The 143,776-nt window shown below is 43.8% G+C and overlaps 4 protein-coding genes and 2 long non-coding RNA genes across 9 annotated transcripts; 3 read left to right on the top strand and 3 right to left on the bottom strand.

The window, feature by feature from the left end:
• Positions 1-1,476: 1,476 nt before the first annotated feature.
• On the bottom strand, positions 1,477-26,464 carry E2F1 (E2F transcription factor 1). The gene is made up of 7 exons (XM_082225738.1): positions 25,550-26,464; positions 16,687-16,777; positions 14,611-14,830; positions 12,525-12,677; positions 11,359-11,473; positions 10,160-10,367; positions 1,477-7,093 (listed from the first exon to the last, which is right to left on the bottom strand). Exons 1-7 carry the CDS (start codon positions 25,775-25,777, stop codon positions 6,849-6,851), a joined length of 1,260 nt encoding a protein of 419 aa, XP_082081864.1. The 5' UTR covers positions 25,778-26,464; the 3' UTR covers positions 1,477-6,848.
• Positions 26,465-26,760: 296 nt separating this feature from the next.
• LOC309535404 lies at positions 26,761-41,399 on the top strand. Its single transcript, XR_014221245.1, has 2 exons — positions 26,761-26,865; positions 41,202-41,399. It is a non-coding gene; the product is annotated as an uncharacterized lncRNA (long non-coding RNA).
• PXMP4 (peroxisomal membrane protein 4) lies at positions 33,853-45,459 on the bottom strand. Of its 2 annotated transcripts, XR_014221244.1 has the most exons (6): positions 45,190-45,459; positions 43,419-43,481; positions 42,496-42,694; positions 41,512-41,702; positions 36,117-36,235; positions 33,853-34,379 (listed from the first exon to the last, which is right to left on the bottom strand). XR_014221244.1 is itself a non-coding variant. In XM_082228445.1 (4 exons), exons 1-4 carry the CDS (start codon positions 45,300-45,302, stop codon positions 41,433-41,435), a joined length of 645 nt encoding a protein of 214 aa, XP_082084571.1. In that variant the 5' UTR covers positions 45,303-45,457; the 3' UTR covers positions 36,282-41,432. The 2 variants fall into 2 exon arrangements, 1 of the variants encoding a protein (XP_082084571.1); XM_082228445.1 differs by lacking the exons at positions 33,853-34,379; positions 36,117-36,235 and having other exon boundaries at positions 36,282-41,702; positions 45,190-45,457.
• A 1,744-nt stretch (positions 45,460-47,203) lies between these two features.
• Positions 47,204-68,589, top strand: ZNF341 (zinc finger protein 341). Of its 3 annotated transcripts, XM_082228443.1 has the most exons (16): positions 47,204-47,362; positions 51,621-51,731; positions 53,723-53,910; positions 54,518-54,667; positions 55,380-55,616; positions 57,306-57,501; positions 58,701-58,785; positions 59,710-59,900; positions 61,297-61,490; positions 62,510-62,718; positions 63,868-63,964; positions 64,811-64,943; positions 65,757-65,868; positions 66,841-66,911; positions 67,029-67,094; positions 67,554-67,682. In XM_082228443.1, the coding sequence occupies exons 1-15, from the start codon at positions 47,332-47,334 to the stop codon at positions 67,070-67,072; spliced, it is 2,049 nt and encodes a 682-aa protein (XP_082084569.1). In that variant the 5' UTR covers positions 47,204-47,331; the 3' UTR covers positions 67,073-67,094; positions 67,554-67,682. The 3 variants fall into 3 exon arrangements, with proteins under 3 accessions (XP_082084569.1, XP_082084568.1, XP_082084570.1); XM_082228442.1 differs by lacking the exon at positions 67,029-67,094 and having other exon boundaries at positions 47,207-47,362; positions 67,554-68,589; XM_082228444.1 differs by lacking the exons at positions 47,204-47,362; positions 51,621-51,731; positions 53,723-53,910; positions 67,029-67,094 and having other exon boundaries at positions 54,535-54,667; positions 55,385-55,616; positions 67,554-68,589.
• Positions 68,590-71,879: 3,290 nt separating this feature from the next.
• On the top strand, positions 71,880-82,544 carry CHMP4B (charged multivesicular body protein 4B). The gene is made up of 5 exons (XM_082225383.1): positions 71,880-72,480; positions 79,236-79,413; positions 80,009-80,123; positions 80,450-80,576; positions 81,736-82,544. The coding sequence occupies exons 1-5, from the start codon at positions 72,291-72,293 to the stop codon at positions 81,801-81,803; spliced, it is 678 nt and encodes a 225-aa protein (XP_082081509.1). The 5' UTR covers positions 71,880-72,290; the 3' UTR covers positions 81,804-82,544.
• Positions 82,545-97,156: 14,612 nt separating this feature from the next.
• On the bottom strand, positions 97,157-98,865 carry LOC309534000. Its single transcript, XR_014220583.1, has 2 exons — positions 98,759-98,865; positions 97,157-98,501 (listed from the first exon to the last, which is right to left on the bottom strand). It is a non-coding gene; the product is annotated as an uncharacterized lncRNA (long non-coding RNA).
• Between the last annotated feature and the right edge of the window lie 44,911 nt (positions 98,866-143,776).

The following is a 143,776-nucleotide window of genomic DNA, read 5'->3' on the forward strand; positions in this document are numbered from 1 at the left end:
CACATCGCCTTGAGATGCGTGCATAACAGGAACTATTCAAGCATTTATATACTGTAAATATAACAGCTATGACATTCTTTCATTCAGCTGCTTACTTTATTTCATATTTGACCAAAGATACCCGACTTCTGTTTCTCACCTCTGGTACAACTAGAGGAGCTTTGAGGTAAAGTGGCAGATTGTTCCCACTAGATGGACTGAGCTGTGGAACTAACTGGTTGGGGTGGAAGTCTGGGGGATTTGGCCTGAGGTAAAAGCCACTTAGAGGATAGGGCTAGTGACAATTGTCACTTGAACCTTCAGAACCAGTCAACCACCACATTTAAGACCTCGGTATAAGTCCATATGTGCATAGCAACTCTTTAATAAATCAATAATCTTAAAATTCATCCCGTCTCTACGGCTTGTGTTCATCTCACACCTAAGCCTCCTGTATCAGCTGCTAGGAGGCCTTTAAAACATTCTGAGTAAATTGGTGGGAGCAAAAAAATTTAAAGCAGTGTTACCTAAACTTGTGGTTGCCCAGGGGAGGCTGAGGGAACTGGCATCCCTGACAGGCCTTCAGAGTGGTTTGAGGTGTGTACCCCTGGGAAAGATGAAGCACAGCTCTGAATTATTATAAGGCAGTATCACATGCTCATGAACTGAAAGGTGAAATGTAGATTATTCCTCGTAGCTTCGGCATTGTCACAGACTTAGCAGAAAGCTATCAAGCAGCGGCAAGTGTGTTTCTGAGTACCTACGTGATCAACCGAATGCCTACTTTCCAAGGGGAATTAAGCCAACAAAACTGTACATACAAGATTCTGAAAATAATCCACTCTGCTATGAAGCTCCCCAGAATCGTTAGTGGCTCATTCCCAGCTGAGATATTTAAGTTAGGAACATTGATTAAGTCAGAATGAGAATTAGCAATTAAAAAGGGTGACCTGGAGTGGAAGACAGCAGCAGTTAAAATGTTGAGTTTTACAGGACAAAGCAGAAGACAGGAAATATCCCCAAAATGTCAGGCTTTAAAAAAAGAAAGGTGGGGAAAGCAAGCATCTAGCTGTTAAGTCTGTGAGGAGAACTTGAAAATATGAGGGGAATGACTGGTGAAAAGTTCAGGAGACAGAAGCAAGGGCCCCAGAATATGATTGCTAGTGATATAGCTTCAGGATTCTGCAATGCTCTTTACCCGGCTCTGTGACTATCACAATATTGGGCAAATAAATGTATGTGAAATTGCAAAACCTTTCTCCGGCTGAAAACAGTCCTAAAGGAACTTGTTTGTGGGCTTTCCAGGTGTGCATCTTTTGAATCTGTGTTTGGACATCCCACTCCACAGATGAACTTTTGAATGCAGCAGAGAACCCAGAGGTGTTCAGAACAGTGGAGCCCTCTCTTGAGACAAAAGGCTTTATTTAAAATACCCCCACAGAGGTCACCAAGGGTTCTAAAAATCACAACAAGAGACACTGCAGAGCAAAGAGAAAATGAAGTAGAAGTATTTATTAAAACTAAAAGCACAGATAATGAACAAGGCACACAGAGGTGCATTGCCCTCAATGTTCAGGCACTGGGATTTGCTGGAGTTTTTGCAATGCACTTAGGTGCTTGGCTGCTGAAGGACCCAGAGTTCGTGGTTGGCACTTACAGGAAAAGGTGCAATCCTTAAGAACCACCACAATATCCCAGCAACCTTTAGCCGCCCAAACTGAATGGCATCGCTTTCTGAAAATGCATTAAGCACCCACCTCCATGACAAACTACACACACCTTCTTGCCGAGGCAGAAGACACCCTCTCTCCTCTGCTGTGCTTCCAATTTTAATAAAACAACATGACAAAAGCCAATCTCTACTTGAACTTGCCCATACTTTTCACTGGAAGTAGTAACTGAGACGTACTGGAAGGAGAAGAAGAATCATACACAATCTAGGCTTTTACTTCTTTGCTCCAGTAAATAAAGGCTTTTCGAAGCTATTGGTATATGTGTTCTATAAGTGCTCTCATCTGGGTTAGAAAAAAAACAGGGAGGGAGAGAGCCTGCTCCCATCCTCCTCCCCCTCCCCAATCTGCTGCCACTTCTCACAACAGGTTCGTGGGTCGATACCAGCAGAACTTTCTGTAGCTAGACATCCATGCTTAAATTCAAGATACCTGGAATATCAGATATAGGACTTTTCTCAAAACAGCCCCCTGATTCATTAGCTCTTTTATTCGTGAGTTTACCTGGATCCCCCAAAATACATATTAAGCACTACAGTTAAGTGGCTGGTTTCCCCCTTGTCAACTCCTTGAAAGTTCTGTAGGCCTATAGGCCACCATTTCAACCAAAGAGGCTCTGCTGAACTTTATGCAAATATCTCACACACACACACACACACACACACACACACACACACACACAAAGTCTGACTCTTCCACCATGCAAGATCAACTTGCACGGCACACACCAACATCTCACAGGCTGCGAGGTGCTGTTCCTTTGTGCTACTCATCGTAACTTTTCGCCAGGCGACAACAAATGGGTTCCATCAGCAAAACCAAGAAGTGTCAACAGGGCAAATGTTGGGCGGAAGAGTGGATGTAAGGTTAATAAATAAAACAGAAGGATGCTTTATGATACTGGTTTGTTCCTGGCTTTTGCAATCACCAGTTTGGGGAAAAGTTTATTAAGTGTATCAAAACCTCAAAAGGCCTCTGAAACGTGCTATGGTATGGAAACATCAGGCACTTTGTAGGAATCAGGGAACATGCTCTGAGTCAGGAACAGGGCAAACCCTTGGAAAAGGACCGTCCCCACCAAGAACAGTAAAGCAGCACATGGAACAGGCACACCAAGAGGAACAGCTCATCTCAACAAGCCATTTGGAAGCAGTGGCACATTATGGCAACAGCTTGTTGGTCTAAGCACTGGCCTTTGCTGAGGAGGAACAGAATTCCCTAGAAGGTAGCCACGTCTTAATGAAGAGAGATAATCAGACCTCACTCTTCTGCACCTAACCTAATAGAGCAGCCTTCCCACAACCTGTTGCCTTGGGGACATTTTGGACTACAACTCCCATCATCCTCATAGCCATGGACAGTGGGAGTTGTAGTCCAAAAGCGTCTAGAAGGCGACAGGTTGTGGACAGCTGTAGCACAGGAAAGTAGCTCAAGCTCAAGCGATCCAAGTCCTGCAATGCTAGTTCTGATCTGAACTAGAAAATGGTAGATATTTAAAATACCACACCATGGCACCCGTGTGTCTGTGTTTGTGTGCGTGTGTATTTTCTGTGGAAAATATAACTCCTAACACTTGCTTCAAGGCGGACTACTTGCAGGGGACCAGACGGCTAGGAGAGATAGCTGCTTCTCCTTTTGCAATGACTACAGAGTCTAGGCACAGGATGGCTACTCTGAAGTATTGGTTGTTTCAGTTTTACTATGACCTACACAGTAGGAGGGAAGAACACATGTTGCAGGCATAATATTTGCCTGACTGGCAGTATGTGTCTCCACCTTTATAAAATCATGGGCTGTCCAATTCCAACAAAGGGATCTTCAGGCACGTGGATGACCAAGAGCTCATACTCTGCAGAGGTATGTACATGTTGCCTCTGCCCTTTCCTCACCTACTCTTTGTGCATTTTTGCACAGAGGGCCTGAGGGGGGATTCTAACCATGTTCAGTAGGACACAGCTACAACCTTCAGGCAACTGGGAACCCTGGGAAATCAGAGATACCAATGGAAGGTATTCGAACTGCATCCCACTGTTAGAATCCCTGCACACCTTAACTCTGAATGAACAATGGCTGGAAGAGGAGAGGGCAACACTCACAGCCCCTACAAAGCTTAATGCCAGATTCACACCATACATTTAATGCAGTATGATACCACTTTAAACCGTCCTGGCTTCCCCCAAAGAATTCTGGGAGTTGCAGTTTGTTAAGGGTGCTGAAAGTTGCTAGGTGACCCCTATTCCCCTCACACAGCTGCAGTTCTCAGAGTGGGGTTTAACACTCAATCCCTCTTCGAAGGGGACTCTGTGAATTGTAGTCATGGGAAGGGAATAAGGAGGGTCTCCTCAGTAACTTTTAAACAGCTCCCAGAATTCTTTGCGGGAAGCCATGACTATGCAAAGTAGTATTGTGGTACTTTAAAAACATGGCGTGAATGTGACCTAAATACTCCCAATCCAAACACCGAAGGAGGGCTAAAGAACCTTTCTGTATATGACAGCCAGGAAAAGCCTAATTCAAAAAGGCATTGTTCTTACTTTCCCCCTCGGACAGAAGAAGAACTTCCAGCATGGTTTTAGGCTATGTGCGACCCAGTGCCACGATGCATTACGGGGTCTGTAGCCCTCTCATTCTAACAGGCACACACAGTTTCTTTTTCTTATAAAACTAGCCCAAATGGATAGGGCTGTTCCACAAATGTACTGACACCACAAAGAATGCCTACAGGCACCAACGTTGCTGAGTAATAAAGCTTTGCACACAAACACACCCACCCACCCAGCTGCCTTTTTTGTGAAGCAAGGGACCCTTTCAAAGCAGGGGAACACTTTGGTGAGTCCTAGTAATTGAAATTTGCTAGGCTAATGAAAAGGGAAGGCACCTAGGGGACAGCACCGAGAGCTGCCTTGTCATATGCTATCCAGCCGGCAACATTCACACCCTTTTTATCCTTGCTTCCCAACAACTGAAGGTACTTACCAAAATGGACAAGCCCAGGATGATGCTTGTCCTTCCTCAGACTCCTGTAACTAACGCTGTATGTGTCTCTCTCCCTTCCCTTCCTCCTCAACACGGAGTATTCCTGTACAAGATGAACCTGCCGTTCATTTTTCTACCAATAAATAGCATTTCAGCACAACAATATTGACCAGCCACACCTCCCACCACACGGATGGGACACAAGAGCAACCTCGTCCTACCAGACCCCAACAGCTCATCTACAACACGCCGGCTACTCATTTCTCAAACTCTCTTCCTCCATTCCTCATTTTTCTAGGCTAGCTATTCTACCAGGATACAATATGGCCTCTTTCCCTGCATGCCTGGACATGCAGAGGTCCACTTCATGCAGTCTCCTCTTCACTTGCCCTTTAACCTTCCAGAAACACTGGATGGAGCCCACATAAATAATAAATAAATAGTATGAATTCATGATTTCTGGAGAAAACCCCATAGTGCTTAGCACAGGGGGAGGGGGGATGTTCGGGCAGTGCACAGACTAAAGGTCAGTCAGTATTCACGCCTTTTGCTTTGCAGGGGAGGGTCAAACAGGTCTCCAAGCAAAAAAAAAAAGGGGGGGGAGGCATTTGTCATATACGGCTTTACATTATTAACTGCACCACAGCCAGGAAACAGAATTCCTTGCCTTTCTGGAGACTAACAAGCCATTTTGCTTCCCTCCTGATGAAGCAAAACGTTCTTGGCTGACCTTACCTTAATCACCATCCCCTCCTGCCTTGTGCTCATCAAAAGAGAAGCGACAGCTAAATTCAATGGCCATCTAGCCCACTACTTCTTCTTTTAAAAAAAAGTCGCACCGAACCCACCCCCAGAAATGAACTTCTTCTACACACAAAGGTGGGGAGACTCAGAGGCCTTCCAAAAAATAAAATAAAAATAAAAAATAAAAAGGTGAGGTGAGGGGAGCCCAAAATAAATAAATAATCTATATAGAATCCTCCTTAAAGCTTTATCATGAGTAGGACCTCATGCCCCAGGCTAATATCCAGAAACAACTCAGCCCATCATTCCTGGCTTCCTTATATTCACTTTTCTTTTGCAACCAGTATATATATATATATATATATATAAACAACTATGGGGGAGAAGCAACTCTTCAGGCACATCTGATTATCTATTTTGTTTCACTAGCTTTGAGCAGCTCCCCCCCCCCCGCTGCCCAAAAAAGAATTACTGAAAGGTTCCCTCAGCGCCATCCTGCACAATTCTACACACTTGGCTTCCTTTCCTCAAAATGGCCATTATTTCACCTCAGGATTACAAATCTCAGGTTTACACCTTGCCGGCAAAAATAACTCCCCCTACCCCCCCCATCACCCCTGATCCTCAAACTGCAAATTGTTGGTGTCTCGGTGCCAGCCAACCAGAATGACCTGGTCTGTAGGACAATGGGGTGTCAGGTTATCACCAATTATTACTTAGAAGTACTGTTCTTGCCTTTTTTTCTTCCACAGCTGGCTGGCAGAGAGAGATGCCCCTCTCGCAATGAATATCCAGGCCATTACTGCCCTACACCCCAGAGACTTTGCTGACAGAAGGGAAGGAGGAGCGCGTGTTCTCAGAAACTCTTCTGACCGCCGTGGTTTCCAAGGCAAGAGAAGAAATTGTTCACAGTAAGGAGCGACAAACAGCTGGCACGGGGTGGGGTGGTTTGCCCACAGCAAAATTCAGTTTAGAGGAATTGGGGAAATGAGTGGTTGAGCGAGAGTTAAGTTAGCTGTTGCTAGGGCAACAGCATTAACTACTAGGACTGCCCCTACAGAGTCAAAACATGGCACCAGAGAATCAAGATGGCCCTGGACACTACTACTGTGGGCCTGGACGCAGCAGGCCCACTGGAAGGCCACAGAAAGGGGCCTGCAACATTCACAGCAGCCATTAGCTTCACAGCCACCTTCTTCAGACGCAGCGAGGCGGCTGGCGACAGGAAGCCAAGAACTGAATCACACCCCGGCCACTGCTGCCTTCTGTTTCCCCCCTGGAGTCCTCCCTGCAGCACATCGGCCGAGGAGGCTGCAGCTGGCCTTGTGATTACATTCAGACGTCAGCTCTGAGAGGATGCCCCGTGGTGGGGCAGGGCCAGCTGAGTGGCGCTCCACACCCCACCCCACCTGAGGACGCTCAGAAATCCAAGGAAGTCAAGTCTCCGAAATCACAGTCAAAGAGCTCGCTGATGCCCTCGCCCTCCTCGAGCCCAAAGTGATAGTCCTGGGTCGGCGAAAGCGCAATGAATTCGGCAGGTAGGAAGCTTGAGAAGTCCTCCTTGCCCTGCTGGAGCAAAGCATCCACGGACGCCAGTGGTGAGAGGTTCACGTCATCCGCAGGGCACTTCAGTGGCAACGCGCTCTCTCTAGACAACAGGGGCTCTGCAAAAGACAAAACACATGGGTTTCATTCATTGCTTCTATTTTTTAATCATGCCACAGTCAACTTCTCTGGGTAATGAACAATGAACTTTTAAAGTGTGCATTTAAAATGCCACAGGTCAGTTCAGGCAACACATGGTGCCTGCCCACCGTTTATTTCATTTCATTACACTGAACGAAATTCAACATAGCGCTAAGTGGGGTATGTGTGTGAGGAACAAAGTTTGCTCATGCAGTGGGATGTTTCCTACCCCACTCTTTTCCTCCCTCGCCGTGCACTTCTTGCATTCACCCTAAACCTGTTCTAGGGTTCCTCCAACCCTCCAGAGAATATTTAGGGGCATGGAGAGTGTCACTGCATGAACAGAACTTGTTCCATGCATGCAGCAACTTACTGGACTCCCACTCATCAGTTTTATATCTTTCCCTTCCTCCTGAAGGAGCACAAGACGGCTAACAACATAAATGCAATAATAAAACAAGAACTGAATTGAACACCAGCAGCAGCAGTTTGAACAACTGACAGCAGCAGAGTCAGTGATAATGCTCCCTATATCCCAAAGGCCTGAGTAAATTAAAAGCTTTTACTCTTGCCAATGATGCTCATTTCCCATGGAAATGCCTATGGGAAGCCTGTAAGCAAAACCTGAGTGCCATAACATTCGTCCCAGTCACTGGTATTCAGTGGAGACAGAACACAACCATTGTGGCCATTGATCATCTGGTACTCAAGTTTGGCAGTGCATCTTCCACCCCTTTCCGTGTGTGTGTGTGTACGCAGCCACATTAACTTGCAGTCTCCCTTGTCAGAGACTTGCAAAAGATGAACAACCTTGACTCCCAACCTTGTCAGTACCTTTCTGATACGCCTAACATGCCTATGGACTCCTTATCTAGCCCTACCAAGCAGTGGCAATGAATGAAACAAAGGCACCAGGCACAACTGCTGAGTCATGACACTGACCTCCTTGCCACACTGTCTCTCCATGTGCCTTCCCAGAAATTCAGCCTGCGGTCTTACTTCTACTCAGCCCATAGGTAGGGAACCCCAGCCCGGGCTGCTGCATGCAGCATCCCAAGCAATGCTAAGTATTGTGCTTTGTCACTGCCATGGGGAAGGCAGGTGGCTCAGCAAAGAAAGAAAAGGAAAAAGGAAACCTGGAGCCCAGCAACAAAGCAGATGAGATTATGGTAGCTTCTTAAGAAAGGCCACCATGACAGAAAAGAGCATGTTTAAGACTGTGTTCTGCTCTTTCGAGGCAGAAATCTGTTCCAAAATGCCACAGGTCAGTTCAGGCAAGGAAAAGTACGGAAAGTGTGGGCAAAAGCCAGGTTTAGAAGAAAAGTTAGGGTGGATACTTCCTCCTTTAAGCACAACTGCCCTAGTAGTGCCTGTCAACCATCACTAGGAGCCACAGTGAACCATCAGGCCTAAAGCACAAGGAACCTGTTGAGATTAGCCTCTCATAGGGAATGGCCAGAGCTCAATGCCCAGCTTCTCCAGGTGTGCTAGGAAGAAACCCCTGGCAGAAACCCTAGGGATATGCTTCCAGTCGGTGTAGACAGTACAGAGTTAGATTTGGTATAAGGCAGCTTCCTATATCTGGGTGATGGAAAGGAAAGTCCAGCATTAGGAGTGTGTGCAGTAATGCTTGGGTAGGGCCAGGAGGGAAAGAGGAAGAACAGAATGTTTCCCCTTTGACCACTTGAAGCCCTACCTAACATTCCTGATCTGATTATACGGAGACTTCAGTAGGCACAAAATACATATTTTCCACGCAACTCCACCCATTAAGTTGGGGTGAGCAGGTTTTAGGTTAAACAACTGGACAGAGAGGAATTCTTGGATCTCTTGCTGCTAACAGAGTTTACACTAGGCAGACCCTTCTGGGTTTTTTCATCAGAAAACCAGAGTGGATGAAATCTATTGAGTTACGAGAAGGGAATGCTAAGATGGGAAGCACAGGAATCAATTCCCTCCCACTGGCTTACAACACACAGCACAAAAAGATGAAAGTCCACACAAAAATGATGCTCCTGATCCTAGCATATCGTTCTCAAGCGATTGGGTTTCAGTCTAGATCAGGGAAGGGGAACCTGTGGCCCTCCTGATGTTTCTGGACTACAAATCCCATCATCCCTAACCTTTGATCATTGCGGAGCTGGTGTGAGTTGTGAGTCCAGCAACATCTGGAGAGCTACTGGTTTCCTATCCCTGGTGGAGATCTAGGCTGCTTTTACTGGAGGTCTGGAAATATATTCCTTTTAATTAAATCTTACGTCCTATTACAGCTTTCAAGATTAGATACGAAGATGTATCTAATTATGGGGGGAGGGAGACTAATAATAATAATAACAACAATAATAATAATAATAAAAACTTCTATACCGCCCGTCATCCAAGGATCACAGGGTGGTTTACAGCATAAAAACACAAAAATACATAACATAGTAACAAACAAAAACAATTACACACCCACCCACACCAGTTTATGGTCTTGTTTAATTAGCCAAAGGCCTGAGAGGGGAGGAATGTTTTTGCCTGGCACCTAAAGATATGTAACAAAGGGGCTAGGAAAGCCTCCCTGGGGAGAGCACAAGCAGAGAGCCATTGCAGAAAAGTCCCGTTCTCAAGTTGCCGGGCGCAGGGTCTAGGTCGGTTCATATGGAGAAAATACAACATCTTCTGTGTTTGTGTACCAATGATCTGTCCACAGTCCACAAACCAAGCCTGCCCTTGCAAGCCCCCAAACTGCTCCCACACTCCACTCTGCATCCTGTTCTATGACCTATGGTGCGATGGGGCTGGAGTATCAGCTGCTGCAGACAAAATAAAGGGACAGCCAGCACAACCATGGATTTCTTGCAAGCTTCTCAATGTACCTGGTTGGGCCCAGCTGTACACAGAAACCCAGACTAGATGGGCCATGGTCAGACCAAGCAAGGCAATTCTCGCACTCTTATAGGAGACGTTACAGGCTCAGATCCTGACCTGCTTTGATACAGCCTCCAATCACAACATGCTCCAAAGGGACCTTCAGGTGCCCTGTTCCCCCATCCACATACCTTGGTCTGCACTCAGCAATGGCGAGTTCATTTCCTGGGAAGGACGCAGAAGTGCAGGAGCTGCTGCTGCTTGCGAAGACCCTGGGGAAGGTTCCTCGGAAGCCACCTTCAATGGACTCTTGGTGGGGCTGCAGACTCCAGAGCTCTCTTCTGGGCACAGGAACACATCTATCGGGCCCTGGGTGCTCTTCACAGCAATTTGGAAAGCCTGGAAAAGAAGAAGAGGTGGACATCTAAGGAGACATTTACACAACTGAATAGTTTTCTGTAATGGAAAAATCTCCCTACCAGCTTGTTCCCCTGAAGAAGAGATTATGGTCAAAACATGGTGGGAACTTAACCTATATTCCAGTGATGTGGGGATTAACGGGTGGACATTAGGATTAATTAGGGTTTTACAAAACCTGGATTGGATTGGGGGGGGGGGCTACTCCCCAAATGTGCAGCATTAGCTTCACATTGTCTACTACGCCCATGGGAATTTCCCCCTTAGCTCACCAATTGTATTTGGAAGGACGGAGACAACATTGCCTGAGCTGCCTTTTTCTGGTGGTCAGCGATTTATTACAGTGGTACCTTGGGTTACAAACGCTTTGGGTTACAAACTCCGCTAACCTGGAAGTAGTACCTCGGGTTGCGAACTTTGCCCCAGGATGAGAATGGAAATCACACACTGGCAGCCCGGGAGGCCCCATTAGTGAAAGTGCGCCTCAGGTTAAGAACGGTTTCGGGTTAAGAATGGACCTCCGGAACGAATTAAGCTCATAACCCGAGGTACCACTGTATCAACAAGGCTCCGTGGGTAAATGAATGTTGATTCTTACTCACCATTATCAGCTAATCCAGTTAAAGTGAAGCTACTGGCTACCCCCTCTCCACCCTTCCATACAGTTTGTAGCTGCATGAGCTATCTAATGTTTTTCTAATTCTTGCCTCCAGATCTGTCTACTGGAGATGACGTAATTTGGATCAGTATGATACATGGAGAATCCTGCCTTGGATAGGCAAGCAAGAAAGGATCCTTATTGGCCTATGATTCTTGAAGACTGGATTTCTTAGCCATACCATTGGTTCAGGGTTGGCTACAGCTGGATCAGTCACCACAGACTCCTGCAAAGGGAGTGACCGGTTCAGCTGGTAGGAGCTGGTGCAGAAAGCACTCTGTGCACAATGGCCCTATAGCGACCAGGAAGAGTTACCTCTGCCGGGTCAGAGACTTGCATCTGCGTCTCCTGGGGTGCTTTGATCACCATCACCAGTTGTTCAGAAGGGTCTGCAATGCTGCGCAGATCTTGGCATGTCACATAAGCTGAGGTGTGCCCAGTTAAGTTTTGCCAGGAGAAGGATGACAGACTACATGCTAAGCACTAAGTTACCAAGCCCAAATCACTAGCTTTTGGGAAACAAAGACTTCCACGTATAGCTTTTCCACACAGCAAGAAATCATTTGTTATTGCAATAGAACCCCCCCCCCCAATAAAAATGCATTATTATTATTTTTAAAAAGCATCATTAACATTTGGGCACCTTTTCCCCTGCCTCCCAAACATGGACATTGTACATCCATGGATCAGCATCACAGAGTCCGCCTGTGCAATTTCCCAGTGGATTCTGCACTATAATGGCTTCGCACAGGTGTCAGCCTCCATTACAATCAATTCCTTGTTAACTGTATACATTCTTGGAGAAAAATGCTAACACTTTGGGAGATAGTGAGGGGCAATTTTCTGCTCCACATTGTTCTCTGATATCACCTGGATGATTCAAAATGGACAACAAGCCCATCAGCCTAATCCTTAGGACCATGAAGATGATCATTTCAACTACTTCCACCAGACATCCTGAAGAAAAGCCACTTGCTTATATATAAAGCGTGGGCTGTGTTGGAGATGAGCTGTGTGCCTCCCGGTCAAACTTCAATGGATTGCAAAGGAATACGTTGAAACTGAGTTAAATGTGACAGTTGTGACACATTTACGGCACTGCACCCGTCACAGAGGGTGGGATCCAAGTCGTGTTATCAGGAACAGGCTCGGCTACAGAGCTGCCAGGCAAAAATCAACTAGCAACATCTGACTGACTCAATGCCACCCTTCTCTCGCTCTCACACAGCTCTCCGTTCCACTGACAATGCACAGTCTTAACCAGCAGCCAGGTAGGGATTTTCCATTAGCTCACAGGGTGGGGAAGTACAAATTAAAACACCAACACCCAGTCCTGGAATGTCAGGGGTGCAACTACCTCTTTGGAAGAAGGCACTCTTGCTGCACCTGGTTAGTGCTTTAGGACTTGCTTGCTAGGAGCCCAACTCTGCATCTTCCGGTCTGCTAAAAGCACCCCCCCTCCACCTTCCACACAAGGATATTGCTTGTTTTCTGGGTCCTCCGTGAGGTGCTTGAACTGTGTAGTACACATCTGGATGAGGCAGTCCAGTTGCTGTTCTGCTGCCTGAAGATCCTGGAGTTCCTTCACCAACCCCTGGCTCTTGCTGGCGCTCCCCACAGCAGTCCGGCTTCCCCTAAAGGAAACAGGGCAAGTCAAGATGGAATGGTCTCATCAGCGACCTGCTGTCTCCTAACATCAGGGGGCATATTAAAAAGAGGAATAGACAGCATGTTCTATGGTCCCACATGGGACTACTGCAATGCGCTCTACGTGGGGCTACCTTTGAAGGTGATCCGGAAACTAAAATTCATCCATAAAGCAGCAGCTAGACTGGTGGCGGCCACTGAGACCGCATAACACCGGTCTTGAAAGACCTACATTGGCTCCCAGTATGTTTCCGAGCACAATTCAAAGTGTTGGTGTTGACCTTTAAAGCCCTAAACGGCCTCGGCCCAGTATACCTGAAGGAGCGTCTCCACCCCCATCATTCTGCCCGGATGCTGAGGTCCAGCGCCGAGGGCCTTCTGGCAGTTCCCTCATTGCGAGAAGCAAAGCTACAGGGAACCAGGCAGAGGGCCTTCCCGGTAGTGGCGCCCTCCCTGTGGAACGCCCTCCCATCAGATGTCAAAGAGATAAACAACTACCTGACATTCAGAAGACATCTTAAGTTGTTGTTGTTGTCAAAACTGATCCAGTGCAGGGTTAGTGAATGCCCAGGTACTTATATTAGAAGTTTTATGGTGCAGCAACATGGAAGTCACATTGGGCCAACTCTGAAAGTTGGTCAACTCTATCCGATACTACTTTTCATCTGCTATTCATTTAACGTTGGTGAATGTTTATATACAACCATCTCTACACTTTCAAATAATCCCCACATCAGGATGGGATGTGGTGCACATTTTTCCTACAGCATGGCATGGATCAAGCATACATTGCAGATGAACACATTCATACCACACTTCTTGCATTACATTATATACACAGACTTTTTTGTAAGATCATCTCTTCCGTGCAGGAGGGGAATAAAATATTCAAAAGGACAGAAGAGCAGGGGTTTTTTTAGCTTAAGTCAGGCTTAACAGCATAATCTTAGCCATATTTACTCATAAGGTAGTCCTATTTTATTCCATGGGGTTTGCGGCAATCCTATGCACACTTACTTGGGAGTTAAGCCTCATTTCATTTTGTCATAAGATCATAGGAAGCTGCCTTAAATCATGAGACCATTAGTCCATCTTGCTCGTTTGGTCTACAATGTCTGGCAGTGGCTCTCCAGGGTTTCAGACAGACACCTCTTCCAGTGCTACCTGGAGATGTCACAGATTGAACCTGGGGTTTTCTGCATGCAAAGCAGATGCTCCAATATTGAGCTAGGACCTTTCTGTAGTGAGAGGCTAGGTTCTCAATAAACATATCTAGGAAAGCACATTTTATTCAAATAATAATAATAATAAATACTGGTGCAGCTTCAAAAGCACGGATGGAGCAGAGGTGCAAGTACACTCTACAGCAGGACTCCCAGTTGTTCAGGAGATGGGATTTCACTGCCCTGCAAAGCTGTTTGCCCATCCTTATGACAAGCAGCACATTTTACGCACATTCCATAAAGTATGTACATTTCATTTTGTAGTTTACATAGATAGCCGAATTCAGTTTTTCTGGCACCATGTTCAAGTTTTCTTGATGTAGACTTTTGCTTCTTTAAGTCTTTGACTCCATATATAGTCCTTGTGATGACATTCACTCACAGAAGAATGCTTGTAAATGAGAACTATTAACAAAAGGAGCTGTATTAAGTCCAGTATAGTTATCACTCTCATCTTCAAGTGTTACCCTATTAATTTTGCACAACACAGAAAGCCTTATCCATGCCAAACTTCATTTCATACAACAGAAATGAAGACAAATGCTTTTCTCCTAAGAGACACATTCCAAAAGGACAAGCAGGCAAGTCTCCTACAGCAAATGCAAGAAGTTGGTTACTTCCTAAGGCCAGGAGAAATTCGGAAAACCAATATAATCAGAATAGGGCAACCCAAAGGAACAGGTGACATTCTACTTACAACCACTGGATATGGTTCTTGGACTTCTTGGTGATCAGCTGGATACCTTCCAGGACATTTGTGATGTCATAGATCCGCCTCTTCTGCACCTTCAACACCTCTGCAGCCCAGTTGAGATCCACAACACCATCAGGCGATTGGCTCAGCAGCTCCAGGAAACGTTTGGTGGTCAGATTCAGGGAGGTTTCATAGCGGGATTTCTCTCCAGGAGACTTCACCCCTGAGGATCAATGATGACTTCATTACAACTAGCAACGTTGTTGAAGGTTTGCCACTGCATGGCTTTGAATGTGTGAACTTGTCCAGCTCATGATGCTTGGCTGCATCGCAAATCAAGCAGCATTTCCCCAAGTTACTGCTGTTTGGCTCAGAATTTAAACCCCCAATGCCTTGAATTCTGCTATCCGAGGCACCAGATAAAATATAAAGATCGTGGCTTCTCAAAGAGGGCTCCAGCAAGACCTCCCCGTTAACCCAAGGGTTTTGCAGAGGAGGCGGCAGGGGCTCATGGTGAAAAGCAAAGATTTGCAGACCCATTAAGGTGCATTATAAAAATCAGTCTACAGTCTGAAAGATATCCATCCACCAATTACACTGCAACCAAAAGAGGAACTGGCCATGTCTTCTGGTTGATTTGCACAAGTATTTGTCTCTTGCTAGCAGGAGCAGAAAACTTCCTTAGGTAAGGCAAGCAGAGTTTTGCAGTCCCCTGTAGCATCCTACCCAGTTTCCCTTCAGCTTCAGCGACGTCAGGTGCCAGGGCCAACATAGTTTCATGTCTATCTTCACAGCTTTTTAGGTACAGTACAAGAAAAGGATCTAAGGGTCTTGGTGGACCACAAGCTTAACATGAGTCAACAGGGTGATGCAGCAGCAAAAACAGAGTGAATGATCTTCTAGGCTGCATTAACAGAAGCACAGTGTCCAGGTCAAGGGATGTACCACTCTATTCTGCCTTGGTCAGAACACACCCGGAATACTGTGTCCAGTTTTGGGCACCACAGTTTAATCAGGATGTTGACAAGCTGTAGCGTGTGCAGAGGAGGAAGACCAAGATGATCAAAGGTCTGGAAAGCAAGCCTTATGAGGAACAGTTGAGGGAACTGGATATGTTTAGCCTGGAAAAGAGGAGCTATGACAGCCATCTTCAAATATCTCAAGGGCTGCCACATGGAAGATGGAGCAAGCCTGTTTTCTCCTGCTCTGGAGGCTAGGAACCAAACCAATGGCTTCAAGTTACAAGGAAGGAGATTTTGACTAAACATCAGGGATAATTTTCTGACAGTAAGAACTGTTCAACAGTGGAACAGCCTCTCTGGGAAGGTGGTGGAATCTCCTTCCTTGGAGGTTTTGAAGCAGAGGTTGGATGGTGGCCACCTGCCATATAAGATCTAGCTAAGATTTCTGCATTGCAGGGGGTTGGACTAGGGTCCCTTCCAGAACTGCAGTTCTGTGAGAAACTTGCTCTTTTTTCACTTTTTTTTTAAAAAAAACCCCAAGAATGCTCAGATTTCTAGGATTCTAAATCTAGTGTCAAACATCAGCTTTAGCACTTACTATTATTAGGATTTTCAGATTTTTACAGCGACATAGTTGGTTTCCTATTTTCCCCTGACTCCATTTGTCTCTTTTGTAGTGGTTCTTTCACTTCTGTCTTTCAGCCGTTTGTCTCTTTGCACTTATTTCTGTACCATTTTAACCGAAATCTGATTGTATAGTTGTAATTGATGTCTCTACTGTTAATGTATGGCTGGGTTACCTGGGTTACCTGTACATTGCTTAGAGAAGATTGTAACTAAGGGGTATGTAAGTTGCCAAAATAAAAATAACTATTTTTTAAAGGGGGGAGAATCACTTCATTTTTGTTTCCAATGGCTACCCCCCAACCTCCCCCCCAATGATGTACAAGGCTTGTAATTGCTTATCCCCCCCCCCAAAAAGCACCACAGCCGCCTTCTAGGCTCAGACTGCTCTATTAACAGGAAGTCCTGCCCTGTTTAACTACTGGGAAAAGGAAATCTTGAAAAATCTGTGGATTGATTAAAAGCAACAGGGTTCCCTTCTGGCCACTAGCACCTTTGACAGGGTTTTTCGCTTTTCCTCGGGCTGCATGAACACTCTCTGAAATGTACTGGTGGTCAGTCTCCAAGTTCAGCTTCCGTTTTACCTGGAACAGAAGAGAGAGAGAGATTTGCAATAGGTTGGTGGATAGCTGTAATTTCATTTCAGCTATGCAGTAAAACAAGGAAGAGTTTGTGAAGCAGAAAGAGCCCAAGAGTACTTTGAAAAACAGGACGAAATCTCTATGGCTATGTGCTATCTCCATGTTCAAAGGCACTATGAATTAACAATCTGAATTATCAGTTGTTGGGAGAGAGCGACTGACTTCCTGTCCTCCCTGTGAGCTTCCCAGGGACATCTGGCTGACCAGTGTGGGAAAAAGGATGCTGGGCTATTTAGTTCTTTGGCCTGATCCAGCTGGGCTCTTATTATGAGAGTCTCCCACTTCCAAACAGAAGTGATACAGCAAAGGCTGTATCATATAGTTTCTCTGCAACTGTAAACATAGCCCTAAGACATCACCAAAACTGTCTAAAACCATAGGAGAAAGTAATGTGTGAAGAAATTGTGCAATTGGAATTGCTATTTTTTTCATAGACAAGAAGCTTGCTTACCAAGAACCATTCACAAGCACTCTAGCTACTATTGCCCAGAATAAGGAAAAGCTTAGGAAGCTGTCCAAACTATTCACTGCTCATGATCAACAACTCAGCAACATAAGGCCTTCTGGTCATGGCGTATTTTTAGTTTTTCTTCTGTGCAGCTTCTTTTCAAGGTGTGGAGTAAGGAGAGCTTATATTTTGCAAGTCTCAGGTATTATTTCAATGAACCTAAGCATCAGTGATATTTCAGTCATCAACACCAACAACTGATAAACCTTTAAGCTCTCGTAACTCCATACCTCTTGCCTGAAACAGAAGAGTAAGAGATGGCAAGATCTTGGGCCACAGAGACCTGAAGTACTGACCTAATAGAAGTTGATCACATAATCCACTAGAGTTCCACAAACAACAAATCTCTATGAGGTTGCCTAGCAATGAGCAAAAGATGCAGGACTTTTTATACAAACAAAAATCCAATAAGGACAGCACAATTGCAATATGTTGGTTTGAGAATCCCACTTTAGTTACTATTTACAGAGCAACCAACTTGGTTGGGATGTTTCAGTGAGGGAGAGAGAAGTTGCTCCAACCTGATGTGTTGAAGAAGAAGACCAGAAGTCATACTAGCAGAGCAGAGCTAGGAACCTTTTGATACTCCAGATATTGCTGAACTACAGCTCCTGTCATCCCTGATTATTGTAAATACTGGATGAAACTACTGGGAGTTACAGTCCAACAACATCTGGAGGGCCAAAAGCTCCTCAGTCCCATAATAGAGGTAGCAGACATTTCCACAGACAACCCTAAAACTGGGAGAAGCAACAAGTCATATTCTCTTTAATCAGTGATTCAGACACAAAACTTCAACAAATTAAGTTGTCATTAAGTTAAGATAACATCCTACAACATGATCCTGTTTTTCCAACTCAACCTTATTAAATGATTGCTAACATAGATGGAAATTAGTAAGGAGGTAGATGGAAATTAGTTAGGAGGTAGCAGAGAAACTACAAAGGATGACCACTACAAAGAAAAGCTTTGCAGCAAGTATAGGTAGATAAAAGATTAAGAAGAGTAACTATCAAGAAGATGATAAATTGGTACATTAGATTGAAATGGGTTGCCAGTCTGCAACCATAAGGACAGAATGATTTCTCCATTCCTTTCAGCCCATCTTTTAGTTTATTCCGTGGGTACAATTTCCGCACAGCTCATAGGTCCCCACACAACAAGATTGCATCCTCAGGTCTATCCATTCCCAGAGATTACAACAGCTGGAGAGCAAAGCAAATGCAAGCCTGGACATTCCGCTTTCTGGAAGCCTATTTGCTTCTTCTGAAAGGAAGCATTAGGAAATCCGCAATGCCTGTGGACAGTTAACAAGACAGGCTTGATAGACGAAGTTTTAAATATAAAATACCATCTGCATTTTTTTGCCAATGACTGAAATACACTAGGCATAGCCGCAAACATAACCCTACCATCTAGTTTTTTCTTTCGTTTTCCAGTGCTGGTGTTTGCTGAGAACCACCTCATGGGAAGAGAGATAGAATTCTTTTCCAAACTGAACTCCGGCTGAAGGCTTCGATTTATTAATTGTTCCATTTTACTGTCCAGGAATGGTCTCTCTGTTTTCTTCCCTTCAACATGGGAGGCTAGTAACGGGATCGAGGCTCACTCCAGCACTATTCTGTCTCTGATGAAGGCCTGAAACACTTGTGAGCAGCTTGCTTCTTGGCTACGGGGAGCAGCAACGCTGAGAGATCTCACCTGGCAATTCCAGGATCTAAAGCAATCATCAGGTCAAATTCCACTGCTTCCACTTGTCCAACTACTGATAAAAGAAAGAGACTGCTTCTTTCCCAGCAGCTAAGACAAAATGACGAGCCGAAGGTGGGAATGAAGGTGTTACTTATTAAAGGAAGTATATTCTCATGCATCCTGCAAGTAAATACTTTCTATAGAGTGCTTTACAGTTAACTGCAGAAGTACTCGCAGCATGCTAAAAATGCTTTAAGGAGTAAATGTTGGCCATACCTGAATGAATCCCTCAGGTACAGGCACTTTAAATGGAAGCATGAATCCGGCATGAATTAGAAATTCTTTTGTCTCGTTGCAAAACCAGAATTACTAGGGGCCCTGGGTGGGAAGCTATAGCAATTAAACCAGTTTAGGTCTGCAGAGTAGACATGCCCTGTAGATGCCTTCACATGTGATGCCAAGAATGCCTTTTAAATGGGGTGAGAGTTGGAACTTGCGCTTTCAGCAAGGGAGCTTAATTTTTAATTCTGTCCCAAAGAATACTCTGTTTAATGTGCATGACCTGGTTGGTCTTGGGAATGTGCTTTCCTGTTCCTGTCAACCTGAAGCACATTTATGTCATAATGAAATCTTGCACCCAGGCATTCCCCTTTCTAGATTGCCGTGTCCATAGTATTTTTATGTTAACAGGAAACATATTACTAAACTTCTTCTTGTTGTTATTATTATTACTACTAACACATACAGCCAAGGTTGGTGCATCACCAGTGCACAGGGCAGAGATGGGAGAACAGCTGGAGAGAAAGGGCGATAGAGGAGCGTCTTCTCCAACAACTTGGAGAAGATGCCTGAAACATCAAGCCTAGTGAGTGGCTGAGACTTTGGTGCTGCACAACCCAGAGGATTTAGTGCGCTGTGTCACTGTTGCCAGGTGAGTGTGCTTCAGGATGCATTACAAAGCCACAACCGCTGGCAGTTTGATGAGAGAGCAGTGTAGGCTGTCTCCTCCTTTTTTGCTATTGCATTAACATCAACAGTGTGGCCATAAGCAGGTCTTGGTGCACCGTGGTCTTTTTTGTAACGTATCCTTTGCTATTACCATATGAAATGGAAATGCTTAGTTCTTCTCTTGGCTTATGCTGACTCTGTGGTGGATTTGCCATCCTTTATGTCACATCCACATGGTTTTGTATATCAGTTGCTGGAGGGTGGGCATAAGTGTGCATTTTGTGCTAAAATGTGGGTTTATTATCCCCTGGTTGCCTACCAATATATTACTTTAAAGATTTTGTATTGATCATTAACTGCATTGCTAGAAAATGTTTTATAGCACTGGCTTTTTTGCCAAGGCATTTGTTCCAGGATTTGCACTTTTAGTTACTAATGTTCTTTTTATTTTCCAGTTTATTTTAAATTCGATATTGTGTGCTTTGCCGGGAAGAGTATATTACTTTGACACTTTTTTGTAGCAAGAGACTATTAATAAGAAATAAATAATTTTGTATGGTGTTGGGCTCTTTTTTTAAGAGACACAAATTTAGGGTTCAAATCAAACAATGACATCAGCAATGACATATAGTAGGGAACCCAGAAAAATAACCTCAAGGTGACACAAATCAATTACAAGGCCATGGTTTGTAGCCAATTCTAGTCTGACTTAGAGTAGACCAACTGACATTAAAGGACACAGCTAATTTAGCTTCATTAACCTCAACAGGTCTACTCTGAGTAGGTGTAGTGTTGTATACAACCCATTTGTCTCTGCCCACTGTAAAGAGAGGCACTAAAGTCAAAGTGTCCACGAGATTCCAGCCTAGCAAAGCTGAAAAGCCTCTGGCGCCTATTATATCTGAGTTTCTGCAAACTTAGAAGGTGTGGCATCTAAAAACCCTGAACAAATCTGAGGGCCTAGAAAGCCTAATGTTGGTTCTCCAAAACTGAAAAGCTGGACACCTTGGGATCTGAAATATTTTTCAAGATTTGACTTGGAATACTCTTTAAAAAATAGCCTTTCCTTTCTCGCTTCCATTCCAAAATGACAGATCCCTGCAAACTGAGCAAATCCAGGTTCTGGGGGGTGCTGGCATCCTCCTCCATGCAACCACAAAGGTCATGCCCTCAAACCTACTACATGGCTTGAATACAGCAGCACCAACAGGGCGGGGAAACCAGACATCTTCAGTCCTGCCCTGAACAACAGGCACCCCAATGAGACAACACAAAGTGAAGGCTCATTACAGATTCCCGACCCAAACATTTAAAACAAAGAGCCGACTGTAAAGCGGCCGCCCACTGCAGGCCCCTCTCAACAGAAAAGGGCCTCTGTGGGAGGAGGATGCAGGCAGCTTTGGTGAGCATCACCTCCCTTGCTCTGCCTGCTGGGAAAGAGCAACGGGAATGGCAACCATCAACTCCCTTGCACTGGCCAACTCCAGCAACAGCTTCAGTTCTCCAGGAGCAGACAGTTGTAGGAGCAGGATCCCACACAATATAGCCAAGGGCAACCATGGCTCCATGTTTTGTTGCCAGCTGTCTCATTACAGAAGACAGTAAGTCCCTTAAGCATCTGGCTCCATTTCTGACAAGCCAACCCAACTGAGAAGGCAGGGAAAGAGACCAGGTTTACAACCTCATGTCTTTCAACTGGGATTGGAGGGGCAGGCAGTCCCTGCTCCCCTGTGTGTTTATTTGTATAAGCACCAGTATATGGTAGGAATTCAACATAGTGCTATGGCAATCGTTGCCTCAGCACAAGCATTTCAGCTGGCCAGAAAGAACCAACACCCCAGTTCTCCTCCCTGTATGTTGTTCTGGGGGTTATTTTGACCCCAACTACCACGGGGGACAAGGGACGCGGGTGGCGCTGTGGGTTAAACCACAGAGCCTAGGACTTGCCCATCAGAAGGTCAGTGGTTCGAATCCCCGCCACGGGGTGAGCTCCCGTTGCTCGGTCCCTGCTCCTGCCAACCTAGCAGTTCGAAAGCACGTCAAAGTACAAGTAGATAAATAGGTACTGCTCCGGCGGGAAGGTAAACGGCGTTTCCATGTGCTGCTCTGGTTTGCCAGAAGCGGCTTAGTCATGCTGGCCACATGACCCGGAAGCTGTACGCCGGCTCCCTCAGCCAATAAAGCGAGATGAGCGCCGCAACCCCAGAGTCAGCCACAACTGGACCTAATGGTCAGGGGTCCCGTTACCTTTACCACGGGGGACATGGGGGGAAAGCACTATTGCCCTAGTCAAACTCCTTGTGCAGGCTTCTCCTACTTCCTACACTGTTGCCTTCCCATTGCCCTTACAGATGTGGTTCCTTGACCAGCATTTTCCTGCAACATGGGGATGCGTTGATGGAGAAACTCTGCTTGTTGAATTGCTGCTATGTTGGTTCACAAGAAGCTCCAAGGAGAGAGACAAAATAAGCAACAAACATGCACTGAATGCGTTTGGGCGGACAGATATACATTAGTAAACTACTTTTATTATTATGCAGGGTTATGTTAAGCACTTTATGCTTTAAATGTATACTAACACATGGAGAAGTGGGACAGTGACTGCCGGTTTTGCCCACAACATTTGGTACCCTACCCCCAAACACCCATGGGTTCAAAGCAATGTCTGCAAACAGGAGCCTATGTATACACAGTTGCACCTCCATGCAATTGCTAACAAACGCAGGTGTGTAGGCTACCCATGTCATACGTCACACTGAACATGTGGATGTTGGGACAGGGCCAGCAGGCTTTGCCCATCCTCTCTTCAATGTGGAAGTATATGTGCAGAGGAGAAGGCCTGAAGAAGGTTCCTCTCTTTGCCAATTGCTGCTCCTACACTTAGAATGTAAGTGAACCAATCTGGAAGAGTGAATCCTGTGGGAAACTGCAATCAAATGTAACTAGGAAGCTTGGGGTAGTTAACACATGAAGGGGTTAAGACCATAGAATTGTATGCCTAGACTCAGGCCTGAGTCTGGTGAAGTGAAGTGTCTTTGTTCATTCTCTTCCACCATCTGAAGCAGACCAGGCAGCGCATCTGAGCTTGCTCGCTTCAAGCCCAGGCTGTATGCTCAGAAGTATTTTTAAACCCAATAATTTTCTACCTCTGTTCTTTGTGCTGCTACATGGAACAATCTAATCTTTGGAGTTTGTAGGTAAAGCATTTAAACTTACTAATGGTGTGGTCTGTTCATTGAGAGAGGGAGTGAAATGGAAGATTGCTGTAAGCAGACTAAACATGATCTTAAAAGGGTCTAGCAGCCTAAATTCCCATGCTTCACTTTGCTGAATGTTTTGCTCCTTTTTAAAACTTCTGTTGACACTCTCTCTACTAGAGAATGTGCTTGCCCCATGTTTTGGGTCTCAGGATCCAGCAAATTCTTTTAAACCAAATATGTTTATATAAATTTCTGACAAATTCAGCATTCTTGCAAGGGTTTGGTGGGGTTTTTTTGGCCTTCAGTTTTCCAACAGGACCTCTAGCTTCTTATCAACATCTAGTACATGCTACAACTAGTGATTATGCTATATATTAGAAACACAGAGACAAAACTGTACTTGTCACTTCCAACTAGTTAGACATGCTTCATCACTAACCCTCTAAGTCCTATAGTCAATAGTAATACTATAAACAATGCAGCACATAGAAGCTCCTTACTATAGTGTATATACTGATTCACACAACAGCATCTCCAGTACCATTTGAAGATCTGCCTATTTCTCTGTACACACTATGTTCCAATATTCCTAAACTGTGTCATTTTATTGCAGCGTTCATGCCTCTTTTTCCAGTATACACAATAGTAAGAAAACATAGCACAGTCAGTCAGTGCTAAAACTGTTAGCCACAAACTAATTTAAGATTGGTTCTTGTATATATGTAAATGCATATGCTCCCTAACATAAATAAAGGGACATATAGAAATGCTTGAGATATTCTGTGAATTCCTGTGCAAACTAATTTGATCCAAACCTCTTGGATTAATGTGTGGATCAGAGCATAATTATCCTTCAGATTGCACACTTCTGCAATACTTATTGGCTCAAACAATGTACAGAAATGCATTAGAACGGCATTTTATTATAAAATAGGTTTGCAAATGCCTACATTGAAATAGAAACATTATTTAAGTAGCTTGTTTTGTGATAAAATATGCATTTAAAAAATCGTGCAGATTTTTTAAGAGAAAGAAATGCAATGATGAATGCAGAGACAGACTTACATGTTAATTCATGCCCAATTGACATGGACTGGAAATAGACTGGTCTGCCCATCCTTAGGGGCACAACATACGTCGCCTTCTCTCACACACATTTAAAGACACTAGCCTGATAGAACAGAAACCAAAGTTGCACAGTTCCTGCCACTTCCTTCCTTTGCAATGCGGTGGCAAATCTATTACCAATAGCTTTCCCTTTGGTAGGTCTTCCTTTTGTTTAACATCAGGCTGGGCACTGCATACCTCAGAGTATGTAGCTCTAAAGAAAGCGACTGCACAACAAAGCCGAAGCCAAACATTTGTCTTTGTTAAGAACAAGTTGCACAGAACTCTGGGCCTTGACATCCTGTAACAGGAAGTTAAGCTGCTTCACTAACAACATTTGCAGGCTGCTTGCACTGAAAGAAGAGACTCGACACAATCCAGCAAGTTCTGCAGCCAGGCTCAGAAAAAAACAACAACCGGGTGTCTATCTATCTAGGTCAGACAGGACAACCTTGCAGCGTTAAGTTCGACAATGTAACATTTTGAAGCCTAGACCTTCTAGTTAATGATTTCTCTGCATGCCTTCACGAGCACTCTGCCCTTCCTACGAGATTGCTACATATGCCACGTTTAAGAGGCACTATTTCAGTCACAGTCTTGAAACTCTCCCCACATCTCTCCTGTAATTACAGGCACAGGGAAAGCCTTTACAAAGCCACATGGGATTAAAAGAAAACTGTATCAACTCACAGATATAACTGTCCTTCTACTGATATAAGCAATCTAGAAAAGGATCAGAAAGGCCTCTAACACAATGGCTCTCATATTATTTAGCAGTGCTGGAATTTGCTAGGTAGCTGATCCTGGACAGAAGCAACAAGTTGAAAGTATATATATATATATATATATATATATATATATATATATTTGGTGGCAGGGAGGCAATCTGAGAAGTTAACCACTTATTCCCCAACATATGGGCAAAACCAACTACAAGGTCTTATAGAGATTGCAACTTGTTCCATTACCCTGAGTGTAAAGTCTAAAGATTGCCACATTGCTGTTGGTCACAAGAGTTTTTACATTTTTGCACCATGCCCCCGGTGGAGGATGGAGCACGATTCAGTGGTAAACAAAGGGCATCTATATTATATGCCCATCTCCGTGGCGTCCTAGAACATCGGGTGCATATATATATATATATAAACGTTATACACAAGTTACGCTTCAAAACATTTCGTTGCTGGCAAAGCTTGCTGCTCTCCTAGGAGCCAGCAGCAGCAGCAGCAGCAGCAGCAGCGGGGAAGCGGGTGGCATTACCGGCGGGCGCTCCAGAGCAGGCCTCTGCGTCGCCGTTTCCAATCTGGCGGGCTGCGGAGTGGCGAACAGCAGCAGCTCGGCGTCGCTCTCTCCTCCGGGCGCGGAGAGCTGGTCTGGGGTGGAAATGATCACGATCTGCTGCTCCATCACATGGATGGCTTCCGCGCCCCTCAAGAGGGCTTCCAGGTCCGCCACATTCTGGGTCACCCCCAGGCCCTCCAGAGACATGGTACAAAACGCTGGCACTCACATGCCTCGCAGGAGACTGGGTGGGGTGGGTAGGGGTGAGGGAAAGGCCTGATCCTGCCCGCTCCTCTGCCTCCCTTCCCCCACGCACCGCAGGAAATCCGGAGGATCCCTCTTCCCCCACCCCCACCCCACCCCGCCGTCTTGATTCCCCCTTCCCGGGAATCAGAGCCGTGTCAGCGGGCCGGGGCCACCGTCCTGGCCGCGGGGGTGCAGGGAGACGCCGGATGGCAGGGGCCGGGAGCCAGGAACACGCCCCATCCTCCTTTAAGGGCAGAGGCCCGGGAAATGGTGTCCCGCGGAGGTGCAGCCGGCCAGGGCCGCGAGCGGAGAGGAGGCGGCGGCGGCCAGGCCGAGAGCGGAGGGCGCCGAGGCTGCTTCCCGGGTCATCTGCGAGGCCCCCACGAAGGCGCGGGTCTCCGCGGGGAAGGGCAGGGCGCTACGGCGCACAGCAGGGCTCCCTTCCGCCTACGCTCGGCCGGCCAGCGCCGACTTCCCAGCCGCCCTGCCCTGCCCCGCTCGGCTGTGTGGTGGCCCCGCGCGGAGCCGGGCTCCTCTCGCCCTTCTCTCCCGCGCTCGGCCGGACCCGTCCGCTCCGCTCCAGGCACTGTTATTGTTCCCAGCTGGTCCCGGCCCCGCACACGTTTGCGCGCCAAATCCTTTTTGCCGCGAAAGCAGCACGAGCAGGGCGCCGTCGCTCCCATTGGTCGGCTCGCCCGCATCAACATTCGGCTCCGGGTGGGCGAGGGGGCGGGGGGAAGAGCAGACGCCGCCTCCCCATTGGACGCTGCGCCGTGATTGATACGCCACGCCGCCGCCTCGTTGGCTGCGAGAGGGAGGACGCCGGAGCGCCGTCGTGACGGCCCGAACGTTCTGACAGCCGCCCAATAGCGAGGGCCCGAGTTGCGGAAGGGGGAACGGGGCTCAGCCAATCAGAGCGGGGGAAGGGACGGGAGACGCTGCGGCGGGGCACGTGGGAGAGGAGGCGGTGTTGCCCAGCGAGTTGTGAGGGGAACCTCGGTGACCGCGCAAGGCGCGTCAGTGGCGCTTGCTGCCGCTGCCGCTGCGGCGTAAGTGCTTGTTTTCTGAAGGCGCATCCTTCGCTAGTTTCTCCCGCTTTCCTGCACCCCAGCTGCCCTGCGTTGTACCAACTTTCATCTCATTTCGCAGCGTAGCTTCTCCGACTTTTCTCTGAACGCTCAGGTCGGTTCCAGGCACAGTTACTCGGAAGTAACGCATACACACACACACGGTAAATGGGATTTTACTCTCACCTAACCTAAGGATGCATGGCGTGGCAGCGCTGCCTTTCCTGCGTGCAGCGAGTTTCCCAAGCTGTGGTCTGTGCACCTTTAATTTCTCAGTTGGCGGGAGCTGGGGCAGAGCTTCAAGGATGCATGCAGAGTCAGACCTTGTGGCCTACAAGCCTTTTATCTCGGAATCCCAGGCTTGTGGGGGCTGATTGTGATTGCTGAGCCTTGGCAAAGATGAAAAGGAACTTTGCTCGTGCTAGGACTAATTCACACGAACTGAGTTAGTCCTGCTGCTTAAAGCAGCTTCAAGCTCTACTGAAAGGATCTTAGTACTCATCCCCCACTGAGGCCATTCTAACCCCCATTCTCTCCTCTTCCACTTTTGTCTCTTGTGTTCCAAATATTAGTTTGCAAACTCCTTGGGGAAGGGATCTATCATATTCCAGAAGGGTAGCCATATCCAACAAATCTGAAGCTTTGGTGCTCGGTAGTGTATGCTGTGATGTGTTAGTTGGTAAGGTACCACAGGATAATTTCTTTTCTGTCTTTGTAAAGAAGTCTGCATTGATGATGTTGAAGAATAGTTACATTAATAATAAGATTAACAGTGATGTTTGTTGGCCTTCAGGAAATATGCCTCTTTCCCTTACCCCGCCATTTCTTGCCAACTTTCACAATCCGTTTTCCCTATCAGTTTCTTGTGCCCTCAAGAACCGCTTCTGTTATGAATGGCATGCTTGCATCGGAACCAACGTCTGGATGCAGTTAGGCAGCAGTGAAGAACCTGTTGTCCTCCAGATCTTGCTGGACTTTAAATTCCACCATCTCTGATTATTGCCCATGTTGACTGAGGTTGATGGAGTAGGTTGGTGTCCAACAACAACTGGAGGTCCACACGTTCCTTTCCTTTGCAATAGAGCATTGGACCTAGACAGTTGTCCTTTTCCCAACAAAACATGATGACTTGGGTGATTCTGTTATCTTCAATCCACACAACCCAATGATTTCACGAACACTGGAACAGTGGCTTAGAGAGGATGGATTAAGGTTTGCACCAGAGCTTGGTTTTCTGGACCCTCCAAAAGTTAGTATACCCTGCAGGTGTTGCCTTCTACTAAATGTGAAAATACTGTTAAAAGCACCCTGAGACGAGTACTTGGGGTATTTGCTCCATGTTTATAGAACTTCCACTGGAGACTTCCCATAGTCTTTGAAATAATAATAATAATAATAAAATTTATACCCCGCCTTTTTCCCTGATGGAACTCAAGCCAACTTACAGATAAAAGTTCAGGTGCTGTAAAGTTTTCTTCATTTATTAAGCAGCGTAAGATGTATGTTTGCCCCTACATCTACATGCAGAAAGAAACTGAAGTCAGCCTTGTAGCCCTGGCAAGTGAATCTGCATAATAAGTGTGTTCACCACATGCATACATTCAGTTTTTATTTATGACATGATCCTGCTAAAGTGAAGCACATTAAAACACCGTTGATTTAAATGGGAAACCTGAAAACATTCAGGGATGAGTGATCCTATATTTATATTTTGTCAAATCCAGATATATGCTGCCACTCTGCCAGTGGAATGGCCACTGAAACCATTATTTGCTTAGCGTGAAGTAGAGAGAAAACAACATGGAACATACAAAAATAGGAGGGAAACAATAGACACTGTGTAGAAAAATCAAGTAAAGCATGTTTGAGTGCACCAGATTAAAGTTTTTAAAATACATGTTTAGATACACATTCATAAAACCATAATTCTGGACGGATGGGAATGAGTAATTAAACAACTACAAATTCATGAGTAGCGCAAGCAATGGTGTAAGTGTTGGCCACCTAGGTAGGACTGTAAGATAAGGTGGCTTATGCAACACAAGTAGTTGTTAAATATAAGACTGTAATAGTTTCTTTGTCATTGCATTGTACAGTATTACTATTACAACAGTGAAAATAACTGGCCTCATTGATGTATTATATTAATACCTCTGTTTCAGTTTCTATTATTGTCCCCTTTGAATGTTATTTCTGTGATACCACTGTATTGCATGTACTATGCTTTTATTTCCATGAAATAGTCACCACGGCTAGATCCCTTGTGCACGCTCACTTTGGGTTAAACCTTGTTGAAAAGGGTGGCCCTGAGTAAACATGCTAGGCTCCTGCTGCACATGACAAAAAGAAAAAGAAGCAAGCCAGCATTTAAAAGACAGAACAGTAGAAGATAGCAGTGGAACACCCACAAAATATGGTCTAGATTGTGGAGTCCCTTCCGTGTGCCTTGTGATGATATGCCACACAAGATTCTCACAAAAATTGAAATATAGATTCTGGTATAATAAATGGTAGAGTGTAGGTTTGATTGTGAACCGGTTCTGCTTTCGTGCATAAGGCCTGATTGCCCTGTAGTGCTGGGGGCCATCCTGCCATTAGGCAGAGTGAGGCAGCTGTTTCGGGTAACAGAGAGGAGGGTGGTGGAATCAAACTGTTCCAAGAAAAGAGCCAGGTGTGCCATGCTGCCTGCCCTATACCTGCCTGTTACCTTCACATGCAGAGGAGGGCACTGTTCTATTGCCAGTGCTGAACTAAAGTTCAACTGCCACTTTGATTGGTTTCCATAGGTGCCATCTTGCTTTTTATTCAGGCAGCAAAAGTTACGTAGTGTTGCATACTTTGTTTTGTTTTTTCTTGCAAGTGATAAACTAGTGTACTAGATAAAATAAAATGTAAATGTGTTAGACATGCTGGCATCCTGCATTGATGAAGGGAATCCGTCTGGATCACTTTTGTGTTATGTAAGTCCTAAATGTCATAGGACAGTTTTCCTTCCCACCAAACCAAGGCTTTAGACATCAAATACAACTTGCCATACAACTCAGCCCTGAAATGGTTTGGCTTATTCTGAAATGTGGTACATGGTTGCTTTTTAGAGGTAGGGCTCTTGTGCTTTTTACAGCTTTATGGTGAACACAAGTGCCAACCAAAGAGCCTTTCCCAGGATGGAGACAGGAAAGGAAAAGTTTCACCTGATGGATTTCTGCATGTTATAGGCACAAAAGCCCTGCTTGGAGGGGCTCGGGAGGCAGCTTTATTAACTATCCCCTTTGTTAGCAATTTCCTTATGAAACTGCAGGGGAGATTTTAAAGGCCATCATTTCTCTTCTTCCAAAAAAAGATATGCTAGCCACCATCAAATATCTAAAGGGCTGTCACATGGAAGATGGAGCAAGCTTGTTTTCTCCTCTCTGGAGGGTAGGAACCAAACCAACGGCTTCAAGTTACAAGAAAGGAGAATCCAACTAAACAAGGAAGATTTTTCTGATGGTAAGAGCTATTTGATGGTGGACTGCACTCCCTTGGAAAGTGCAAGCAGAGGGAAGAAGAAGAAGAAGAAGAAGAAGAAGAAGAAGAAGAAGAAGAAGAAGTAGAAGTTAGGTTAGATGGCTGCCTGTCAAGGATGCTCTAATAGAGATTCCTGCATTGGAAGGGACTGCACTAGATGACCCTCAGAGACCCTTCAGACTCTACAACTCTATGACCCAGGCTAAACATAAGTTAGCAGTGTATTGTGACTGCAAAAAAAGCCAATGCGATTTAAGACTTCATTAATATGAAAGTGAAATTTCATTAATATGAAAATTAATATGAAAATATGGACGCGGGTGGCGCTGTGGACGCGGGTGGCACTGTGGGTAAAAGCCTCAGCACCTAGGGCTTGCCGATCGAAAGGTCGGCGGTTCGAATCCCCGCGGCGAGGTGCGCTCCCGTTGCTCGGTCCCAGCGCCTGCCAACCTAGCAGTTCGAAAGCACCCCCGGGTGCAAGTAGATAAATAAGGACCGCTTTCTAGCGGGAAGGTAAACGGCATTTCCGTGTGCGGCTCTGGCTTGCCAGAGCAGCGATGTCACGCTGGCCACGTGACCCGGAAGTGTCTCTGGACAGCGCTGGTCCCCGGCCTCTTGAGTGAGATGGGCGCACAACCCCAGAATCATAGAATCATAGAGTTGGAAGAGACCACAAGGGCCATCGAGTCCAACCCCCTGCCAAGCAGGAAACACCATCAGAGCACTCCTGACATATGGTTGTCAAGCCTCTGCTTAAAGACCTCCAAAGAAGGAGACTCCACCACACTCCTTGGCAGTAAATTCCACTGTCGAACAGCTCTTACTGTCAGGAAGTTCTTCCTAATGTTTAGGTGGCCTGTACGGGCAGGGGTACCTTTACCTTTAATGTGAAAGTAGCTGCCAAATCAGTCAGTCAGTCTTTAATGTTTTAACCATAGGATATAACAGAAGAGTAGTCACTAGAATTGTTCAAACACACAAGCCTGCAAACACAAAGCCAATCAGATTAAACAAGAGACTTCATGAGATTCAATCAAATATGAGTGTCTCTCTGTATATGTGTGCTTGTGTGGTGCGTTTATATATTATGCGGGGCAATTTTGTTTGCATTAAGAATGGATGAGGATCTATGTATGTTAGTCAGATCACGATAAGAGAGCCTAATAGGTGGAATGGTTGCATTCATAAAACAGGTTTTGCACACACTAATTAGGTTTAAAATGAAACCTGTATTTCGGCTTCTCTAGTACAGCCTCATGGTTGCCACATAAAGGTTGGAACTGTGGTTGGAAGCCTAGACTGCTTGGGGTCACTCTGCCAGCCAGAAGAAGCTAAGTTAGAATCATTCCTTTACTACTGCAGACTGAGAATAGCAAGAGAATAAGTACTCTCACTCCTTAGCCAAAGGAGGAACCCTAGGCAAGAGTTCAACATCAATATTTCATACATTTGAAAAGATAGTTAGAGAATGTGCTAAGTATTGAGTAACTCTTTGCTTGCAAATGCACTTCATGGGACACTTTTGCTTTATGATAAATATAATGCTTTAAAGCTAGGGATGAGTTAATAGGTCAGTTTCAGTTTCTCATTCTTCCAATCTTCACTTGGAATCTCTACCTGTTTTTTGTTTTAAAAAACCCCAATATCCTCATGAAAATTAATTAGCATTTTTGTACAAATTTCTCCCAATATACACATTTTAATACGTGATTTTGTCTAATACACATTTTTACAAAGCAATTTTTCCTAATACAATGCATTTTTATATATAATTTTCATGAATATATGCATTTCCATGCACTTTACCCTTGTATGTGCATTTTTGTATAATTACTTGGCTGGAGAACTGCACTGCAAAATTGGGAGAAGTGCAAATTTCTAAGGATGGTTGTGTCTCGGCTTGTGTTTTGTTTTGGAAAGTTTTAATTAGGTAGGTTTCTCTTTAAGTGTGAACTGAATTAAATGTCTTCCCCATCCCCACTTAAAGCTTTGTGATCAGTAAGGAGGACAGTATTTGAAAAGTAATGCTGGTGGTAGAGTGGGTTCATCATGGCGCAGTCATGAATGCTAACCCTGGTTATTCCACCCTCTTTTTGAAGTCTTGGGGATACCACTTAGGATTCCCACCTTTACCATGGCAGATGTTTTTGCATTGTCATATGGGTAAAGCAGCTTATCTCAAAATGATGTTGAAAACTACTTCCCGGTGTCTGTGTTGACAACCCTCTTTCAATTCGCAGAGTGAGCTTTGGGCAATTTCATGAAGTCAGAAAGTGCTGGTATCTCCATGAAGATGAAGCACCATCTCTATTAGCTTCTGGGGCAACTACTGTGCATTTCTTTCCCCTGTAGTGACTGCGTGGGGTCTATTGAATAAACAATCCATTTTTAACAAGAAGCAACTGCTTTCAGATAAAGCTGCTTGTCCGTATTAGTAAAGGAAACATTTACATCCTCCAGCCATGTTCTTTTCACTCCTCTGTTGCATCATCTGCTCCCTCTTTGCCTTTGCTGTGCCAGACCCTCATCCACACTTAGCAGCAGCAGCATAGGAGATGCATCATTGTAGTGCGATCCCGCATGGCTTTCAGGTCTGTACAAATGAGACAGCGCATGGATGGGGCTGTGTAATCCCCCCACCCCCAAAATTTACAGGGTTCTGTTACTCTCACATAGCCTACAGCACTATGGAGTCACATCACAAAGACTGTGTACACCCCATACACTTAAAGCATGACTTCCTCCATTGAATCCTGGGAACTGTAGTTTGTTAATGTGCTGGGAATTGGCTCTGTAAGAGGTAAACTACAGCTCCCAGAATTCTTTGAGGGGAAGCCATGTGCTTTATATGCACGATATGTATGCAGCCAGAGAAAAAACTCCTGTGCCACTGTGTCCTGATGTGAAAGGCTCAGTCTTACTAATTTCTGGCAGAGATCTTTTTGTTTCTGTATTCTATCCCCGTACTGTTGGTGCTAAAATATATATACTATGTTAAAATTGCAGAGAGAGAAAAGCTCGGTGGGTTTCATGGTTCTGGGGAACTATAGTTTGAGATAGGTATTTACCTTCCTTTAGTGGAAGGTTGCTATACTTCACAAATGCCAAATCGAATCCTAACGTTACTGTAACATTGCAAACTGAGCAACAGTTAGACCAGATGGAAGCAGTCTGTGGTTTGATTCACGCGCCACCCCACCCCCAATCTGTGAGAAAGTAGGGCAGAGTTTTGTGGGAGTTCTGCTCCCCCCTTCCCCCATGGAGACTCTGCAGCTCTCTTAGTGTGCAGTTTTTGGACACAGCTGCTGCACCAGCTGTTCCTCCTACTGTCACAAAAGATTTTTCATTTTTTATTAGCAAGGCGATGATCCCCATTGGCAGGGAGCTCAGAAATGCCAAATGGAATTAAAAAGTTTAATTTCAAATCCGTGGAGTAAGTTTATTCAGGGTGAACAGATCCGCTTAACCCCCCCCCCCCACCTCCATCCCAAAGGGTAGCCAGACCGTCCACCCGCCTGTCCACTTCAGGGGAACGGAGGTTGTTCTTCTTTAACATCGCACAGTTCTGTTGCCTCAAAGGTGGTTAAAAATGGTGTTTCAGATAAGGTTACCAGACGTCCCTGGATTTACAAATCAGTCCCCTGACAAAATCCATCTATTTAGTAGGAAGTTGAAAAGTGTCCCTGGATTCACTGAAAAAAATCTGGTAACCTTAGTTTAAGAGTGCAGTGCAAATTATGCAGACACTGGAAAGGATATCCGCACACCCAAAAGGGAATATTCAGGCCTGGATTTGCAACTTTCAATATTAATCTGTATTTCAATCTAACATAACAAGATGATGTACCTTCTGTTAAAGGTTGGGGGGGAGACAACAACGACAGAGGTGACATTTACATGAACAAAGCCAATCCTTCCTAGGTACTTCGGGGGAGGGGGGTTCTTCAGAACTAACTGCCTTTACTTTTGTGCTGTTCAAGAATGTACTTCTAAAAAAGAAAAGAAGAAGACAAGACTCAGCTTCAGTACAGCAACCCACCAGAGATACTCCCCCAGTTCACATATACACTTCTTTCCCCAAGACATCTCATTCGAGAAGTAGCTTGCACAAAGCCAGGGTTCCCAATGCTTATTGGCACTTCTTGTACTAAACCAAACCAGTCGTCATGACTCTGAATAGCCTACACAAGGCATGGAGGGCTCCTATCTGCAGCTACAGAGTCATGAACAATTAACTAATTTCAATTTAGTGCTGGGTGTTCAGGCTGGGCATTACTCTGTTTCTCCTAAATGGATATTGGGAAAGGCCTCTCTGTTTTCTTTACCAAATCAACGATTCAAGAGCAGCATGACCTAATAATTGTCACCATCTCATTTTTATTTCTCAGTCTCTTTGCAAGCAGAAGCGAAACAAACTAGTTAGATACCATTAAGGAAAAACTGGATGTTATGCACACAGATACAGGTAACTTCCCATCATATAGAGAGATAGATAGTATAGGAATGATGTAATGTTGAGGAGGGAGGCTGTTTAACCCTTCTGTGTGCTGGCTGCTTTTTCTGGCACCTCCCCTCCTTCCCCCCATGGATGTCAAAATCTTTTCTGTCATGGTTGTGGTGTGTGTGCAGAGGAGAAATACAGCAAGTATGGGAAAGAGGCACACTCAAGTTTGCAGCCTCCTGAAGCTGCTTCTTACTTCAATAGGAAGAAAACGCACACAGGAGAATGTTACATACATCTGTATATAATGCTTAGTACAGCTCTTAAAAGAATTCTTTGGAGATCAAAGAGATCTCCCCACAGGTTAATGTTTGAAGTACATATTTGACTTCTCTCGTCTTTTCTACAATGCAAAAAAACATGTGCTGGGGAGCCGGGGCAAGTCAGGGATTCCCCTAGTGTGTTTCTGACATATAGACAAGATGAAAGATGTATTAATTAGTACCCAACATGGCTCCATAGTGTGGCACAGCTCCTTAAAATGGCAACGTGTAACATGTCATTAGCCCTCAAGATCTTATCCCATTGTGGCCTTTTTGTGATAGCTGTGACAATATGTTTCAGCAACTGGTTTGGCTAGGATTAGCTGGTCAGCTTTGTGAACGACAAAATTCTGAATTATTGAATGGTCTTTAAACTTAATAAAATAATAATAATAATAATAATAATAATAATAATAATAATAATAATAGTACTTCTGTTCACAATACTTCTAAGTGCCACCCTTGCCCCTAGAACCAAGGTAGTCAAAAATACCAGGGCAGGCACTAGTATACTTTCAACATCTATATGGTTTAACCCATGACTGTATTTTCTGTGATAATATGAAATACTGGATAATAGCAACATTACTTGTTTATAATTAATCATTTCCATGTTGTTAGGAAGATGAATTTAATTAAGCTGCAGTTTAATTAACGGTATAAATCATTTAGAGCAGAGGTAGACAACTTGGTCAGTGTGAAGGCCACACTGCCAACGTAGCCATGACTTGGACAGCTGCAGCTAATATGCATATTTAATTGCTCCCCATAATTTGCATATCATTTTAATGAAGCTGGCAGATGCCAAATTACAGTTGACAGGCATGTTACACTTGTACAAGATCCTTATACGGAAATTATTATTTCTTTTAGCATGAAAAGCTTAAGTAAACCATAATATTTTGAGATTACAGACTAAGGATTCTAGAAATATATGCATGTAGGCTTCTTTTTAAAATCACCTTTTCTGCCCAGTATCTTAGTGATCTCCATCACAATTGCAAACTTAGCTTTACATTCTTAAGGAACAGAAACATCTAGTCAGAATGTAAGGTGTTCTCACAAGCTGCGTGTCGGATCCCTAAAAAAAAAAGGTTAAAATGAGAAAAAAACACATTATACAGAAGTGCATCTTAAAGCAGATATTTTGCATTTAATTTGTTTCCATATACTTCAGTATCAAACCAAAGGTGTGGCAAAGCTGTGTTGGCAGCTAGACCTTACTAATTAACAAGTTAATTTTCTACTACATTTTGTTAAAGTACATAGCAGTTTATTTGAAACAGTCTGGCCAATCTGCTACTTTAACTCTATGTTTCAATGCATCCACTATTGCCTGAAAAAACTCAAGTCAACGTTTCAGTCTGTTACAAATGTACATTCTGTTATCTTTTAGGAAATTCTGCATTGTCGCTGCCAAATACTGTATTGCACACCTAAGTCTCCAAATACTCAACAGATCTCTTTGTGTATCAGAGTCAGTGCTATTTTTCTAGAAAAAGAGGTGCTGGAACTCACCATGAACTCACCTCCTTTGTTTTCTTATAATGGTAATGGCACCCACCTGAGAGGTGCCTGAACTGAGTTCTGGTGAGTTCCAGCTGTACAAAAAGCCCTGGTATGAACCCACACATTTCCAAATAATAGGATTTAAGACTTTCTGTGTGATTTATGAACTCAGCAAGCCAAACTGAATGCCATGCCCATTTTTATATGTTTTTGTATGAGAACTACTGGCATAACTCGCCAGGAAGAATCACTTGTATGTGCAATGATTCCTAGGGTTTTCAGCGTTTTGGCTTCATAGAATGAAGTGTAGTTGGAATATATCATCTCTGGATGTCTTCTGATCTTACATTTGCTGTTAAAAACTTAACACAGAGAACAGCATCAGGCTGCTTTACCAGAAGGCAGGAAGAGAATGATTGAAATATGTAGCACCATGAATAGGAAGATAGTCTGTGCCAGGTAAAGGTAGTTACAGCAATTAATATTCAGTGGTACCTCGCAAGACGAATGCCTCGCAAGACAAAAACCTCGCAAGACGAAAGGGTTTTTTGTTTTTTGAGCTGCTTCGCAAGACGGTTTTCCCTAGGGGCTTGCTTCGCAAGACGGAAACGTCTTGCAAGTTTGTTTCCTTTTTCTTAACACCGTTAATATAGTTGCGACTTGACTTCGAGGAGCAACTCATAGAACACGGTGTGGTAGCCTTTTTTGAGGTTTTTAAAGACTTTGGTGATTTTTGAAGCTTTTCCAAAACTTTCCCGACACCGTGCTTCGCAAGACGAAAAAATCGCAAGACGACAAAACTCGCGGAACGAATTAATTTCGTCTTGTGAGGCACCACTGTTTTTACAAGGCAAAAGTAGAAATGTGCAATTAGTCACCACCACATTTTTGAAAAGCAAAGCCTGCAGTTATGTAGTCAGAAGATCTATTTTTTACAAAGCATATCAAACACAGGTAAAAGGACCCCTGGACGGTTAAGTCCAGTCAAATTTGACTATGGGGTGTGGCGCTTATCTCTGCTTTCAGGCTGAGGGAGCCGGCATTTGTCCACAGACAGCTTTGTGGGTCATGTGGCCAGCATGACTAAATCACTTCTAGTGCAACAAAACACTGTGATAAAAGCCAGAGTGCACATTTACCTTCCCACCACAGTGGTACCGATTTATCTACTCACACTGGTATGCTTTCAAACTGCTAGGTTGGCAGGAGCTGGGACAGAACAATGGGAGCTCACCCTGTTGCACAGATTTGAACTGCTGATCTTACGATTGGCAAGCCCAAGACACTTGGTGGTTTAGACCACAGCACCACAAGCTTTCCTATCAAACACAACACCTACATGAGTGTAGAGGAAGAGAGCATAGGGCAGGATTCGCCTAAGGAGCCCTGTCAATAGAAACCTGCACAATGATTTCGCTTGTGCAATGCGGGTTCCCCACTCCTGACATGCCCACTGAAATTGGTTCTGGGGGTGTCAGGAGAAACCACAGAACAGAGTGTGTGGGAAGAGAGAGGGGTCATTCGAGCTGGCAAACTAAATGGAACAATAAATGTTGGCACACATTTCCCTCTGACAAAGACAAAGTTGCAGGTGTGAAGTGGCTTTTTGCTGTTTACCAATCTAAATGATTAGGAAAACAGCAGTAAGGTGCAGGGAAGCACATTCACCCACATGAAGGTGTGTACATGTATTTCACAAAAAGGCACTTATTTCCCACTAATCCTGCCTAAGGAAATCAGAGCAGTATGCACTAAAAATAGCAAACAAAGTACCGTAAACGACAAAACAGGCTCTTGGCATTGTCAAGGGGTCACTGGTTCTATTTGTTGTTCTTGTAAATATCTGTTGCAGATGTCTACAAATCAAGACCTCCAAATATATGTTAGGATGCCTACTGTAAATAACTTTTATAAAACAAGCCAATAGTGTTATTAATGGAGGAGAAACAATACCTTATTGTAGATTCAGGTTTTTAGAGGACTTGAATTAAGAATAAATACAGGACCATAAATACATAGGGTTTTTAACTTTTCTTTTTTGTAATTTGAGCTCAATATTATATTTCCTAAACTTTTAGAATGGTGCAGCTATTTGCTTATTTCAATTTCCCCCCACTCCTTGAAATAATTAAGTAGTCTGCATGGCATTTGTAGATGTTCCTTGCAATATTTCATTATGCTGTGGAAGCAGTGTTATTCAAGCACAACAGTTATGGCAAATCAGATAGGGATAGACATTTCCCCAGCATTGGGAACCAAGATCTCCTCTTGAACAAAACACAAAAGAGCTGAGCCTTCAATGAGAAGCCACAATTGAGCTGTTGTAAACACATATGCATGTCTGTTTTGATCTTCAGAGTGGGGATGGTTGGGACTTGCTTAATTTTGATGTGACGGGCTGCTTGGGAGGTGGATTTTCAAACCGTCTCCTTATTCCTGTTTGTGTTTCTTTCTTATTAGCATGAAAACCAAACAGAACACTTAGCTTGCCGAACAATACGATCTGGAAGAGTGAGGAATGGAACCTATGTATCCAAGAGTCTTCAGACAGACCCATTACTTCTAGTTCACTTCCCCAGCACACACTGGCATTGTTCAATCACATTAGTGGCAGAAGGGATTCGACCTCACCAATCGAGCTATAGGAACAGTGGTGGATGTTAAATGCTGTTTAAAATTATTCCAGCTACCTCCCTGGGAAATTGACTGACTTTGTAGCATAGCATTCTATCCTTACACAGCAGGAGAGGAATCTTTAAAAAGCACAGTTAATTGCCACGGACAGATATGTAAAGGGTGCTGCTGTGGTGGGACCAGAGTTTGATGTGTTTTATGGCAGTTTTGTGCTCTGAACTGCAGACAGATAAGAGACTCAGACAGTTTGCTAGAAGAGCTTAGTATTAGCGTTCTGGGGACAGGAGGGCAGCAGAAGTTATATGTAAATTAAGGAAATATATTGCAGGCACTGTTACGATTATGCTGACACTGTAGTTCGCAACAGCTACTGTACTGTCTGTTGTTTGGGGTGAGGGGGGTAGAAGATAGTGCCTTTGCATGGAAGCAACCAAATGTTGGGGAGAGACTGGAAAAGCTCAAAACATAGTTACTGCTTAAAATATCAATAATGTTCTGAAAGTGTTTGGTGGGTTTGTTCTTTCATATATCTGACTTGATGGGACAGGGAATTTGAGGGGGGTGTTTGCAGGATATTTTACATATGGTAGTAAAGATTCAGGAGAAAGAAGGCGGCAGCTCACACGCCAGATCAAGACAGATGCTCACAGACACAGCTGATACATTGGTACCAAACAAGCAAACCACTGAAAGATGTGACAAAAGAACAAGAAGCATACACCAGTGTTGTGGCCCTATAAGGTTTTCTTTTTAAAAAACTTCTCCAACTGACAGGACTAAATAATAAACCATCACAAGTTACCAAACAATGATAAAATAAAAAATCAATGATAATACCCCAAGAAGTGAAAAAACAAAACAAAACCGCGTTCTTTACCCAGCATTTTCCCATTGCCTATGTATATTTAATTCGTAACTCAAGTGCTTTCCCCCCCATCCTGTGCAAAACTAGCACAAAAAGAGCTGCCATTGCAAGCCCAGAGGATTAGGCTGCAAGACTTTATGTCACTTTCCTATAATTGTGCTATAATAAGTGGCTTACCTTATATTTAACGTTTTCTGATAAGGCAGTGTCATAAAAGCAACACCTTCAACAATCCATTGGCATCTTTGCTTCTATGACAGCAGATGCTTGATCAGATACATTTTTTCAAAGGTCTATTTACATAGCGTTACCATATTTTGCCAACTGCAACAACAGTTGTAAGAATGTATAGTTGCATCCTCTGTTCCAATTAGAAGAGGCTAGGGCCAAAAAAAACTATTCAGGTATTTATACGCCTAACAGTGAAGATGTCAAAATAGAAGCAAATCACTCATTTGCCACTGTATCTACCCTTTCACCAGTCCATCTACTCCACTTTTCTCTTTTGTTTCATAGCTTTCTCTAGACTGTAAGTATAGAGGAATGAACCTCAACTCTTTGAATAAATATTGGCATTTATCTAAGTCATTGATGATGAATTTTTAAAACAGGCCCTTTGCACTGCAGAGGACATACCGTGCTTGCAGTAAAGCCTCTCTTAGTTGCTTAACTCCCCCCCCCCCCGCCTTTTAGTCATCTTCTTTTTCTAAATGCACTTTTACTGGTTTTATGTTGTTATAGGTGGTTAATGTAAGAAAGATGAATTAACAAAGATGCATAAAGAAGTAAAGTTCCCAGTACCATATCTGCACACAAAGATCCTAATCTTGAGCTTTATGTAGTATTTACTATGATGAGAATGGTCCTGTTTCTTCTATGGCTAATTGAGGAAGCAGTGAAGGTTGTATTGCATATATGTAGGCAGAAAGTTACCTATGGCACCTGTTATTTCAGTATTAAAAGAAAATATTTTCACCCTATTTTCTCAAGTTTTAAGATCAGTGCATTTATAGTGCATTTTTTCCACCCACAGCTGAAGAGGAAACAGCCTCTTACAGACAAGAGGAACACCTTACAAAAAGATTACAAAATGGTTTGCTCGAAATATGGCCTTTTCAAGCTCTAACCAGAGAAACCAGAAGCCTACACAGAACAACGTGGCCAGACCCATGTAGAGATCAACATCCAATGTTAACGATTTTCAGTGAAGTGTGTTCAAATAAAAGCATAAAAGCCCTGCTGTTGGAATGTGCCATTACTAAAAGATCTTTCAAGACTGATTGGTAGCAGGTCTTTTGTTATATACAAGAAAGTCAGAAACATCATGCCAGACATTACTGTCATCATACAGGTAGGTCATGGATGATTGCAATGATGGCTGTAGAGTGTGTCGGTGGTACTCAAAGAGCCAGAGAACAATCCCCCAAACCAGAGCAGCAAAGAGTGGAAAGGGATCTTGTTTTGGCTCTGGGATGTAACCTTTCTCCACTGCCAGTCGGGACAAGCCAAACAGGATACGAGACAATAGGTACATGTTTATCTGTAGGGGGAAATTGTAAACAAATATTAGGCAAGGAACATATCTAGAAGGTGATTATTTCAAACAGTCCTCAATTTAGGCAATCACCAAGTTGGTTTTATGTCAAATCATTTTTTTAAAACATGATAATGCTTTTGTAGTCTCTCTCAGCTGGGCTGTTTGCCGTTTTTAGCAACAGTGTATGATCGAGCATTGCAAAATTTAGTTGCTTGAAAAAGTAATTTGTGTGCTCAGTTGAAAGATTACTATTTTCAAAGCTGATGCAGAGTAAACCTAGGGAGAAACAAAAATATACCTAGAGACCCTAGTCTTTTCATACTGGGGGGGGGGAGCCCTCTTCCCACTGCAGCTTTCTGTAGAACCTCTTGCAACTGCAGCTTTCTAATTCTGTGAAACATTAAAAAAAATCACTAACTGCAGCTTTCAAAGGCAAACCATTTCTCCAGGAAGAAGCAATATGTTGAGCTAGATGGGTCACTGGTGCACCAGTTAAAGCAATGCTTCTATTTAATTAAAAACCTGATCAAAACAGGCAGCTGAAAGAAGCAGAAACTGGTGATGGGACCGAATTAATAGAATTCTGAGCTAATACAACCCTTTCCCCTATTCTATAGAACACCTTGGTGAGTGAAAGATGCAGAAGTGTTGGGGCACAGTTATTTTATTGTCCTCAAGTTTTAACTTGAAGGGCAGTTAAATATGAAGCAACCTGGATCACTAACATCACTTGATTTTCACTTTGCATTAAATGGGCAGCAGTATAAACCCAGAAGCACACAACACCATCATTTACCTGGCTGTTAATATTGTTATTTTCTCCAAACACCAACCAGCCTCCAATGCAGGCTGCGAGGAAAGAGTGAAATGGGATCTTCTTTCCCTGCATCCGCGACTGAAGGGCCAACAGGCCCTTGTATGTGAACACAAAGTATGCCAGGTTTCTGGAATGAGTGTAAGTGGCACGAACAATTGCTTTCAATTTCTCCCTTAAACTAAGAGAAAAAATGAAGACCTGTTATTACAGATAGTACACTCTTAAACTAAAAGAGAAGTGAATAAAAATTAACTACTAAGTTGTAACCTATGATCTACTTCAGGAAGTCACAGTGATCATTTATCCCAGTTTCAGAAAGCAATAAAATCTAAAGACAGATTAGCCAATCTATTAATAATTAAATTAATATGGGCATGAATAGATCCCATAGTAAATGTGACATAATGGCAGCCAAAGCCCCAATGGACACAACCAAGACTTTCTTCCCAGTAAACAGGCTGTGCTGTTGGGCTGCCATTCTAAACCTGCCTTCTGAGTGCATATTCATAGGATAGCACTAAACATGTCATTTGTAGCCTTCAATTAAAAATAAAGAAAATGACTATTCATTAACACCAAGAAGACATACAATACAAGTCTCCTTGTATTCTAATCTAGTTGCTCTATTCCAAAGAAATGCAGAGAGAGAAAGAATGTTCTGTTTTTTGTTGGAATGGTTTTTAGTTGTTTTTTATAATTGTAAGATTGTACATTTATAATTGATTCTAGGACCTTACGGTGAATAAATCTTATAAATAAATAAGGAGGATCCTGTTTCACTGGGTTTAATATGCACAGAGGACAATAGCTGTACAATACTGAACCTTATCAAATCACATAGTCTTATAAAGAAATAATCACACACACATATATATGAAAAAGAAAGGGACTGATAAATATACCTTCCACTCCTGAAGAGAAATGTCATCACTAAAGCATGGGGGGCACGTATTTTTGCTCCATACCTGGCAAAAGGAAAGAAGATAATAAACTCTGCACACACGTACAAATGTTGTTTTGAATCAAGTTATTGATTCATTTGTCCAGTGCTTTTTTTTCTTAAAAAATGTTTAGGGGTACTCTCATTTAGACTCAAGAAAACCACCATTTTATAGTTCAAATCGGGAAAAATAAATACAGTAAATGGCCAAAAGTACAAAGATTTACAAAATGTTTAGGGGTGTGCGTACCCCTGTCGTCCCCCCCCCCAGAAAAAAGCACTGCATTTGTCTCATTAGCCACAAAGTAATCAATTTTTCAGAGAGAACCATTTATTTATGGCTGTATGGTATGTGCAGGTATGCAGATTACACTAACAGCAGCTCAGTTCACTTTACAGAGGGGATAGGTAACCTTTAGCCTTCCAGAAGTTGCTGGCCTAAAACTCTCTTGTCATCTTGTAATTCCTGGCCATCCATGCAGGCTGAGGTTGATGGCAGTTGGAGTTCAACAATACCTCAAAGCCCCCAGTCCCTCTCCCTCGCTTTACACGTAACTCCATTCTGCAGGTAAACCTGATTTTAGAAATGTGTGTAAAGTAGAAAGCAACATGATTCGGCAACAAATAACTTCTGAGGTATTAAATATATTTCAACAGTATTAGTTTATTGGCTATGGCTTATGTTGATGGATTTTGCCTCTTGTTGTAGAAATAGTTTTGGATTAGCATGTTTAAGCCACACCCTGACATTCAAGAAAAAGAACATAGCAAGGGTGTGGTTTACATACTAATCCAAACCTATTTCTACAATAGGAGGCATCATGGATTTAATATTTAATAACTCAACCTTGACTTCAGGTCACTGGAAAAACAACCATAAATCCGGGTTTTGGCTTCAACTAAAGTGAAGAGCACGCAGAAAATTAAAGAGAGGTGGTAAACTTACTTATTTACTACTGTTGTGGACTTTTCCTATTATTGTTTTAACTTTTTTATAAACTACTTCGAGGTTCCCCCCCCTACAATCAAGCGGTGTATACATTTCATGGGAACCGTAATAAAATAAACAAATACCTGGCAGTCATATCTACTGCCATAGGAGTCATCTCCTAGGGACCGAGGGGATCCTTTTAACCCCCTTGAAATATTTGAGAGGGCCGCCTCCCAAAGTTGATGGTCAATGCCATTCAAACGGTGTGCGTGCGCTTGCCTTTGTAATCGATTATGTGGGGCGGGGCTTACCTGCCCCTTCTTCCCAATATTTTAATTCAAGTTGGCACGCTTGTCTACTGCCACCTCGTCAAAGACGTGGCTGTCAATCCTCTAAGAGAAAGACTCGTCCACTATCAGATACCGTACAGTAGTTAATTTTGCTTAGAAGAAACCCTCGGCGATTCAAAGACGGCCCTGCGCCAGAAAGAAAGCGAGCCTTCATTCCCACCACCACACACACACGAATCGTGTTTGTTTCTAACACTGACGGAGACGGCATTCCCCGTGGAAAGGGCTTTTTGGAGAGAGTCCTTTGCCCCCAGCTGGTGGTTTGCAAACTACCCGGGAGGCTTTCCCGCCCGGCCGGGGCTCGTTTCCTCCCTCAGAGCTCCTCGTTGGAGCGGCGCCCGCCCAAAGGCTCCGCCCCCGGCCGACACGGGAGCCCCTCAGCCTCCTTTCCCGGACTAGGGATGCGGTGGGTGGGGGAAAGGAGAGACGGTCCCTCTCCAGCCAGGGCTTACACTGCTCCGTTACGGAAGCCCTTGACGACGGCCAACGCCGCCTGGTATCTGCGCTGCTGCAGCAGGGAGTTGACGGTGTATAGCAGGGTCCGCAACATCGTCTCGCCCCCCATGGCCGAAGAATCTCTTGCGCTCTCCTTCTCTCTCGCGCTCGCACACCGATCCCGGCGTTTTCGCAACCCGAGGGGGCGATTTGCCTAGAGCACCGAATGCATGGAAATGGGGCTTGAGCAAAGAGCGTCGGTGTGGAAAACTCAACCCACGCACCACAGTTCCGCCCAACCGAGGGAAGGGTGCAAGCAGCTAGGGGGGGAAAAAGTTCTATGGGCTTCTCTCCGTTCAGTCACTGGTCCGATGAGGGCGAACGGGGCGGTGCCGCACCAGCCTCACTTTGCCCTCAGACAACCTTCGTTTGTCTTCTTGCTTACAACCTGTCAGGGGACGGCTTTGCTTCTCGTCGCCTCTGGCTCCACCTACTGTTGGGTTTTCTCTGCCTTCTCCCTTACCAATCTCAAATGGGCATCAGCCCCCACTGTGTTTCTTTCCCCACTATTTTACACAGCGCTAGTGGGAAACGATTCTGTGTACAAGGTTGTCGTAAGTGACTCCCAGCCTAATCTGCCCCACATCTGGTGATAGAATAACAATGAACTATATTTTCACTTGCAGCACATTTTCAAAAACTTCGAGAACTACCTTCTTACACACACAGTAAGACTACTGCTTTTGAAAGAGCATAAACTCTTGATTTTGCTTCTGCATTTAAAAAAAAAAAAGATGTAGAGGGTGTGGAGCCAAATCACATTTATAATGCATCTAGATTCAGATAGGTAGCGGTGTTGGTCTGATGCAGTCGAAATATATATATTAAAAAATAATAAAAATTGTCCAGTAGCACCTTAAGAGACCAACTATGTTTGTTCTTGGTATAAGCTTTCGTGTGCATATCTGAAGTGTGCATGCACACAAAAGCATCAACCTGCACCAGCACAGCCATCAGGAGGATCAACCACATGAATCTCCCCTGTTGGTATCCATCTGTCTTAGGAGACAATGGAGGAGTGCGCCTTTGAGGGTGAAATCAAACTGTTGGAAGGTTATAGAGCCTTCGGGGGCTGTCGAGACCGATACGGGAGAGAGACATGTTTTGTTGCAGCTGAGGCAAATGAAAATGTCTGGCTATGCTGCTGCACTCAAACCATGGCACTTCTCTCTGCGCCCCTCCCAGCAGTCATTCCTCCTCTGGTCCTGCTATGGATGCATGACCTGACTTTGTTTCTCCAGGCACTGTGGTCGTCTGCAAGGGATTCCCACACAGCAGGGTTGATGTTGCCAGCCTTCATGTCACATTTCCAGACATCTTTGTAATACAGAGTTGGTCTGCCAACAGGCCTAGTGCCTGAAACCAGGTTCCCATATAGAGCACATCCTTCCATTCTGTGAAAATGACTAAGCCAGCCTAGACGTCAATAAGATAGGAGTGCAAACATGCTTGGGAATGTGGGCTTGGAAGAACACATCTCTGTTTAAGACTCTGTCCTGTCGTGCGTCGTGCAAAATTTTTCTTAAGCAGCAGGTGCCGCTTCTGACCATGGGCATAGGAGCCAGGATTTATGTATATGGACACCCACCTGCCACCATCCTATGTCTGGCTCTGTCTTGCAGATTTGGAATGACACGTCTCAACATTATTAAAGTCTCCCATCGGATACAACCGATGTGTAGAAAGGACTGAAAGGCCCTGAAAATAGAGGCAATGCGTGTATGTACTTCTGTAACCCAAGAAAACAATTAAAAAACAGAGTTGTTTCGAATTACCTTTCTGTTGACTCAGAAAAATCTATCGAAATCTTTCTACTTTCAGTTAGTACTGTAGCAAAAGGAGCTGAGAAGCTTTATGGCTACTTTGAGTTAAGTATTTCCATTTATTTACATCACGGGGGTGCAGCTCCCGCCCCCCCCCCCGAGCTTGGACGTTGCCCCCCACCCGCTTCCATAAAGCAGCGCCCTCAGCACGGGCGGAGCGGCTCTTCCCTCAGCCGGCCTCCCCTCCCCGCCCCCTCTTGCTCCCCCTGGCGGCAAAGCGAGCCTCCCTCTCCCTTCCCACAATGCCCGTTTAGGCTGCTCTGCCTCGGCTCCAAGATGGCGCAGGCGATATTCGAGGCGCTGGAAGGTATCTACATCTCGATATCGGGGTGGGGGGTGTGTGTGCGTGTAGTCGGGCGGGCTGAGGCCTAGCGCTGGTTGGGGAGGCGCCGAGGCGCCGCAAGGACAGACGCGGCTGTTCCACGCCGGGCGCCTCCCCTCCCGCCGCTGCGGACGGGGCAGGGGCTGAGAGGAGGACGACGCGGGGCCGCCCCCGGGCAGCGCGGGGGCCGAGGGAGGGTTCACGGAACAGCCGCTCAGGCGGCCCCGCTGCGCCTCTTTCCCGCGGAGGAGCAGCAGTTGCAGCAAACGCTGCCAGCCTGCGGGCGCGGCTCTGCCCGCTGCTGCCGGTCTCGGGGGGCGCAGGGAGGCGACGGATGTCCTTCTGGGTGGGATTTTGTGCTGTAGGATCTAAGGAAAAAGACTTTCCTACACCCCCCAACGATACCTCAGTTTCCCCTTCCTTCCAAAGGAGGCTTTTCCAAGCCGGACTACAACTTCCATCATCCCTAGCTGGCAGGACTAGTGGTCACAGGTGATGGGGATTGTAGTCCAAAAACAGCTGGAGACCCAAGTTTGGGAAACCCCGTTTTAAGGGTTTCTCCCTTGCTTCCAGGATGCAGAGCTTATTGTGGTTTGGGGGACATGACAGCCACCATTCCCAGAGATGTTGAATTCCTTCAATATCTGCGACTTTAAAACTTGTTTGAGCGTATTGCACTTTTGGATAGGTTGCCCCGCAGAGTGGATGGCTGCTTGTCAATCAGTTGTAAATTAGGGCTTGTTCCTACACAAATAGTGCTTAAAATTAGTTTTTTATGTTCCCAGTGTCTTAATTCACATACCTTCATCTTGGCCAAAATGTCTTCTTTAACAACATGCTGGATCAGATACACCATCCGACTCGCCCAGCACCCTGCTTTTCTACCATGGTCAGATGTTTCAGGAAATCTCACAAAGAATCATAGAATTAGTGTTGGAAACAGAGATATGAAAGCAAGGGGCTAAATAGCACCTTAAGCCTAGGTTATGAGCGCAACAACAGAATGTCCAGCTTCACTTTTTTATAACAAGAATACAAAGCTGAAAATGAAAACTGCAGCTAAAATATTATGTTCATTTTTCACATGGTCTAGTCCTTCCCTTGCCCACCCCCCTAATATTATTAAGAGGGTCTCTTTTCCAGTTTTCAGATAGTAGCTGGAAGTGGGGAGGCAGAAAAAGGGTATTCCTTTCCTTCCACTCTGCAGTTTTAATCTGAAATCTTAGGTGCAGTACTGCTCCCATGCTAATGAAATTCCCCGTCGCAAAATATGCCTAGAACAATGGGAGTTTCAAACACTGCATAGAATTGTAGAGTTGGGACCCTGAGGACATCTAGCCCGACCCTCTGCAAAGTGTCCATGACAGCTGGCTATCCAAGACCTGAAGTAATAATTCTAACTACTCTCCCCCCGCCCCCCAGCAACTGCCACTGAACCTGAAGAGTACATATAGGATCATGATTTGTAGCCATTATTCTCAACTGATTTGTCTAATTCTAAGCCTCCTGAACAAGTAGCCATCACATCTTGTGGCATTGATTTCTATAAATTAATTGTGCACTGTGCAAATCAGTGCTTTTCTGCCCAAAATCTCTTCCTGATCAATTTAATTAGACGACCCTGAGTTCAAGTATAATGAGAGGTGAAAACATTCAATTTTTCTGTGCTGTGGCATAATTACGTTCTCAATTTGCCATCACACATGTTCATAAATAGAGCAACAAGGGCTAAAAAGCTATCTCAGATTGTCTTAAGTGATCATGCGATGCTGTTATGTGGTACTGATGTTTTAGAGCAGGTTGGGCAGATTTCAGGCATGTTGGGTCTACTTAGTGTTCAACTAGAACCCCAAATCTGTGAACTGGAATCATATGTGAAGGACATACAGTTAGAATGAAAAAACAGGTTGCCTCTGAAAATGTTTTGATCTTAGGAATCTAATTTCAGTACCAGAACTGCATCTTCTCACACAAAAGTTCATTCCTGATTAGCTTCCTTCATTTCAGCAACCTCACAGGGGTGTTGTGACTGGATACAGATGAATATACAACTCAGGATCATAGAATTACTTCCTCTATTGATGGAAAAAAGAAGTGTAAGGTCTTAAGTGGACATCAAATAAAATAAGTAGTTCTTTGTCCAGAATCTAGATGATGTATACCTTTTAATGCATTCTGCTGGTTCTGTCTCTTTATTTTGTGAATGCCATTTTTAAGCAAGCCAGAGAGACAAGACAGCAAGAAAAACTGTGTGGTAATATTTACAACACAAAAATTAAATTCAGAGGGTTCCTGTTTTGGAGAATATGAAAGCTGCAATCACAAACATATTTATCAGGAAGAAAGATATCATGGAACTCAACGACTTGTATAGAAATGGGAAATAAGGATGCTTGAAGCTCACTGAAACTACCAGGGGTAAGGGTGAACTTAGGCATACTCAGAATAGACCCACTGAAGTGACTTGGACGTGCCTTACTCTGTTGATTTGAGTGGGCCTACTATGAGTATGACATTGAATTTAATTCTAAGGCCACACAAAACATTTAAAGCACTATGATACCATTTTAAACAGTCCTGGCTTCCCAATCCTGGGAGCCTGTTCCTATCACAGAACTGCAACTCTCAAAGTGGTTTAACAAGCCCTCTTCACAGGAAACTCCCAATTATATCAGAACCCCTTTTAATCTTGCATTGTGACTGCATAGCTTCATAAGCATGGAAGAGGGCCAAGGTAACCATTTAAAAACAGTGATCACTTCCTTCTCTGTGCAGTATCCTATCCTGTCTGGACACAGAATCTGTATTGGTTTAGTTAGCCCTAAAATTCATCCTTCCCTTTCAAATATAATAGTGTAGTTGTTGACCATAACATAGATGTTATGGTGATTTTTTTGGAAGTTTCTCCAGTACAGCTTATTTGCTAGATTTAATCCGTGTTTCAGATTCAGTAAAATACTTCCCATGAACCTGCAGAAAACTTAGCTGGCCTTGATTGATATGTGTATTTCTTTAGAAGTGGGACTCACTACCTACGGTAGTAAGTGTGTTTAGCTTTGCAATCTAAATGTGTCCAAGAGTATAGATGATGCATTTCTAACATTTCTTTTTGGTAACACCCCCCCCCCCCCGAGATTGACACCTGATGTCTTAAAGATGCAGCTGGGCTAAAAAGGGGGGGTGCAAACCCAGCTGATCAATGGCACTTGCAAATACCCATATACAGTGCTTTGAAGTCCCAACAATCAGCCAATCACTGGGGCTTGCATATAGCCAAGCACAGGTTGTTGAAGCCGTGACCAGCAGCTGATTAGTGGCTACATAGAGCAGATTGTGGTATTTTGTAGCCCTGATAATCAACATTGTTGGGATGTCAAGTGCCACACCAGGCTTTTTTCATGCACTGACGATCAGCGGATTGTTGAGGCTTCAAAGCACTGTGTATGGTGTTGTCAGATGATTGTCAAGTGAGCAGGCTTGCTCCAGTTCCCCATCCGTTTTAGTGCTTTTTAGTGACGAGCCTTTTAACCCACTTATTCCTACACTTATGCACTAGAAATAATCATTCTGCTTTTACTGGTAGAATCTTAGAAAGAAAGCCTTAGCAATATTGTCAATCTTGTTGCTTTAATAGAGTAATAAAACATGTTAGGTTTTAAAAATTGTGGGGTATTGAGATCATAAAAGGTAAAGGTAAAGGACCCCTAACAGTTAAGTCCAGTTACAGACGACTCTGGGGTTGTGGCGCTCATCTCGCTTTACAGGCTGAGGGAGCCGGCATTTGTCCGCAGACAGTTTTTCCGGGTCATGTGGCCAGCATGACTAAGTCACTTCTGGTGCAACGGAACATCGAAACCAGAGCAGCGCACAGAAACATCGTTTACCCTCCCACTGGAGCGGTACCTATTTATCTACTTGCACTTTTTGGCATACTTTTGAACTGTTAGGTTGGCAGGAGCTGGGACCGAGCAACAGGAGTTCACCCTGTCATGGGGATTCGAACCGCTGACCACCTGATCGGCAAGCCCATGAGGCTCAGTGGTTTAGACCACTGCGCCACCCATGTCCTTATTGATATCATAGGTGGCTGTAAATCAAAAGGTTAAAAAAAAGTAGAGGAGAAGGAAATAGGTTGGGACATGGGGGTCCTGCAGCAGAATGCATGCTATGCTTGATAGTTAAAATAATTCAAATCGAGTGTTTCTGAATACAGTCCCTCTAACCACCATTTCTGTTTCTCCAGGTATGGATAATCAGACGGTTCTGGCTGTTCAGTCTTTGCTAGATGGCCAGGGAGCAGTAACAGATCCATCAGGACAATCCGTCAACACATCCACCACCATCCAGTCCATGGGTGAGCCCTTCTCTGCATACCAAATGAGATGGAAAGAAAACAATCAGAGGTCCCATCCCCCACTTTTGGTTTATTGCAAGGATGAAGAATCTCTGGCCCATGCAGAAGGGCATCTCCTCCTCAGCCCCAGCTTCTTTGCTGACTTCCCTTGCTCCCTAGCCAGCATGGAAAATTGCAAACTGCAGGCTCTTGGGGCTTGATTTTGTTACTATGAACCCTGGCATGGGGGTGGGGAGCGCCTGTAATGCTCCCAGTTTTGATTGGCCACCCTATGGCTAGACTGGCACTTTTGGGTGGGAGCCCCATATCTGTGGAACTCCCTCCTAGGGTACATATGCTTGTTCCATTCCATGCTGACTTTTAAATGGATTTTGTAAACCCATTAATTCTGTGCTGCAATTAATTAAGATGCTGTACTTTTTAATGTTTTATATAGCTGTTGTTGTTTTTCTAAAAAAATTATTAAACATATTTTTGGTTTACAAAACTATGTGCATTGTCTCTACACAAAGCTACTGGTTTTAAGTTGTTGGTTTTAAATTGTTCTGGATAGCTAAATGCCAACATTTGTATGGATTTTGTGGTGCTGTGAAGGCATTTTTATTTCAGCAGGCATTTCCAGGATATTAATTTTATCTGGCCATTTTTGCATATGGGATGCAGGGTTGTTGTTTAGACTGGCATGCGTTTTTGGTTTGTTTGTTTATTTAAAGCATTTTTACTCCTCACTTCAATGAAAAGGGCTCTTATAGTGCCTTAATGAAAAAGACATACCACCAAAGGAAAGGGAGATGGAAAGGGAGGAGGGGGGGAAGCAAACTTAGGCACCAATTTTTAAAGTTTATGATGTTAAGATGACCAACTGGGATGGAAACAGTTCAGCATGATGCAGCCATTGCTAGGTGATTGTTGAGGGAGAAGATAAACTAAGACCTATCAGCAGAGCTGATGGACTAGCCCTGTTTCCCTTCTCTCCCTCTGTGGTTTCATCCCATTGACCGAATCCTGCAATTACCAGGACTACAGAGACTTGCCTGAAGGGTGTGATATGAAGTCTGGATTTACATATTGCTGTTTATTGGGTTGGCTGTGGTGTTAGATGCCCTTGGAATATATTAGGGTTTGTTTGCTTGTTGTAAATTTCTCCTACAAATGGTGATAGAATTTGATTTGCTTTCTTCCTCTCACTCTAGATTGGTGATGTACAATTTGGTCCTAAACATCATTGGCTCTTGCTACCAAGTAAATCTGCATTGCAGCTCCATCATAATTTATAAAGGTGGAATTTAGAATTAGAATAGTATTAAAATAGATTAGATTAGAATTAGAAGCGTGAGATCTGGCTTTCCTACTGCTCTTGTATGATATTGCACCAAGGCTTAGAGGCTTTTTTAAAAAAATGAAACAGTAACAAAACAAGTAAACTTACATCAGCAAGTGCTACACAGCACACAATCAGCAATATTTGATCAACGATTTATATATGAATAAACTTTACAGTGCCATTTTGAGCATTTTCCTGTGCTTTCGTCGTTTCATCTCTTACATCAGAGTAAGAGCACAATTGGGAAGCTCACCTGCCTCAGGTAGCACTTTATGTAGCATTTGTGTTTTGCTTCCTGTGCACAAAGTGTAAATGGGAATGGTTGTTTCCAAATGTGCAGTGGGCATGCCAACCCTGCTTTCCAAGTGCTTGTCCACTCAATATTTCCTAGTGTTTGACGGTATGCAGCTCTTTCATTTGTATAGGCAGAAAAATGTGATTTGCTGTATAGGTGACTTTTCCTGAGGTAGAAACTGCTTTTAGAAAGCTAACCATGAAGAGAAATCCCACTGTTTGACAATTCACTTGCCTTTGACTGAGAGCTTCTTTTCTGGCCTAAAAGGCAAATTTACTTCCTCTTGTTGAAACTCTATTTTATTATTTGAGTGTAGCAATTGAAAAGGACTCTGGAGTTGGATCAATAACTTCTCTCTCTTTTTGACTGCAGATGATGAAGATGTGTTTCTTTGTGGGAAATGTAAGAAGCAATTCAACTCACTGCCTGCATTCATGACCCACAAAAGAGAGCAGTGTCAAGGCAGTACACCCTCGTTGGCTACAGTTTCACTGGCTACTAACAGCATCTACACACCATCCATTACCTCAGTGCAGCAGGCTCAGACCACAAATCGTCAGGTATAGATGTTGAACTCTATGAGATCTCTGTGCCATTAACAGTGAGCTGCATGATAAAACCCTAAACCAGCACTAGCAGTCCAGAAGAGATGAGGGTACAAAGTATATTTGGAACTGCTGGGAGATTTGCAAGGATTTCTGACTTCCAGTTGTGTAGCAATGGCATAAACTTAAGGATCCAGACATCTCACTTTGGTTTGACTACAAATGTCATGGCTTTGGGCTTGGATTAATTAAATTGTCTGTTCTCTGTTAAATTTCTCCTGGAAACATTTCAAGTCAGTGTATGAATGTCACAGTAGAGCCATATAATCTGAATACAGTAAAATATCCACATTATGAGACAGAGGTCTCGCAAGAGTTTAATGATACAATGTTTGTGAAGTGCTTTGTACACTTAGATTGTGGTATAAATGTCAAGTGTTGCTTTCCGTTACAAGGTTTTTAGACCATTCTTCTTATGCTCTTTCTAGCAGAGAGAGAAAGATTGCATTGATTAATGGATTTTTTTCCTAGCCTATTTTAATGCAGTTCACAAGAACTAAGCTATTCTTTCTGAGCTGAGATCCAACATAAAGGATTTTAAAGAATCTCTTCCTCCTAACAGATCTCTACCTATATTACCGTCCCACCCTCTCCTTTGATCCAGACATTAGTCCAGGGGAATATCTTAGTGAGTGATGAGGTCTTGATGTCAGCTATGTCTGCTTTTACAACCCTGGACCAACCAATGTCCACAGTACAACCCTCTGTGCAGGTAAGCAGAATGTTTTTATGCCCTTTAAGATGCATACATGCTCTAGCAAATTAAAGTATATAAGAGGTTAGAGGTAATTTTGTGGGGATAATGACACACAAAAATTAAGCTTTTGGCTTCAGACTCATCCTTATCAGAACATCTCTGCACTGACGGCAAAATCTACATAGTGTGGAGTACTAAATTAGTGGTAACTGCTGAAGCAGGTAATATACGTTATTGCCATTGCATAGTAAACTTTGTGTATGTCAGTGGCAAAAAAGGCAAGTAGAATATCATGAAGCATTGTAAAAATCATGGGAAGTAATGATTGTAGAAATCCATGGTGTGCAAATAGCACAAGTATGTGTGATTCTAGTGATTCCGTTTAAGAAATAAAATAAAATAAAGCTGTAGAATAGAGGCAATACAAGCTTTTGTGTGTCAGAGCCCACATCACCAAGCACAACATTTAAGGCACGAAGAAGGAAATTCAAATTTATTACAACATTTTAAAACTCATGTTACAGTTGCAACAGGCTCTTTGCAGATACCAACACAGATAACATTTTTTTCCATCCCATGTCAACCATACTCAATGTGGAAAGAGACTTGTCTGCTACAGGTAGTTTTACCCACAAAAGTGATCTTTGTTTATGAATGGGAGTCATTGAGTCTGGGAAATCTGATGCTCTCTTCCAAAGCTTGCTAATTTCTCATCCTATCTTTTTAGAGCAGCCTGAATATGCATACTGGAGCTGGCTACCTTTCTCAACCACCTCCTCCTCCTCCTCCTCCACCACCACCACCTCAGCCTCCTCCTCCCACACCTCAGTCTCTTGGAGCACCAGGTCAGGCCAACTCAGGCAGCAATGGAGTGGTGGAAGTGTACAGTGCATCAACCCCCATGACTGGGAATAGCACAGTAGAGATACAGAATCTGGGGATGCAACCCTACCCACCTATGGAGGTAAAGTTTATTTTTTATTTTTTTGACCCACATAGTGCAATATGGTTCCAAGTGTTGCTTACTGCCTTTCCCCCCTGAAGGACGCACGATCTCTGGCTACAAGAAGACTGTGATAAAATGCTATTTCTGATTCACTTAGCCTCAAAATACTATTTATCAAAGAAATTAGAGGTGCAGCAAGATGAACAAGCTTGTCTTCTAATCAGTGATTATTTTCTCTGTGAGCAAAATAGTGATCAGAAAGATGTCAGCCAGCTGCAGGGAGTTGAGGGAACAAGGAAAACGATTTATGGGCAACAGAAATCGATGGATGTGGAGAGGTCGCTAGAATGAAACGTGTGTCGCTGGCCCAGTGTGATTAAGAGGGAACATCATATAGTTGTCAACAAGTAGAAGAATGTCAACGCTAAACCAGGAGGCAGAGGGTTTGTTTAGAAAGCTACTAAGAGATGGAGTTCATGAAGTAACAGGACAAAGCCAGGAAAGCCTAGTAAGTAACCTGGCCTGATTATTAAGACAATAGTCCAAGATGGAATTGCATCTTTGAAGAGCATACACTGCTGAAGCTCTTTTCAAAACATTAATTTTTTTTGGACATAAGTGTTAATTTGGGAGTAAAATGAAAATCTTGCTGATAGAAAAAGCATAATCAGATGCTACACAGAAAAAAAGAAATGTGGCAGGACCCTTTGCCTAATTTTGTTTTTGTTGAGTTCATACCCTCAGACAAAGCAGGGGCCACAGTGAAGAGGACTGGCTCTCTAGAAAGCACTGTCACCCCATTGCACTCAATTACGTATGCATCTGATACCATAACACTGGTATTACTTTGCATATGTAAAATAAATTTGATGTATTCTCTAATCTTAATCATAGATCTTTATATGATTTATATCCCACCTTTTGACTCAAAGAGCTCTCAGTTTGTCTGAGAAAGAAAGTCCCACTGTCTTCTGCCTTCAAGTTCTAAAAAAGTGACTTCAAGTTCTATAAGGCAATCATGAAGTCAAAATTGTTAAACGTTTTGACTTGCTTCTGCTTCAAGAGTGTCTGAAGTTGCTCTGGCTACTTGGCATTTCTCTGGAATCTGTTCAGTTCCATTTCACATGAGAAAACGTAAATATCCATTGCACTACAGAGCTGTAAAGCAGGGTGGGGTATGGTAATTTGATACAACTAAATGTTAAGTCATAATTCATATGACCTTCACTAGATAATTCCCCTTGTGCCTTGCTTTTGACTTCTCAGCCCTTTGAGAGGACCGTGAGCAGAAGCCAAGACAGCTCACTTCTCTTTCCACACTGCATTTAGGATGATAACCACATGTTTGAAATTAGTCCACGCTTCATTTATTTTTATTTATTATTACATTTATATCCCACCTTTCCCCCAAGAAGCTCAAAGTAGCATACAGAGTTCTTCCCTTTCTCATTTTACCCCATTTTAGCCCTGGGAGGTAGGTCAGTCTGAGAAATGGTGGCAGAACCAAGGTCACCTGTGAGTTTTGTGGTTGAGTGAGGATTTGAACCCTGGTTTCCCAGATCCTAGTCTAACACCCAACCACTACACTAGGCTGGATCTAGCATGTTGAGCAGAATATTAAATGTTTAGAAGTGGAAACATCTTTTCAGAGTTGTCAATGTTGTCACTACATTTTCAGCATGTTTTCCTCAATAATTTCTATTTTAGGTGCCCAATCAATGTGTGGAAACTCCAGTGTACCCCTCCCCTCCAGTATACAGTCCAGGGAAGCAAGGTTTTAAGTCTAAAAGCCCCAACACTGTTGCTCCCTTGAACAATGCCTGCGGAGGAAATGTGACCAGTTTTGATCCGGCTTCAGCTGCCAAGAACCGTCGTCTTAAGACAGACAGCAGCCTGCTAGAAGGTAAGGCTTCTCGCCACCAGTGCTTGCTTGTAACCTTTTCCACAGGTGGGCATCAGAATCTGAGAATCTGTCTATTTGTAAATGGATATTAAATGCCTCACGCTTCCCTTTCCACCCTTCTCTACATAACATTTGAAATAGAATTTTCATGTTTTTACCTCTAAGGTGATGCATCTGCAGTTTCCCCATGTTGGGCACTTGTTCATATCTCCACAGTGCAGGGGGATAGAAGATACAAATCAATATTTTAGATGACGCAGACAAATGAATTAAAATACTTGTGTGGGCTTAATGGACTGTTATGAGTGTTTTTGCAGCTAAGTGTTTTTTCAGGTGTGCTTCACACATTGCGGAATTCCTACACAGAAAGCCCTTCCTCGCTGGAATTAGCTTGCAGTCTGCTTGTGGGTTGTTTGCTGTCGCTATTCCATATCCTGTGGGGGTAGGTGGTGGGTGGGATTTGTGCATATTTACACAGTGGGAACTCAGAGCCGTTGCCTAAGCACGTGCTGATATGTCCCACTACAGAAAATCAGAATGTCTGTATTTCTCATCAGTATTTTCAGGAAATTATGATGTTTGTTATAGTCCATTAAAGCTTGTCATTTTTGTTACTCTGGTGGTAGAGGAGTTGCTGTGGTGCTGTTCCTTCCTGTGCCACCAGATGATGTGAGAAGCCCCGACTACACAGGAGGAGCCCATGCCAGTGTTATCCCAGCTTCCAGATTATTAACACTGATATGGGGGAAATCCAAAGTAGGAATTCCTGGTTTGAGGTTTCTCACCCTAGTAATGCAGAGTTTGAAGTGTTGAAGCAGCTCCATAAGCACAAGGGGCAACGTGATTATTGGGCCTCAGTAGCTTATTTTGCCCACTAAGGAGCCTACTTCTTAGCTGAGATTATTGGCCACCATAATCGTTTCCATGCTTCCATCACTTGAACCTAAGATTCATGCTTCACTTTCATCCCAATGTTAGTCATGCTGGCCACATGACCCAGAAGCTGCACGCCAGCTCCCTTGGCCAATAAAGCGAGATGAGCTCCGCAACCCCAGAGTCGGCCACGACTGGACCTAATGGTCAGGGGTCCCTTTACCTTTATCTACAGTTCTAGCACAATGGAGAGCGAGGGAGTAAGAATCCACGAAAGTGGCCTCCCCAGTTTGAGCTCATGATTATTTCCTACCACTTTATTTCAGGGAAACCCAAGTCACCAAAACTGAAATGCACATACTGCGATAAGGCATTCACCAAGAACTTTGACCTGCAGCAGCATATCAGAAGGTAACGTTGGCATTCCAAATGAGGCATACAGATTATGGCTAATTGGATAGGATGAGGGATTGGCTGGACACTCTGAGCAACAGGTCACTTCCATTTGAGCCATTCTTCCATGCTGGATAAGACTTTGAAAATCAATACTATCTTGCTGCTAGGTCAGTGCGGTCCCCAAAAAGTTCAACATTGGCTTCAGAATGGCCTGAGTGGGTAAATGCGTGTAGTCTGTGAAACCTAAATTCAGCCACAGCTCTCAGCTGATAAAGCCACCAGGTCTTGCAGGGCTGCACCACAGCCTGTTGCCAGCCTGCCAAATTGGGCCTGCCAGTCACTCTCCAGACTGGTCGTAAGTGATCCTGCTGGGAACAATAGCTTCTAGGCTGCCACATTCACCTCCCGTTTTGCATCCCAACACTTAGAAACAGTCTGTCCACATGCTCCATTTTACCTGGGCTTTTCATCCTTGGTTTGAAGGGTTTTTAAGTATTTGGTAGAGCAGGATCTGGACCTGTCCTTTTTATTTGTATCAATTTGCTTCTTTGTTAGGTTTTTATTATGTTTATTGTAATTCATTTTAGTATTTTTTATTGTGTCTGTAAGTGCGTTGAGTCATTTTTATGAACAAAGCGACTAAATAATAATAATAATTCTCCAGTTTTTGCTTTGTGCTTCCAAGCCAAAGTTTCTGCTCCTCTTGCCAGTAGCCATTTAGTAGTTCCTGCTTCCCAGTACCACTTCCTGCTTGCCTGGATAGACTTCTTAGTGGCAGGGATTCCACTTCATTTTGACACTGTTTTTAAAAAGCTCTTTACAGTATTTTGGAAATCAAACCTGTTACCTTTGCTGAAAAGAAGCTGGAGTAGTGTGGCTATTCCCCTGTGGAGAGATTCTGCCTTACCCTCCCTTATGCAATCTCCTTTTTTCCTTCAGTCACACAGGGGAGAAGCCATTCCAGTGCATCGTATGTGGTCGTGCCTTCGCCCAAAAGTCCAACGTGAAAAAGCATATGCAAACGCATAAGGTGTGGCCACCAGGAATTGGGTGTACCATCTCTCGGAGCTCTGTCACTGTGCAAGTCATGGCACTCAACCCCAACCAGCAGGAGGATGAGGAGAATGCAGGTGCATTACTTACTGGTGGGATGGCCAGTTGACTGGTGACCTGCTCCCCAAACCTCTGAATAATTGTGCTTCCACTTTCTTCTACCTGTCTTGGTCCCTAGGACTAGGAAGAATTGGAAAGTAGATTTATGTGTACTACCAACTTCAAAATTTGTTGGATCATGAATGTAGGGGCCAGGTTTGCAAACTACAACTGGGTTACAATCCATTATTTTGTATTCTCCATCCATGTTATTTCTCCCCTGCCTCCTAATTTGAAAGCTTTGTACAGTAGTGGGATCTGGCAGTAGGAGACAAATCCATAATCCTTTGTCTCTGAGCTTGTTTGGATGTGTTTAGTGATCATGAATCCCCAGACATGGGGCAGGTGGAGGGATGCTAGTCAGTATATTGTACTTGCGAAGCACATTGTTTATTCCTAAGATTTAGTTGCTTCATGTGAGAACTATCCATGGAACAGAGCCTGTTTAGCCAGTGACTTCATGTATTGCATAGCTGACATCCTAAATATCCCTGGTACTAGCCACGGTTGATCTTAAGGAATTAGTTGAGCCTTGCACTCCAAATCATTTGTACATGATGGTCCAGTTATTTTGCCCTGAGCCAGACATCGGATGGCAATTTGTTAGCCTGTCTAGCCAATCTCTTTACCACCTTGTCAGCTAATTGGTTGGGTGGGAAGGGCATTCCCATCCCAACTATAGATGGGTTTACCAAAACAAAAGGGATCAGCTACAGGTGTAACAAGTCTGAAAATGCAGAATGAACCCGGTGAACACTGGCTGCAAATTACAGCGAAGCTAATTTGACTAGCTGGCAGAGAATGACATTTGGTGCTTCCCACAGTACTATCTCCTCTCCACAGTGCCTAAGGCCTCTCACCAACCAAGGGTAGATCTTGACCTAGTTATCACTGATGCAATAAATGTGTATCTAGGCTATACCCACTTCAAACTACAGTTTCTATATGACACATAGAAAATGGGTATTTCAGAGCTAAGGCCAGGCAATAATCCTTCCTGGCATCAGGTTTGTTGTATTGAGGGTCATTCAATCATGTGAGCTTTCACCTGCAGTTTGAGCAGTACAGTCCAGGCCCACATTAACCTTGCCAAGAACTAGAGCTTAGATCAGCAAGTTCCTCTGTCATTTAAACTCTAAAATACCCAGAGCGGAGATCGCACTCCTTAATGATAATGCTGACACCCCCCTCCCTGGCTTTGCATTTTGGAAAGGAAAGCTGGTTGGCTGTGATTTGAGATGAGTCGTAGGGTATTGTAGGAAAATGCATGGCTGACCTTGGTTGTAAACTGTTCTTATAATTACAATAATAACAACTCTAGTAACTTCCTAAGCTGAACCTCTAATATATATGTATCTTGGCTATTTCCTCCAGGTTTGAACACGGTTCCCAGAAGCAGCCCCCCACAGCCACAGGTCATGCCTCCTGCAGAAGAGCATGAGGCTTGCAAACTGGAAGCTAAGCAAGTGGTCTTGATAGACAGTTCTTACCAGTGCCAGTTCTGCCCCAACAAATTCTGCACATATTTCCAGTTGAAATCGCACATGACCCAACACAAACATGAACAGGTGGGTGCCAAGTCAAAGGATGACTTCCCCCTGCGCTGCTAAACTCTTTACCATTCTCTCTGACTTACAGAAGTAGGAAATGGATGCACAAAATTTTCATAAAGGACATAGGTGATAGGACCCAGTTTTTCTTTGTGCAAAATGCAGGCTAATTTGGCACGGAATATTGATTTCTTTATTGAGACAGACAAATGATCAGTCTAGTCTAGTAAAATCTTGCCTGGCTGGCAAAGGCTCAGAAATGCTTCAGCCAAAGATGCTAGAGATGGAACCTGAGACATTATGCACACAGAAATGTGTTTTTGTACAACTGATCTGCAGCCCTCCTGCAGACAGTACACTCTATTCCTATCCAAGCTTCTGGGTAGGAAAAGCACAGTAAAGCTAAACGATTGCTCACTAAATTTCTTATAGCTCAGGTCCCTTTTGATACCCCTTCCCAAAAAGGTTTGTTTTAGTGTAAGAATTACCTGCCTGTAAAAAGGTCCACCTCATTTATGTCTGCCTGAGCCACTGTCTTGGATGTGTCCTCATGCATACTTTGCATGCAGATGATCTCAGGTTCAATCCCTCGCATCTCTAGGTACTGCTGGGAAAGACCCCTGTCTGAACCCACGAAGAACTACTCTCAGTCAGTATAGACAATGCTAATCTAGATCAGTCTGGTTTGACTTGGTAGAAGGCATCTTCTATGTCCCCTGACTTGAAGGAGGCAAATCGAGACTTAGTAACTCGTACAGAGATACAACCTGTAGCCTCTTCTAAGGGCAGGTCATTCTGTGCTCTCTCTAACTGAACGAGCCACTGCCTATCATCAGTATAGCATGTTTGGAAAGAGAAGTTAGAATAATAAATCATTCAGAGATTGAGCAGGCAACCTCCTTTATAGGAGCGTACAAGAATCTTTAATTACATTTATTAATTTATTTCTCACAGTACACTAGGGTTTGCTTGTTTTCATGATGATAAGCGGTCAGGGTTACCGGTCTAATCATTCTCCTATCACCATTCATGTGCAGGTTTACAAGTGTGTTGTGAAAAGTTGTGCTCAAACATTCCAGAAGCTGGATTCCTTCTTGGAGCACATCAAGAACCATCAGGAGGAGCTGAGCTACCGTTGTCACCTTTGCAGCAAGGACTTCCCCTCCCTCTATGAACTGGGTGTCCATCAGTATTCCCACAGCTTGCTTCCTCAACACAGTCCCAAGAAGGACATTGCCATTTACAAGTACAGTAGTTGTTGGGAAAGTGCTTTTTCTGTCTATGTTTGGAGGGAGCAATTATAGCTTTTGACTTCAAGCTTAATTTTGTTCTTGTCAGGGCAAACAGTTAACATGTATGTAGCAGTCAAGTGATGACTTAGAGACCATTTTTGATTGAATGGTTTAGGTAGGTAGATCTGACTGGTGCAATGTTTAGGTAGGTAGATGAAACATATCAGATGAAACTGTGGTTTGGGATTCTGGTTTAAGAGTAAGTAAACTATAGTTTGTTGCAATTCTGATGGAATGGCAAAACTCTGGTTTTCTAAAAACTAGAAGCAGAAGCTATTAATCTCTGTTGTTTGAAGCTTGTACTAATTCTGTACTGACAAACTGTTGCATCTTTGTTTATCTATTTAAAATTCTCACACCTCACTTTGTTGCCCCAAGAGGCTCTCAAAGTGATTTAGAACAGGTTCTCAAAGCAAAACCACTTACAGAAACAGAAATTGCACGCTGTCCATATCAAATAAAGGATTTTTAGGCCATTGAATTAAGTCATTGTCACTGGTCACAGATTAGAGAACATTTTGAGAATAAAATGTGGCCCTCAGGTCTTGAAAGTTCTCAGATAATTATAAAAGGTGACTAGGCTTTACTCAGATATTTTTGGGAGCTCTGGTGTCAATGGTCAACTTGGGGTACAAGAACAAGTTTTCTTTAAGCTCTCCATCCCCCAATCCACTCCCTCAGCCGCCATTGTTTTAAAGATTAAGTTACCTCAGTTAAGCAATGCGGGAGCAGGGGGACAGCTTAGAACTGAAAATTAGGAGGAAGTGATTTATCTGTTTATTACAGTTTTAATCCCAGCACTTTTCAAAGCAAGGCACATGGTCCTTCCCTATTCCTTTAGCCTCGCAATCAACCTCCCAGTTCTGTAAAGTAGGTTAGGCAGAGAGTTAGTTACTGACTGATGTCTGGCTGAGCAGAGATTTTAACCCAGATCTCCTGCGCCTAAGCCAAGCACTATTAGTCACTACACCACACTGGGGACTCAAGGTTATAAATTGTCTCATTTTCTTCTTTGATAATATTCATAATATATAACAATGCATGCTAAAATTGGACCCTAGTCCTCTAACTCAATGCATTCTTTCTTCTTCCTCCTGCTTCAGGTGTGTCAAGTGTGTAAATAAATATTCTACCCCAGAAGCCCTGGAGCATCACTTACAGACAGCAACACACAACTTTCCCTGTCCTCACTGTCAGAAGGTAGGTAGATGATGGCCTTGACGAAGTCAGTTTACTCTTTTGTGCCATTGGTGGTTTTATTAGCTATTTTCCCTATGACCTCTTATTTATTTGTCCAGGCTTCTTTTCTACCCTCTCTTTGTGAGATAGAATCATAGAATCATAGAATCATAGAGTTGGAAGAGACCACAAGGGCCATCGAGTCCAACCCCCTGCCAAGCAGGAAACACCATCAGAGCACTCCTGACATATGGTTGTCAAGCCTCTGCTTAAAGACCTCCAAAGTAGGAGACTCCACCACACTCCTTGGCAGCAAATTCCACTGTCGAACAGCTCTTACTGTCAGGAAGTTCTTCCTAATGTTTAGGTGGAATCTTCTTTCTTGTAGTTTGGATCCATTGCTCCGTGTCCGCTTCTCCGGAGCAGCAGAAAACAACCTTTCTCCCTCCTCTATGTGACATCCTTTTATATATTAGATCTGCTAGGCTGAGAAAATAGATTTATCCAAGACTGCCTACTGAAAGGTTGAGGTTGCATATTGGATGCATGCTAATGTCCAGTTGACCTGTGCAATATTTGCACTGTCACAGGAGCTAAGCATGGGCCACATTGCCCCTGGTTAACAAGGTGTGTTCTGTCCTATGACTCTTCCTCCCACATTTGGACCTGCAGGAATTGACCATGCAATTATAACTAAAAGAGCATCTCCGAGATCTGTTAAGTCATCGTTCTCTCCGGATGAGAGTTGCACTGCACGTTTTTATGGTGAGCGTCATTTAGAAAAAGGTGTGCCCTTAGCCCAGGAGCAAGGGCTGCTGCCCTTCCAGATGGCTGTGCTCTTAGTCATGTGTTGTCTTCTTTTTCCAGGTGTTCCCTTGTGAGAGGTACTTACGACGACATCTACCTACACATGGGGGTGGAGGGAAATTCAAATGTCAGATCTGCAAAAAATTCTTCCGCCGAGAACACTACCTCAAACTACACGCTCACATTCACTCGGGTAGGCAATAGCACAGTACTGCTTTCCTGCATGTTGAACCCGTTCATTCTTTGGGGTCTGCTGCTACGATTTCTAGTGATGATCAGCAACCTGCTTCCTAATGTAAGCCCATTGTTTTAAAGGCATTCAGATCAGGTTGTCCCCCTCCCTTATAGTCATTATTTTATTGTTTGCATTTCACTTAGCTGTTTGAATAGTTGCAGCCAGCTTGGTAATCTTTTTGAGTATTGGTTAGGTCACAGGGGTCAGCAAACTTTTTCAGCAGGGGACTGGTCCACTGTCTCTCAGACCTCATGGGGGGCTGGACTATATTTTGAAAAAGAAGAACGAATTCCTATACCCCACAAATAACCCAGAGATGCATTTTAAATAAAAGCACACATTCTACTTATGTAAAAACATGCTGATTCCCAGACTGTCCATGGCCGGATTTAGAAGGCAGTTGGGCCGGATCCAGACCCTGGGCCTTAGGAGGTTAGGAGGTCACTGTATATGCAACTGATCACCTGGATGAACAAACAGGCAAGTTTTATGCAGAAATGTGACTTCTCTGTTCACACCAGATGTAGTATTGAAACAGTTTAAAATGCATCCAACTGCCTACACAGTTCTCAGTAGTTAACATCCAGGCATATGACTCTCAAGGATTGTGGCCAACAGGGAGAGATAGATGAGAGATCTTCGGGAACTTAAGAGCCTGGTTCTGCTGCATCTGTTTTCTGTAGCTCAGCCAAAGCAAGGGATATTAGAATATCTGTAAGCCAAGCTTAGCCTGGAACTCCCTTGCTGAGTTTATGTCTCTGTCCTACACAGGTGAAAAGCCTTTTAAATGCTCTGTGTGTGACTCAGCCTTCAACAGGAAAGATAAACTCAAACGGCATATGTTGATCCATGAGCCTTTCAAGAAATATAAATGCCCCTTCTCGTAAGTATCACGTTTTCAACAGCAGCCAATAATGGCACTGGCTTTGCAGCCATTAGATGGAAAGTGTAATTCATCTTGGACTAGTTTCTGTTTATAGGCTAACATAGGGCCTTTTGAAGTAAGGGAGTAACCTTTTTTGGAGGGAAAAAAGCCTTCTGATTTTACTGGCTCTGGGATCTTGTGTCTCTGTGCAGTAGTTACCTCTTCTGATTAACCACATTCTCTCTTTTCATTGTTCATTGGAAGACAGTTTAAAAATGAAAGAGCTAGGCAGACAATGGTGGTGCCTTGCAATTCTAAGGGCGCTTCTGGATGGCATCACCACACATTGCATAGGGTGCTTAGACACAGACTTTTGGTTACACCCCCCCCCGACCCATTCTCAATTCAATGAATTCACAAACTCCCCAGTGCCCACTTTGTTATCATGCAATCCATACTTCTGCTTACAGCAAGAAGGGTTTTACTTGGTTTTGCCTCTCCCTTTTGTGGCTCGTTTGGCTTATTTGCTTGAGTCATTGGCTGCACAGGCATCTGAACAAAATGCAGCTTTAATGTTTTTGCGTTATATTTGGTATGAATTGGCAGGATGATGGAGGGTTAGATCTGATGGGTCATTTTGGTTCCTTCCAACTCTTCAATTAAGGATAAACTTGCAGCTCTTTATTGGCACAATACTTGCATTTCTTTTTCAGTAGTCCAGTTTTCCAAAAGCTATGCATAAGGCAAAAACAGCAAAAAGCATTTTTCAGTTGTCGGGCCAATTTGATCTGCAATGTTATGCAGGCACTTTTTCTTCTTCTTTTTGTACCATGACAAGGAGATCAGAAAGCTCTGATGATTGTTCTGCTATTTTAAGTCATAAGAAACACCCAGCATTACTTGCACACTGCTGAAACAGAACTACATCTGAGACTCCTATCTGTATCATTCAACATCTGATTAAATATTTGTTTTAAATTTTTGTCACAGAAATCATACAGGCTGCAATAAAGAGTTCAACAGACCGGACAAATTGAAAGCTCATATTCTCTCCCATTCAGGTAAATGAAATTCTGGCTCATGCTCTGCCCTATGCTGCAGATAAACAGGTTCATTTAATTTTCTTCACTCACCTAATTATTGAACCACAGTGATCTTTTTGTTTTTTTGTTTCTCAGCTGCAGGTAAGGGCGGGGACAGTGTAGCTCAAGAATATGTCTGAGGCTCTTCAGTTTAGAAAAGAGGTGAATAAGGCAGCGGAAATAAAGGGTGTATAAAATTATGCTTGGTGTATAAAAAGTAGATAGATAAAGTTGAATGGTGGGATATTCAGGACAGACATAAAGAACTACTTCACAGAACACATAGTGGCTTCCACAGAATTTGGTGATAGCCACTAACTTGTATAGCTTTAGTAAGGGATTAGGTAAATTCATGGAGGATAAGGCTATCAATGCCTACTAATCATGATGGCTATGTACAACTTTCAAGATAAGAGGTACCATTCCTCCATATAGCAGTCACTAGGAAACTACAGTGGAAGGGTGCCGCCATCCTCTTGTCCTGGTTATTGGAATCTGATTAGCCATTGTGGGAAACAGGATCCTGGACCAGCTGGGCCTTTGTTCTGACTTGGCAGGGCTCTTTTTATGTTCCTAGTCCATGAGCCCTTTTGCAACTAAGTTGTGTTCTTCTTGATTTAGGGATGAAGATCCACAAGTGCCAGTACTGCAGCAAGGCCTTCAGCCGGCGAGCTCACATGGTGGAACACCAGCGCTCTCACACTGGAAACTATAAGTACCGCTGCCCTACATGCAGCAAAGGCTTTACACGCCAGAAGTACATGAAGGACCATAAGTGTAGACTGAGTTCAGCCAAGGACAAAGAGCTGCCAGTCAGAAAATCCCAGAAGAAGTGGGGGACTCGTGGCCGGAAAGTGGGGCTTCCTGTTTCAGCTCAGCTGACCTTGACAGAACTGAAAGACAGTACAGATGGAGGAAACCCTCAGAAAGGTGGTCCCAATAAAGAACAGTTTCCAGTGTCTGACACAGTCCTGTCCATTGTGGTTGGCAGATCAACAGCCGTGTCGGCAACAGACTCTGATCTTGGCAACCCTACCCAATGCAGTGGCATTCCATCCAACCTTGCTCTGGCCGAGTTGCAACCTGACTCGGAGAGTCCATGCGCCATGCTAGCAGTTCCGGTATACATTCAGGCTACTGAATAACTGAATAGTACTGTGACTTAATGGGGGAAATAATTCCTCTGCTGTTTGATGGAGATATGCTGCTGCAGGGGATTGGAAATGAATGAAATGTGTATGTGTACTGTATGTGTGAGTGTATGTTTCAGCTGCCATGATGCAGTGATCAGCATTCATAAAGAATTTTGTTGATAAAACTGAGAGTAGCTTCCCTTATCCAGATGAATTAATCATGCGGAGCACTGAAAGGTATGGTTGCATGCTTTTCTTTGAAAGATGCTTATTGGTTAACATAATTTATGATGATTCCTGAATCCAGTGAGAAACACAATACAGAACGTTGAAATAACATACAAGACCTGATTTATTTATTTTTATTTATAGTGCATCCCATTTGTAATTATTTTCTGAAATTTGCAATACCCTGTATCTGGACAATTTGTCTTTCCAGCTGTAAGCAAACAATCCTTCGTACTGGGAGTAAGTGCATTGTGTTCTCCATTTCGAATGTCATTCATAAATGCTCTCAACAGAAACATCCTATGACTCTGATGTATGTAGAAAAGGGACGCAGTTCTGCACAAATACCATGGTCCAGTTAAAATTTGAGCTTTCCCTCATGCACTTACTAGGATTAACATATGATGAGCAGCAACCTCATATAAAAGGAAACATGCCTAAATGCATGATTTAGAAATGCAAGTGTGCTGCAAGTGTACAGGCAGCTAGTGACTGCATTGTGAAGAAGGGCAGAGAAAAATAACGAGCAATTCTTGCTCAATTCTGTGTAATCAACCATGCCTAATGAAGAATTGGAGAAGGAATGCGAGAGACAGGGGCAAGAGCGGGGAAAGTTGAACTAAACAATTTTATCAATTAACAACGTCCTCACTAAAACAACATCCTCACCCACCCATAGCACTGATGTTACATTTTCAAGTTTTGCCATAGCCAGGCTACCTAAATTCAGACCACAAACCTCAGAAAAACAAATGTACTGTATTTGGAAAAGCTTCATGCTTGAGCCCGAGTCACCTGGCATTTCAAGTACAATCTTTAACAATGATGTTTTATTTCGGCTGCTGTTATCATTCATTACTTTTCAATACGGTATATCCTCCAAAGAGCTGAGAGTTGTATTTTAGTCCCACAACAACCCCATGAAGTAGGTTAGGCAAGAGAAACTGACTTGCTCAAGGTCACTTAATATCGGCCCACATCCAAACCCACCATTCAAGCAAGTCACTATTGTTGTTTAGTCGTTTAGTCGTGTCCGACTCTTCGTGACCCCATGGACCAGAGCACGCCAGGCACTTCTGTCCTCCACTGCCTCCCGCAGTTTGATCAAACTCATGCTAGTAGCTTCAAGCTTCTATATCAGGGGTCTGCAACCTTTAAGACAAAAAGAGCCACTTGGACCCGTTTCCGAAAAAAACAACAACAACTGGGAGCCGCAAAAACATTGCAACATTTAAAACAAATATAACACTACATATATTGTTTCTGGCCTTAATGCTATATATACAGGATCGTGCAGTCAGCTGTCAATCTCAAGAAAAAAGGACAAATTAATAGCTAATTAAAATATTTAATTTACAACCAGGTAACCAGGTTAGTGGGACTTTTGCTCCTGAACCTCAGTGCTCAGTGTCTGCACATCCAGGGCTGTAAGACGTCACCTTCATTTTCACACAGGCTTGCAAGCTGTCATCTGTGAGGCGTGATCGGTGCTTGTTTTTAATATAGTTCATGTTGGAGAAGACCTGCTCACATACATATGTGGAAGAGACCACAAGGGCCATCGAGTCCAACCCCCTGCCAAGCAGGAAACACCATCAGAGCACTCCTGACATATGGTTGTCAAGCCTCTGCTTAAAGACCTCCAAAGAAGGAGACTCCACCACACTCCTTGGCAGCAATTCACCAAACTTTCACCTGCTTAAGTTTAAAAAGGGGCTTCAAGCAACTAAAAAGGGGCTTCAGGCAACTAACTCCACGTGGAATTCCACGCGACCGCGACTGCATAATCAATGCCACAAAATGCCAAAGAAAATTAACCAGGGCCCCAGTGAACCATAAATCATAATCAGTGCCTGATGTAAATAATAATTAATAATGAGGGCCCAATGTCATCCTCGTCATTATAAAAATAATCCCTCTCTTCGTGTCGCCCAGCCTCCCAAGAAAAAAACCGCACTTCAAACGGTCACAAAGCACAAATTCCACGCGACCGCGACTTGCTATGCCCAATAATCAATGCCCCAAAATGCCATAGAAAATTAATCAGGGCCCCAGTGTACCATAAATCATAATCAGTGCCTGATGTAAATAATAATTAATAATGAGGCATTCGTCATTATAAAAATACCGTATTTTTCGCCCCATAGGACACTCCGTCCCATAGGACGCACCTAGGTTTTTGGGGGGGAAATAAAGGGGAAAAAATTCCCTTTATTTCCCCCCCAAAAGCAGGTCGGGGAAACCGAACCAGGTCGAGGAACAGCGGGATGGCGGCGCTGCGCCTCCCTGCTGTCCCCCGAGCTTGTGGGGCTGGCCGATGCCTGCGGGGCGGCAGGCTGCTATCCGCAGCGTGGGGAGCCTTGCCGGGAAGTCCGGCAAGGCTCCCCACGCTGCGGATGTCTGCCTGGCGAGGGGGGCGCTCTGCTTTAGGGCGCCCCGCCCACCGGACGGCAGGCTGCTATCCGCAGCGTGGGGAGCCTTGCCGGGACCTCCGGCAAGGCTCCCCACGCTGCGGATGTCTGCCTGGCGAGGGGGGCGCTCTGCTTTACGGCGCCCCGCCCACCGGATGGCAGGCTGCTATCCGCAGCGTGGGGAGCCTTGCCGGGACCTCCGGCAAGGCTTCCCACGCTGCGGATGTCTGCCTGGCGAGGGGGGCGCTCTGCTTTACGGCACCCCGCCCGCCGGGCGGCAGGCTGGTCACCTCCGCCCCTCGCCTCCGCCCCTCGCCTCCTCCCCTCGCCACCGCCCCGGAACCGCAGCAAAGGCTTTAAAGAGCCGCATGCGGCTCTGGAGCCGCAGGTTGCCGACCCCCGTTCTATATGCTTGTTATATATGCTTGTTATATGCCTATATGCTTGTTATATGCCTGTTGTCTTTGTCCATGGAGTTTTCTTGGCAGGGATACTGGAGTGGCTTGCCGGTTCCTACTCCAGGTGGATCACGTTTGGTCAAAACTCTCCACTATGACCTGTTCATCTTGGGTGCCCTGCTCGGCATAGTTCATAGCTTCTCTGAGTTCTTCAAGCCCCTTCGCCACGGCAAGGCAGTGATCCATGAAGGGGTGAAGTCACTATTAGAGGCTCCAAAAAGGTTCAACCTGTGGGCTCAGGGGTGGCTCAAGATATCAGCTGCCTGAGGTGAAGGACGAGATGGCACCTTTCCCCAAGGCCACAAACTGGTGGTTGAATCTTACTACAATACAGGTGAACTGGACGCTGTCTTCCCCAGCACACGGCTCTCATAACTATGGCTCTCCCCTCCCTGCACCTGCCTCTCTCTCCCTCATGTTAGGGCCAGCCCTGTATGGGGCATCTCCTAATGCTTTGGTGGAGGACAGGACTACATCTCCCAGCGTTCAACTGAGCAGAGAGAGAGAGAGAGAGAGAGAGAGAGAGAGAGAGAGAGAGAGAGAGAGAGAGAGAGAGTTAAAAACAAAACACCCAGGCTCGTGCGAGCGCTCCTCGCGCGTCGCCAAGTGACGTCACCCCCTCAGAGAACGAGAGGAAACCCTGAGTGAAAAAACTACGGCACCCGGCAGCCCTTGCGTGTTATTTACATACTCGCGGCCTGTTGAGTAGCGAGGGCTGGGGGAAGAAGGCTGTGGGCGGAGCCGCCGTTGCCGTGGCGCCCGGAGTGACGTGAGAGAGAGATCTCGGGCGGTCCTACTGGGAGGCCGTGAGTCAGTCAAGGGGCAGCCGAGGCTGACGTGCCGGCGGGGGCTTTGCGTGTGTGGCATCTGTGTGTCAGTCAGGGAGTGGTCACCGTGAGGGCTCGGGCCTGTGAGAGGCCCTACAGCCGCCGCCGCCGCTGCTGGTGGAGGGGCCTCTCCGGTCGGGAGGAAGGCGGAGGTGGTGTCTCCTTTCCTGGCGCTTTGCCTCAGCACCGGCGGTCTTCGGCCGGCCCCGCTTCCCTCCCTCACGGTTGATCCTATCGTAAGCGGGAGGTCGCGGGGTGCCGCCGTTTCTCCGCTGCCGCTCTCTCCGCCTGCGGCCCAGCCATGTCGGGGCTGCTGGGCAAGCTGTTCGGGACGGGCGGGAAGGGCGGCGGCAAGGGGCCTTCCCCCCAGGAGGCCATCCAGCGGCTTCGCGACACGGAGGAGATGCTGAGCAAGAAGCAGGAGTTCCTGGAGAAGAAGATCGAGCAGGAGCTGGGGGCGGCCCGCAAACACGGCACCAAGAACAAGCGCGGTGAGCCGGGGCGGGTGGAGGAAGAGGTGGCTTCTTTCCTCGGGTGGGACTTCTTTACAAAGTTCCCTTTATTTATATGCTGGTTTCCCACCCACACAGTGAACTGCGCCCAAAGCGCCTCGTAATAACCACTGGCGGAGACACTGTCAAAATAGGTAACATCTTCGGGGGAGGGGAAGCAACTTTACAGAACACATCAATTGCATTCAAGTAAGGCAAAATAAGATAGGTAGATGTAAATCCGTAAATAAAGACTTTCAGTATTATAGTTACTCCGTTTGATACTTAACAAGCAGAGCACAAAATAAAAGCTTGCAGACCTAAATAAATAAAGCAGACCAACGTGACCAGTGCTGGACACACTCCAAGGGGCCACAGCAGCCTAAAATCTACCTGTGGCAAGAGGGGTGTAGAGACAGAAAGGTGCTTGGACCTTTCTAAAGGAAAGGATGGTGCTGGGGTCAGTTAGAGCAAAGTAAAAACACAGCCTAATAGGTAGGAAAAGAGCTTGCTTCACAATGTTGTGTATGTTTACTCAGAGATAAGACACCTTGCAATCTGCAGATTTTTACTTTCATTTAAATGTGCCTAAGATTGCGGTATTAGTGGCATTTTTGCCTTAAAAGCCTCCAGGGTAATGTTCAGCCTACTAGGAACGCAAAATAGATAAACTAAACGTGCAGCAACTATCAATGAAATGGCACACAAGACAGGAGCAAAACACATTTCCATTATTGGGGTGGCCTGCCTGGTCTCACCAGATCATTGTTATACTGTAAGGCTACAGTTCCGTAATTAAAAGTACCCAGCCCAGAGCTCTTCCTCCATTCCTGTTTTTGTGGGCCTCTTGTGAGTTTGGCATACAGATAAGTTTTGCAGGCTTTTCTCTACACTGCTTTCAGCACAAAAGAGACTTCAGATGTTGAGGGGGGAAGTAAAGGGGGCTGTTGTGTGAACTACACTGGAGGCGTACAAGTTTATTCAATATAGTGAAATAAATGGCAGCTGGTTTTCAGAATGGGAACATTATTATAGTATATCTGAAAAATATGATGTGCTTTGTTTCCATGTGCCCATCTCCTATAGCAGGCATGTCCAACAGGTTGATCGTGATCTACTGGTCAATTGCGGGGTGGCCCTGGTTGATCCTGGTCGATCTTGGGACAACTTTGGTTCACCCTCGAATGACAATGTAGATCACTGCCAGTTTTTTATACTGTGAGTAGATCAGTATCTTGGGAGTTCGGCGTGCCTGTCCTACAGTTAAAGTCTCTTTCATTTTTCTCAGGCCATTAGTAGCATTTGCATCTTGAACTCTCTTGGTTTGGGGCCTATACACACATAAAAGTGTAAGGTAGCAGATGCCGTGTTTCTATAGTTTGGACTTAATTCTTGACGCCAGCAATTTGCTGTACATCTGTCCTGGTCTTACTCTTTCCCCACCCCTCTTTGAGTTTTGCTCTTCAAGTTCTGCTGTAGCACTCAGATCTTGGGTTAGTTTGAGTGGGATTCTGCGAGGGAGTACCTTAGGGTTAGCCTCTAGATACAGCATCTTTTCTATGTCCCTGCTCAGTTTTGGGTTGCTTCCTTGGGGCTGCATCCAGACCTGTGCAGGGCAGGGAGGCAGCTGGGTACACTTGCCCCAGGCCTCAGAGGACTAAGCTGGCTGGGGGAGGGGGGTGCTAGGGGCCTGCCAGACTTATGCTGTCATGTCAAGAACAGGACTTCTCCCTCAGGCCTCAGACAAGCTCTGCATGGGCCTGGCTGCATCCATTTGAAGCCTAGACCTAAGTAGGAACCTGCACTTTGTGCAGAGTGATTTGTAATCTTTAAACTAGCACTGACATTGTATTTCCTCATTGAGGCTTCCTTGCTGAGGCTAAGTTCTAAGCTAATCTCTTGTCAGGGTCAGTATTCCTTATTTATTAGTTGAACCTGAGGCACATTGAAAAGATATTAAACAAGAGGCTGTTTATCTTATCTCATTTATGAAGCTGCAGTATATGTTCCATGTTATGTTGCTCAGGACTATTTTCCTTTAATTGACACTGTCTCATTCTTATCATGGTTTTGCTATTTAGTGTGCTGTGCATGCTTGTGGTATTTAGAAGCAACAGGGTCTCCTTACAGTAATACTGGAACTTTTTATCTCCACAGCAGAATATGTTTCTGTGTATACAATTTATGTACATTCTTTACCATTTATTTCTGTTGTCAGCTTTTATAATCATGACTTGTAAAAAATGCCAAATAAAGGGAGAAAGCTATAGGCTTCTTTAATTCATCATCTGGCTAGTTGGAAAAGCTTAGTTTGCTGATCTGGCAAATGCTTCATTCTATCAATGGGAAATTAGATTGGTTGTATAGTTACAACAGAATGCTGCACTTTATGCTGTAATGCAATTTACTGACAGCTGATGTGGTGTTGTGGTAAAGAGATTGAGCTACAAATCAAGATGTCCCCTGTTTGACTCTTACTGTTCATTAGGTAGCCGTAGAATAATGCTGGTCTGCTTTGCAGGGTGGTTGTAAAGATCACAACAAAGTAATTTCTGAATAGGAATATTTCATTAAAGTACCACACTAGTCAGTGTGGGAGAAGATACTTGCTTACCTGTGACAGTGGTTCATACTACCTTGAGACTAGACCGAGGGCCAGCTTGGGCATGTTGAAGGTCTGAGATCAGAATCTCCTGTATGCTTGTAAACCTCAAAACATCTATGGGGAAGGAACACTAGGAAAGTTGTTTAAAATGAGCAAGCAAGCAAACAAACAAACAAAAATCTCATGCTATTTCCCTGATCTAAATCATTCCCTAAGCTCCAGGAGGAAAATGTCAGGTACAGATGTACATTTCAGCAATATCTTGTCATTCTTCTTAAAATTAAAGTGTTACTGCATCCCTTCATGCTGATTAGCGTGCATAGAATTAGAGAAAAATTGCTATGGTTGTCCCCCCCCCCAAACTCGCCAGTTTCAGCAGAAAACATGGTGTGTGTATGTACAATGCTACATTGCGTGTTGCAAGTGCCTACCGTTATGAAAGTTGAGCAATAGAGCTCCACTATACTGTATCTGCTAACAGTAAAAAATACATTTGCAGTGAGATCAAGGAGGTTAAAATTTGAAAAACCTATTCCCTGATGTATACAACTCTCAGACTCTCGATGAGTAAGGACTTTCCCTTCATGTGAAGAAAGCTGCAGCAGATTGAGCTAATAGTGTGTCCCACAGTCAAGATGGCAGTTACTGCACGTGCTGTAGAGGAAAGTGAGGGGCAGATGGGGCTCATCAGCCTGGTAAGGTAGTCCATCTAAGAGAAGGAAAACTCTGGTCCTAAATCTCCACTGCCTTGTGGGACAACTTCGGAGAAGAAAAGGCTAAGGAGCAAACCCTACACAAATCCAGAGTGGAGTCCCTAAGGTGGTGGGATGGCACCTTGTACGCCTTCTTCTGGTCAGCTACTCCTGCAGCCAAGCTGATGCCAAACGTATTGCTCTGCTTTTCTTTGGACCACATCAGCAAGGCAGAGAGGAGGATCTTGTCATCTGGGCAGCCCAGGACCTCCATACATACGGCCCAGGCTTGTTCCCTGGGGAGGTTACTTTGGTGGTCGGTTTGACTTCACCCCAGAGGTGCAGTCCATTGTTTCTTGAGACAGATGGATGCCAGCAACAACTCTATACCGAAGATTCTTCAAATACTATAAAGATGCATTTTTAGAGAGGATGATACAAAAAACATAGGCTGAAATGTGACTGTAAGCTGATCTTCCTTTATGGTCACCAGTTGATTATAAATCTTGGTACAAGTGCATTTAAAACTGCATTTCAGTCCTTTGCACAGAAATGACAATTGCAAGAAAGAATCTGTCGAGCAGCAACGTAGCACATTTGAAACCTGTCTACGTCCCATCAAAATGAATGGAATTGCACTAAAGTTGTCAATATCCCAATTTCCACTGCAGATTGCTGTTTACGTTGAGTTTAATCTTAAGAGTTCCACAAGAATCTGCATGCAGTTCTTGATGAGTGAAGTTTAGTGCTTCTGATGATGCGAGTTAGTGATTCAAGTTTATTGAGTGCTAAAAAGAATTTTTTGCTATAAAGGAGAATTGCTATTCCTTAATTTGCAAGTCTCTTTTAAGAGGCATAATAGATTAGGGTCATCTCTGGTGTAACATACAGTGTAAATAATGGAGCATAACTTCATACGGCTGGGATGTTGAGGCTTCTGTTTTTCCCTGCTTACTGAAATGTTCAGATTCATAATATTGCAAAGAAGATGCTAAATTTTATTATCATCTCTTAAGAAGTTATCTTTTTACCTCTGGATAGATAATGCTGTGGTAATAAATACAATTAATTTTTAGCTCAGTGGGAATTTATAACAAGAACAATTTTGCTGGAAATGACTTGTAAAAAAATTCAGTGCCTGAAAACTTCATTGTAACAGAACACTATAGTTATTCTCACAATTACCTGATTCAGATGGTCAAAGTGACTTACTGCCACCTGACACTTAAATGCCCAGAAACAACACTCTGCCCAGGCGGTATATGAACAGATCTATTTCAGTGTTGGCCTGCGTCATATGTTAATTTAACTTGTGTTGTTGCTGAAAATAGGTAAAGTTGCATAGGGTTAGGCAACAAACTGGGCTGCTATTTGTAGAAATAGCATCATAGGATTCTTTGAAAAGATGGTTTTTAGAAGATAATGTAACTCATCCTGGCAGAAACAGTGCAGTGGCTCTACCATAACACTTGACCTACAGTTTGAATGTTTTACAGTGGAAAGCAGCTCAAATTCCAGCATTCATAGAGGGCAGCCAGATGAGGGAAACTTCTAAATGTAGGCTTTGTTTACTTCTTGAAAAGGTTTTACAAACTGCAGATGGCCGGAGCTGTATTCCTGCTCAGTATAATTCCTGTTTAAGGTTTTAAACGATAAATTCATTTAATTAGGAACTTTCAGTGGGCAGTGGAAAATGGTAACTGTTGCATCTTAATTTTAATGGTATAATGAAATTTCCTTTGCTATAGATGTTTAGCTCTCAAAATTAAAAACGGACACCTGATTGCCTACTATTTAATGTGAATAGTCTTGTATAGCCATTTTAGTTTTGCAACTGGCTATAATTCTGCTTGAGTACCAATTACTACATCAGTTCTAACTGCCTCAAACTGATCCGCTTCCATGTGTACCAGGCAGCCTAGTTTCTTGTATCTTGTTCAGTATTCCTGCTTGCATTTTCCAGTTCTCCGCTATGATAACATGCTAAAGTGAACTAGAAAATCTATACCTATGCAGATGATTGCCTCCTTTATATATATATATAAGATTTTATTAAAGGTTTTTCATAATACAATACAATAAAAGAAACTAATCTAAATAAAAACAAAAACAAAAACAGAGAAAGAAAGACAAAACAGTCATACGCCTTGCTTGATTAGCGTATTTTCCGGCCTATAAGACAACTGGGCGTATAAGACGACCCCCGACTTTTCCAGTTAAAATTTAGAGTTTGGGATATACTCACCGTATAAGACTACCCCTCTTCTAATGCACACCAAATAAAAATTGGAAAAACCAGTCTCCAGTCCGGCTCGGAAATCCGCTCCACTTCCCAGTGGGGGGGCATGGCTGGGTCCGTTTAAACAGAGGAGCGAGCCAGAGGGCTTCCTCTTTGGCTCACTTCCTCAGTCGCTAGGACGTCGCTGAACTTTGCTCAGTTATTCCTTTTGTCGGACCTGCTGAAGCATTTGGGGGGGATTTTTTACTGCTTTTGTTGAGCCGCTCTCGTGGAATTTGCTTGGGATGTGGAACAGCTGACAGGCACCATTTCAACCCAGGGTGGCTGGAAAAAAGCCTTTATCGGACGCCCCGATCAATTGGCAGTGGGGTGAGTCCATCGCTGTGCGTGGGGAGCAGGGCATTTGAGGGGAGTTCTCCCTCAATTGCCGCTCTCGCTTTACAACTTTGCCACCCTCGTGGTGAAAAAGCTTCCGGGTTTCTCTGTTCCCAGCCACCTCCCCCTCTCTGCTTCCCCTGCCCAAACTGCTCCCTTCATCGTTGCCCTCACAGCTTGATAATCGGCTTCCCCCACCAAGCTGAGTTTTAATTGACACCAAGAAATGGGAAATCCTCATTGCCTCACTTTTTCCTTGAGGAGAAGGTGCCCTAGGGGTGGTTCTCCTGCAGCTACTTATGTCTGGCCTGTACCAAATGTCCTTGCTTACTCAGAGTGTTCTCTTCTCTTTCCTGCCCCCAAAGTATCTTAGATGGTGGTCATATAAAGCGTTTCCATTTCTTACATAGTGACTAAGACAAAACATCCAGATTTTATGCATTTCTTGTGTTCATTTTACTTTACATTCTTGTGTAGTTTGAATAATTCTTTGAGCCTTCTCTCTCATTACCTGCTATTCTACCATATTAGAAAGATTGAATGAAGGTTTATTTGTCAACAAGCCTGTCATGCCTTGTGTGCTAAGCATCTAAGCTTCTAGTACTTGGCTGTAGATCCTGCAGTTTGATACTGAGTAGACAAACAACTCAGCAACAAAATTGATTTGCTTAGAGAAAGACACCTATTGGTAACAAAAGTTAATTAAACTGGGAACACAAAAGATGCGAGAGGCATAATTGGTAGCATAAATTTTAAGTGGTTTTATGTTCTGAACATCATGCTTGTAGAAACAGTTTTAGATGCACATTGTATATCAATCATCATTTGTCTTGTTTTTGTCCAGCTGCACTTCAAGCCCTAAAACGAAAGAAGAGGTATGAGAAGCAGCTTGCACAAATCGATGGCACATTATCGACAATCGAATTCCAGAGGGAAGCACTGGAAAATGCCAACACCAACACTGAAGTGCTCAAGAATATGGGATTTGCTGCCAAAGCAATGAAAGCTGCTCACGACAACATGTAAGATGCTCTTCATCATTGGTTCATTGAATGGGCCAACTTTTCACTGAGTGCAGTACAAAGGGACACATTCACTCTTTGCCCATATTCTCTCTTTTTTGGATAGTTCTGGACAGTTATTATAAACCAGTCTGCACACAGTAATTCAAATTCTACATTGTGCAGCGGGACTTGTTTCTATAAAAGTATGTACAGACGTGTATAAGCTTTCAAAGAACTGATCATGCTCAGTATCATTACATGTAGACATGCTTTATCTGTAAGCAGCATATAGTTTGAAAAGTATGTGGCTTTCATGGTTAAAGTCTTTGAATTTTACTTCCAGATTATGCAACTGAATAGATGCAAACAATTTATTAGAGCAACCAGTTATTACTGTTACAATTTTTATTTAAATTAGTCTGAATTCTTGCTCAGGAAATAATGATTTCAAAGGAAGAAGTGTGTTTTAAATCAGCAGTATTGTTTTCTTGTTGATTTGAATCAGTTTGCCCTGGTGGTTAGCTGAATATTTCCTTAAAGCTATTGAGACTTGTAATGATCTCCAAGACTAAACAGGTGAATGGTTCAAGTAACTTAAATCCTTTTCCTACAGGGATATTGACAAAGTAGATGAACTAATGCAAGACATTGCAGAACAGCAGGAGTTAGCAGAAGAAATTTCAACAGCTATCTCCAAGCCTGTGGGAATCGGTGAAGAATTTGATGAGGTAAGTACCAAACAGTTTAAGACAAGTATGATGTTTGTACACATACAAACTTAAGGATTTTGAAACACACTTCTTGTGACTCAAAATATTATGACTTGTGATTTTTCCATCTTATATAACAACAGAAATGTGAGTTTAATACTCTGGCTTGCGCTTGGGAACAACAAAATAATTTGGATATGTAAATGTTTTGAGACACCTAGAATGCCCAGTTGTGTTGAGTTGGACATGAAGGTTTCTTACAATTATATGATGTTACAAAATTGGCAACAGTGATTTCTGGTGCTAGCACCTGTAACTGCAGTGTCTCTCTCCTTCAATAATAGGATGAACTGATGGCTGAACTAGAGGAACTCGAACAGGAAGAATTGGATAAAAACTTGCTGGAGATCAGTGGTCCTGAAACAGTTCCACTTCCCAATGTGCCCTCAATATCTATACCTTCAAAACCAGGTGAGTGCCTTGCAATTGCTAGAGACAGGAGCATCTTGTAACAAGTGCATTTGTCAAAAAAGCATTGTAATATGCCATTCTTGTGGTTTTATTTCTGAACTACTGTGCAAAATTTACACACACTAATCTGTTTCACAGAAGGAAAGCCAGTTAAGTTCCCTAGTTATCTTTATCTACAGATCTAATGTCATGGTTCTCAAAGCTGGGTGGGGGAGCTTCCTCAGGATCTATCTCTGACACCTTAGACCCCATAAGCAGTTTTCTGATCGCCTATTCCAGCTAATCAATGGTTTCCAGGTTGGAATACTTCATTTACTTTTATTCCCCCAGGGATGAGAACAATTGTCTCGAAGAAAAGGAACTTGGGTGACAAAATTCTTCCCCCATACCTTTAGTTTGAGAATCACTGTCTTGGGTATGAGAATAAATGGATGTGGTTCTGATTAAAATCCCTTGCCCATAGTGTTGTAGCATTGCACAGTTCTGTTGGCAGCATGCAGATGTTGCCCATGTGTGGATAACACAGCAAGGAGCTTTTTAAACATGCCCTCCATTTTCCCATATAACCTGGCGTATCACCCCAGGGAAGCAAGCACCACTTTAAAACACTGCCCGCCATTTGGCAACTAAGCCATATTTAAGGAGCTTCTATTGACATAATCCCTAGAGAACTCGGGTTTGGATACCTGAAAGTATCCCTTTTAGGCTCCCATCCAGGTCTCTCTATTTCCTGAGATCATTGGAAGAGGCTGTCACTGGTTGTGCCACTGTCACAGATGTACATTGTGCAGCAATCTGGGAGAGGGTCTTTGGTGGCATCTGCCTTGTAGAGCTTCCTCTTTTCTGAAATAAGGCAAGCAACTCTTGAATTTTCAGAACATGCTTAGTACTTGTTCACTCAGGTATTTGTTGGTTGCTAAAATAATTGCTTGGGATGGGGTGTATATTTGTGTGACATAATTTTGTTGTGATTTTAAATATTTGATGATGTTAGTTTTTATTTTATTTTATTTTATTTGTATTATGTTTACATGCCAGGAACTGCTCTTGTATTGGCCAGATGAAGAGTGGGTGTATAAATACCTAAAATAAATACATTGGACAACTGCATACAATCACGATGTAGTGCTTAATCTTGTGGTGTTGTGTCTTTTTCTAGCTAAGAAGAAAGAAGAAGAAGAGGATGATGACATGAAAGAGCTAGAAGCCTGGGCTGAAAACATATAACTACACCAGCTGCCCAGCTGGAGAAACAATTGAGACTCTGCTCACCTGTTGCTACAGGTGCATGTATGGGTGGGAGACATCATTAAGCGCAACGCCTTTATTTCTTTAATCCCATAGCTGTGGGAATTGCATTCTGCATAGCATGGTCTGAGCAAGGGAAACAAAGTTTCCAAAGAAAGTTGCCTGCAGTTTAGGGTGTTGACTTACTTTAAATAATAAACCTTATTGGCAAAATTCCAACATTCAGCTTCTGGACTATGCTAATGCCACTGCTGGATCACCATCTTTCAGAGTTCTGACCATGCTGAATCTGACTCGGGATACGAAGCCTGTAACTTAATTTGATGGAAACGCTTTTAGAAGTCTTGTAAAGTATTTCAAAAGGAAAAGTCATAAGCCGTTATTGGATTATTATGCTTAGATGTACAAATGCATCACTTAGGCTTTTAGTTCTTTAAAGTCTCTATTTATATCCATTGGTGGCATTGACACTCCTCTCTCCGCATTACACTCACTTGGTCGCTGTTCCCAGTTGGATTTGGTGAGGTGGATTTGGAATGTTGAAGTAATTCTATGATGGAAGTAGGTGAAATTGACACTAGCTGTACATTTTTCTACATAGCACCTGGAATGTTGATTGCTATCTGTGATATCCAATTCCCATTCAGACACAAACATACATTTATTTTAAATAAGGATCTATGGTTTGCACTGTATTAAATACCTTGATTGATTTTCGTACCTGCCTGATGTCTTCACTATGCATGTATGTAACAGAAACTTGGAGAACCTTTGTTGGGATTTCCCCCACCCCATTTTGTACATCGGTATTCTCTGGTACTTTGGTCTTCCTTCGAGGCAGAAGTGTAGATATCCAAGTATGTGCCACTTTGGTTCTTAAGTTGAATATTCAGAATAGTATATGCTAGAAATACTAATACATTCTCCCCTCCCCCCAAATGAACAGAATTTGAATAGTGCTAAGCAGTGCCTGTTTTTGAAAGCTTACTGCTGTGTCAGCCCATCTGATGTTGAATCCATTTGCCACATGGTGTTCATTAATTTGCTACAAACAACAACTCTGTGCCAGAGCCAGAAGCATTGCCTTGGTTAATAATAGAAGGGCCTTTGCTCTTCATTCTGCATAAGTACATCATGCGTTTTTCAGCATGCAACCTTTCAGCATTCTATATGGAACTCTGCCACCAAGTATTTGTATAAAAGGAAGAAAACAGACAACCGCTACTGAAAATACACAATATCCCACAGTAACTATCTTAGTATTGGTTTTGGAAAGGCTTAGTCCAAATGCTGGCTGAGGCAGCTGTCTTGGCAGTTTCTCTGCTCCATAATATGGTAGAAATCTCATTTGAAAATTTCCCTGGGGTATAGCTGAAGATTATAGTCTGATATGCATTATGGTTGCTGCTGTTTTCAGCATACCCTTGTTTCCTATTAATGGTGTCCTTGTGCTTCCTATATCCGTGGATGTTCCGCTCCTCAGGATTGTGTGCCCATTTTCTCAAGAATGGTAAATTATGCAATTGTAATTAATGTTCTCATGCATTCCCCTGCCCCCATGCACCATAGGGGCTGTGCAACCCCCCCCCAAAAAAAAAGTCAAGGGCTGATCTCCAATGCTAGTTATGATCAGAGTAGCCCCATTAAAATGAATGGACTTTAAAGTCCATTGATTTTAATTAGTCTATCTCAGTATGATTTAATGTGAAATATATTCCTTCCATGTAGTTCTGAAGTAGCTACAATTTTGTCTGGTCATCTCGAACCCCTGTCACGTGGCTTCCAGTGGAAATTGCCTAATTTTGTCTCTTTCAAAAATGGCTGGAATACAGTGATACACACTACATTGCCGGTCCCTTTTGTAGATTTGTACTTGCAGTAATCCCCACTCTGTTATTAAAGCTGATCATCCTATTGAGGACCGTGATTGCAAGGGTTTAGAAAATTAGCCAGAGTGCCTAAATGAGATTCTTCTGAACCAGAGAACTGTAATAAGTCTAATCAATATAATGAATATGTTAAACCCCTTATTTCTGCTTCCGTGGGCTAAGTCCAAGAGTCACATCTGTATATGGCTTTCACAGTTCTTCTACCTTTTCCTTTCCCCTTTTTCCTGCCTAAACTATCGTATTCACCTGGAATTCTCTCTTTGATTACAAATAATACAAAATTCATTATAAAAATTATGAGGAAAAGTACAATCAAAGGCTGGGAGGGCTTCTCAAATTAAGTCTTGTTTACAAGCTCCCTTCATATGTTATCTTGCAGACAACTTATTACAGTCAAACCTCGGTTCCCAAACAGCTGCATTTTGGAACGTTTTGGCTCCTGAATGCCAAAACCCAGAAGTAAATGTTCTGGTTTTCAAACGTTTTTTGGAAGCTGAATGTCCAACGCAGCTTCCGCTTGAGTGCAGGAAGCTCTTGCAGCCAATCGGAAGCTGTGCCCTGGTTGTCAATTGTTTTGGAAGCCAAACGGGCTTCTGGAACACATTATGTTCAACAACCGAGGTTTGACTATAGAAGGGCAACCATTATGATGATATACTTCATCCTAGTACATGATATGAGCATTTCTTTTAGAATTTATAACTTTATTGATTTTCCTGAGAAACATCAGTAAAAACAGAAATGGCACAATGTATTAAATTATCCCATGTCCTCTTCCCTCTGGATTACAAATGTAAGATGGTTTAATAAAATCAACTTCGCATTTCTAGAATGTACATCTCTATAACATCAGTGACTTTGTACTTCTCAAATATAGATCCATCCTGTTAACAGCTTCATCAAGAGCTGTATGAAACAAATCATACAGTTTAGATGCATGTAGTCTAGTCTTAAGGGATGTGCTATATATCTTTAGCTACTGTAAACATAGATTATCCAAATGCAATTCCAACCCTTTGATCTTTGTTGCTGGAAGGTGTAGACTGTGGCAGGCATACTTGCCTGCTCTTAGAGAGGCTCTGTTCTTGCAGCTATGGAAAGCATGGTGCATGGAGCACTTCTGCTGCAGAGTTTTCACCCGTATTAGCCAACCTACAGCTCCATAGCAAGGCTTTATGGGGCAAGGGCAAATTACAGCTGACAAGGAATATACTGTATCCTAAGCTACTCCATTCCCCTGAGATGGGCCTAATTTGGGTGCCTCAGCTCTGCCAGCATGGAATTGGCACAGCAAAATATAGAGAGAACACACTGGCAATATATGTGTTATGGCCTAGCAGGCCTTTGGGTGTGGTGATCAATCTGCTGGTCCTATCGGGGGTTAGTATTGCTCAGGGATGCGGGTGGCGCTGTGGGTTAAACCACAGAGCCTAGGACTTGCCGATCACAAGGTCCGCGGTTCGAATCCCCGTGACGGGGTGAGCTCCCGTTGCTCAGTCCCTGCTCCTGCTAACCTAGCAGTTGAAAAGCATGTCAAAGTGCAAGTAGATAAATAGGTACCGCTCCAGTGGGAAGGTAAATGGCATTTCCATGCACTGCTCTGGTTCAGCAGAAGCAGCTTTGTCATGCTGGCCACATGTACGCCGGCTCCCTCGGCCAATAAAGAGAGATGAGCGCCGCAACCCCAGAGTCGGTCACGACTGGACCTAATGGTCAGGGGTCCCTTTACCTTTACCTATTGCTCAGTTACTTGCATTTGTAGTCTCTCCCCGCCCCCGGTCTCTTACATCCTCAGCAAAGCAACAGATGAACCATATGGTATACAGGGCCGCAATATTAATACAATACAATGCTTAAAAAAGTAAAATAAAAATGGAAGACTACCACAACCTACCAGTGTATATTTAGATGTGAGTCTCACACAGAAAGGGTATAGAAGCAGAATCAGCACAGAGACAGAGAGAGAAGAACATGCTGATTCTTAATATTTCCCGCAATATTTTATAATAACTCAAGGACTGCCTCTCTGCATATGAACTGATGCGGACCCTCTGACCATCATCTGAGGCCCTTCTTCACATGTCTCCTCCATGAGAGGTCCAGAGGATGACAACGCGAGAAGGGGCCTTTTCTGCGGTGGCTCCCTGTTTGTAGAATGCTCTCCCCAAGAAAGCTTGCCTGGTGCCTTTGTTACGTATCTTCAGGCGCCAGGCCAAAACATACCTCTTCTCTCGGGCCTTTGGCTATTTAAATAATCTATGGCTTTTTAAAATGTGTGCGGTGGATATTGTTTTTACTTGTTACTTTGTTATGTATTTTTGTGTTTTATATTGTAAACCGCCCTGTGATCCTTGGATGAAGGCAGTATAGAAATTTAATTAATAATAATAATTAGACACTCACAAAATCATTCTCCCAAACACGATCTCTGTTTACAATGCCTTTGTCAGGAAAGTAGTATTCTTGGTTTGATGCTCATATTTGAGAGTCACTTTCCTTACTCTGAAATTTGATTGCTGTTCAGAATAGATCATATAGTTGTGGCACTGTATGCTCTTCCAAGCATTTTATTTCTCTGCCTCTCCACTTTTCAGAGTTTGATTTATCTTACTTACCAGAGCTTGTTGGTAATCGGGAATTTTAGCCTGCAGAGTAATCACTGATGTTTATTTGTTTATGGTTTGTGTAATGCTTAAGCTTTAAGATTTCACATGAGATATGCAGTGGGATGATCCATGTATGTACAGTGGTACCTCAGGTTACATACGCTTCAGGTTACATACGCTTCAGGTTACATACTCCGCTAACCCAGAAATAGTGCTTCAGGTTAAGAACTTTGCTTCAGGTTGAGAACAGAAATCATGCTCCGGCGGCGCAGCAGCAGGAGGCCCCATTAGCTAAAGTGGTGCTTCAGGTTAAGAACAGTTTCAGGTTAAGAACGGACCTCTGGAACGAATTAAGTACGTAACCCGAGGTACCACTGTATCTGCATTTCAGCCTTGGCCATTCACAAATCAATGGAATACTTAACTGAGCCACAGAAATGAAATTCCTGTATTTGAACACTTGGTGGCAACCTTACACCATACCATGTAAAATGTGTCCTTCCTTGGGAAATCAGATGAATTTTGAAAGCTTATATATAATTATTTTCTTTTTATGTTCCTGTAGTTGCTCAGTATAGGTAGTTTAGGGGAACTATCTATACATGGCCAGTCAGGTTATTTGCTGTTGTATATTAATCTAGCTTAAGTGGAGTACTTTTTATGGAATATAGGTAAAGGTAAAGGACCCCTGGACGGTTAAGTCCAGTCAAAGGCAACACTGGGGTGCAGCGCTCATCTCTGCTTTCAGGCCAAGGGAGCCAGCGTTTGTCCACAGACAGCTTTCCGGGTCATGTGGCCAGCATGACTAAACCGCTTCTGGCGCAACGAAAAACCACGACGGAAACCAGAGCACATGGAAACGCTCTGGAATATAACGTGTGACTAGTGGCATGTCTAATTTATAGATCTGTTGAGTCCTCTGCAGCACTTGTACAACTGCCTGCCATGATCTGCACTGCACTGTGAACTAGTACCAATGGGCAACCAACCCACATGATCTGTGCTCTTGATATGTGCTACGTAAGAAATAGTGTTGACAGTGGAGTCTTAAAATGCTCCCGATTGCACATTTTCAATCTGTTTTGCCAGTATAGTCTACAGTGACTGATAATGGCTCTCCATGGTTTGACAGGGAGTCTCTCTCAGCCCTATATAGAGATGCCAGGAGTCAAACCTCAGACCTTCCGCATGCAAAGTGGTTGCATCTACCACTGAGCTGCATCCCTTCCCTTTGTTGCCCTGATCAAATGACCTTTACTGGAAGGTGGGCTGGAGTGCAACCTTGCTGGTTCTTGATCTTTCTGTACCAGTAGGCTCTGTGGACTGGGCATTGGAGGCACTGTAATATGGTGGTTCTGCTCTTATTTACAACATCAATACTAGAGAGAATTGGGAAGCTTCTCAGTCCACTGCCACTTGTCCTGCAGGATACCATATTGTTGTCAATGCTGTTTCATATCTATATGAAGCCACTGGGAGTAATTGTCTGGGGTTTTGGAATGCAGTGTCGTCAGCATGACACCAAACTTCTCTCTTCCATCTGAATCAGGAGAGGCTGTTTAGGAGCTCAACCAGTGTCTAGAGGCAATAATGGGCCAGATGAAAGGCAGTACCTAATAAGACGAAGGTACTCTTGGGGAGCATTTCCTGGGTCCATGGGGTTGAGTTACAGTCAAACCTTGGTTCCTGAATGCCTCCGTTTTGAAACGTTTCGGCTCCTGAATGCCGAAAACCCAGAAGTAACTGCTTCGGTTTTTGAATGATTTTCAGAAGCCGAACATGCTACATGGCTTCCATTTTGAGTTTCCCTATTGTATTGAGGCTTCTGCTTTCAGTTTTTGGTTGTCGAACGCTTTGGAAGTCAAACGGTCTTCCTTAACGAATTACATTCGACAACCAAGGTTTGACCATACTGTTCTGTTCTGGATGGAGTTACCCTTCCCTTGAAGGTCATAGCTTGGGAATGCTCTTGAAGCTTCAGTGACACTCCTTGTCTGCTGATTCATAAGCTATTCTTCTATGACTGGGATAGCTTAGCTATGGTACTATGTACTGTCATGTTTAGGCTGTAAAACTCCTTGCTTTCCTGTGCAAATAGCAGCTTCACAAATCCTGCCCTTTACTGAGTTAGACTACAGGTCCATCTAGCTTACTATTGTCCCTGGTGATGGCTTTCCAGAGTTTCAGTTGGTTCAGCCAAACCTGGATATGCTGAGGATTGAACCCAGGACTGTCTGATAGCAAAACATTTGGTCTATCAATGAGCACTGAGGCTACTCCTCAAAGTCATACACCTCGCTTGATTACTTGAAGCTTTTTGTGTGAACAAAGCAGTGAAAAGCATTATGTTTAGAAGGATCTGAGAAGATCTGGCTTAATAGCGAAGTTTTTTCAAACTACTACGTTAGTGTTATACGTATGACCTTCATCATTCACACATGCAAGTTGGTGCTCTGCTCCTGAAATCATAAACATGCATGAGTGAGCCACCCCTTCATTTTTGGCCCAGACACCAGTATCCAACAGACTGTTATCCTCCTCCATGTTAGATTTCTTGCTCATCTGCTCCCACTGAAGCTGGTTTATTTAATGGATTTTGGGACAGCCTACTAAAATAGGGTCTGATCCCTGTTGGGAGGTTTCAGAGGTCGGCATGATACAAATGGAATCTGAATGTGCATGCCATGTGGTAACTCGCATCCTTGCTGCAGTACCAAAATGAGAATATGGTAAGCCCACGCCTAAAGCCAAAATTGTGTATAGTCAAAACACATTGGGTGCAATGTTGGGCAGGTCTTTTTTCCCTTTCCGCCCCCCTCTCTAATTTTTGTTGCCTGGTGCATGAAGCAGAATGTGCACGAGTTAAATGTGTGTAGGTTGTGGGCTTACTGTAACGACAAGCACATGTGCAGTATTGATAAACCACCTGTAGATGCCACTTGTGTCCTGGCTGTATATCAGCATCCTTCACTTTAGCAGTGGGATTCTGTCTTGTGTATACTGCTGTACATTCCCAGCAGTACAGGGTAGCATTGTGTTATTGCAAGAGTCAGGTAATTATAGGAACAGTGATGTGAAAGCAAGGCTTCTGTCAGCAGAAAGTTCATCCCTACAATACTGTAGCCTTTGGGGGGTATGTTTCCTCTTTTAACAGTAAGTAGAGCGCTGTTGAAAAGCAATTAACTTAGACTTTAATGGCACAAAATTCTCATTGACTGCAGAGGAATTTGGTCCCCATAAGCATTTTGACAGATGAGACAGGTGCAGAAGGGGTTTCGGGTTCATTCACGCAACCTCTCCATGTGAAATCTTAAATAAATAAAATAAAAAATAAAAAACCACCAGCCTGGATTGTGCATAGCACATGGCAGCAAGCAGGAGGCTTGCTCACACATTACGCTGAACACACGAACAACCTTGCATGTGCAAGTGTCTGTGGGACAGAGTGTAGACCTGTTGATTTGTACAACTGTGTACACTGATTACGCACTTGTTGAATTTACTTGTGAATAACTAGGACTGTACAGCTCAACTATCTGTGTGCTGTGTGTTGAATGAACTGCATGCACAAATAAGGATTTGTCACGCAGCTGTGCAAGTTACATGAGGAAGAGTTGTAGTGGTCTGTTGGGCTGAATTAATGTGCTCATGGTGAACAATTCAGAATAATATCTCTTGGACAACAGGGTGATAAAAGGAGGACAAAAGGAGGACATAATCAATGTCCATATCTGGCAATGAGTGGAAATGGAGAAGGGAGAGCCATGAGTGAAGCAGATAAAGACAAATGAATATCAGCTCCGACAGCAATTCCCGTGTCCCTTTGGCTCGTTCAGATTTCAGATTTGGCGATTAGCATTCCCTTCCCTTGTTGAACTTGTTTTTGCCCAATGGTTATTTATAGATGATAAGTCCTGGGCATGGGGTTGTGTCACTTACTTTGCAGGCAATGCCTGGAGATGCTGAATAGCACTTCCTTTTGCAGGCTGCTTTCCGGTGGCCAACCTTCAGTGCTAACCTGTCCTTGCTTTGGTGCTGTAAGCTGCATGTGGAATAATAATAATAATAATAATAATAATAATAATAATAATAATAATTAATAATAATAATTTTTTATTTATACCCTGCCCATCTGGTTGGGCTTCTCCAGCTACTCCGGGAGGCTTTCAACAAAATATTAAAATACAGTAGTGCATCAAACATTAAAAGCTTCCCTAAACAGGGCTGCCTTCAGATGTCTTCTAAAAGTCTGGTAGTTGTTCTTCTCTTTGACATCTGGTGGGAGGGCGTTCTCGCAGTGAGGGAATCGCCAGAAGACCCTCGGCGCTGGACCTCAGTGTCCGGGTAAAAGGGGTGTGTGTGGAGCCGCTCCTTCAGGTATACTGGGCTGAGGTTGTTTAGGGCTTCAAAGATCAGCACCAACACTCAGCCTGCCTGCCAGATGGAGCTGGTAAACAGCTGTCCTGGACACAGAATTGACCTGCGCCTCCATGGACAGCTGTGAGTCCAAAATGACTCCCGGCTGTGCACCTGACTTTCCACAGTGTGGGAGGAAAGAGAGAGTCCTTATTTTGGAAGGGTTCAGTAAGATGTTAGATCACAATCCAGCAGGGATTCAGAAACTGTGGACTAGCTGACCATTGGGGTCCCTCTCAACTGTTCATTTCTATGATTCTATAAGTACGAGTGACTGCAGCATCTTAAATCCCATTTTGCCATATAACATCCATACAGAAGCTACTATATATGCCACCCATAGCCAGTGGCATAGCGTGGGGGGTGCAGGGGGGGCCGGCCGCACTGGGCGCAACATCTGGGGGTTAGGGTTAGGGGGCGCAAATCCACGGGTTAGGATGCACAAATTACTTGCCTTGCCCTGGGTGCTGACAACCCACGCTACGCCACTGCCCATAGCACATTACGGCTCAACTGGGGTGGTGGCAGTGCAGAAGCAAAAGAGAGCAGGGCTGCTGCACCTTTAGGAGTTGTGCAGAAGAGGGCATTTCTGCAGGTACACCTCACATTAAGGCAGGGAAGGGCTGTAGCTTAGTGGTAAGGCATATCCTTTGCATGCAAAAGGCCACAGGTTCAATTCCCGGTGTCTCCAGGTACAATTGTGAGCATCCACCCTGCTATTTTCTTTGCACATTTCTACATGTGTCACTGCACCTAAGTATGTCATTTTAGCAGCATAGCCATTTTAAATTTTGCATTTAAAATACTTCTTTTAAGTGGTGTAGGGCATTTTTTTTAAAAAAAAGGTGGAAAAGCATTTCAGCACAAATTTAAAAATTGTTTCCAGAACCCCACACCTCTAAAATTGTGCTGATATGAAGAGGCATTAGGCTGAACTGCCTGAAACATCACTGTGCATGTCAAAACCATGCCTCTTCAAGAAGGCAGTGGTGCTCAGGCGATCTTTGCCTGTGGAGAATCCTTTCTGTACCCCAAACCCATTCAGAAGTTTCAAGGATATGGAAGAACCACAGGGAAAACACAGGCCAGCAATAATTTGGGGATGATGTTATACAGATGCCCTCAGAAAGTGAGTAAACAAAGAGTGATAATCCCAGAGTAAATACCCAGTGTGTGAGCTCAGCCACCCTTACACTTTCATCTGGGCGGAATCCTATTAGTGGTACCAACTTGGAACGTTGCAGCATCTTTTTTGGCAAGAGCCCACTCACTGAGGAGAGCTCCTGGCAATGTTTGCAACTGTAAAATATTTTCAATGTCTCTTCTAAAGCACATTAAATTTTCATAAATTGGAGGCTAATGTTTTAAACATGTCTCATTACAGGAGAGAAATTCGCCAGTCATCTCTGTTAATTAAAACCATTTTTCCCCTTCTCTCAAATTCAGAAAAGAGAGAAAAGCTTAAAGCAATGATGGGAAAGGCAAAGAGGGGTGCTAACCTGCCCCACTAGGAAACATTTTCAGCCAGTAGCAATTATTTCCAGTTTCTGGGACCAAGGTTTTGCCAAGCTTGTTTATCTAGTTTATCCATCTTGCCTTTTGACTAATCACCAGGGCAGCAGAGAGAATCTTGCTGCATTGGGTGAAGTTGAGATTTGTTTTGTTTGACCTCCCACTTAACTTCAATGGGACTTCTTTCAGATCTGCATATGAATTAAACTGAATTAACAAATGCAAAGGATTGAACACAGCCATTTTGTTTTGCGAGAGTCAGAACCCCTTATAATTATATGTATTTTACAAACATAGGCTCCACACTATCTCCTTTCCCCTTCCTAGGTGGCTTACAATTATTATTATTATTATTTTAAAAAACGCTTTCAAGATACAAATCAAAACTGAGTGAAACCACAGCAAAAACAATGCCATAAAACAAAGCATCAACTGTATTCCGATCTGCATGTGTGTCTATAAACATATGAGCTTGTGTTTTGCCTATGTGCTCATGGAACTAATTTGGGGAAACTGCTGGAAGTGATTGTGTGCCTCAGGTGATATTGCAATGGATATGGTCACTAGTTTATAAACACCAGCATTGCCTTGCTTATTTGGGGGAAGTTGGCAAGAACCAATACCAATCTTAACAAATCTACAATGTTTATTTACACAAAATGGTGAATGGGGAATAAATGGCCTTGCAGCTTGAAGCACCAACAAAGAAGGATAGCAAGATGGTTGGTTGTTTCACATTACACAGTATACCCAAACTCACATGGAACACAGTGGAAGTTATTCAGCCAATTTTTACTCAAAGCAAACCTATGATGATGATGATGATGATATTTGTACCCTGCCCATCTGGCTGGGTTTCCCCAGCCACTCGAGGCAGCTTGCAGCACATTGTAAAACATCAGACATTGAAAATTTCCCAATAGAGGGCTGCCTTCAGATGTCTTCTAAAAGTCAGGCAGTTGTTGACTTAGGTTGTTAAATGTAGGTTCATTCATTTCAGTGGGTCAGCTCTGAGAAAAGCTTACCTGAATGCCTCCCAATTCCCATCCCAGACAGATGGTCCAGAACAATAACTTTGTCAATGGTACTGAAAGCTCCTGAGAGGTGGAGAGTGAGCAAATAGGATTATACTCTCCCCATATCCAACACAGGCAGCCAAGATAGGTTCATTGCCAAACCCAGAATAGAAGAAAGGCTGAAATGGATGTATATAATCAGGGTCACCCAAGATTGCCTAGAGTTTTAGAACACCTTATACAAGCACAGGATATAAGCGAGTAGAAAAATCTTTAGGGTCCCAGAAGAGTTTCTTCAGGAGTAATATCATTATCACCTCCTTCCAGATAGCTGGGACTACTCAGTTTCATAATGCAGTATTAATCTCTTCCTGGATCCATCTATTCATCCATTTCCTGCTCAATATTATCAGTCAGGTAGGCAAGCAGGCAAATAATAAGCCATTCCTTTCCAAGCACCTTTTCTGCATCCTCAGGCTGCAATAATCGAAATTCATCCAAAGAAATATGACTTAGCTGTGGCTGTTCTGCCCACATGATGGCATGCAAGTCAAGACAGATTCAAGCAACTGTGTTGTCACAGTGCTTAGCAAACAATTCACAATGGGTTCACTGAAGTTTCCTTAAGATCAGCTGCATGCCCTCTTGAAAAAGGCCTGGAGCCCTCAGAATAGCTTCACAGGAAGGCACTGCAATGGGAAAGTATTCTCTGCTTCCATGACTGCTTTATAATTGATTTGCGTTGAGTTGGTAAGGCCAACAGATAGCCTGGCAGGCAGGGGAATCTGCCCTGTAGTTTGGAAAGAGGAAAGAGGTAAGAGAACTTAAAGTGGTGGATCAGTCATCAAGCTTGCAGGACCATGGACAGATCACTGAGGGCAAGGAATGCACGGAAATGAAATCCAAGCTTCAAAGGGCACCTTGTATTCTTCCAAGACATCCCCCTCCCAGCCCCATGACTCAAGAGTTGTGATCCTTGGTCTGGAGCCTTTTAGGCACATCTTGGATACTGAGACATGGTTCCTTGGAGTGGAGTCTGGCTTGGGAGGAACTCTCTTTGGTCTTGTTCAAGAGTTCTGCGTTCTAGAGATGCTGCTTCTCTGCTGGGAATGTGGAAGAGAAGAACTCAGCTGGATCCTTTCCTTCTGTGCCTGACTCCTGGAGGCAATTTAGGACATCGTGACAAGAGTGCACCCTAAGAATCATAGAATTGTAGGGTTGGAAGGGACCCCAAGGGTCTTTTAGCCCAACCCCCTGCAATGCAGGAATCTCAACTAAAGCATCCATGACAGATGACCATCCAACCTCTGCTTAAAAACCTCCAAGGAAGGAGAACCCATAACCTCCCAAAGGAGTCAATTCCACTGTCAAACAGCTCATTGTCAGAAAGTTCTTCCTGATGTTTAGTCAGAATCTCCTTTCTTGTATCTTGAATCCATTGGTTCAAGTCCTGCCCTCCGGAGCAGAAGGAAACACACTTGATCCCGTCTCCATGTGGCAGCCCTTTAGATATTTGAAAATGGCTATCATATCTCCTCTCAGCCACCTCTATTCCATCTCACTCAATGGTTCCTCATAAAGCTTAGTTTGCAGATCCATGATCATCTTGGTTGCCCTCCTCTGCATGTCAATATCCTTCTTAAATTTGTATACCCCCCTTTACCCACAGGTATTAAGTTGTGGCACCCAGAACTGGATAGAATATTCCAGGTGTATATGAATTACCTTGAGTTTTTCTGTGTGCTTTATCTTCAGTGTTATATTTTCATTTTTAAAAAGAAATCTCTGTGTTCTCCTGGCTCCACATGTTATGTATGACAAATATTGCAATATCTATTATGGTAGGGTATTTGGGGGTAGGGTGTGCATTAGAATTATGCCTAGTCCATTGTAATATATAGTTTTATCTGTTATGCTAGGTTTATACAAGTACACAATGAAACCATTTTTCTCAAAAACAGGCTGAAGAGTTTATTTATAGTAAGGAACTGATTCATTGATACTTCCTATCCAGTTGATCGGGAATGAGCTTTGCAACCTCAGTATATCTGATAAGATATAATGTACAGGATAAGGCACCTTCATGTTCTATTGTTCTTGATTTTCTGCAGGTACCTGTATCCATTGTCAGTGTTCACTGGCAGCAAGTACAGAGCTTTGGATAGCAAAGACAAACCCTTTAGTTTCTGCTTTAAACTGACCTGCCTTTAGACTTTTCACTGATGAGGGTATGCCCACATCTCCATTGCTAAAGCTGTCTGGGTATTGCTAGTCATTGGTGTAGCTCTAAAGAGTCGAACTGCAGTGATGGCTGCAATGCATCCCTAATTATTATCATTGTATGATTATCCAATTGTTGGGTAATCTTAGAAGGGGGCATGGCTATGAGGGGGTGTGGCTGTGACTGTCATAAAGGGACCCTGCGGTTCCGAATTTGCCACTACACAACTATTCCCATTGCAGGGTTTTGGAATTCCCTGTTTTGGTTCTTTCTTTTATTGATACTGAGAGTGGATGGAATAATTCATCACTGAGAGAGGTGACAGTTTAATCAGCCTAGGCCACTGCCTGGAAAACTGGGTGATCAGGTGCCTGATTGAGAAGAGTGCACTCTACCTTTTTCAAATCTCAGGGCAGATAGACTTTCCACTGAGAGATTTTCCTGATGCTTTCTGAACTTCATCACGGATGTGCAGGCTGACGAGCTAATTCATGTCTTCATCAGACCATTTAATTATACCCATTGAGTAAGTCAGAGCTGGGACAGCTCCAGTGTTAATTTCACTGGGCATTTCCCCCCTCCTTAGCTGTAAGCTAAATTTTCACTATTTTAAGAAATGTCTGCCTATGGAGATACTGGTAAGAGAATCTTAAACCTGAATGGTCACTCTGATTGTTCCTACTGATACTGAAGTTCCTTTACATGGAATCGCTAGCAAGTACAAGGAGCAGATCAGAGTCTACCAGGTGTTCTGGAAGTTCTTCATATTTACAGAACAATCCTAAGGGAGGGAAAATCCATAGTAGAAGAACTGCTAAATGAAAAATGTATCTGGGCTCCCTTTAGCAGGGCAGAAATGTTATGTGCAGATACTTTGTAATTTTTCTACCACCGTTTCTTACTGATCTGCCCATTCTTATCTTATTGGTAACATATGCCAGTCTCAGACCTGGCATATACCCTCCCCCTTTCTTTCTTTTGTGTGTGAGTGGTGGTGGTGGTGTTCTAGCAAAGGAAGAGGTTTGGATCTAGTGGATCCAGAGCCTCACCTGATCTGCCCAACCTGCCTGTGGAATGACCCCTTTCCCCTCTCTGTGTTGGTAAAGGAGACGTTTCCCCCATTGCTCTGGGGAGGCATCCAGGAGCAGATCTCCCCTTTGCTGAGAGAGAGAGAGAGAGAGAGAGAGAGAACGCAAAAGCAAAAGTGAGCGCTTGCTCCTTTATATCCGATGGCCCCTGGAATGTCCTCCTAGGGACCATGAGATCACACATTTTCTAAAAGACCAAGTGACATTTTTATTACTGGGATGAAAATTGTTGTGGCTCCTATGAGCCTGTCAAGTCTAGTTGGAGATTCATCCACACACCAGGTGTTTGTTTACTTTCCCATTAGATTTCCTATGCTATAAGAGCACCCTTAGAGGGTCCTGCTCCATGTGTCATCTTTTCATTGAGCTAAATGATGCTCCATTCAGGATATATTCCCCTCCCCCCCCATAGTGGTGCTATAGTTATAAAACATGATTGGTCACCTCTTTGATTGCTGGAACCTTGCTGCTGCTGTTTTTAATGCTTCTTATGTAGATTTTTAATCCCCTCTCCCCAATATAACCTTTGTAATTGTCACATTCTTCTCCATGCTATATTATATTGCATGCTTTGATTTTCTTAAAAACAAACAAACACAAACAAGCTATTGAGCTCAATTACCTTGAGCTCAATTGTATCAAAAGGCAGCAGAGAAATCCTGTCAATCAATAAGAAGAAACAGCATAGTGTTGCCAATAGAATGTTGCACGTGGAATAGGGAAGCAGCAAGCGAATGATTGGAAGAAGCAACCCTCCTTCCAAGCACTTGCTTCTGTATGCAGGCTTCTGCTTTCCTCCTTTCTCGGCTGTGGCAAGACTGCTAGCATTTCTGTTATTCTCTGTAAGCTGCTACATTGGCTGGGAAGATGGAAGGATGGTTGTCATTTCCAGAAGGATCTCAGACTGAGATGCTTTGGGCAGCCTGGGCAGAAATGAACAGGATCAGTTTTACTTTCTAGCTCCTCCTCCTCCACACTGGTAAGCATTTTCCCTGTCCATAAAGGTGCTGAACTGAAAGGTGTTTGCAGTCACACAAGGACAGGGGTGTGTTTAAATTTTGCCTGCCCCCGAGGGTAATGAGATAAATTTAATTGCCCTCATTGTGGAATCCCTTGCAGATGCCTGTAGTGCCTGCAGACAGATAGACAGACAGGTTGTGTATCCATAAAGCGGAATGAAGAAACGCCATGGTGCATCTGCTTTTGGTTTTCCTCAATACCTTAGGTAAAAAAAAGGTAAATGACTCCTGGATGGTTAAATCCAGTCAAAGGTGACTATGGGGTTGCAGCGCTCATCTCACTTCCGGCCGAGGGAGCTGGTGTGTGTCCACAGACAGCTTTCCGGGTCATGTGGCCAGCATGACTAAACCACTTCTGGTGCAACAGGATACCGTGATGGAAGCCAGAGTGCACGTACCCTGAGCTTTTCATCTGAGGCCCTTCTCTATGTTCCCCATCCCTGACAGGTTCAGAGGGTGACAACATGAGAACGAACCATTTCCTGTGACGGCTCCCCATCTGTGGAACGCTCTCCCCAGAGAGGCTTGCCTGGCACCATCATTAGAGGTCCTTAAGCAACAGACAAAAACATTCCTCTTTACTCAGGCCTTTGGCCATGAAATAAACTATGGCCTGTAAAAGCTATGGGTGGGTGGGTGGGGAGACTGTTGTTATGATTAATTTATTATTATATTGTATATTATGATGCTTTTTTATTACGCTTTTATTATTCTAATGTTGTACACCACCCTGGGATCTTTTGATAAAGGGCAGTATATAAATGGGAATAGTAATAATAGTAATAATAATAATAATAATAATAATAATAATAATAATAATAATAATAATGGCATCTGCTTGGCCAGTGTGATAACAGGACACTGGACTAGATGGGCCATTGGCCTCATCCAGCGGAGCTCTTCTTATCTGCTTACCGTATTTTTCGCTCTATAAGACGCACCAGACCACAAGACGCACCTAGTTTTTGGAGGAGGAAAACAAGAAAATATTCTGAATCTCAGAAGCCAGAACAGCAAGAGGGATCGCTGCGCAGTGAAAGCAGCAATCCCTCTTGTTGTTCTGGCTTCTGAGATAGCTGCGCAGCCTGCATTCGCTCCATAAGACGCACACACATTTCCCCTTACTTTTTAGGAGGGAAAAAGTGAGTCTTATAGAGCAAAAAATACGGTAGCTTTGTAGAACATGTGACCAGACTCAGGGAAGAAGTCTGTAATTCACAAACACAATCAGCAAACATTTTCATGCACAGGGATTTAACTCGACTTCAGAGGGGCTTATTATAGGTAACTGACAGACTGTTACAAGTCAACGAGTCTGTTATTGTCTCAGGTATTTTAGAGCTCATCTGGGTAATGACTGGAGCTGTGCATGCAATAAAATGTCTGTTGCAAAGAAGTCTCCAAGGAGGATGAAAATTACCTTCGTCTTTCGGCCATTTGATTCACTAATTATCCAGAAGAAAAGTTTGGATTGTGTGTCAGCTTCCTAAATTATTATAAAGTCTGCTGGAGGAAGAACACCATGGAGGGAGAGGGCTGGAGAACTGCTCCAGAAGATAAGAGGAAAAGTTGTCAACTGCCTGCCTCGTTATAAACAGGTGTTTAAATGATTAGTTATCTGAAATTACCCTGTGCTTCAGAATGGAGGAAGGGCAGGATATAAAAACATTTAATAAATGAAAGCAAACAAGAACACTGCAGGCCCTGATGAAGAGTTAGTTTTGTGTCTGCTGCATCTCATTGGAGCTGCTGTAGAAGTACCGTACATGAAAGGGAGCAAGCAGTGGAACAAAAAGGGCGAATGAGATAATAGCAGTTAAAAATAAAACCAAGACACAGTGTCGCCACCTTTGGTCAGACAAAATAAAGGAAAAGTCAGGCAAAATATCAGTCCATCTAGCTCAGTTATGTCTACACTGGCAGTGGCTCCATAAGGTTTCAGGCAGGGAATCCCTCCCAGCCCCACCTGGAGATTCCAGGGATAGAATCTGGGACTTTCTGTGTGCCATGAAACTGTTCTACCACTGAGCTAAAGATGCAGGTGGCACTGAGGTCTAAACCACTGAGCCTCTTGGGCTTGCCAAACAGAAGGTCAGTGGTTTGAATCCCTGTGACGAGGTGAGCTCCTGTTGCTCTGTCTCAGCTCCTGCCAACCTAGCAGTTCAAAAGCACACCAGTGCAATAGATAAATAGGTACTGCTGTGTTGGGAAGGTAAACATCGTTTCCATGCGCTCTGGTTTCCGTCACGGTGTTCTGTTGTGCCAGAAGTGGTTTAGTATGTTGGCCACATGACCCAGAAAGCTGTCTGTGGACAAACGCCCGCTCCCTTGGCCTGAAAGCAAGATGAGCGCCGCAACCCCATAGTCACCTTTGACTGGACTTTATCATCCAGGAGTCCTTTACCTTTACCTACCACTGAGCTACATCTCTGGTACAGAATAGCTATTTTGTGTTCCAAATACCTGACCCCTAAAAGTGTACAACTCCAGCCAATTCATATGTGTTGTGTGTTTGAATACTCCCTCCCCCCTCTTTTTTAAAGCAGTCTCTGCACTTAGAAAACCAAGGGACAGAGTTCAAAATGCACTCCCCTACACATTCCTGGAAAAGATTTTCCACATAGGATGCTGCCTTATGTCCATCTCTTTCAGTATTGTTTACATTGACTGACAGAGACTCTGAGGTGTTTCAGACAGGTGCTAGCCAGAGATGCTGCAGTTTGAACCTGGCACCTTTCATAAGCTTCCCAACACTTCCCCCAGCATACTGGAAACTTGCAGAACCACTTTTTTCCCCAGACAGAAAAATGTATACATGTTTTCAGAGCAGGAATGGTGCTTTCAAACTACCTCCTCATTTAAAATCTTAAATCTGTCATCATCCAGATTTAAAGTTTTTGTAGAGTTCCATTGAAATACAGCTGCTTCTGTATTTCTCATTTGTACCAAATCAAGGCATCAGTTATTAGCAGTCTAGGACTTAATGTCTATAGGCTGTTAATTATTGTGCCGTAATGAACTGGAGCTTCTGAATTTCAGGGTATAGGTGTCTTAGAGCAGGAATGGGGAACCTCTGGCCTTCCAGATGTTGTTGGCCTACAACTCCCATAATTCCTTGTCATTTATCCAGTGGCGTAGCGTGGGTTGTCAGCACCCGGGGCAAGGCAAGTAATTTGCGCCCCCTAACCTGTGGATTTGCGCCCCCTAACCCGTGGATTTGCGCCCCTAACCCTAACTCCCAGATGTTGCGCCCGGTGCGGCCGGCCCCCCCTGCACCCCCCACGCTATGCCACTGCATTTATCTACTAGTTGGAGAAGCAGAGGTTCCTCATCCCTGCCCTAGAGCAAGTGTGACTTAACCTGTAGGTCTGTTGATGTTGTAAGACTACAACTCCCATCATCCCTCATCACTGGCCATACTGACCGAGACTGGACAGCCATGTGTTTACCACCCCATCCCTGAGGGAAAAGGAAACTCTCTGCTCTTCTGATTGTGCTTTACAGTCCTGACCTGGAACCATTGCCAGAACCTGTATGTTATGCCCACTTTACAGCTGTGCCATTTGCTTCCTCCTGGAGCACAAGAAGTTTTCCCCCTCCTGTTCTGTGAAGGGGAGAACCAGAGACTCTGTAATTCAAGCTCACACTGCTTCTCTTACGCCCCAGGAAGACAGATAGCCCAAGGAATTTGTTCCTGAATTACACAGCCAGGTTCCTGCTGAGAAGTTATTGACAACCAAGGCATCACTATGGGGATTAGCTGGTACTGGAAAATGCTTTGAAATGGAATTGATGTGATGAAAAATGCAACTTCCCTTGCTGCTAGGGTTGGGTTGGAGGTTTTGTTTTGTTTTTCGTCAGTTTTTTGGGCAGTAAAATTCTATGCCATGGAAGAAACGGGTGTTGGATCAAACTCTCACTTCAGAAAACCTGCAAAAGATAAAAGCAAGCCTGTGCTAAATTGCATGGGGCTAATTAGCAAGATCACTGTAAGAAAATTGAAATGCATCTTCTTTCCTCAGCTTTGTATACATACACAAGGGAGAGAACTTAGCTCCGTGGTAGAAAACATGCTCTGTAGGCAGGAGGTTCCAGGTTCATTTGAAGAGGGGGTTCTATTTAGTTAAATGATCTTATGTAGCAGAGCTGCAGAAGGTGATCTCTGTTTTAGACCTTGGTGGGTTGACTTCACAGCTGAGCAGCTTCCCCAACCTGTTGCTACCCTGCTCTTTTGAACCACAACTCTCACCAGCCCCCCTCCCCAATTGTAGGAGGGCACCAGACTGGTGAACAGACACTAGTGACTTTTGACATAGATTCCATTGAGCACATGGATTGATAATATGGACAGATTAGCTACATACGAGCGAATTGCATGTTGATGCAAAATAAGAATGGATGAAGAAATCTGGAATGAATATTTAAGTGATAAGGTGGATAGTGGTGGGAAGTAGAAGGGGGAGAGAGAGGTGGGAAAATATTGTTAAAAAAGGCGTAGGCATAGGTATATCAGTGTATCCAAATCTGAACTGTCAAATTGTGTTATTACTATTATTATGGTTTTTGTTGTATGTGTCTTTTGCGGTTGATGTTTGTATCGAAAAATTGATTAAATAATATTTTTTAAAATCGTGACTTTTGACATTAACCCAGAGGCAGAAGATGCCTTGCCTACCAGCCCTCTGTCCAAGCACAGCCTCCCTGTAACCCATTCCAGAAGCTGCTTCATCCTTTTGGCTGAGCAGAGCAATGATATCAGGTATGGCCTGGAGTTGAAGAAGATGGCGGGATTTTCTCTTCCCATTCCCTCCTTCCCCACAACACTGATAAACCTGAAGCTGTAGAAATGCAGCATGCAAGTTACCCATGTGAGATGATCAAAAGGCAGCAAGAGCTGAGCCAGGTCAGCCAAGGTTGTGGAAATCAGTCCAGTAGAGGGATGACCTTATTGGGGAAAGCAGCCCAGAACCATCTCATTACATTGCAATAATGAGATAGCAGCAGTTTGCATGGGACATCAAACCAGAGAACTGCCAGATTAAACCTCTTTCTGGAAACTAATCACAACTGCTAGTGAAGCTGAGAATATAGTTTCACTTGGACATGGGGCCCCATGAACAGTTCTTTAAAAAGCCCTTTTCATATGTTATATGAATGCATGGTGGGATGGCAGTGGTGGTGATGAACAGGCTTGTCTTTCATACATAAAGAGAGAGTAGTGCTGTTTCATGCAAAAAGCCTTCCAACTCTAAAACAAATCACACAGGCTCTCAGTGGCGGCTGACCCATTAGGGATCATATGGCATTGCCCCACCAACCAGTTTTGCCTTTAGCCAGCCTTCCACCAGCCTTCATTCTCACACACAGCCCAGAGGGCAGCACCACCCATCTGCTTCCTCCTCCTCAATCTCAGCACTGCCATTGTTGAACACTGCAGAGAGAAGCATGGGGACAATGGTAAAATAAATTGTCTCTGCTCGTCATTGGAGATGGAGTGGACTGAGCATAAAGGAAAGCAGGATGGAAGTGAGTGGCAGAGATATTGTGGTATGTGAAGGACCTGTAGTGCAGTGGTAGAGCATCTGTCTTCCACTCAGAAGGTCCGAGGTTCAATTCTTGGTGTCTCCAAGTAGGGCTGCGAATGTCACTTGCCCCAAACCCTGGAATGTAACTGCCTGTAGAGCAGACAATACTGAGCTAGATGAACCAACACTGGTTTTTTCCTTCTGGGGATACTTAAAGCACAGCATTTAATATATGGATGTATATGTAACTCACTGTGAGCCCTTGTGTTAGGCAGCCTATAAATCTATGCTCCCTTTGGTTTTATATATAATATACCTCTATATTCTATGTCACATTTAATGGGCTTTAATTTTGCCCTTCATCTTGGTATCAAGTTTATTACGTGTGTTAACCTGATTGTTCTTTACCACTTGCCATAACTTGATTTCTACACCTGCTTGCAAAAGAAAGAAAAATGCATTTGATTAGAGCGTGGACAGGGGTCCTCCTGATTCAAATGTACAGATTGCCCCTTTATGTGGCTCGAAATTTAATGCTATTCAAATTGGAGGTGAAGCTTTTACTTAATAAGCAAGCAGGGGAGAGATCGCCTCCCCTCCCGTGGCGCCAGCAAACAATATGTTTGTTCCCACACCCTGCCTCTCCATCAGCATTAACTTCTTTGCCATCTTCCATTCAGCACGTTGCTGAAGCAAATGAAAGCGCTGGCTGGCAGCACAGATCATTCCCATTCATCACTGCCTGCTAAGATGATGCTCTTGTCTCTGGCGACAATACAGGGGCACAAACCCAATTAGGAAGCTCATAGACTCGCAAATGCAAACGCATTGTGTGCCTCCTGGTCTATTCAGCTCTAAAGAGCAACCCTGATACTTTCCCTTTGGCTTTTTCCTGACTAATGCTAATCCTGCCTCCACTTATATTATTACTTAAGATTTCTACTGCTCTTTCCCCAAGGCCACCATATCATAATGCGTTATCTCATTAGACCTCGCAACAGCCCTGTAAGAGATGGCACAGAGTCGCATCCACATTTTACAGGAGTCCCCATTTGTTTACTGACTGCAGTGGGAGCAGCAGTGTTGCACCAGCTGGTCACATCCCTGAGGGCCATAGCTCTGGGTCACAGAACATGCAGAAGGTCCCAGAATCAATTCTTGGCATCTCCAAGGAGGGCTGGGAAAAACTGCTGCTTGAAACCTTGGAGAGCTGCTGTCTGTCAGTGTAGACTAGGAATGGGGCACCCCAGGCCTGGTAGCTGAATGTGGCCCTCCAGACCTCTCTATTTGGCCCTTGTGGGACTCCCAGGCCACACCCCTCACCCTCCTTGAGGGTTTTTGCCTGGTTGGGATATGACCTTGAGCTCGCATGATGCCTCTTGCTTGTTTCATTGGAGGAAAGAGAGGGATGTGCGAGTGTGTATAGAAAGCAGCTATTACATCTTCCTCCTCCCTCCACCTCTGGCTTTTAGGCCCTGGAAAACCGCCCCGGACAGAACACAGCCTTGGACAAGGGATGGGGCAGAAATTCAAGCCAGTTTGTGTTTAAAGGTGAATCGATCATTCGCCCCTTCCGAAACAATATGAGAACACAAATGCAGCCGTCCTTCGAAATTCAGAGCTGTCAGGATTTTGTGGTGGTTCTCCAGTGTTTACAAAAATGCATATATTAGGTAATTTTAAAAAGTGCATACAAATGAATGCATTAGTGAAAACAACATACAAACATGTATTATATTAGGAGGCATCGCTTGCAAAAAAAATGCACACACAGAAAAGGTATTTATTAGGAAAAATGCACACTAAAATGGTGAAGAAGCTTCATGAGGATTTTTATTAAATAATAATAAATGCAAACTGCTGTAACAAGAATTAATTTCAGATTGGAAAAATGAGAAACTGGGAGATGTGGAAATGGGCTGGAAAAGGCTCTGCACTTCTGGTGTTGATCATCCTGAACCAGATGGGCCAATAGTTTGACTTCATGTAAGTCACCTTCCTAGCCTGCATGAAGCTCAGGGCCAGCCAGGCTGCATGGTGTATAGGACAGCTTAATGGCAAGTAAGGCTGGATGGGTGGGGGGAATGGATTGCTGCCATTACTGACCAACATTTAATCATGGCAGAGTGCTGGGTCCACAGCAAAGCTGGCATGATCTGGAAAGAAGATGTCTGCATCCATTACAGCTAAAGTGTTACAGGAGCACCGGTGTCCCCCTTTCAAAGAAAAGGAAAGAAGGAAGACCTGTACAAAAGTATTTTATTTTTAGGCCACTGCAAGCCAGGCATCAATTTGCTTTTCTTTCAGCTAAAAACTCGGCTCAGAGCCAGCATTGGTACTTGAAGATACAGCTATTTAATCTGAACAGTCCTCCTGATGTACTGACACTGGCTGCTCTCTGTGTCCTTGTATTTCCTTGTACGGTTCTCTCTTTTAACAAGCAGACTGCAACCCCTCTTTTGTCTCTATTAAACAGAAGAACAACGTAAATAAATCTGCAGCGGGCTGAGAAAGTGCTGCTCTTAGGAAGAGGTGATATACATTTGCAATTAAAGTGCGGCTCTGGATTACTCCCTGGAAAATAGGAAGCAAGGCCACACAAGGTCTCCTAGGATTTGTGCAGAGCAGACACATTTAGATGAACCAGGCTAATCTGAAGCAGGGTGGCTAGGAAGAGGACACAAGAAACTCAGCTTCTCCAGAGGGTGGGAGAAACTTGGGAAGGCCTCTGTCAGGGGAGAGTGCCATGGGCAGAGTGGCTTCATGATGTCTTCCCCTGGGATTTAATTTAAAGTGTGGGAAGACAGGAAGGCTGCAGAGATACTTTTAGAATAAAAGCAAGGATGTCCAGAAATACTCCTTGGCCATCACAAGAGTAAAGTAAGCATGACAAAACCCATGGATCTCATTCCTGAATATTTCACTGAAATTTTCTCTCCCCCTTGATAATTTCTGAATGTCATTTCTTTTCTTGTTAGTTGGTGGAGAATGGTTAAAAAAGAAACAAAGCACAGGATACATTGTTTTTGCACAGCACTGGTTTAAACAAACCAGACACACAGAAGCTCACACACATCTCCTTGGCATGTTGATTTAGATCTGGAGAACATCCCACCACAGTGTAACTTAGTTCTAAACTCAGCGCCAAGATTTGCTGCTATTAAGAGAGGAACTGGAACAAGCAATGTGTGCTCAAAGGCTTAAAATGTCGCCTTGCTTCGCAAGCCCAAAATCTGCTTCATAAATAAATAGTGGGAAGCTCTGTCAAGAGAACTGAGTCTATTTGTCATTTTCATTATCTGAGCTAAGACAATGTCATCCCTCACCTGAGGTTTCAGAGCTAACATGGATCCCATGCAGCAGGTCAAGTTAATGCACCCTTTCCTTTCTAGCATTCTTCCTTTGCATGTTAATTCAGCAAATGCCTGGTCACAAACCAACCCAAATGTGTGGGAAAGAAAGAATTGGCAGGAGGAAGGGATGCTTTGGTCCTGCTGTGCCTGCCAAGTAACCCATTGCATCTGAGGCTCTGCCCCCCCCCCCAAATTGGGAGAATGATGAAAACAGGAAAAGTGGGTATTGGCAGAGGAGAATTAGCTGTTTTGCTTCTTTTTTTCCAATTCATATTCCTCTCTTCCTTCCAAAGGTGCCCAGGGTAACAACTCACCAGTCATTATTAGGGCTGTGCACCGATCTGGCTGAGTGTCAACCCAAATCAGGCCTATTCTGAGCGACTAGGATGTTCAATGAGTTGGGTTCAGATAGCCATGGATCGCTATGAGTTGGGTGGTTCACATTGATCGGTAGCTGTCAGGGGTAAGGGCATAAAGAAGGGAGAGAGATAGGAAGGGCAGAAAATCCTTCAAAAAGCCCAAGACCTATCTCTGATTGTTTCATGCATCTTCCAGGAAGCGGAAGGGCCAACTCCCATCCTGCCTGAAGCCTCCTTTTCCAGAATTTACCCTCTCCACTCAAGAGCTGTTCATTGGAGGAATTGATCCTACAGGGATGCTGGTGATGGTCCACAGATGATTTTGCTTTAGGAGCATCACCTACTCAGGATTAACCCCCATCACCCACACAGGATAGATCCCTCTGCTCATGGAGCATCATCCACATCCTGTGGATGTGTGACCACATCCAGAGGACTGGCCCCTCTGCTGAACAGTGGCATTGATATGAGGGAGAAGGAGGAGGCATCTCAGCACCCTTGGTCTTGGCTGGGATTGGGAATGGACCTCTGGTCTCAGTTCCCAGCTATATGTTTGATTAACAATTAAACATTATTGCTGCCCCCAAATTTATTCAGGGGGTTGGATCTAGGGCAGGGTGGTAGTCCCCAGATCAACTCAGGGCAGGGTGACCTGATGTGTCAACCAAGATCTCAAGAGCTGCCAAGAACAGTGACTCCCAGTCATCAAATGCTATAAAATCTGACAACTGCTGCCAGTAAGAATAGACAACAGATTAGCCACCTACCTTTCAGAGCAGGTACAGAGAGAGAGAGAGAGATGAAACAGAGACGCCACCGCTCAGAGATGCTGTGATGGATTTCCTGCATTGGACGGGTCAGGGGGTTGGATTAGATGACCTTTGAGATCCCTCCTAACTTTCATTCGGGGCTAGAAAGGCTAATGATGTGAGCAGGTATGTATCATGTTCATCACTGCCCCAAATGAACTGTGTGGGACTGTGGCACAGCTTTACCTTGCTGAAACTACCCTGATGATATGTTAATCTGGTGTGTTTCATTATCTCTCTGGGGAGAGACACGCTGAACAGCAAGAGTGTCAGAATAAGAAAGCCCCAGGGAGCACCTGAAAGGATGGCCCTTAGGGTGACTGAACACTTGCTTTTTTATCCATGAATAGGTTTACACCTCAGCAGAGTTAACATCAATGTTTCTTTTTCTCCTTTTCCTCCTTCTCCTCCTCTATTTGCCAAGTTTTCTGCCCTTTAAACTTTTACATTGTTAACATGTATGAGGAAAATGCCTTAAGGGAAAATGTTCATTTTGTCTAATCAATGTGTTTGCTTACAAACAGAGAATTCAAATAGGGGCATCTTTTTCTCAAGGAGCATTTTAACTTGGTGCCATTTTCTTTGCCGGGGGAGGGGGAGAAAGGATTTGCTCATTTGATTATTTGTTTTAGCTGTCGTTCAAATCTTCTTAATTAAAATGAACTTTGATATGCTAACTAGATGTGATTTTCATTTAAAATTTGCAAATTATTTACAAAAAATGTTTGCAATAATTTTCATAATCTTGCACCAATGAGATATTAGCCATCTGCCAGGTGCAAATCCATCGTGTGATGAGGAGCTAATCAGAGCTGTTAGCCCACAGGAAGACTTTGGCAGGGAGTAAATTGTCTACCAGCTAATTATTCTCATAGGAGGTTTGTTGGCTCATAACGAACGTTGATTGCATATTACAATTTGACATCCTATTCCACACCACAACTCTGTAGGACTGAGTAGAAGATTTCCAATGTATCTACTTCCTGTTTCACTTCCTGTCACTTCCTTTTTTTTGTGCTATCTCTCTTGTTATGAGAAGCTTTAGGCACCTGTCTGAAGGCAAGCAGTCAGGCTAGTCCTATACTTATTTGCTTTTTCATATGGTATAGCTGTTTCTTCATTGTTCTAATCTTGACAAGTGATTATGGGGAAGGTTGTAGCAAAACGTACCCAATACTCAGTTGCACAAGTAATGGTCATGGACCTCAGAAAACTACACATGAGGCAATCGTCATTGTTCAAGTACATAGAATCATAGAATTGCAGAGTTAGAAGCAGTCGGTGTGTACTTATGCATGCGGTCAATGTGTAAAGCCAAGATTTTTGTCTACCATTTCTGTTACTTAGATTTGCTTGCTGGCTACCATTTATGCAAGAAGGGACTGAGCACAGTGTTGAAATCAGCATACCAAACTTGTGGAATGCCACAAATGTGATGCTAGATAGATCAATACGCCGTCTTTCCACCTCAAATGGCCCTCAAAGCAGATTACAACAACAACCAAAAATGCCGTAAAGCACCAATACAGTTAAGATTTCATAGGTGGCCATGATCAGGCAGAAACTCAAGAGCATTGTGTTCAACATGGGGCTACCTTTCCCTGAGGAACAGTACATGGACCTCATCCTGCCAAAGTGCTTGGATTAGTGCAGTGGGCCACAAGAGTACTTTGCCGTGGAACCTGTGGACCACACATTGTCATGTCATGTGGTGTGGGGGGGCTGCACGGGGGCAGCAGGGAGTGAGGCCAAAATCTGACACACCCACCCACCCACCCACCCCAGCCCTCACACTGCCTTTCCAAAGCCAGCTAAGCTAGGAAGTAGGTGTGAGGCTCTGGCAGGATCCTAGAGCCTTCCTACCTCCTTCTGAAATCTGGGAAAGCACTAACTAGAATTTGGGAAGGATGGAGGAAGCCTCTAGGACCCTACCAGAGCCCTCACTACTCCTTCCCAAAGCCCAGCGCTTTGCTTATGCAGCTTTGGAAGGCAGTGTGAAGGCGGGGGTGATGTCAAATGGTGCAGAGGGCCACCAAAAAGTCCTTGAGGGCTGCACGTTGAACTACCCGGGATTAGTGCATAGACCAGTCGAGGACTAGGCTGTGCATGGTTCCTGCTGGAGTTTTCCAAGTCCTAGATCACTGGAAAGGGCTGTATTTCCCAAGGCTAGACAGCTCATCCCACTTCCTTAACAAATCCTCACTGACTGCTCTGGGAGCTTTGCAAACTGTGCATGTCTACAAATTACCAGGAAGCACTGGGCACTCCCTGCTAGTTTAACATAAAAACAAAATACATTTTAAACTTTCAAAAGCAATCACATATCCGCACACTTACTAATTTCAAGGTTGCCACGGCCAGTCTCTCTCAGCCGTGAAATCTGGAAGTACCAAGGAATTGTTTTTAAAATGATTTAAAAATTGCTTTACAATTTATTTATACTAGCTGTTATACTAGATTAGGCTATATTGCAAGTTGCTTTGGGAAGGCTGCCTTCCTTGAGAAACAGGGCATCAATAAATATAAAGAAATAAAACAAGCCAATTAATCAAGCACAATTGGAAACTACAAAATTTAAAGCTGCTAGTAGCAACAAAGAGATAAAACGGCAAGTTCAAGGACCATAAAAGGCTTGGTGTTTTCACTGAGCACCTAAAAAATGACAGTTTAGGCCTGATAAATCTTCATTGGGAGGCAGTTCCATAAAAGCGGAGAAGCCACTGCTCTGTGCTTAGCTGTGAAAACTTCACTTCTTATGCAGACAGATACTGTTGACCAGGAATTGTTCAAATCTCAGTAAGAGTGATATTGTTCTATTTGACACAAAATTCATAGTTAGGAGATATTTCTCATGAGTTCTTGTTTCACATTCTTTAAAGAGAACTGTGATGTGTGCACACACTATATTTATGGTAACTGCATTTGTGCAATATGCGTGGTTTGTCTATATAAGTGTGTGTGTGTGTGTGTGTGCATGCATGCACATATTGTGTGTATAACTCCACCCATTTTTAACTTGGGTCCCACCTACTTCGGGCATGTGGCTCCTGGGTGGTTTGCAATGCACTTGGATTGATAAAATACTGTAAAAGAGGTATGAAGTCATTCCAGAAATGATATCAAAGAGCCACCATCAAACACTATTCTGAAGGACTTGATTGACCTGCACAACATCAACACCTCCTCAGTATATATATATATATATATATATATATATATATATATATATATCGTAGCTTAAGTTTATGGGTGGAAATGGAAAAATTCAGAGGTAAAGGTAAAAAGGTAAAGGACCCCTGGACGGTTAAGTCCTGTCAAAGGCGACTATGGGGTGTGGCACCAGTGCCAGATTTATGTACAGTGGTGCCCCGCAAGACGAATGCCTCGCAAGACGGAAAACCCGCTAGACGAAAGAGTTTTCTGTTTTGGAGGTGCTTCGCAAAACGAATCTCCTATGGGCTTGCTTCGCAAGACGAAAAGGTCTTGCGAGTTCCTGCTGGTTTTTTTCCCCTTCCCCCCTTTTTTCTAAGCCGCTAAGCCACTTATCAGCTGATCCGATCAGCAGATAAGCCGCTAAAAGCCGCTAATAGCGCTAACCCGCTAATCCGTCAATGGGCTTGCTTCGCAAGACGAAAAAACCGCTAGACAAAGAGACTCACAGAACGGATTCTTTTCGTCTTGCGAGGCACCACTGTATAAGCTAAACAAGCTATAGTTTAGGGGCCCACTCTCTTGGTGGGGCCCAAAAAAATTAAAGAAAAAAAACCCTGGATGTACATTTCTAAAATATAAGATAAAAAACAAATAAAATAAAACCTACATACAGCAACAGTGTTTTGTGTTGTGTAGGCTCCTATGATGTAAGTAATAGATACCTATTAGGTCCATAAATTACCATATAGCATATATTCAACACAAAAAACAGTGACGATTTGTCGTTGACAAAGGACAGCTGGAGATATAAAGGGCCTCATTACCTTCGGTAGCTTAGGGCCTCATCAAACCTAAATCCGGCCCTGTGTGGCAATCATCTTGCTTTTAGGCTAAGGGAGCTGGCGTTTGTCCACAGACAGCTTTCTGGGTCATGTGGCCAACATGACTAAACCGCTTCTGGCACAACGGGACACCGTGACAGAAACCAGAGCACACAGAAATGCCATTTAAGTTCCTGCTGCAGTATTACCTATTTATCTACTTGCACTGGCATGCTTTTGAACTGCTAGGTTGGCAAGAGCTGGGACAGAGCAACAGGAGCTCACCCAGTCGTGAGGATTTGAACTGCTGACCTTCTGTTTGGCAAGTCCAAGAGGCTCAGTGGTTTAGACCACAGTGCCACCCAGAGCCCAGAGCTGGAGCTTCATTCAGCCTAAGAAATCCAGAGGAACTATGAGTAGAAACAGCCACATCAAAGCAAAACAGAATGAAGAACCCCTTCAACAATCTGATGGGCAAATGTCTCCTTCACCCAGAACAGAGAGGCTGAGGCCCAGGAGAATGCATAGCATTTGCAAGGATGTACTATGAAAAGGAGCAGCAGGTGTGAGAATCCTGGCATTACGGATGAAATTCCCTAACTACATAGATATGAGAGTAATAAATATTGCCTCAGGACACCCACTGAAGCAGCTGTGACAGACACCTCTGAAATGTCACCAATAAACAAGATGTCTGACATTTCCAAGAAATGACATTTGAGTAAAACGCAATAACAAAAGTGTTTTGTGTGTTGTTGTTTTTTATAAAAAAGATGCTTAATAGAAAGATAATGACAGGAACCTCCAAACATCGGGGGGCTAAGGTTTTGTACAGTGATCAGTGATAAGGGGCTCAAATGATGGGTGTCTTATGCAGGGCTCTCTTTTCTGGGGTGGTGGTGGTAGTGGAGACCATTCTGTATTTTCAGAGCATAAAAGTCAGATCTGGTATATCTTATATGCATCTTTCTGATGGAACAGTAGATGGCTGAACTCTCACTCAAGACTGGGCTGCCTGCCACTCAAGGTAAAATGAGAGTTGTGCATCCATGGACTGCACCTTTTCAGTGATTATTGGAATGTCATCCCCTTTATCTGTGGATCCTGCAGAGCAACAGAAAGATCAAGGCAAGTGAAGCTTTCTGCAGAAATAAGGACAAGGGTGAAGAAAACATGAATATTGTGCTTGCCGGGTATGATAGTTTTAAAATACCTCTAGGTCAGGGGTCTGCAACCTTTAAGACAAAAAAAGCCACTTGGGCCCGTTTCCGAAGAAAAAAAAACTGGGAGCCGCAAAACTCGTCATTATAAAAACAACTTTTTTGTCACTTTTTAAAAATTATTTCTTTGTTTGACCCCTCAGAATTACTCCTCCTCATAGAAATAAACGTTAAATTAACAAGTTACCATTTTGTGTGTGTGTGTTCTTCACTCCCCTTCAAAACAGTGACCAGTGTACATGCCCCCTTTCAATGCAGTGACCAGCGTACATGCCCCTTACAATGTAGCGGGCGGGCGGGAAGGTGACGTCAGGACGGTGCAGGACTAACGCATGCACCGCCCCCATGCGACGCCACAGCCAGTACAGTGCCCGCCACAGTGGGGAGTGTCGGGGCGCACAATGCGCCTCCTCCCCTTGCTAGTATCCGCCCCGGAGCCACGGCAAAGGTGTAAAAGAGCCACATGCGGCTCCGGAGCCACGGGTTGCAGACCCCTGCTCTAGGTTGTTGTTTTTTTTTAAAAAAAAATCCTTGATTGATTAGATTTATACAGAATGTTTTCACCTCACCAGCCCACAGGCAACTTACCAAGAAGAAAGAGAACATGGGAAAAGGAAGGAAATAGGACAATCGTTCCAGTAATGCCATCTTTTTGTGTGTGGCAATTCTACTATAATGGCAGTATGGTACTTTTGCTACCTATCTATCCTGGAAAAAATTCTGGGAAGAATGTATTGGAAGGTTCTTCCTTTTATAAAGAGATCATAAGCTGAGTGCATTTTTTTATGTTTGCCCATTATTGTATGATTTCTCAAGGGCCTTGAAATGTGAAGCTTGGTTTGAAAAACAGATCTTTTTTTTTTTTAAAAGATATTTATTAGAGGTTTAGAAATTACAGAAAAAAGAAAAAAGGAAAACAACAAAAAATTCAACAAGACATACATTTCAATACATAAAAAAGGAAAATAAAAAACATAAAAACCAATACAACAATACAACAATAAAAAACACACATCCAATACTCCATATCTTTATCTTTCATTTGCTTGTTTCCTCGACCTCCTCACACCTCCCTTTTTGTATTCTAGTTTAGTTAATTTTTCCAGCAAATTCTTTCCATCTTTCTCAATTTTTGTTAAGTAATTTATCTTAACGGTCTAACATATTAATTCACTCAGCAAATCCTTGCTATTTCACTATGTTCTGTCATTCAATTTACCTTAATTTATTTTAACCTTATCTTACCATAAAATACCTTAAAGCTTAAAACTTAATATTTATTTATACATAACTCCTTATATCATTTCTACTAAAGCCAAATAGTTTCATTCCAACATTTTTCCTAATACTCATCAGTTTTACACTAATTCTAAAAATAATTTTTTTTTTAAAAAAACTTTCTTCCAATCTTCATCCAACGTCTCTTCTTCCTGGTCTCGGGTTATGTCAGTCCTTACTGTCCATTCCATCTAGTCCATCAACCTGGTGCTCTTGTGTCCGAGGCTCTTAAGTCTCTTCCATGCCCCTTCTGCAGATCTTCTTCTTGTTTATACCTGCACTTTACCTTGTCTTCTGTTGATCTTTTTCTTAGTTTCTTTCCTATCTCATTGAGGAATAGGACTCGGGGAGACTCCGACCCAAAGATATCTCCATCTCCCCTCAGCAGATCAGCCCATTCCCCACAGTCCCATTCCCCACACTCAGCACTGTAGTCCAAAAAGTATTTAAAAGCATATTTCAAAGACCCTCCAAAATTAAAAGCCCCCACAACTCCAGACCGCCCCTGGCCCACTCCAGATTCAATCTTCAAGAACAGCGGCTTATGCTCCTGCAGGGCCTCGGGTCTCTCTATTTGTGTTACTTGAGGTTCAACAGCGACCTCCTTCATTATCTTCTGCACTTGCACTTGCCCTGTCAAAACAAGTTCCTGAGTTGGTTCCTGGATGGTTTCTATATGGGTATTCGCTGTTTGTCCAAAGTTTTTGACTGCAACAGTCATCAAATCCATCTTCTCATGCATCTGCTCCAACAAAGCGCTTGTCTTGCAAAAAGCAAGCACCAAAACTTCTTCTAAACACATTTTTATTCAAGGCCAGAGTCTAGTCTCACGATCCTAATCTTGCAGCTGTAAAATCTCCAGATCGACTCCAGCAACAATTTAACAAGCTCCCTCTAGAGGAGACAATTTCTATTTGTATCCATCTTTTGTAAACAGCTCCAACAAAAGAAAATTACTTTCATTTTTCATATATATTGTATCTTTTGATTGCAAAAGGCAACATTGGAATCAGTTTGTTTCTCTTTTTTTTAACTATCTGTCAAAAAAGTGTTCCATTCACAGTCAATGAATTCCCCCAAGAATTTCTGTCTCTGGCACCCCGTTCCCAGGTTTGAGACGGTGGAAATTTATCTTTCTTTACTCTCTCTCCTGCAGGCTTGAACAATCAAAATTTCCCCCTTTTCTCCTGCTTCCAAAAGGGGTTTTGATTGTTATAACTGAAGGAAATTTAGTCCTTTATATGCGACTTTCCAGACTTTAGCTTGCAAATTTTTGCTTCAGTCTATTTACAAAAAGCAGAAGGCGGACTTCCTGTTTAGAACCTTCCCGCTTCGGTGCCAAATTAAAATGTTTCTTAATCCAATTTTCTGTTTTACTCACGGGTACTTGTTTAGAGTCCAATTGTCCACAGGAAAAAGTCAGCGCTCTCCGGCAACGGCTGTGCAGCTTCACTCCGTAAAAGTAGCAGTCGTTTCAAAACACCGCGCCGCTCACCCCACGTCGCTTCGGATCCCCGAAAAGGGGTTTCCCTGCGAGTAGAGGAGGCGCTCCTGGTGTCAGCCGAATCCCACGTTCCCAGGCTTCTTCCGCCTGGGATTTTTAAAGGGTTTCCACCTTCGCCGTGGCGGCAAGACCCAATTTTCATGGAGCGGGTTCCTCCCGGTCAGAGGAACTCCGCCATTGCCAATGGTGCTAACCCGGAAGTCCTGAAAAACAGATCTTTTGGTGGAACAGGAGAGTTCTGCATTTTTTAGATTATTTAGGTAAACCTCATATGAAAAATAAAATGCACACCATGTGTTTTAAGGTATACAAAGCAGTTCAAAGTGATGGCCATGCTGTACGGAAAGCTTCTATAAAAGCGTGACACATCAAATCATATTCTGCACAATAAAATGGTATGTGTTAACATCCTCTGCATATCTTTGGATTTGCTCTGGGGAAGTATGGATGTGGAAGTAGTTCAAATGTAGCTGCTCAACTGTCTGAAACAGGCTCCACAGAAGGGATATTCTCCCAACCACACATTGCAATGACCTCTAACCCCCTGGAAAGTTGTATTTATAGTGAATAAGACGATTGAGCCATCTCTGACTTTGAACACGACTCACCAAGGCTTTGCTAACTGAGATCCTTTACATAGAGAGTCTAAGGACTGAACTGGAACGTTCTTTATTCAAAACATGTGCTCATCCCTTTGCCTTCTGTGGAAACAACATGTGAGTCGGTGAGGCAAGTATTTTTCAGGCACTCCATCAGGTTCATTCCCAGAGGTCATTACGAGGTCACAACCACACGCTCATGCATAGCATAGCATGGAATGACTGACTTGTCAGGCAAGAGAGTAGAGGAATCAAGTGGAAAGTTGCTGGGTTCAGATAAAGCTCAGATCCTCATTCAGGTCGAAGTGAGCAATCAGTGGCTGTTATGGAAGACATTTTTGCTACACAAGCAGCGTGCAGCTAGGTCTAGGGGCAGTTTCAGATGTATCACAGTAGTATCTGGGTTTTTTTGGAATGTGTGGAGTTCTCTTTTGAGAAAAATGATTTCTTGAGTGAAGAGCATATTTTTGGGTTGCTTCAAGTAACAAACAACCTTGAAGATGAAAGTAACAGTCTGCTTTAAGTTGAAGGTTTAATAGGCTGGTTGGTACTGCTATTTGAAATGGCTTTAAACAGCCACAAAAGTTTGTTTTGGCAGGTATTCTGACTCTGGACTCCTGCTGAGTCTAAAGCCATGATTGCAGTGCCTGTCAAACCCATAAAGCTTGAACAAGCTCCATCAGTTTCACTGCCTCTGCCTCTAACTGGCTTATGAATAAAATGGCAGTGCCTTATTCTGCTCCTTGAGACATTAACAATGATTGTCTCTCACACTCTTTTTAAAAAGCACCCTCATTGGATTTTACAGCCTGCAAGGCTCTGACATGGGTAACAACTAAGAACATTTCCCACAACTGAGAGGGAGAAATATATATATATATATATATAGAGAGAGAGAGAGAGAGAGAGAAAGAGAGAGAGAGAGAGAGAGAGAGAGAGAGAGATGGAAGGACTATGAATACACTAATTGTTTTTGGAGTGGGGAAGAAGTTGTGCACAGTACAGATTTTTGTGGCTGATAGTAAGATCATCACATTTCTTTTACAACAGGGCTTCTTCTCTGAAGAGGGGCAACATTGCACAGGTGCAATTTCCCCCCAGTCCTGTAACCCTGTAATAGCATCATGGTTCCCTTTCCCCCTGGTCTTTCTGATTCAGACCCAGTGTGGGAGGCACCTAAGGATGAGGGCAATTAGTAGTAGGAAGGGGAGGGAAGACTATGCTGCAGAGCCCTCTTGCTAAGGCCCCCTTCTGCCTCCAGACACCTCCAGACATGAGATGGGAGTCCCAGGGGCTGCCCCTTCCCAGCCTGTGGAGGATGAGGGACACTCATGGGCCCAGCTAGCTGGGGAAGAGTAGGAGAGTTCAGAAAAGGAAGCTGTCACGGTCCGGTTCACAGGTGATCGAAGTCCCAGCTGGCGACGTCAGGACCGGGGGCAAAATGGCAGGGTGGGAGCAGGAACAGGAGTCCAGAAGCCAGGAGTCAGGAAGCCAAGAGTCTGAGGGTCAGAGAGCTGGGAGTCACAAAGTCAGGGGTCCGAGGATCAAGGAGTCAAGGAGCCAAACAAAGCAGGGCAGGGAACGTGTTGCTGTGGCAAAGAACCGAAGGGAAATGCTGACCTTATATCCCTTCCCAGCTCTTGCTACCAGGTGCTGTGAGTTACCAATTGGCCTCACCTGAACAAACTTAGGAAGGCCCCAGTCCTGCAAAGTCCTATTAGTCACAGGGCCTGGCTCCTGCATGCACACCTGACAGAAGCACTCCTGCTGGTGTCTCACAGGGAAAGGTGTTGCCAAGCAAAGAGACTCCCATCATCAGGAAGAGTGCGCATCTTCAGAGAAGGAATTCCTGCAGGGAGAGGGACTCTCTGCTTAAAAGCTTGGCTGGTAGGTGGGGCAATTGTTGGGACAGCTTTGCAGGTCCCATGCAGTCCTGGAACTCTTGCTACTAATATTGAACTCAGGCACCTTGGCCTTGTTCTCGGACCAGATTTATTGTTGTCTTGTAAGAGTACCTGGACTACATTCTGCACTTTCCTCAGCACCGAGTTTGTATCATTAGATTTTACTTCTTGCTTTGAGGTTTAGTCTTGGGTGGGAGCAAGGACGATTAGGATATGCTGCTCCTACATAAATGGAAGATAAGAACATGAAAGTAGCCCCGCTGGATCAGCTCAAAGGACCATATGATGCAACATTTTCATGTGAACCTGTGAAAGAGGACAGTCTTCCCCCACCCTGCTTTGAGGACTCTCTACCTGTGCTGCTGCCACTAATTTAATTAGAGTGCTTCTTATAAGGTTGTCTCAAGCAATATCCCCATCTCCTGTCAGTTAAACAAATAACCCCAATGGCACTTCAGTGCACAGTTCCATTAACTTGAATGCACTAAGAATGAAGCTGGCATCTATCGACAATAAGTAATTTAAACTAAATTGTAAGTTTTTGAAAGCAGAAAAGAAACGCATGAAACAAGGTTATAATTTGCTGACATTTTTATTGTTAAGAATGCATTGTGAGGGAGATGTGGGGAAGTCCGATAGAAGACTGAAATAAGCTTTGAAATGACTTATTTTTTATTTTTTTTTCTTTTCTTTGTTGATAATGTTTTCTCTGTATAAATTGATTGCATATATCTAATTGGAAAAAAGCAATAAAAATTTTTCAAAAAAAAAAAAAGAATGAAGCTGGCATCTGCTGGGTAATGTGTTAATGGCTTTGGGAGCCTGAGGTGTAAATAGCAAGTAAAATAGCCTTAGTGGCTGCTGAATGGGCCTTGCCTTCCTGTGTGCACTTGTCCTACAAAAAGGTGTGACTGGTCCTTACAGCCTAGAGCTCCCCAACACCAAATTGTTTATTTGAGGTTGGCTCCACTTTGGTTCATCATGGGACCTCTTTTTGTAAGGTAGAATAATGAGTGGCTCTCAGAACATTCTTGTAATAATAAATATTTTACAAGATCCTTTCCCACTTTTCTTTGTAAAAGAACTCAAAGCAGTTAGCAGAGCGTACAGTTTAAAAACAGTATCGAAACCAAAACAAGAAAAGCAAAGGCTAGGACAAAACCACATCAATCATATCAAACTTCCAGCTGCAAAATAAAAAATGCAGAAACCAAGTAGCAGTACAACCCTAAACCTGTCTAATTAGAAGTTAGCCCCAATGGGACTTACGGTACTTTGCAAGTGTATAGGATTGCAGCCTAACAGTAGCAGATGACACAATAGCTCCAGTGGCAAAATTAGGGCAGCACAACTGGTTCCACAGCACTGGGCACTGATCTTAGGGGGCACTGCAAGGTTTGGTCACACTCACTTTCAGAACATGAGATGCTTTTCAGGACTTCAGCCTACACTCAAGTAGGACCCTGGCAGAGACACATGCCCGACTGGCATGTTCTCTCCCTCCTGGTCGATCGATCGTTCGGGAGCTTCAAAAGCTATCTTCTGCCCAAACATCACAGCAACCAATGCCAACAGACATCGGCACACTTAGGGATCCGCAGAGTCTTCGCAGCTTGCGTAACAGACCTCAGCAACTCAGCATTTTGGCTAATCTACTTTATTTACATATAAACACACACGGAGCACTGCAACATGGCTCCCTCTCTCTCAGGGATCAGACAGCAAAGAGAAAAAGAACAAAGGACAATAGTCCCACTTCACAGAACACAGTAACACAAACATCCTGTTTCTGTCACTTCCCACTCTATGGAGTCAAAACATACAACAACAATCCTATCACTGCAATCATAGATCAGGAATTCTAACAATGCTTCCTTCTGCCAAGTCAGACCATTGGTCCCATCTAGTTCAGTATTGTTCAGACAGGAGTCTCTCCTTGGCCTACCTGGAGCTGACAGAGATTGGATCTGGGACCCTCTGTATGCAAAGTAGATGCTCTGCCACCAGTGCTTCTACCACTGGTGCGCAACCTACTGAAGGCTGGTCAAGGGTGAATGTGGCCTTTTGACCGAGAGAGAGAGAGACAAAGACAGAGAGACAGAGGTGGGGTGACTTTATAAGCCTGAGGCTTGTTCACATAACACTAAGCCATGGTTTAGGGTTACGTTTGACTCAGCCCATTGACCCCATCTCACACAGCAACAACAACAAGCCTTTAAAATATCTACAAGAGTGCATGATTGGAGCTGTGACCAGGAGGTAAAATACAGGCTCAAAACTGTTTCTTTGCATTTTTTACCCTCTGTGAATAAGAGCAGCTTCAGAGAGCGGGGATATAATTAGGAACACAGCCTTGGATGAAAGGTTTGAATGCTAACTACCAATGTTACTGCTCCTATCAAATTTGGAGATATCTGTGGCTCCTTGGTTAAAAAAAGTCAGATCTGATCGTGGATCTTCTGCATCAGGTGTGTTTTGGCCCTAATGGATGGATGTGGAATTAACACTGTGTATAGCTCAAGTCATAGCTCTGTGCGTTGCAGGCAGGCAGGCAGGCTTTTTTTTACTGTAATGAAACACTATGGGCTTCATTTAGATTTTATCTCATTATTATTTCCCTCCAAGAAGGCTTATCCTGTCATTAGGATTCCAGGCTGTCAGGTCTCAAATATTTAGAGAGCAGCTGAAATCCATTCCTTGCCTCTTCGCAGCATATTAAGTTTGGGATTGGCTGCTGACCTGGAGTCTGAATGTTAAATTTTCTTTTCTAAAACATAAACTATCTCCAACATGCCACAAGGAATAGATACATGGATGTGCCAACAGCTCTTCATAATGAGAGCAGAAGAAAAAGAAATAATATTTCCTTACCCTGTTGTAGTCATCCCTAGTTTTGTATTCATTTGTTTTGTAAAGAATGAAAACACTAAATTGAATGTAGCCCATTCAGCTTAATTGCTGTATAGCCCAAAATTAACATCCAGAGAAACAAATGGTCTGTTTAGTCATGTTGTTCAAGCACTGGTCAATGGAGCTAACTTCGGTGGCCATTTCTGGAGGCTGTCATTTTATTGTCACAGAATGCCCCAACCATTGCATTATTCCATGACGATCTGGGGTTTTGGTGAAGATGATCGTTGAAGTAGGAGCTGCCATTTTCAACCATGGGTATATTTGATAAGGCTACTGAAAAACTGAGAAGAAAGTATATTGATGCATTGCCAGAAATACAAAAATGTTGTTGAATTGTGTCCCCTGATCCAAAACTATGACAGAAATTACTTTCTAAGTAGTCCTAAGCAGTCCTTTTCATGGTGTAATGAGAGAAGGCATGGTTTTCTTTGCAGATTACTGAAGCACCCTAATTTTCTGAAAGAAGATACCAAAGAGGCAGTGAAGCATTCTGTTGTTAAAAGTATTATCCAAAAAGCAAAGTACAAAAAAATAAAATAAAAATCACAATAGCTTAAGTCAGCTTTGTTTGCATTGAACTTCGCTTTAAAAATTGTATTTGATATACTAACTAGCAGTTAGTTGGTTGTGTTATTTGATACACAACTCAGAAGGGCAACCATGTGCATGATTTTAATGTGATGTATTTTGCTTGGACCATATATATATTTGAATTTTGAAAAAAATATTTTTCTCCCAAAGTTCCTGGTGGCGGACTTTGGAATGAGTGACAAGTGCCCTGGGAGTCAACAGTCAAACCAGGAGGCAGGTCTGAAGAGCATGTCAGGACTAAAGATTATCCAAAAATCCAGGCACACATCAGAACACAGGAATACTATATTGTCCAAGCAAAACTCAGTAGCCCTTCCTGTCCAGAAAGGTCCCATGGCCAGTCTGGATGGGCAGCCCATGTCCAGAGGTTTCTCCACGGAAAAGATGCCACCTGCAGTTCTGTGATCACCACATGGGGCATGTGCATACAGAACCAGCAGCTCTTGACAATGGCACATCCTTCTAGGTAAATGTGTAGCCTAGTCTTTCTCAACCTTGGGTCCGCAGATGTTCTTTTACCACATGTCCCAAATCCCATCATTCCTAGCTGGCATGGACAGTGGTCAGTTATGATGGAAGCTGTTGTTCAAGAGCATTTGGGAACCCAAGGTTGATAAAGTGTGGTTTTTGCAGCCTGAAGGAGACAAATTTTATATACCAGTATATTGCTTACATATGAAGAAGTATATAAATAATTCTGTTTCTTTGAGGTTCGTTGATCTAAATATTGCTGAAGAAGAGTGTGGCCCAAAGTATGTGCATGTTAGGGTTTTTTTTAATTAAAGCATTTATTTATTTATTTATGCATGCTTAACCTTCTGGATTATTTTTTTCACTGGCCCCTGCTCTCTCTTTCTCTTTCTTTTCCACACCACCTCCCAGGCTCACCAATAACTCTAAGGCTACAGTGTAAATCGATCCCACAGTTAATTTCATGCTCAGCTCCACCATGCGTTGTGCTACATTACCTTGATAATTTATTGATGCATGTTTGCATAAAAATCCCCTGTACTTAATCGGCTCACTGAAAGGAGCCCGATTGAGATGGGTTACAATGTTTCTTTCAACAGACTGTGCTTGCAGTGATGGAAATGAGGCATTAGGTACGTGGCAAGCATTCTGTGGCAGCGTAGAAAACCGTCTCTGGCAATACAATGGTGTGTGGCAGCACATACTAATTAAGACAGATTTAATTAACCAGGCTACGACTCCTGCTTTGCAAATTAGAAGTAAAGACACACTGTGCTGTGAGACAGGGAGGGGGAAAGGGAAGCAGAGCACCAACGGAACATGGACTGTAGGAGTGAAGTCAGGGATATGGGACAACAAATCGACTCCATACTCTTGGATGAGTTCATTAGCCAAGTGTTGAAGTTGGGCCTGATTGGAGATATCTCCTATACCCCCAATCCTTAAAACTGCACAAAAAATAAATGGATAGCCTGAAATCTTAAAGGGTTATTATAGAGGGTTTTATGCAACCAGCTAAGTAGTGGTGTGGTTATCAGTGCCTTCTGTGGTTTGTGGATAGTGTCATTACATGGCTACACATTAGGTGGCACAAGACTTAGCTGTATTTAGATGGAGTGAGGAGTTTCCTGTTACTATCCTGATTGGAGAGAAGCAATATATATATATATATATTTGGTCTAGCTTCCTGTGACGAATTCTGTATTCTGAACAGAGCAACCCCCTCAATCATCTATGATCAGAACACTCCTTTGGGTGTCCTCTACAGTCAGATACCCTGTGTTTTGTTTCTAACTACACATTTTTAGGTAAATGCCTCATCCACAATACTTCAGCTGATAAAAATGGGCCATTCCTTGTATAATGTAATTGCAGAGTCATTAAGGAGGAGGACCTAGCCTCTAAATAAATTCATGAATGGCTTCCTTAGACCACTAACATTTCTCTTACTCTTGGACCAGGACAAAGTGCCACATGGTGACCTCCCGCATCTATTTCATGGGCCCTGGTGGCAGCAGAACGCCAAGCATCGTTGAGTAAGTAAAGGTAAAGTAAAGTAAAGCTACCCCTGCCCGTACGGGCCAGTTGTGTCCGACTCTAGGGTTGTGCGCCCATCTCACTTAAGAGGCCGGGGGCCAGCGCTGTCCGGAGACACTTCCGGGTCACGTGGCCAGCGTGACAAGCTGCATCTGGCGAGCCAGTGCAGCACACGGAAATGTCGTTTACCTTCCCACTAGAAAGCAGTCCCTATTTATCTACTTGTACCCGGGGGTGCTTTCGAACTGCTAGGTTGGCAGGCGCTGGGACCGAGCAACGGGAGCAATGGGAGCGCACCCTGCCGCGGGGATTCGAACCGCCGACCTGACGATTGGCAAGTCCTAGGCGCTGAGGTTTTACCCACAGCGCCACCCGCGTCCCTAAGCATCGTTGAGTACCACTATTTAAATTATCCACAATGCCCTAATATGTGGTACTATACTGAATGCATATTGGGAAATTAGAACGAAGTGAGACCCAGCCACCAGGTGGTCTCATAGGACCAGGGCATATTCATCTTTTAAAATAAAAGGGTCCAGGCCAGGTGTTAGCAGCGAACCATTCCAGATGATGAGGACCTGGCCCAAGGATGCCAGGGGCTAACACAGGCCCCCAGGATAAGCGTGCAGCATTATTGTACTCTTGATAAAGTACATCTTGGTTTTAACACAGACCACATTAAGAATTCTCATTGTTTTTATGAACCTTCATAAACTAAATCAGATAATGCTGACCTCTCCATAAAGCCTTGAGTTGAATATCACTGGAACTGGCAATAAATCAGTTTTATAAAATTGGCTTCAGAAAGGAAGCCCCTAATAAAACATTAATGCACAACATCAATTGTGAAGGAAATTATCTGTACAAGGGAATTAATCCTTCCCTAAAACTCATTCACCAAAGCCCATGTCTCGTACAGCCACATAAGGAAATAGGTCTCAGTTCATGTAGTATTAGTAGATAAATTTAATTTATTGTGTATCCATAGATGGTACAGACATTAAATAATTGGAACTGCAGCATAAAACTACACAAAATCTTCCTTCAGATATATTACTATACCTATTTTGCCCATTTAAAAATGTAAAATTAAAGTTAAATGCAAGTACTGTAATAAAAATGTACATCATCGTGAAAATCAGTGTGATTCTTTAAAAAATATGTTTACAAACAGAACGTTCACATATAGAAGCTGCTAGCTTCTAAATAATTGAAATCTTCTGAGAATTAAATAAGAATCCAAAGTTCTGCTGTACTGACCAAGGGGAGCCAAATGTCTATCACAAGCTGCTTCTTCTAGAGGCAACTGAAAATTAGCAGGGAGGATGCCTTCTGAATCTCTCCTGGAAGGGTATCCCATAGGATGGGACTGGTGACACGCAATGCCCAACATCTAGTTGAAGCCAGTCAGGAACACGGAACAATGAACAATGCTCAGAATATCTCAGTGACCAAGCTAGGATATAAGGGCTCAGGTGGTATTCAAGGTATGCTGGACTGAAGTTGTCCAGGGCTTTGCATATTCTTACAAGAACCTGGGTTCATTCCAGAAACTTTAAAACAGCAAAGATCTGCTGGCCTCCATGCCCTTGCCAAAGCTATACCCTGGGATATCCAGGCTATTTCCAGTGTTATGGAGGTGATACCTTTTTTCCACATTCCAGAAACGGAATAAAGAGGAGACAAACCCTTTGTTACGACACTGAGCCTACAACCAAAGTTATTTAATTTTGTTTTGCATCCTATTGCTGTGATCCTGATCAGAGGTGCCCTGCCCCATGCACAACAAGCTTTGTATTTGCAATGGGAGAAAAACTCACCCCTTCACCATGTTGCATCTGGAAGCCAGTGATGGGGAAAGTGATGATGGTGGTGGGAGGGTAAGTACTCTTTCCTCTTGCCAGGCTTCTACTTCAAATGACCTCTTTCTGACATTGCTTTGCACTAATACAAGCAGTTGTTGAGGTTTCATTATCCTTGCAGGTGAGTAAAGTATAGTAAAGTTCTCAAACTTAATCTGTTCCAGAGGTCCATTCTGAAACCAAAGCGTTCCAAAACCAAGGTACACTTTCCCATAGAAAGTATTGCAAAATGGATTAGTCTGTTCCAGACTTTTAAAAACAACCCCTAAAACAGGAATTTGATGTGAATTTTACTATCTATCAAGACCATTGAAAATGAAAGCAATAAACAATGTACTGCAGTCACACAATCAACCACACAGGGTTCCACACAGTCACAAAAACTCAGCTTTTTTGTTTTTAAGCTGAAGTGAAAATTTCTTTTAAATCAAGAGAAGATGTGCTGTGTGACATCATGTACAATAATATTATGAGAATAATATTATAATAAAAAGGTAAAGGTAAAGGACCCCTGGACGGTTAAGTCCAGTCAAAGGCGACTCTGGGGTTGTGGCACTCATCTCGCTTTCAGGCTGAGGGAGCCAGTGTTTGTCCACAGACTGCTTTCCAGGTCATGTGACCTGCATGACTAAACCGCTTCTGGCGCAACGGAACACTGTGAAGGAAATCAGAGCGCATGGAAACTCATAATAAAACTCATATGCAACAGTGATTTGGTTTGAAACAAATGCTCCAGAGAGGAGAAGCGCCCAAATGAGCCATCTCCTGAAGGGACTTCTGTGGTTCCTGCTAAATGCTTGTTCTTGAGACACTCGCCGATAGAGGAAATGTAATTACAATTTTTGTGGTTTTCAGTTGCCAAAAGATATGCTGCATGGAATGGTAGAAAGCCAGATTAATGAACGAGACATTACAAATTTAAACAATAAAATCTTCACATTAAGTAGGGTGGTTGTCAAATGGAATTCCTAAGGGATATAAATATCCCATCCCCATTAATCCCCCCATAAATTCATTATGATGCTTGTAATTACAGTGGAAATGCTATTATAAATAAATGGGCGATTGCTACTTAAGGAACTGCAGAATTAATAACATTTGGATATTACTCAACTAATTAGCTACAGTTTTAAAGGAGGCCGTGATTCAACCGCAGCGTGTACAATTAACTTTACCCCATTTCATCTCCTCTTTCCTGACCTTCCACTAGAAAGGATAAAGGGAGATGAAATTCTTTGCCCAAAATGCATTTCGGCTAGCCTGACTCTCAACCTTGGTAGGAGGTATAATAATACTGGCGTTGTAAGGTTTTCTTTGCAAGCGTTAACAGTATAGCTCTGTTCAGGATTTTCTTGCACAGATGACTGTGAAGGTGGGGAGGGGGAGACCACTGTCTCTGCCCCAAACTCCATGTCAAGGGCAGCTTCAGGTTTTAGGGACCCTGATAAAAGAGTCTCTGGTGGGGCCCTCTCTTCCTCTGATATCTGAGCCCTGGTTGGCTTACCTGGCAGCAGAAGTTGGTCATGCCACCCCTCACAGGCATGCAGGAAAGGGCCTCCTTGGTGGTTGCTCCCAGACTCTGGAACTTCCTCCCTGGAGAAGCTAGCCTGGCTCCCTCCTTGTCCTTCTGTCAGCATGTGAAGACCTTGTTCAAACAGGCTTTTAAGAAATGGCTGCTTTTAATGAAATGCTGTTTTTATTGTAATTATTTGTATGTTTTAAACAGATCTTATATATTTATATAGTTTTAATTGTATCCATTTTTTTAATGGCTGTTTTTTCTATGTTTCTAGCAATTCTGGTTTTTATCTGTAAACCACCTTGAGTCCAATCAAGGGAAAAGCTGGGGTATAAAATAAAAATAATAAATAAAAATAAACACCACCACACCACACTGTCAAGGCTTGTGCCAACTCAAATATTTACTGCAAAGGAGACAGTCTCTTCAGTTTTCCCTACCACCACCACCTGCCTCTCCCCTTAGGACAAGCAAAGTTTTGCCTCGTCAGTTTCTTTGTTATATGCCTTTCATGTTCCCAGGTAGTCTAAAAAGAGATTTCTTTTTTCCTTTCCTTTCTTTGTAGTTCAGATATTAGATTATGAAATACGTCCTTCTCTCCGTTTTCCATTGGGCACATTGACTTTGCAGCTGCATCTGTCTCAGTTTGAACCTTTATGATTCCTAATTTTTGCTTTTAGCTTGCACTCAACAGTTCTGTTTTTCAGCATTGCTGCCTGCGGTTAGCTGATCAAACTGTTCTGTAGCTATTTGTAACAGTAATTTGAGGAGAACTCCGTCCTTGCTTTGCCCCCTGCTGGTCTACCACACACACTGCTTAATTATAGGATTGAATCCCAAGATTTATAATGGAACCTTTTCACCCTGCCTCATTGAGTTTTACAAAATAAATCTTCCCAGATATCAGGGTGGACTTTTCAATACCCATCTGCAAGGACTCCAACACGGACCGGGATTTTATAGAGAGGCTGCATTAAACGATGTGTTTACTTTGGGGTTTATGTGATCCAGAATCATGTTTGCTGGCCGCCTAGAAAGATTACTGAATAACGAGAATCTAATAATGCGGCACATTTTGAAGAAGCCTGTGTCAAACAAGGGTGCATTGGATGGCAGTCCTGCATTCAAAAGCAGAAAGGCAGTGGAAATTATCCAGAGGCTAATAACTTGGTTTTGCCATCAGCTTAACATGAGTGCCATGGAAAAGCCACTACTGCAAATGGGAAGCTGATTGCACGAGCCTTTTGTCACTAGGGAATGGTACCCAGCAATGGTGAGGAAAATCCATGCGCAATGAAACTGATTGTTGAATAAATGTTATATAAACTAGCACATTGATCAGTGCGGGAGATGTTTGAATGGCAGGTGTCAGGGACTGGGCAGAGGAGGAATGGTGGAGACCGCTGTGGCGATCACACAGGGTCCCTGGACGTTTGATCCCTGTGCCACCAGTTTATTTCTTGCTGCCACCACCCAGGCCCTAGCTGGTGCAATAATGAGTCGTCCAGTCAGGGTTAAATTGGAACATAAACTTTTGTTTGTTTATTGCAGTTTAACAAGCATGTGGTTTCATCAACGGTATCGGTCAATTACAAACATGGGGTGCCTATCCAGACCCATAACTTCCACTACCTATCTCACTCACTAAACCACCTCTCAGATATTTACTTGTCTTCCTAGCCTCTAACTATTCTTGACTCAGCTTATTTTGCTACACTAACTCAACCTACCCACAAACTCTATCCCAATTCACTCCCACTCCAACCAACCACCCAATTCCCAATGAACTCCTCTCTTTGCCCCTCCCAGAGCTGGTTTTATAGTCCCTCTGACTCCACCCCCTGGGTCCTGATTGGGTAACCTGTTTAACTATTTCACCTCCAGCACTCTTTATATTAACATCACAATGGCCTCCCCAGCCTGACCCTCCCAGAGAAGAAGACGACAGTTCAGAATTACAACAGGGTTTGCGGGGAGTCACAGCTCAGAGGAAGATGAGGGGGAAAGTTGGGAAATAATGGGAGAGGAGGAGGAGGCAGAGCCAGAGCAGCTGGTTGACACGTTATCACTAGAAAGCATTCCAGACTTGCCATCTCCCAGAACCCGGCGAACCTTAGAAACAGGAGAGCAAAGAGTTTGAAGACAGATGACTCTAAGCGGCAACCATAGAGGGGGTGGTGCTGTTGACAAATGAGGAAGTGGGAGAAAAGGGTGTGTGTGTGGAGATTTACTCGGGACAACGCCATTATTCCAATAGGTGGCCTTCTCAAGCTTCTCTCTGTAAATATTGAATAAAAAGCAGATGGTAAGGACTTTTCCTTGTCTTATCCATTCCTGGCAACTTGTCTGATGGCAGGTTACAGACTGGTTGGCATATGCTTTTTCGTTATGGAGCTCACCAGACACCTGTCACCTCTTTTTTGTTGTTGCTTATAGCAGCCATTGTGTGCTGCCACCCACAGCATTTTTAAGAACGTAACAAATACCGTCAACTCATATTTTTTTAACCAAAGAACCCTACAAAACACTACCTGTACATGGTCTGATTTCTTATCACTTGATTACTCAAAATATGAGACAAGGATAGCTCAGTCAGTAGAGAATTGGACTCTTAATTTCAAGGTTTGAGCCCCATGTTGGGCAAAAAAGATTCCTGCATTGCAGGTGGTTGGACCAGAGACCCTTTGTGGTCCCTTCCTACACTACAATCCTTTTATTCTAAGGCAAATGCAAACCATACCTAGGAAGAACATGGATGAAGTTTGTGGCATCATGGTTCGTCTTTGGATGGAAGCATTTTTATTACTAGAATGCCTGACCTGATCCCTTGGTCAGACAGTTGTCTATATAAGGTTCTATTCAAATGTTTGAAAGAATGCACATAGATTAAAAGGGGGGGGGGTTGAGTCTGCCACTTCATGAATATTTATTCTCTGCATATTGATTGATGTCTTAAAAAAGGACTTTGCTGACCAGCATGGTGGCTGAGTATATGAACTGCACTGAAAAGCATTGGGCTGTAACCACTGTGAATCCTACTCAGGGCAGACCCATTGAAATTAATGGATGTGACAGGCTTGGTCCCATTAATTTCAATGGATCTACTCTGAGTAGAACATAGTTGGAGACAACTGATTATGTTTTCAGGTGACATCAAATGGTATGAAAGATCTCCTGGACCTGGGATGGCACATTCACACAAGCAAGTCACCACTCAATGTTGCATTCTTATCTTCAGGATGTGAATATCTATGTCTTTAGAACTTATTGCAGTCCTAAATGAAATACTTAGAAGGTGCTACTGGCCCAATTCACCTCTGGTTCCACCTACTCTAGAATGAAATAACCCATCTCACCCAATGCTTAGAGATTATAAAAACCAGAAAAGCAGCTTGGGGAATTCATCTCTATCTCTGAAAGGGGCAACTCATTGATGAGTTTTATGATTTGAGGTGGCAGGGGGAATGGGGGAAGAAGAAAAAGAAATTGTATTAGAGCCAGTGTGGTATAAATGTTAAGAGCGTTGGACTAGGACTATGAAACTCACTGTGTGACCTTGGACAAGTCATTGTCTCTCACCCAAACCTACCTCACAAGGTTGATGTGTGGATAAAATATGCTAGGTTAAGGTACTTGGAAGAGAGGTGCAATACAAATGAATGAATGAATAGATTTATTGTGACTTTGGGATGTAAGTAGATGGCATAGTTTTCTCACAATGCCATGAGGATCAGCCATGCGCTGCTGCTATGGCAGAAAGAATGGATGGAGCGATGCTTAGCTGACCCCAGTAATGAAAGCGTCCACCTCTTCATTCAAGAAGAAGACTCCTGTGGTTCTGCCTGACACACTGATGTCCATGGCATGTCCATTAATGCTGACTGAGGCTGGCTTCCATTGCACCCCCGGGCGTGTGTTTCCCAGGTAGTTTGCTTTCTCATCCTTCTCTTGCCTTGCAGAGACAAATGAATCTTGATAGAGCCAGAGGGCTCCTTCCAGTGACTTCAAATTAATCTGTATTTAAAATTCTGATTCCAATAAATTTTTAATTGAGTTAATTAAAATTGTTTTCTCACCAGAACCGAATAATGGGATTTGAGTTCTAGCAATGATGGATGGTGGTTGGGTGTGTGGGGAGCACCCACGTCATACCAGAGGAGAGGAATAAATAAGTAAACATGGCCAACACTAGAAGATGAAAGCTGGCGGAATGTGTTGGTCCTATGCGACTCAGTGAGATTCCCCATAACTTTTGATATACTTTAAGTTCTTTAGCTCACTTTTGGTGCTTGCAAAGGGCTGTTCCTTTGCCTCCCTGGGGCTTGGCCGGCACCACTGACCAGCCACCCCACACCTGTCATTAGGTATAGGGCAGGTGAGCATGACTTGTCCAAAGTGGCCTGGCAGGTCAAATGGGGAAACCTGATGGACTTAACTAGGCCTATTGACTAGAGGCTCCCTATTGCTATTATTTCACTTCTTCCATAACAGAGCACATTTCTAGAAACTTCCTACTTGGGAAAGACACCAATGGCTAAGATTCATTATCTCAAATGAGAGGTTCTGGGGCTTAAAGCTGGCTTCAGATGTGGGGAGGATTGCATGTACTCAGTGGGAGATTTCCAGAGGCATAGCAGTGATAGCTGCAGTGCAAATGTCAACCCAGTAAAAATAGTAATAACAATATTATTTATACTCTGGGATACCCCAGCTACTCTGGGCAGTTTCCAACACATATAAAAACATCAAACACTGAAAACGTCTTGCTACAGGGCTGCACTTCAACCCAGTGTTCCCACTTGTGTGTTTGCACTGCACTGACCTCCCCACTGCTTTGCCCCTACCCCTCTACCTCCCAATAAGCAGCAGCAATGGGACCGACTGAAGGTCCCACCATGACATCTACTAGTGCTCAAACATCAGGTAGAGGCACCCTTTCCTAACAGCAGTCAAGGAAGGGAGAACATGAAAGTCCTTGCATTAGTCTGGGCTAGACCGGCTCTACTATTGGGCAAATGGAAGCGGTCACCTCCAGGAGAGTGTCATGACAGGTCAGCAAATTATTAGTTTATTACTGCGGTATTTTTTCCTGCCTGATAGGAGGCCCTTTTTTTGTCTCAAGCACTAAAATAAGTTGGTCGGTCTTGACTATGATACACTTCGACTTGGAGGTGAGAGGACCATTTACTGCTCCTTCACAGACATCAAAGTGTCTTCGATAGGCGCTGGATGCATCATCTTCTTGATCTGACCCAAAACTTTTGCTAATGCTGTAAATGGTGCAGGAAAGTTATGTTCCTCAGAGGAGTGTCCTGGATTCCATTAATTATTACCAGATGTGCTGCAGAAACCCCTGTGCATGTTATTTTTCTAATATTTATTAGCTGGTAGATTTGTGCATATTACAGAGCACTTGTTCAGCGCAGAACATCAATTGAGTTAATGTAGGTCTTATCAACATGTTGCCACGTAGCTTAAAATAATTGCACAACCACGGCAATTATTCATCCATCAATTATTACTGAAGTATTCGTGTCCTTAAATGGTCACATCATTTAAGAGCTGGCAAGTATCATCCTAGCTTCATCAGATAAGAACATGAGAACATAAGAAGAGACTCCTGAATCAGGCTAATGCTATGTGTTTGCCATGACCCATTGCACTTTTTTGAGAAGACTGTTGGCTCACCCCACTTGCCTTCAGCAGAAGGGTGAAGTTCTGATCTGGATTTAGAATGTCCCTAAGAACTAGGTATACGGCCTCAGCCCAGTATACCTGAAGGAGCATCTCTACCTCCATTGTTCAGCCCGGACACTGAGGTCCAGCTCCGAGGGCCTTCTGGCAGTTCCCCCACTGCGAGAAGTGAAACTACAGGGAAGCTTCTCGGTAGTGGCACCTGCCCTGTGGAACGCCCTCCCATCAGATGTCAAGGAAATAAACAACTATCTGACTTTTAGAAGACACCTGAAGGCAGCCCTGTTTAGGGAAGGTTTTAATGTTTGATGTTTTATCGTGTTTTTAATATATTCTGTTGGAAGCCGCCCAGAGTGGCTGGGGAAACCAGGCCAGAAGGGCGGGGTATAAATAATAAATTATTATTATTACTATTATTATAGTCGTTGAGTTTGCTTTTTTCTTCTTCACTCCCACTGCCCTTTCCCTTGGCACTGTGTCTTGTAGATGGTAAACCTGAAGGCAGGGTTTGTCTTATGACTTACCTTTAAAAAAAACCAACCCCAGATAAGATGGTATAAATGAATAAACTGCTGCTACCATTGCAAGTAAAATAAAGCAGAAGCCATTATTTGACTAGCTTCTAGGTTTCTATGCTTCTTGCTAAATGGTGATTCTTTTATCCCACATTTCCATCAAGCTCAGTTGCCATGTCATGGCATTCTGCCGAGAGTTTAATTAACTCTTTGGTGACCAGCCCTTCCTGCTACTGTGAATTTCACATGCTGAGAAAGTCATTCTTCATCCTGGACTTAACTGGAGCTGCTTGAACAGCTGTGGGTTACTTGTTCACCTTGCAAGTCTCTCTCCCCCCACCAATTATTTTTTGTTTCCTTATTGACTTGTTTTTCTTCCCCCCCCCAAGATTTAGTATAGGATATTGTATTTTTTTTATTTATAAAGCTTAATTATTGAAAGAACATCTGAAAGGTGTTGGTTACTATTTCAAAAATCTTCCCAAAGCTGTGTCAGCAAAAGAAGAGTTCAACCGCAGAGAAGCTCAATTTCCAGTTCAAGGCTGCATGTCTAAAGACACTTATCTAGAAGTAGGCCTTGCTGAAATCAATGGGGTTCATTTCTGAGTGTGGATGCAAAGGACCAGGTTGCAAATTTACTGAGGACTTGGGAGAAACGGCCTTCAATAATGTAGTGGAAAAGAACCTCAGTTGTTTGGTGCATGTGCAGCCAGAACTTCCATTATCATTCCACACATGATGAATGAATTCAACAAGCTCTCATGAGTCAAAGGCAAAAAAACATGAAGTGTATGTTCTCCTTCTCTCATACGATGGTTGTTTCTGTCAAGACCTTGGTCTTGCTGTGGAATGGTGAGATGAAACAATTGCTCCTAAGCACCTTCTCTGGGATTACGGAGCCTGGAAGCTCCCTGGATTTCTGGGGAGCTCCAGCTGGTGAAGCAGCCATGCTTATGACTGAAGCACTGGTGGCAAATGTCTTGCAGCAAATCTGAATAAGCACAAGTAGCTGCCCATAATCATCTCTAGGGAAATCATGCTTCTCTACTACTGTTACATTATCAAGGAACCATCCACAGAGGGAGAGGGGAAGAGAGGGATCAATGAATGTGGGCAGCTGCAGCTACAGATACCTGGAACTTGGCAACAGTTGGGATCAAGGATTAAGGTAATCCGGCAAAACTTCAAGGTGAGACTTGAAGGAAGAGAGAGTAGGAGGAACACTGTATCTCTTCAAGGAGGGAGTTCCATGAGCAGGTTGTGGAAAGAGGGAATGGGTGGAGTTGGGATGCAGCAAGGCTGTAGAGAGCTTTCAAAGCAAGGACAATGAGTTAGCATTGACTATAGTGGGACATGGAAAGCCTGTGTCATCAGCATGCTGGTGATATTTGGAGACACCCAACAAGAGGAGAGAGGGAGAGCTGCAGAGAGGGGGGGGAGGGAGGGGGGAAGAGAGGGATCAAAGAACAGAACCTTGAACACCCCAAATAGAGAGTCACAGCATAGCTTTCCACAGTGAAAAGATTAAACTCTGGCTAACGGCTGGAGAACGAGCTATGAACAGAGTTGCACAAAGACTTGGAGGGAACCAGGAAGAGGTGGGTGTCCAGCTGTATCCTTTGCGTTGAGGATGATAAGGACCAAGTAATGTCCTTTAGATTTGGCAGTGAGAGGATCAACTTAAAGAGAGACATTTCAATGGAATACAAAGGACAGAAGCTGAATTAGAAGGAAACTAGTGTGGGGTGGATGGGGAGTACTCATAACACCTTTTGATAGCTCAGTTGGTAGAGTATCTTAATCTCTGGGTTGTTGGTTTGAACCCCACATTGGGTGAAAGATTCTTGCATTGCAGGGGGTTGGATTCGATGATCCTTCCAGCTCTACAATTCGGATTCTATAATGCTGAATTAGTGATGTATGGAAGTGAGAGCTAGACCATAAAGAAGGCTGATCACCGAAGAATTGATGCTTTTGAATTATGGTGCTGGAGGAGACTCTTGAGATCCCCATGGACTGCAAGAAGATCAAACCGATCCATTTTTAAGGAAATCAGCCTTGAGTGCTCACTGGAAGGACAGATCCTGAAGCTGAGGCTCCAATACTTTGGCCACTTCATGAGAAGAGAAGACTCCCTGGAAAAGACCCTGATGTTGGGAAAGATTGAGGGCACAAGGAGAAGGGGACGACAGAGGACGAGATGGTTGGATAGTGTTCTTGAAGCTACCAGCATGAGTTTGACCAAACTGTGGGAGGCAGTGGAAGACAGGAGTGCCTGACATGCTCTGGTCCATGGGGTCATGAAGAGTCGGACACGACTAAACAACAACAACAACAATGCTGAATAAATCAAAGAGGGGATAGGTAGCTAAGTTAGGATGGAGACAGGTAAATACAACAGAGATAGACAAGAGTGGGAGGGATGTAGGGAAGAAAGATTCTCAATAAAATTAGTGAAATTCCCCAGGAGTTTTGCACATTGGTGAGACAAATAATAACCCTATTGTTAAAGACCAGAGGCTGTCATGGAAATAGTCTTTGCCAATCTCTGTCCTAACCAATCTACCTCTTACTTCTTTGATTTATTCCGTCAGTAACTGTTATGAGAAATCTCCTCCCCTTCCAAACCCCTGGTTAAGGCCTCCTTTGACACAGTGTCCCTACTCTGCCATTCCGATGCACTGCCAATTAAGATCATGTTTCAGGGCTTGCTGAAGGCTCCCTGTCAGTGTAATGAAATCCTCTCGCGTGCATATCAGAGGGTGATGGACGCTCCTTGTCTAATCACCATTTAATAAGGTGATATTGTTGTCTCCCCGCCAGTTGTTGAGGGAACAGTCCGGCGCCTCCAGGCAGATGACAGATATGCCGGCTGAATGCAAAATTGCTCACGAAGAGGCTTCAATGAACGCATCGCTCCTTGGAAAGGTCAAGCATTCCAAATTATTGCCACACGGTAGAGAACTTAACTCCCACAGATGTCATAAATCTATGGGTAAATGGGCCCTGTCTCACTCCTTCTTGAAGGTTTCCCATCCATTCATGTGTTCCTCCTCCTTCGTTTGCTGGTCTTCCGCAGCTGGTTCCTGTCACTTGGCTACTCCAGCCTTTGTTTGTCCACCCAGGGTTATTATGCATGACGTTATGCTAAGGATTCTGTACTGCAAGTCCCCGGCCAAATTAGAAAGACACCTTGCTTGTAAGGAGAGATTGCCATCTCACATATATTTTTGTAAGCATGGCGCAGGGGTGGAGTGGGGTGATGTGGCAGCACACACCTGTTCTTGTGGCAGTGACATTGCTGCCACTTTCTGAGAAGGAAAGGGGGACTGGCAAGATGCTGGGGAGACAGGGTGGTACAGGGTGGCCCTAACAGTGGGAGGGCTGGAGTGGTTCTGCTGATGTGTCTGGCCTCCACTGCTCACTCCTTGTAAGTAGTAGTGAACAAAGGAGCCAAGGTCCTTTTGTCCCCCCCTAAAATATTTGAAGGGTCTCCCCCCCCCCCGTTGATGGACATTGCCATTCAAATAGTGCACATTTGCTGCAGCATGTGATCGATTATGTGGGTCAGGGTTTACCTGCCTCGACTCCTCCATATTTTATTCAAGTTGATACCGCTGGTAGTGACACCACAGCTGGGAGGCTGTGTATGTGCCACTGCCCCTCGCCACTAACTTTTTTGCATGGCAACTGTGGCTACGTAGCCAGATCTCCAAAGTGACATTGCACTGCAACTGCAAGGAAAGGCCATCACTTAATGGTTGCGCTGCATTTCTAAACTATATACTTAACCTGTACACTTGTAAGGAGGTTGTTACGAAGTCTCCGGGGCTTTCTTCTCTAAAAGAAACTGATCCCACAAAAATTATTACCCCCCTCGTAAGGTCAGCGCAGATAATGTAGCGTGCTAAGTACAATAACAAGTTTTTAATATCCACTCAAGGTTCCATCCTCAAGTGAGTAAGTCTGTCGTTCATTAGGAGCGATAGCTCAGCGATGGCGGACATGCTCTGCATTGCAAAGGTTCCAGCTTTAATCTCTGCAGTCTCCAGGCAGGGCTGGCAAAGACTCTTGCCTGAAAACCTAGACAGCTGCTGCTTGTATTTAGCTATATGGACCAGCATTGGGCTAGGTGGTAGAAGCCAGCTTTCTGTATGTCTATTTCTGTATTGCTTTTGGACCTATGGAACATGCTTCCCTAGGAAACACCCGGGCTCTTTTTAGAAACTGGTGAACATATATTTTCGAGCATTTTTGTTTTTCACTGGATATGTATTATAGTTTTAACGATACTGTTACACGCCACCCCAGTCTCCACAGCAGTGCGAGATTCCAGGGTTCCAGGCAAGGGTTCAAATTTACTTTGGAAATGAGGCACAGTGGAGGCTGTAGTGTCTTTATGATATATGGTTTACTTACACATATATACAACCTGAGCCTACAATGGAGGGGCTTCCAGCATTACACTCCCAAGAGAGTCCTCCTCCTCCCATCGCCACAGTCCTGGATTCAAACATGGTGCTCTGACCCCCCCCATTCCCAGCCTACTGACATTTGCATACTGATACCTCCCTCCCTCCCCAGTTTGCATCAGACAAACTGAAATCCTAAACACAACTCTGCAAACTAACACAGAGCTGGAGGAGAGGCTCCACCCCTCTGCTGCCTGGGACAGAGTCTCTGCTAATGGCACATATCCCTACCTTTGTTGCTTAACAACTCGGCCACTCTTAGCAATTGAATCACTGAGGATTCATGGTAGGGTTGCCATATTTTGAAGAGCAAACTACAGGACAAATTTGCTGACTTTTAACTATGGATCACTATGACCACTCTACCCATGAAACACAGGACCTCTGGAAAAAGAGGACATATGGCAACCCTCTAACCCTTTCCTGGTTCCAGGAATTTAGGGGAGTCTTGCTCCCACAAAACTTATAACAAGATAATGAAAATAATGAAAACAGATTCCTAGTTCGCTCTAGACATCTTAAGGCAGCCCTGTTCAGGGAAGTTTTTAATATATGATATTTTAGTGGTTTTTTTGGTTTCTATGGAAGCCGCCCAGAGTGGCTGGGGAAACCCAGCCAGATGGGCGGGGTACAAATAATAAATTATTATTATTATTATTATTATTATTATTATTGGAAACTTATTGTTTTAGATCCATTTCATTCAGGGTTTAGGCCTGGTTTTGGCACAGAAGTTGCTTTGTTTGCCCCGCATGATGACTTTTGCCTGGAGAGAGATGGGGGAAATGTGTCCCTGAAAAATTTATTGACCTCTCAGTGGCTTTCGATACCATTGACCATGGTATCCTTCTGGAGCAGGTGTGGTGGTAAACACTGCTTTGAAGTGGTTCTGATGCTTCTTAGATGGTTGTTTCTAGAGGGCGATGCTTAGGAAGTGCTCTTCAGCCCCATGGAGCCTTCAATGTGGGGTTCCTCAGGGTTCAATTTTATCCCTTATGCTGTTTAACATTGACATGAAATCACTAAGTGGGGTCGTTCAGAGTTTTGGAGTACTTTGGATTTGGATTTGATATCCTGCTTTATCACTACCCGAAGGAGTCTCAAATCGGCTAACATTCTCCTTTCCCTTCCTCCCCCACAACAAATACTCTGTGAGGTGAGTGGGGCTGAGAGACTTCAGAGAAGTGTGACTGGCCCAAGGTCACCCAGCAGCTGCATGTGGAGGAGCGGAGACGCGAACCCAGTTCACCAGATTATGAGTCCATCGCCCTTAACCACTACACCACACTTTGTCAGCAATATGCTGATGACACACAGCTCTACTTCTCCTGCATAAAAATAAATAAATGATCCAATTTAAACCACAGTCTCACCAACTGAAACCCAATGTTCTATCTGCTACACCACAATAGGGGTTGTATCCAGTGTTAGTCCTAATCAGAGTAGACCCATTTAAATGAATTGACATGTCTTAAGTCCATTCATTTCAGTGGGAATGGTCTGAGAAGAACTTAGTTGGACACAGCCCTATGGATCTGAGATGCTTTGCTAAATGATTGACACAAAGCGAAAAGCTCTTTCCGTAACAAAGCACAGTATGAATCGCATCTTACAGCATTCTTCAGCTGTGGTACTTTATGGGAGAATGTGTTAGGGCAGAACCACTGTGTTCAAGCAATTCTGCTGTAGTTTTGCCATACTTTGATTCCATAACATGCACACACTTCTTTTGGGCTATATACATCATCATCATCTGATGGACTCAGGAAAGCCAAACTAAATGTACGGTTGTTTCAGATTGTGTCAGATCATTCCCAGTTAAACACTGACGAGTCTCCAATTGCTTCCTGCTGTTCTCACGACACAATACTGTGCACAATAGATGTGCAGTGAATTAAGGAGACAGATTGATAGATTTGGACAAACTGGAGTCGAGAAAATGAGAAATGCTCCCACAGGCCCCATTTGAAACCTTCACTCATGGGCTGTGCTGTGCACATACCTGCCACTTGCTGTCAGTAAGTTTTCATACTGGAGCCCTCCTACAGACCTTACTGTCTCCCCAGTGGTTCCCATCTTACTTTCTCTCCCAAGTACTGTTCATTACCACAGCTGTAGTTGCAACCATATGCATAGGATCCAGTGGTAGGGTCTCCAACCCCTCCTTCTACTCCTCTCCCCCCCCTTCAGCTTCAAACCTGCCTTTGTATTTGTTCAAATTACTAGAAGGTATCTTAATGAATCCTAATTTCCATCCATAGCTCAAATGAGCTGCAGCCTGAGTGTAGTCTGATTTGATTTAGATGAACTATGCTTTGATGGGAATTCAATTACACTTTTTTTTTTTTTAAAGCAGAACATAATGTATTTTGACGACACAGGAGTTTCAGTGCTAATGAGATGCATGCTAACTGCTGCAAGGACTGTATTTCCCCTTTTGCTTAGTACATAGGATGCACATTAATTACAGTTTCAATGAAGAAAACAACAACAAATTTCCCTGATACATTTTCTTCCTGTTAATAGCAGTTGCCTTGCAGTGCCAGCAATATTATGGATTGGCTTTTCAGCCACTTTTTATTTCAAACAACTTAATTGTGATCACTGGAAAAACAATTTAGCTGTGCCTCGACTCCATATTCAGTTTCATAAGAGGGTCATTTATGCAGAGAAACATATACATCATATAACAGTCAAGGCTGAGTTGCCTTTGTTAAATCTGCTGTTTCGTGTCTCCAAACCAAGGATGGAGAACGCATGGCTCTCCAGGAATTGTTGAACTCTGGCTTCCATCAGACCCAGCAGGGCCAGTGGTCAGGGAGGATGGGAGTTGAAGTCCAACAACATCTGGTTCCCAATCACTGTTGCCAGTCATTCCTTTCTGACATTGATGTCCATGTATCTAATTAGAGGTTTTGCTGCTGTGAGGGGACACAGGTGGTGCTGTGGTCTAAACCACTGAGCCTCTTGGGCTTGCCAATTGGAAGGTTGGTGGTTCGAATCCCTGCGACGGAGTGAGCTCCTGTTGCTCTGTCCCAGCTTCTGCCAACCTAGCAGTTCAAAAGCACACCAGTGCAAGTAGATAAATAGGTACTGCTGTAGTGGGAAGGTAAACAGTGTTTCCATGCGCTCTGGCTTCAGTTATGGTGTTCCCTTGCACCAGAAGCGGTTTAGTCATGCTGGCCACATGACCCGGAAAGTTGTCTGTGGACAAACGCCGACTCTCTTGTCCTGAAAGTGATATGGGCGCCGCAATCCCATAGTCACCTTTGACTGGACTTAACTGTCTAGGGGTCCTTTACCTTTTTTACCTTTTGCTGCTCTGAGACTTAATTTCATTCCCTATAAAAGTGACATCAGGTTGTGGGTTGCTTTTGATTACCAAAGGACTGACATTCTATGACCATCTTGTTTCACTCTCACCAGGGCCAGATTAAGACCTTTAGAGGCCCTAATGACTAAAAAGATTTTGGTGCCCTCATATATATCTGATTTAAAATATAAACAACAATAAACTGCAAAAAAAGTTTTTTGAAATGAAACAAAACCTATAGTAAGATGGAAAATAATGTTTATTTTTGAATACATCTACTTAATTTATATTTGAACAATTTTCTCCTACTTTTTCTAATGGCAAAGTATTTGATCAGATCCTCAAAATGAATCTTACATAACACACCTGCTTCTATGCTTGGTAGTTGCAGAGTTGTTCTGTTGGGATTTTAATATACTTCAACTGAGAAAAATGAATGCTCAGCTGAGCAAGTTGTATGACCATTAATGTTAAAAATCCAGCAATGGAAAATTTCTGTAGTGCCCTGTTTCCCTTGATTCCCTGAGCCATAAGTTTTCAACCTTTTTTGAGTCCATGGCTCCCTTGACCAAGTACCTTCTTTCTGTGGCACCCCTCTGGGGCTCAGGAGCCCATTTATGTCACCCCTTGCCTGCAGAGCTGGCAGCCTCTAACCCTTTTTTTCAAACACCCTTTCTTGTGGAGTGTTCCCTCAGCCTCCTCTCCTCTCCTCTCTCCTTTGGGAGCCGCTGCTGCCATCCCTGGTCTCTGAGCGGTCCCCTCCCACCCCAATGAGAGGTGCCTCCTCACACTGCCCCACAGGGGCCTTGGAAAAGGATACCCCAGACTTAGTGGCACAATGGAGACTGGCCAAAGGTGAATATGACCTTGGGAGGCAGCAGTGGCTGCTGCTGCATTGTTGGGAACCTCCCCTTCAGCACCAGACACTCAGTTCCCAGGCAGACAATGCACACAGCAAGCACAAGAAAGGCCAGCAGAGCACCTGCCTCCCTGGCCTCCCACTTGTCTGTCCATTCCCAACAACAAGGGCTGGTGGAATGGCTGGCCTCCCTCATCCGCTTGCTTGCTTGCTTGATTATTATGGTGCCGCCTCAGCTCTTGGCATTCAGTACCCCCTGGCCCGCCTCAGAGGCACCATTCACCTGTGAAGCTTGTAGCCAGGGCTGAGGTAACAAACAGCCACACAAGCCTTGGGGAGGCAGAGACGCAAGAGGGCATCAGAGGAGAGAGGGAAGGAAAGAAAGAGGGACAGAGGCCAGAGACCAGTGTTGTCCGCAGCACCCCAGACCACCATTCAAGGCACCCCAGGATGTCATGGCACACTGGTTGAAAACCACTGCCCTAAGCACATGTGTATTTTGCTTAATGGTTAATCCAGCCCTGATCCTCACCCTCAAAGAGCGAGGATTTCAGAGAATTTACAGTAGTAGAGCAACTACATCCAGGGCTGTCTTAAGCATATCCGGCACCGTGGTGCAAAGATCCCTCCGGCGCCCCCTCCTGGCAACTCCAAAACAAGGGAGGGGTGGTAGAAAATGTCCTCTGCCTCCCCCACCATCATGGTCCCCTGTGTAGTGGCAACGATCAAGCAGGAAAACCTGCTGGCGGACATGCTCTCCAGTGTTGAGGTGCCCGAGAAGGCAACCCGGGAAGGCTGTGCGCTGCCTTTCACCAGGAAAGAGGAGGAGGACAACGACCAGAAGCAGATGCAGAGGCTTGGGAGGAAAGCTGTGTGCAGCTTCCAACCTAAGCCTCTGCAGGGATCGCTCTCCTCCTGTGAAGGCTTGGGAAGGAAGCTGCCCACCCGCCAGCCATATAGTTGGCGGGGTGCAGCTGGTGGGTGTGCAGGGAAAGGGGAGGCTGCCGGCAAAGCCACACAGCTCCCCCACTCACTAGGGCGCCCCTGAGAGGCCGGCGCCCTAGCGCAATGAACCACTAACACCAATGGGAAAGACGGCTCTGACTACATTGCATGCAGGTGATCTCAGGTTCAAATCCCAGACCAGCATCTCCAGCCTAGAAAAAGACTCCTGTCTGAAGGGCTGCTACCAGCCAGTGTTGACAATGCTAATGTCAACTCTGACTCAGTATAAGGCAGCTTCTTTTGGTAGTTTTAGCCCCAAAGAAACAGTTGTGGAACCCAAACATTGTTCCTGCACCAACCCCACCCACCAAGCAGGTAATAGTGGTTTCACTTCCTTGCTGTCATGTAGATATAGGGAGCTACCAAGCTGTTAGAAAATTTGTCTGGAGTAAGAAGGGGGGAGAAAGAGAAAAGGCAAGATATCAATCATTTGAGATCTCTTGCTTAATGTGCTGTTTGGCCTTCAAGGTACATTCATCCGCTTGCTTAGAGCAAAGGGTTTTGGATTTTTGCTGCAGCCAACTGGCCATTAGTGTCCACTATGTCCCATGAAAAATGACACAATGATGGAATACCAAAGCTTAAATAGGATCCATCCTTCATATTGGGACAGAATGGCCAACAGAATGGCTGTGTGGTTTTGCTTTTCTGCCATGGTAATATCCTCTCAACCCGAACACTTGTAAATAATAGGTTTCGTGGTGGCGGTGGGAGCAGGGTGCCACCTGCTATTCAAGAAGAATCCAGGGTTCATAAAATGAGTATCTACTGAGTGGAAAATGGCAGGCCTGGTGGCAAGTGCTGTTAGGTCAGTTTCCCTTTTCTTCCTGCATTGTTTTGTTTGGAATCTGGCAATTCTGGGGATGGCTCTTTTGGCTGTGGAAGCAACGGTAAATTGTACTGTAAACCT

Source organism: Podarcis vaucheri (genome assembly GCF_965113315.1).
Source record: "Podarcis vaucheri genome assembly, chromosome: 6".
NCBI lineage: Eukaryota > Metazoa > Chordata > Lepidosauria > Squamata > Lacertidae > Podarcis > Podarcis vaucheri.

Bases quoted from the DNA above. Each gene is read 5' to 3' on its own strand.
- E2F1 (XM_082225738.1), bottom strand. From the start codon at position 25,777: ATGTCTCTGGAGGGCCTGGGGGTGACCCAGAATGTGGCGGACCTGGAA. The intron at 16,778-25,549 runs GTAATGCCACCC...CTTCTGTTCCAG, and splicing joins CTGCTCTGGAGCGCCCGCCG to GTAAAACGGAAGCTGAACTT. The intron at 12,678-14,610 runs GTAAGTAGAATG...TGTTTCCTTTAG, and splicing joins AAGAACCATATCCAGTGGTT to GGGAAGCCGGACTGCTGTGG.
- PXMP4 (XM_082228445.1), bottom strand. From the start codon at position 45,302: ATGGGGGGCGAGACGATGTTGCGGACCCTGCTATACACCGTCAACTCC. The intron at 42,695-43,418 runs GTATATTTATCA...TTTTTCTCTTAG, and splicing joins TTTCTCTTCAGGAGTGGAAG to TTTAAGGGAGAAATTGAAAG. The intron at 41,703-42,495 runs GTAAATGATGGT...TTCCCCCTACAG, and splicing joins ATAACAATATTAACAGCCAG to ATAAACATGTACCTATTGTC.
- ZNF341 (XM_082228442.1), top strand. From the start codon at position 47,332: ATGGCGCAGGCGATATTCGAGGCGCTGGAAG. The intron at 53,911-54,517 runs GTATAGATGTTG...TCCTCCTAACAG, and splicing joins CTCAGACCACAAATCGTCAG to ATCTCTACCTATATTACCGT. The intron at 61,491-62,509 runs GTGGGTGCCAAG...ATTCATGTGCAG, and splicing joins CCCAACACAAACATGAACAG to GTTTACAAGTGTGTTGTGAA.
- CHMP4B (XM_082225383.1), top strand. From the start codon at position 72,291: ATGTCGGGGCTGCTGGGCAAGCTGTTCGGGACGGGCGGGAAGGGCGGC. The intron at 80,124-80,449 runs GTAAGTACCAAA...CTTCAATAATAG, and splicing joins TCGGTGAAGAATTTGATGAG to GATGAACTGATGGCTGAACT. The intron at 80,577-81,735 runs GTGAGTGCCTTG...GTCTTTTTCTAG, and splicing joins ATCTATACCTTCAAAACCAG to CTAAGAAGAAAGAAGAAGAA.